Here is a 123,953-nt window from a genome sequence, read left to right as displayed (position 1 = left end):
GAGAAGCAGCTACTATTCTGGAATGACTGAGGCACAGGTGGACTCTAGGCTACTTCACATTTGCATGTGGATCATTTGATGACCGCACCAACACCTAAAACAACAACAACAATCAGTTTCCTGTTTTTCACACTCTCGCATGGCTACCCATTCATTACTTTTGAAGGAAAACTGTTCAGAAGAAAGTTAAACAATTACAAAGAACAATGTATTCACCTCATCAATGCAGTACGGTGCTTATCAGTATCAGTAGAAGCTTGCACGGGATTGTGTTTCTCATGACAATGACAATCAATGTTGATGCTCAAAAACTGCTTTAAAATCCCAGAATTATAGACTCACCTGATTGTCGGTTGTCCTGAACCAAGGGGTATCTAGCAGTAAGTCCCACTCGTGTACATGATCCCATGGCAGATGTTAGCACATAGTCTAGCAGACTAACAGGCCCAAAGTCCAGTTAAGCCAGGTTCCTGTCTCTGCAACTGATCCAGGAGTCAGGACACCTGGAGGTCAATCCCATACAAACAGTCCTGAAGAGCTCCCTGGAACATCCAAGCTATGGTCTAACCAACACAGGAAGACATAGCACCTCAGCTCTGTTTCCCTTTGATACTTTGCATGCTAATTGCAGCATCTGGGCTTGACGAGGCATGTGCCCCTCACCTGTCCTCAGCCGACTCCTGCTGACAAATCACACACCTCCTCCCAGAGCTAGTGAGCCCCACCTGACCAGCTAGTGAGCTGAGCTGGGGGTCCTTGGCTGCCTCAGCCTCCAAGAGCATACCTCATGCTGCTCCTTACGCCCCAGAGTCTGCCACGTTTAGGGAGACAGGAGCCCCTCCAGCTCTGGTGATGGGTGCTACTGGTCTGGGCACTGTGCACTGACCCCCATTCCCTCATCATCCTCCATCACCCTGTGTGTACTTCCTCCCCCATCCCCTGCTTGCCCCAATGTGTCCCAGTCATGGCTACACCCCGGTTGTCGTGGGCCAGGAGTCAGCTTCACCTGCTGAGCAGCAGCCTGAAGGAGCAGAAGGTGAAGTGTCTCCACCTCCTGCTGATCAGCCTTCTTGCTCCTGATGAGAACCAGCTGGCTCCAGCTTCCTTAAGCAGGATTTCCAGCCTCAATCAGCTGCTGGAAACAACATTCACCATTCCTGGCCAGACCTTGCTGCTTCTTGCTTCTCATGACCTTGGACCTTCGGCTTTCTTGACCCCCGGATTGTCTGACTATGTGAACTGAGATACTCCTGACCTTAGGACTGGACTGAACCTTGCTTATGGACCCTGCCTCCAGGCTAGTACCCCCCTGACTTTCGGCTGGCTGGCTGGCTTCTCCCTCCACTGAGCTCTGCCGTGGCTGGCAGCACAAGACCATGACACTTGCCAGAATCTTCTTCTCTTCCCTACTGTCCTGCCAGTTCATGGCATTGGTGCTTTCAGGGAACCCTGTGCAGTGTTTTGAAGTCCTGACAATCAGCTGATCATTGGGGCTTCAAAGCATTGTGCAGGCCACCTGACATCAGGTACTTGATAGGTGGGCAGGCCCATGCACAGTCAAACTTTATGAATGTGATCCTTTATGTGAACTGCCTTGAGACCTTCGGGTATAGGGTGGTATAGAAATAAAATAAAATAAACTTGGCCTGCATGGATTGAGGGGAGATAATGATCCAAGGAGAGGCCAGATCCAAGTATCCACCCCTGTTGTGGAAGCTGCATTGAGACTAGCTATGGATAGCAGCCTGGGGACGCGGGTGGCAGTGTGGTCTAAACCACTGAGCCTCTTGGGCTTGCCGATCAGAAGGTTGGCAGTTCGAATCCCTGTGACGGGGTGAGCTCCTGTTGCTCAGTCCCAGCTCCTGCCAACCTAGCAGTTCGAAGCATGCCAAAAAGTGCAAGTAGATAAATAGGTACCATTCCGGTGGGAAGGTAAACGGCATTTCCGTGTGCTGCTCTGGTTTCAGTGTTCCATTGCACCAGACGCGGCTTAGTCATGCTGGCCACATGACCCGGAAAAACTGTCTGCAGACAAACACCAGCTCCCTTGGCCTGTAAAATGAGATGAGAGCCGCAACCCCAGAATCATCTGTGACTGGACTGGTTAACATCAGGGGTCCTTTACCTCTTTTACCTTTATGGATAGCAGCAAATGGTGCTTGGGGGACCGAAAAGAAAGGATGTAAGCTGAAAGTATTTCGGTAGTTTCCTCTGAATATAGTTATAGAGCAGCCATGTTCTAAATGTCCAAATGTCTATGGAACCTGAATTATAGGGCAGTCTTGGGCAGCATTACAATGATTAAATCCACTTAAAGAAAACTCTGCAGCAACGCTTGGATTTAATGCTGAACAATAGCATCATCATGATTGGTGTGGTTAAGAGGCTTGTTTAAAGGCAACAGGCATTATTTGCCATGGCTTTTAATTTCATACGGTTAAGAAAGGCGATGGGAAACTGACTTACTTGAGATCATATTATTATTTTCAACGTAAGTTACTTTGTTCCTTCCCCCCACTTGCATTTCCTTTAAGCAAAACAGCTTGACGGTTTTATTGCCCAAAACTCTCGACTTTGATTATATACTTACATAACCTGACACAGCGGATGGTTTTTATGGCAGTTGTTGTATGATTTGTATTTTTATAGTGCATCGAGGACAACTGAGAAATTTCCATTTGTGTTTAGGATCAAAACCTGTGTTTATTGAAATTGGCAGGAGGTTCTCCATCAATCTGAATGAGGAAGGGGGAGCAGAAAGAATTGGCCCCTGGCTCACCGAAGGTAGAATACTTGAACACAATGCTGATCATATCTAACATTAAACTAAATTAAATGCCTCAATAACCTGTTGTTTAAGGTAGGAAGGAAATGTTTGTGTTTACTATTACTTTTTTTAAAAAGGCAGGCTATAAAACCAGTAGGTTTCCTGTATACCTCTTAAATAAATGATCTTTTAATGGGTAACTGCTGATTTGGTACAACACTTTTCTTTCAAAAGCACTGAAGGTCTCAGTAGCCAAATTTTATCCCCCACCCCACCCCCCGTTCCACACCATACTTACGTTGAGCCTTTTGGAACATATCTCTGAAGTGATCACAGCAGTAAATTGCTTGTGCTTGTCTGTTGATTGTGAAGGGAAGAGGGTGGTTAAGGGTAGAAACTGAAGAACTCTATTTATCCACAGGCTAGCAAGATTAAGTGGTGCTGGAAAGGGACTGGACGACTCACAGCTTGACCAGTGACCTCCATCTTGACCTTGAGCTTGACCTTTACTGAGGTTCACTTCCACCTCTGTAAGAGGGAAATAAAAGGTACAATGGAGCCCATAGGCAGCTTTATCTCTGCCGAGATCAAGAGAGGCAATCGGCTGTAAACAGAGCTAACTACAGCTACCTGGTCTACTTAATTCGGTAGCTTTCAGTTCCGCAGAAGGAAGGTTTGTTGCCTGTAAATATGGACCACCATTAACAGGTTGCCTTTTCTCTCACATGCCATATTAGCAACCACCATCACTAGCTTATATTGATCACCATAAGAAAAATACGTCGGTTCTTGTGTTTTGTTGGTGCACCCTTTGAACTGGATTTTGCATCACGGAACAAGAATAGGAGTTGATGACTGATGTGAAGTTGTCATTCATGTCAGCTGCCTTGTCAGAGGGCATTGGCATGGGAAGTATACACACTATCCTGGTGGTCCTATGTGATCCTTTCAGGCAGTACAGTATGTCATCCAGCTGTGAGGAAAGTGCCAATGATACACATTGCTCCTGGGGCCATAGCTCAGTGGCGGAGCAGAGACCTTGCATGCAAAAGGTCCCAGGCTCAGGGTCCAGGTATGGTTAGGAAGGTCTGCAGTCTAAAACCCTGGAGAATTGCTGACAGCTAGTGTCGGCACTAAGGCTACTCCCATATTATGTTTCATGAATGTGCAATCTGTTTAGGCCAGGCATGGCCAAACTTGGCCCTTCAGATGTTTTGGGACTACAGCTCCTATCATCCCTAGCTAACAGGACCAGTGGTCAGGGATGATGGGAACTGTAGTCCCAAAACATCTGGAGGGCCAAGTTTGGCCATGCCTGCTTTAGGCAGATAGCTGGGCTGTAGACTCACGTGTAACATTCAGTGAGTGGGCAGGCAGGTGCACCGGCTTGCCCAAGTAATTGAGGGGGCCATTGCCATGCGATGACCTCACATCATGTGTGCATGCCGCACAATGTGCTGATGTGTTGCATGCACGTGTGGCAAGAGCACACCACACACCGGATGTGCACAGTGTGAGCAAATCACTGTGGCATATTGAGGGGACCTGGTCCCCTCCTTGAAAATTTCAGGGGGGGCAGAGTCCATTGGCCCCCCTAACTGGTGCCTCTGCCTATAGACATATTCACACATTGCACTGAACAGTGGTACAATCTGTCTTTACACATGTACAATGTTTGTGTGAAAGACTCTACAATTTGTGCAGCTCAACTATTATAGATGCAGGGACACAGCTTGTACACTCATTCAATGTAGCATGTAAACAACCCTTACGTACAAAATAGTGCAGCTGTACAAATCAGCAAGGGGGCACTCTTTTCCACAAACACTTGCAGAGAGGATGCGTGCATCAGTGTAATGTGCTAGCAAGTCTCATGCTTAGCTGGCTGAGCCAATGATCTGCCTCAGCAGATGACATCTTTTGTATGGACACACAACTTTGGCCTGTGGCAGACCGCAGCACAGATGTATCACTATAGACCAGGGTGGGGACACTCTATGGGCCAAACCTCACCTAACAGGGGTTCAAATTTGTTTCTCTTAACTGAAGCCCCCTGTCCCACCCTTGATGTCATGCACAACATCAGGTGTGGGAAAGAGAAAGAGAGATGGCTGCCAAGGCCCAATCAGAAGCCTTAAAATGTTGTTCCCACTTGTGCCTTGTCAAGGGAAAGCAGTCTTTGCTGCTACTGCCCATCAATTAAGTCAAAACCTGCTGGATCGGCCGTTTGTGGTGTTTTGCTGTCCTGACGTCAGGGCTTTAAAGCACCCAGTCACTTGTAATGCCCTGTCCAGTAGCCAATTCTGTCCCTCAGCAATAAACCCTGAAAAGGATCTGGCCCATAGAACCAAAAAGTCCACTTTTTGCTTTTTACAGTGTGTTTATGACTGGGATGGAAAAGAAACAAACAAAAGTGGTGACGTATTACTTGTTATTACTTTCTTTTCTTTGCTCAGCAGGGTTCAGGCATGGGCCAACAGCTCAGCTCTCACATTTTAACTGGATAACTGGATAACACACACACATGTATAAGTCCATTCATGAGTCCCCTACGAGCACATTATCTTACCGGAAATGATAATGAGAATTTCACTCCTTATGGGCTCCTGCATTTTCCAGATTTAGCAGGATGGAAGTTTGACTCGCCAAACAGTGTTCCCTCCTGGCTCTTGTCTGCCAGCTTATTCAATAAAGGTGTGCACGGGGCCCAGTATCTATGTCTCAAGTAATTGTATTTGGTGGGGTGGTTGTTTATTTTTAATGGGATTTTTTATTGCCACAGAGAGATAAAGTGAGCATGGTGTACACTCAAAATAAATTCAATAACGGAAGGTAACACACTTGCTTCATGCCTGAGCCCATTATTCCATGCTTATGGAAGAAAACAGAAGAATATATATTCCTCAATTCCCTGCTTTTAAGGCACTCACAATAATTACATAAACAATGTGTGTTTTTATGATGGTTGCATGTGTCTGACCCCTTGTATAGGCACACCACCTCTGAGGCAGTACACAGCCATCATGCCTAGTAGCTGTTGATAGCCTTATTGTCCATGAACATGAATTTGTCTAACTCACTTTTAATGCCATCCACATTGGTCACCATTGCTACATCTTGTGGTAGCTCATTCTGGCTTTGATTGAACTTGCCATAGGCATCTGGTTGGCTACTGTGAAAACATAATGCTGGAATCCCTTTGGTTATATTCCACCACATACTGATGCAGCAATAGCCACTTCTGTGCAACATGATATTTAGGGTCATAAGAAATGCCCAGCTGGATAAAACCAAAGGCCTATCCAGTCCTGTTTTCTGACTTCATAGTGACCATCCAGAGGTCTGCAGGAAGCCCATAAGTAGGAAATGAGCAATACAGCCCCCTGCCCCCAACCGGTATTTGGACGTAACCTGCCTCTGAATACTGGAAGTAATATAGCCATCATGACTTGTAGCCGTCATAGTGTCTCGGTTTAACCATGTGCTCCAAACACCATAGCAACAGAGGACTTAAAAACCTAACTCCAGATTTTGAGATCATTGGATTGCAAAACTATCCACTCATTAACACATGACTCAGCAAACTTCTGGTCTACTTACCAGTCCGGTATATTTTCCTCTGACTAGCAGCAGCTCTCTGGGGTTTTGGTTTGCAGTCTTCTCTATCCCTTGCTAGCCAACCATTTAACTGCAGATGCTCAGGATTGAATCTTAAACCATGTGCACGCAAAGTGTGCTCCAGGAATGAGGAACCTGTGGTTCCCCCCGAATGAACCCACAAATCCCAGGTTGTATTTGCCATAAACGAATGGAAATTCCCCCTTTCTCTCTCACATACATTTCTCTGATCAAAAAATATATTCTGCTTGTATTTATTAGCATTAGTATTTATTAAATTTATACTATGCTGATCCTCCCAAAAGAGCCCAAGACGGCAAACACACCAAGTGATAAAACAATTAAAACAACTTTACAACATTAGAAGCAGTTCTAATATAGATGATGACTGAGAAATATCTCTACTTAAAAGGCTTGTTGGAAGAGGTTTTCCAGTGACAATATTGTTACTGACAGTTTTTCAACAGAATTATGGGCTATATAGCAGGGGCAACCCTCCAGATATTGTTGGACCCAGCCCTTCCAGCATGGCCAGTGGTCGGGGCTGATGGGAGTTGTGGTCTAACATCATCAGGAACATCAGAGGTTTCCCAGCCTTGGGGCATGGTCTGTCACTGGGCCCATCCAGTGTCCCATAAACTCCCCATTACTGACCTGCTTCCTGGCCCTGCAAAATGAGTCTGAGCATAGGTTTTAGAGATTACAATCCTATGCACATTTGCCTTGGAGTTAGTCCCATTGAAGTGGGACTCATTTGCACATCAACTGGCAGGTTGTAAGGCTGCTACCTTATTCAGTGATTTTACTCTGCTCCTACCTTTTAAGAATTACCTGAAGTAGCAAAGCGATATGTGGGCAAGGAGGCTGCTTGTCACTTTTTGTCAGGGAAAATGTGCTCATTGCTGACTCCTGTGCTGTTTGCCATTAGATAATAGACATACAAACTTCTGGCTATTTGGACCTCGCAATCTTTCATCCCCGAGAGAAAAACCATTGATCTTTTTCATCAGAACATACGTCAAAAAGTAGTAGCAAAATACCCATGATGTCCAGCATTTTATTCCCTTGGGCTCCTGGTGTGAAGAAGGAGATTGATTTTTTTTTTTTAAGAAAAAAACTTTTTAGGGTGGATTTGATCTTAAATTAGTCTCCTTTTCTTTTTGCAGCATTAGATTCTGGAAACTTGTAACAGTGAGACAAAACAGAAACTGCTATGCAATGCAGGTGGAAGAAATGGACATTCCAACTTGCCCCGATCCTCTACTCTGAATTTTAAGAGAAGCTCCATTTAAGTAGAACTTTTTTAGGCAAGGAATGTAGCAAAAATGGTAGAGTACATGCTTTGCATGCAAAAGGTTCCAGGTTCAAACCTGAGCATCAAGTGCATTCTGTTAGGCAGAAATGCTTGTAGAATGTCTGTATAGGGTAAAATTGCCTATGAACGTTTGTTCACCGAGGGAAACACTCACTAAAATGAATTTTCCTGAGAACTTCTCCTTTTCTTTAAGGAAACTGATGTGGAAATATTAATCTAAGACTAGGAAAATGTGAAACCAAGCATGGCAGACTTCTCCATTCATAGCATTCTTAATAGATCTCTTGCCTTGGAGACCTATCAAAATCCATTTGGAAGAGAGTTCTTGATGCTGATAGGAACATTTGCTCCTACCTTGTTATGCAGATTAATTAAATAAATGCAATTTTTCGCACATGGTTGATGTGCTGGGGAGGGGAGGAAATGAGAATGTTATAGCTATAGCTGTAATCCTATTTTCATTTGCCTGGGAGTAAGCCCCACTGAACTTGGTAGGGCTCACATCTGACATGAATAGCATTGTCATAGAACTTACATTCCAGAAATACTGTAAATTGATCTCGATTAGGATTTCTAATCTAAAATATTTTATCCAGGCCCTTTTACTTTATTACAACAGAATTATTGAGTAGTAGTAGATAAAAGAGAGGAAAGAAAGGTCTGTTGCATTCCCATTTTACAGATGGGAACTGAGACAAGAAATAATGGCTTGTTCAAGGCTACCCAGATGTACCAGGTTCTCACAACTGCTACTGAATATAGGGAGGGTATGAGAAAAACCCTCAAGGAGGTGTGTGGCCTGGAGAGGCAGGAGTGGCCAGGGGATAATCTATAGGGCTGGTCAGAGGCTGGTCAGAGGAGCTGGGATGGCTATATATTTTGCCCCTGGGCAGGGAATTCACCACTCCCACTATAGCCAATACAACTACTGCACTCCCAGCTGCAGTAGCAGAAAAGCTAGGAATTGGGATGCAATCAATCAAAGATGGGAAGGAAAACTGATGCTGTTGTTGGCCAACTTTGGGTGTCCCTCCCCCCCTTCATCACAAAGGTAAAAGGATGGAGGGGGAAAGCAAGACCATTTGTATTACAGTTATTTGCAATCTAATTTGCCAAGCCAAGGGATAGTCGCAGTGATCTAATTCTCAATATACTACAGGACTCAGGTGAAGTACAAATCATCTTAGAGGATCCAATAATTTTGTTTCAATTGATCAATTCCTTAGATGGTATCCTTCGGTGAAGACTTTGCAGATAAGTGAAGTAAATTAGGTTCCAAAGAAAACACTGTGTGCATGCTTGCTTGCTCTCTCTCTCGCTTTCTCTCTCGCTTTCTCTCTCTCATTCTTTCCAACAGGGGCTCCTGCCATGCCTTTCCAGTCCTCCAGGAGCTCTGTACCCTTTGCAGAATGTGCTTGGGGCCTCCTGAGCTGCTTTTACTGTACTCTATCAAAGCCCAGCTCTTTGCAGCTCAGTGAATAAAATACTGCAGTTTCTCCCATTGACTGACTGAAATAAAATAATCTATGATGCATGAACAAGTCTAAATGAAATAATAATATCCTTAGCAGTGAAAAACGGATTGGTAATACAGTAATTGAGCAGATTTATTGCCATCTCCTTGAGCTAGCCTGCTGAAGCAGCCTGCTATTTTATTTAATCTCATATCAGAGGAATTACTGGCTGGTAATCCATTGTTAAACATCATTTAGAATGATGGATGAAAATGTCAGCTTTTCCAACATAATCAATTCATATCTCATTAGCACATATTATTTATGATTCTCATAATGGGACCTGCAGGGGCCTCCGGGGGAAATGGAGACCTCAGCTGTTGCTGAAATGAGATGAGATATACTGTAGCTTATGAGTTAATAACTGCATATAAAAATACTTGCCCACCATATTGATTGTCCTTACCGTTTTATAAATGAATTGAGTGCCTCGGCCTTCCCTCTTGCTGTGTGTATGGCAGATCTTCCTCCTACTCATTCAGAGGAAATAATTCCGCGTATGTATATTTGTGTGTGTGTTTTACACACACACACACACACACACACACACACACACAACATGTTAGAAAGACTGGTTTAAAAAATAACTTTTAAGACCCGTGGAGTTGGGAAGGGGAAGAATGCCTCTGAACGTGAAGTAATAAGAAACACTTTACTGCTCTGTTGCTGTTTGTTAAGGACTTCGGGCCTTTTTTCCCCCTCAGTACCTATGAAGACAAATCGACATATTTCTTCAGCTACAGCAGAGTTGCATTTTAAGGATACTTCCCCCCCACCCACGCTGCCTCAAAGCCCAATGAAAAGCAAACCTTAATGTAGTTGATGGTGCAGCTGTAATCATGGTCACAGTGTCAACTGCTGCCTCAATTAAACTACATTTGAGAATCATTTTATGCTTCAGCTCATAAACATCAATAAAGGAAAATGAGTAATAAATGACTGTCTAGAGTACAAAGGACCAGCTCATATTTCAGATGAAAATGAAGACAAAATGTAGCTTTTATTTGCCTGTGGAATTCCCATTAACTGCATCACTGACAGGAGGGAGCTGGATCAATAGTTGGCCGGCCGCAGAAAACAGTTTCTGGCTGTTCAGCAGCCAATGCAAAAGGAAAAGTGTCATATTGTGATCTTTATCAGGTAATCTTCATTACACCAGACCAATGATATATGTATATACCGGTCAGCTAGGGGCACTTCTAATTCTTGGGTCTATTTGTGTCCTGAAGTGCAGAGAGCTCACAAATTATTTGTTTACAACCATGAAAAACCTTCAATGTTCATCTCTTTTATTCTTTTATAGGTAATCCATAACTGGAAAGTTTCTCTCAAGACCACTTTATTCACTCAGAATGTTCAAGGCAACACTGCTTAAAAACTTATCTCTCATGCTGCTTGAAGGACAAAAATCTTGCAGTGCTGGTTTTTCCCCTCCCCTTTTTATTTCTTTATCCCTACCCTCTTTCGGTGCTGTTTGAATGAAAGATTCTAAAGGTATCCTTCTGAAGGCATTTGTGCCTTTTTTGGTAAAGGTTCTCCTTCGCAGTTTATTTGAACAAAGGAAACATGTGCCTTGTGATGAAAATAGCCCATCTGCAGATGGACAATTGTGACACATCGTGGCTTGTTTGGACCGCAGCCTGTTTGCAGTGAAAACCAAAATGAACAAAGCATTGAAATGCATTGAACTTAATTTGATAAGCATGCCATTATGAATGGCCAAAAAGTTTATTGGAGAAATAAATATAGCACCATCATAAGGGCAGCTTTGCCAATGTGTGGAGGACAGGAAGACTCTGTGCATAAAAGTATCCTAGGGCCTCACACATCTCTTATCTTTCAATACCTTAAATCACAAAGAAATTTGTTATAACCCAGATATTGTGACCCACTGTCACAATATCACAAATATGACAACTGTTCTCGTCATAACCTACGACAGGCGTAGCCAACATGGTTTTACCCAGATGTTCCAAGACTAAAACTCCCATCAGCCCCAGCTAGCATGGCTAATGGCCAGGGGTGATGGAAACTATAGTCTAGGAACACTTGGAAGGCACCACATCCATTACCTGGCCTTCAATACAGCCGACATACAATTACAGAGGCTGTGATTCTTCTTGCATGGTGAAATAGTAAGCACAGACTATTTCTGCCATGCATATCAGGTAATATCTAATGCTGGTTTTGAGGGTGTTGTTGGACTCCATCACCCATCTGTTTCAGCCAGTACAGCCAGTGGTCAAGGATGATGGAAGCTGGTGTTCAACAACATCTGGGAGGGGCCACAGGTCCCCCATCGCTATTCTAATATTAAAGTCCAATGGGTATGCAGCCTGAGTAAGGGCTCCTCCAGACATCTTGCTTATTCGGCATTCATCTTCCTTTGCTTGCACAAAGTTTATGCAGCAGTTAGACTATGTCTGGTCTTTGTTGAACGTTCATTCTGAGTTGTTCACAGAACAGTCATATAACAACAAGTATTCACCCTGATCTGCTTGTGGGGTAAGTAGACATTAATATATCTCCCTACTTTAATCATTAGTTCATCCCACATTTTTGATGCGTTTCTCCATCACTTTCATAACCACAGAACAGTGTGGGTTTCTTAAGTGGATTTGTTGCACTAGAGCAGGGATGTTCAACCAGTAGATCATGATCTACCGGTAGATCCCCAGCTGATCCTGGTAGATTGTGGGATCCTTATCATGTACAAAAAGTTATGGGGGGGGGAGCTAAAAAACTGTGCAATCCTCCACCCCAAAAAGCTCAACAACTCTGGGCAATCCACCCATCCCACACACGTTCCACCTTCCTCCAATGACAATGGGTAGATCACTGCCAGTTTTTTTATATAATATACTGGGAGTAGATCAGTCTCTTGGGAGTTGGGCATGCCTGCACTAGAGTGACAGAGCACTCTGATCCACTTGAACTGTGCAAAACTAAAGTTCCTCCCTCAGAAACAGTGATCGTTTGGAGGTTCCCTAAGAGTTCAGACTTGTGCCAATTGCACAGGATTGCTGCTGTGGGAAAAACAACTCCTAGGCACCTAGCGTTTTGGATTTTTTAAAAAATGGCATCATTTCTGAGCACATATATCCCAAGTAGACATCATTCACTAAAGTTAATCAGATCTGCTGGTGCTTGTCCCCTTTTCGTCTCACGCAGTGACAGGGAGGAAGTGGGCTAGGTGCATACTTTCTCATTTACTGTGGCAACAAACATGTATTTCCCCAGTGAAAAATATTGAAATACAAATATTTACTACCATTTTGTTGGACATATAAATTAGGCACACGCTGGCTTCCCCACCCCTTTTTGCACTTAGTAGATGTGTAGCTTTTAATATTGGATGGAAGGGCAGGTAACAGTGTTTGATGCTAGCAAGCTATCAATAACAGGTACTCTTTAATATAGTGAATGAAAGACTTCATAAATCCTAAGTTATACAAGGGATCATACAATGCTTTTAGCAAATTTCCAAAGACTCATAAAAACTATAAATCAATACATTTTTGATTAATCAAGCCATACAGTCAGGTTTGAGAATAAACCGCATGGTGTTTTCTTCTTTTGGGATGTACAATACAGGCTGAATGAGAAAAAAGCAGTCATAGACTCAAAAGGGTGACCACACCCAGTAGACCACAATATCATCCACAGTATCCGGCATGAAACATTAATTCATTAATTAAACCACTCCCTTTTTCACCCCACCATTCCTTCAAGAAGCTCAAAGTAGTATTCATTATTCTCTTTCTCTCATCCCAGTTAGGTAGCTTAGGTAGAGAGATGATGGTTGGCCTACATTCACCCAGTGAGCTCTGTGGCTGAGTGGGGATTTAAACCCGGAGCTCCCTGGTCACATAGTTAAACTGTGGACTTCACTCCCACAGAAGACAGTGCTGGTCAGCAACCTAGATGCCTTTAAAAGAAGATTGGATAAATTCCTAGTTACTAGTCATGAGGATTATGCTCTCTTCTGTGGTTGCTGGAAACCATCAGAGGATAGAGTGATCTTATGCTTGGGTCCTACTTGCAAGTTCCCCCATAGGCATTTGAGTGGCCACTGTGAGAACAGGATGCTAGGCTAGATGATCCATTGGCCTGATCCAGCAGGCTCTTCTTATGTTCTTAGGGTCCAAATGCCCTAAAGCCACAATCAAATTGGTGATTGTGTGTATAGTCTGCAGACAAAAAACCTAAGGCCAATCTGTACAGTGGTACCTTGGGTTAAGTACTTAATTCATTCTGGAGGTCCGCTCTTAACCTGAAACTGTTCTTAACCTGAAGCACCACATTAGCTAATGGGGCCTCCCGCTGCCGCCATGCCGCTGCAGCACAATTTCTGTTCTCATCCTGAAGCAAAGTTCTTAACCCGAAGTACTATTTCTGGGTTAGTGGAGTCTGTAACCTGAAGTGTATGTAACCTGAAGTGTATGTAACCCGAGGTGCCACTGTATCTTATATACTAAAACTTTTCAGTTGGGTCAGGGGAGGAGGGTGGAAATCAGCAAATTCTAAGCTGCTAGCAGCATAGGGCTTGGACACACAGGAGGAAAGCCTTGGTAGGCTATAACTAACTTTCAAGCACTTGTTGCCCACCTGGTTTAGTTGGTTAGGATTGCTGCATCAAAGCATTTTCCAGTAAATACTATTCAGATTCATTCTATCTCAGCAAAAGAAGAAGTAGTTTAATACACAATACTTTATTTGTAGAAAGTACCAAATAGGTCCTAAAGAAAATGAAAAACCTTATCAGGCCAATGTATTCTAAAGATCAGGAACTGACTGACAAAAAACAACAGAATTCTAAGAGAATTTAAGAATATCCTAAGGAGTCTTTAAATAATAAGTAGCCGTGGCAGAATTTTTAGCTGAAAATGCTGTGTTGTATAGAATATTCTCATGCACCTTGTAAAATCCTCTGACATCAATATTTAATTTTACTAGATATTCTATAGGTTTTCCCAAAACCTATAAAATAGAATAGTGATGGGGTATATTTTTAATATTGATTAGCATTCAGCAATCCCAAACTATTCACAAATCTGCACAATTAGAAATTAGTCTCTGAGGTTATGATGTTTTTTTATATAGGGCTAATATTATGACCAGCACATATCCTGGCCCTTCCAAGTTGTCACCTTAAAACACTGTGGTGTGTTTTTTAATACCTTTAAACACAATGGCTTGTTCTTCTAAATCTCATCCCATTCTTCTTCGGAATGCAACAATGAAGGTGAGTTATGGTTTCGGCATCTTGTGCAAACACTGTAATTGGTTTCTTTCAAGAATACTGTCCTGAAATCTATTTCTGATTGAGAAGTGCAAATATATTGGAGGGATGGGGTTGTTTTCTGACTTGCAGAATAAATTCAGAATTCAGTGGGGTTGTGCAGTCCCAGTCCCACCCCACGTAAAACCAATAGCCATTTTGCTATTGATATTTATGGGGTACATCCTGCATCTTTAGGCACAGATCATGTTGTTTCTCTGTTCCCCATTTTCTACCTTGCTTCAAGTCTATCTAAAACCAAAATAAGGGACATAGGAGTGATCCAGATTCCATTGGCACTCTCTTATCGGCTGGGCAGGATGTTGCTATTGGGTCCATGGTGGCCAGAAGAGAGGTGATTGTTTCACACAATTTGGGAACCATAAATCCTGGAATCCTGCATAGCAAGAAGAAGAAGTAGTGTATCTATAAACAGTCCCTCTAAACAGCTAGTGCCCACTCTCCTCTAAGAATCCAGGGTTGCTATTTCTAAAGCTGCATGCAGTTTACAGTGACATGCTCCTAGTAGCTGCAAACATTCTACCAATAGCAGACAAATATAATCAAGAATGTAGCAAACAATATAAACTAGGCAGTTCAAAAGATCTGAAGTCAAACTGAAATGTAAGGCTATTAGAAAGCTCTTGCAGAACAATTACCAGTGGAAGCAACTAAAACAGTGTCTGATAAGAATCCTTTTCTTGAAACCACATCCTGGTTTTATAGCCACAAATAATTGTATTATATAATTTCTTAAATGTCTCAGTTGTTTGTGTGTATTTATGTATATATGTATATGTGTATCTTCAAATCCAGAAGACACATAGGTACACACATGCATAAACACGTTCTCCCCTCTCTCTATATATAATATAATGCCATGCCTATAAAACAATAGCTTAAAATGCCAATTAAACCCTTATCTAGATCTCATGCTATAAACCAAAGAAAAAGTGGTGGTAATGCTAGCCAGCCTAATACAGAAGCCTTATACACCATCTAACACTGAAAATCTTTGCATACAGATAGGTTGTATAATCCAGAATAATTTCATTCTGTCCCCCTCTACTAACACACACACCTGTTATTTTAGAAAAAGTGTCTCCAAAAAAGCAACATATGTATTTGCGCTACTGAAATATTCTCAGCAATGACACACACTGAACTGCAGAAATGACTTGCAGGCTCAGACCCACAAGCCACCATGTTTGAAGCTGAAGCAAAATGAGAGCACAAATGAATGCAAGGTTTTATTCATGTGTGAAAATGGACAAGCCCTTTTTGTAAGTATGAATTGACTGGCTTTCCCCCAGCTCAGACACCAGCTAGTGCTTATCGCCTCTTCTCTGATCTATAGGAGTTGCATGCATGGTTCTGTTGTACAGTCTGCTATACACAGACGCCTCATGACAGCCCTTCTCTCCTGGGGCATCACAGGAGTAAGGAACAAGCCTAAGCCGTCAATATTTTTTTCGGTGCACTGTGCAAAATTAATACTTCCAAACAACGATGCACATCATATGCTTTATTTCTACAAGACAAGCGAGAAAATGATCCAGAGCTGATAGGTGCTAAGGTGAATTTTGTTTATTCTGGTTGCTCGTTCATGCAAAATAGATTTAGGCTGTATTTGATATCTATGCCACCTTCTCCAAAGGACACTGTCACAAGGACACAGTGCTTTGAAGGGCTCTCCAGAGCAAATTTTGAGGGCCTGCATGGAGTGGAAGAGAAAGGGATGTCCCACTGCACACACAACATACCTTCCAAAAAAATAGGGGGCCCTAAAAGGTTTGTCTCCCAGGATCTGGCACCCCTGTTATACACTGTACCTGTCTTGGGTCCCCTTCCTGGGCAGTAGGCAATGAAAAGCCACCATATTAACTTTCCCACAATGACCCAGAACAACACTGGTTGTCCATTTGCTTTTGGAGGAAGTAATACACTATTACCTTAGCAACTCGGGACAAGTTTCCTTGTGGGTTTGCCTTACCCCATATATGCCCTTTTGACCACATTGATTTATGGAATTAGCACTGTTAAAATTTCCAAAAATGAAGGGGAAATGTGTGTGCGTCCTATGGAGCGAATGCAGGCTTCAGGAAGCTATCCGCAAGCCTGCGGAGCCCGGCGGGAACTCCCGCGGGCTCCAAAGGCTTGCGGATAGCTGCCTGCAGCCCGAAGTCCAGGGAGCGTGGCACTGTGCACCCTGGGCTTAGGGCAGCTAAGTAATTCTTGCCCCACTGTTGTAATAAATTGATCTTTGAGTGTGGCAGCATCTATATTATTGGTGTCAGGCAGGTATGAGAGCCAGCGTGGTGTAGTGGTTAAGAGTGGTGGACTCATAATCTGGTGAACCGGGTTCGATTCCCCGCTCCTCCACCTGCAGCTGCTGGGTGACCTTGGGCCAGTCACACTTCTCTGAAGTCTCTCAGCCCCACTCACCTCACAGAGTGTTTGTTGTGGGGGAGGAAGGGAAAGGAGAATGTTAGCCGCTTTGAGACTCCTTTGGGTAGTGATAAAGCGGGATATCAAATCCAAACTCCTCCTCCTCCTGCTTTTGCTGTACCCTTTTTTTGGTGCCTGCTTAAAACATTTTTTGTTTAGGGAAGCCTAGTGCTTTTTTCTGGGGGGACGCATAGCCTTAAACATTTTGTGAGTCTAAGTTTGGCCTCATTGAGGGGCAGTATTTCAATATGAGTAGGAAAATGAGAGTACCCCTAAACACCTTTTAAGAAAAATACACCCTGGGGAAGCCTATCCAGACATGCAGAAGTTGAAAGCACTTCTGTCTGATTAGGTAAAAATCAAGGAAAGAAAGAAAGATCCCTAGAATGAAGAGCATCTGAACTGTATTTCATTTCATTTTATTTGCAAGCCAACATCATCTGTTGTAGTTTCATTCTTTCTGCTATCTTTGTACATTTATCATCCGTGTAGATGTGAGAGGGAAAGCAGGGATGCCACTGGAAAGAACAGAAGCTTTCTTTTTTTGCAGGCTAACGGCATTGCATAAAACGATAGCCATGAAAAGCAAGAAGAGCCAAGGAGTCAGAGGTGTTTTTAAAAGGGAAAGAAACTCTGCAGGAAAAGGTCACATTTGGGCCCATCTTGCCGGTTTAATGCAGTTTCTAGCAAACCATTCATAAAACTTTGTTGCTCCAGCTGACCCCCATAACTGTGTTGCCTTTTAATGTATTGTTCAGGGGAACAGTGGAAATTGCCAGATACTACTTAGTTATAAAACAAAGGGGTAATACTCCAACCTGCCAGCTTTGATTTGCCCAATGAAAAGATGATGTAAATCCTTCAAAACCATGAAGGGCTTGGAAAGAGCCCACAGTATATCAGTCGGCTGTTTGATTTATATCCCATCACGGCCACATTCTTCAAAATCAGTGGCTGTTCTGGAGTAGGTTGTTTGAGGGCTACAGTTTATATCACTTGGACTTGGATTCAAGTTTTCATACACTGATGGAACCACAACTCCTCAACTTCTCATGAAACCGTTTACTTGTCCTCATGCCCTATTGCAACTAAGCCAAAGTACATATAGCTTAAATGATCACATGTTCTTCCCATATTTCCTCCAGCCTTCCTCCTCCTCCTCCTCCTCCTCCTCCTCCTCCTCCTCCTCTTCTTCTTCATCTTCTTCTTCTGTTGTTTCCTTGTGTCTGTTTGTTTGGATTGTAACCCTTTGGGGTAGAGGCATGTCCTCCTACACTTTGCAAAGCATTATGGATGAAGTTCACCTCACCAGCTCTGTCAGTGGAAGCACTTCCACTGCACCAGCACTTCCATTTGTGTAATAGGACCTTCTTCCCTATCCTTCCCTCTTGCCCCTGAAATTGAATCTAGGAGGTAAGAAGAATCCACAGAATAGCATGTGAGGAGAGGGTGTATTGTTCCATCTGGCAAGCTGGACATTGACTTCCACCATAGGTAAATACAGTGGTGCCCCGCAAGACGAACGCCTCGCAAGACGGAAAACCCGCTAGACGAAAGGGTTTTCCGTTTTGGAGGCGCTTCACAAAACGAATTTCCCTATGGGCTTGCTTCGCAATGTCTTGCGAGTTCCTGCGGGTTTCCCCCCTCCCCCCCCCTTTTCCTAAGCCGCTAAGCCGCTTATCAGCTGATCCGCTGATAAGCCGCTTATCAGCTGATCCGCTAAAAGCTGCTAAACCGCTAATAGCGCTAATCCGCTAAGCTGTCAATGGGCTTGCTTCGCAAGACGAAAAAACCGCTATACGAAGAGCCTCACAGAACAGATTAATTTCGTCTTGCGAGGCACCACTGTATGTATCATTATCAGAAGTGGACAATAAGATACCTATGAGAAACGTGCAAGCAAATTATGAGTACAATAGCCTTCGCTACAGGGCTGGGGAGCCACTTATGTCCAGCAAGCCAGATCAAAAGGTGGTCACCCCTCTACCGACCACTTTTAGCAAGTGGACACAGCAATCATCTGATGTCAAAAGATACCAGATGGATATGAGCCTGCCAGGGCTTGCATTCAGGGCTGAATTTAAACAGAGCTGAATGTAATTCCTGTTAGCAAAAAACAGTCAGATGTGCATGGCACACTCCTGATTTTACTTTGGCAGCAGGGCTTGAATTCAGCCCTGAAAGCAAGCCCTGAAAGCAGGGTTTGGCTCTACTCTGAATCTACCCCTGTGAAGTCTTTCCAGTTGCAGGCAATAATAACACTGGGCACTGACAACAAATGGCTGAGCAGTTTCATTTCAGAGCAAATCAGAGCCAACAAACAGGCTTAATAAGATCAACTTCAGAAACGAGTGCACCACTGCCCTATGATAATGCTGAGTTCTTGAAACAACTGTCTCCAAGAAAGCCTGCACTCACCTGCAAGACTATCATGTGTGGTGCGTGTCAATTGAGTGGTACCTCCTCCAACTGATGGAGGAAGACTTAGGGTGTGTGTGTGTGTGTAAGTAATGATTTTCTAGGAATAAGGGACCATTTGTGAATAACTTTAAACAAGAGTTCCCTAATGCTTGCACATACAGTTTTGAAGGGTTGATTGTTCCATTAAAAAATCCCAATTGACTAGGTCTACTGTAATATAAATCTCAATCTTATAGGATTCTAGCTCAACCTATTTTCTCAATTCATCACCTGAGATGAATGGGATTATACCTCTTGTTGATTCACTTCAAAATATGCTCCCAAGTGTCATACACCCCACCCTCATACTCCTACCAATTTGTGTAATAGAGATGTTTGTATTTAGGGCATTTTAGAACTCAGTGTTCTAAAATGGTGGTGACACAAGCACATTACAGTAGACATATTGACATCCTGCACCATTTATGCACATGGGTGCTTTTGTTCTCCTGTGATTCACTCATGAAAGTGGCAGGAAAGAACCATCCCAAATTTCATCAGTGTATTCCTGTGATTTTTCTGGATTAACAGGGTTGCAAATGGATTTTATCTATTTTTTATTTTTGTATGGAAGCAATTAACACGGAAAGGAGTGCGAAACTTCCATTAGATTCTGCTCAATTCCCAGAAGTGGCTTTTATGTCATGTGAAAGATCACACAAAACACCAAAATTATCGGGTAAGGAAATGTTGGGGAAATGAAATAAAGTTCTGTATGAATGCAGACTACAACACGCTTCTGCATGACAGAATAAGTTGTGGTTGAACTCATAATTAGACAGCTAAGAAAGCATTCAGCATGGGGTGAGGGGCCATGGACGTACGTGAATCAGCCTTTATCTGACAATCTGCTGTTCTGAAAATCACATATTTTAGTCCATGTTGAAGGAACTGCACATTGGGACTAACAAGCACAGTGTATAGGAGCACTGGTGATACCTGGTCCTATATTTAAAAGGGGGAAAGTCAAGTGGAAGGCAGGCAGGCAGAAGGTATAGAAGATGTTCGCAAGGCAGGTGTGACTATGGTTTAATGGGATTAACTGTCTACTTCAGGCAAATGTGTGAACACATACCAATTCCCGTTGCAGAAATTTCCAGCATGAAATTTCACACTTTGCAGCAATGCTATGAACAGCAATAAGATAAAAATAAAATGCTAGTAAAAGCAAGGAAGAATTAAACAATTCTACACATCAAGGTTGCAGATAAAGGACATATAGAGGGTGGAAACCACAGAAATTAATGTTGTCTTTTTCAGATTTTATAGGGATTTGTCCAATGCTCCATTTATAACCACTTCTGCTACATACCAATATATTGGCACCCTAGGATCATTTGAGAGCAGAGACGGGATAGAAGATAGACAGACAAACAGACAGACAGATAAATACTGCTGCACAAGTATTGATTTGAAATTATGCCATCATCTTTCAATGATGCTTTTATCCATTGCAGCCCAAATTGACAAATCTGAGATATTCATGATTTTTTTTTTTAGTACTTTGGAAGAAGGTGTAGGGGAGAAATTAGATTAACTTTGCATTTAAACCTAGCAAATTCACACTTTCCAAAACTATATGCAAACTGAAGCAAAACCTTTGAATTCTCACTTCTCTGAATTTTGCAATGCAATTCTCCAGCCAAGAAATGTATCCAAAAGGACATAGATCAATGGAAAGACATGCTAAAGTATTTATGTGCATGAAATCATGAAAATAGCACACACAAATGTATTGGGGAAAATTCTTAGCAAAAATGTGCATATTAGGAAAAATTGCATACAAGTGTTTATTAGAAGAAATTCACACGAAAACTCTGGCAAATTGTCACGAATGTTTTATCAAAAATTATCAGTTGCTGCAAATATGTTGAGAATTGAATTTATGATTGGAAAAAATAAAAATTGAGATAACCAATTTGATAGCTCTAGTTGGAAGTAATGAACATATCTACTAAAATTCAGCATCTTAAATATTCTCTCCTTCAAACCCTCTCATACTGCCTATTCAGGATCAAAGCAAAGTAAAATGACACCTTGATCTATAAATATTTACCTGGAAGTAGGGACCACCAGATCGGTCAATTTAGAGTCCATGCTACCTTCTTGTGTGTTCATTCGTAAGTCCATTCTGTAATTAAATATGTGCTTTGAACATATTTCCTCACAAAATTTGCATTTCTAAATGAATTTTATCTGAAAATACACATTTTAAAATTATTTCAGCATGTTATTTGAGCCAGATCAACATTAGATAATCCAAAGAAGTATGAAATTCAAAGTATTTCTCATCCACAAATTATTAAAATCCTGGAAAGGAGAAAACAGCAGCACATTTTACAAACATTTTTGGAGTCACTGAAAGTCTGTTAGAACAGATTAGTCTTCAATTGTCAAAAGAAGCTCATGACATTTGGTTCTTCCTGTAAGGTATGCATTAAACCAGGGTATGTGGAACAGGGCAGTTCATAAAGGAATTCTCAAAGATTGAATTCCTTGTGCGTCCCAACCTGGAAACTGAGCTCTGTATTCAACCAGCAGTTCCCAGAGAGATTATGGACTTCACAAGTCCATGAATTAACTTTATAGTGCAGCCCAATTGCGTGCCTACTCAGAATTCAGTTCCCCTGAAGTGGATGGCTCTTATTCCTATGTGCATGCATACGGAATTGCAGCTCACATGTGAACTAGCCACTTATCAATGGAAGACCCATTTTATCAGCAGTCCCAGAAAGGGGTGTAGCTCTTCCAGTATCAGCAGCTGGTACACACATAGTAAGTCCCCAGCCCTCTTCATATGTCTATGTCAAAAGGAATGGATCATATGGAGAAAATAAACACCACCTGTGGATGTGACCTGGCTCCATATCCGCTGACATCATGCTCACTTTTAACTAAGCATCCTTACAGTTTAATGTTTGCTTGAAAGTAAATCCCACTGAATCCAATAAGCTCGATTCCCTAGTTAATGTAGGATTCCTGGCTAAGGATCACTGAATTTGGCTGCAGTCCTAAGTACACTTATCTGGGAGTAAGCCCCGTTGAGTTTCTTCTGTGCAGACAAGATTATTATGTTAGTGTACAATGGAACTATTCTATATTAGTTGTCCTGATTGCTTAGTCAAATGGTATATTGTGGCTGGGGTGGGCGTGTTGGTAACTGTATACTTATTCACCAAACACAAACAACTCACTTTTTGCTTTCATCATAGAGTGATTTATGTCTCTATTTGTGTAAGCATTTTATTTACTTATTTCAATGCATATATATCCCATCTTTCTTTCACAGAAGAAAGGTGCACCTACTCAATAGCTTACCCAGATACTGACCAGAACTGGACTTGCACAAAAAGACTTCTGAACGAGGGCAGGAAGCAATCCTCTCACTCTGATTTATCTTCAGAACATGTCACATGCAAAATTAGAGTGAGAGCACACTTTATTCCCCCACTTTAGAGCCTTCTGAGTGAACAATGGCACCTACCAACAGCTTGCCCTGATATTATCACCCCTGTTTGTGCCCAGCTCCAGATCACTAAAATTCCACATACACATGCACACATGTCGTAGCTTGTAAACAGAGCAGTGGCAAAGTAGACAGAGCTCTTTCAACTCAGCACTAGCTGTGTTTTATCAGAAACATGACCAATAGTGTTATAGTGCTGGTACTTCAGATCTGGAGAGCTATTTTTATATGTGTCCATCTTTTGCTTCCCCATTGGAAACACACAGCTATGGACAGTGAATTTATAAATATTATCACACACAATTAGACACTTATCACAAGACAATAACCTAGTGTAATAAAGGATTCTTATTAGTATTTTTTTGCGACAGTACTCACCAATATGGAGTACTGTTGCATCTTTTTCTGCTGCCCATGGCAGCCACTTTGTGCCAGCCATTTGTTCTGGTGGCACCCACAATACCTTTACCAGAACTTCATTTTTTTTTTCTTTTTTACCCCCAAGCACTGGTTATTATTATTGACCTTGCACATATAAGAAATAACAATAAAATAAAAATGGTTCTGTTCCCGGCATGCCCTGTAGTTAATCCATTTGTGTTTGAAAGTTGTAAACATAGTTCTCAGTTTTCAATTGAACTATCGGCTTTGTGCTGCATAGTAGGCATTGTCCACAATGCAGAAATGCCAGTATGTGTTACCCAAATCTATGCTCCCCCCCCCCTTTGGAGCTCACTGGGGCATACTCGTAAGCAAATGTCCACAGGCTTGCATGTTATTGGGCGTGTCCTACTGATCTTCTAGAAGACGTGTGTAGAATTTGTTTGTTTGTTTGTTTATTAAATTTGTATCCTGCCCTGCATCCACAGATGAAGCATAAAAAGACCAGATAAAAACACAAAGTACAGAATAAAGCCAACATAGTTTCAAAACTCATGATCTCATGTATCAATATGTACCCCAGAGGCCAAAGTAACAATCTGTCATTCAGAAGACTAGGAGACTTATGAGAAAGCTGAAGATGCTCACCTGGATCAGCTAGTAAGACAGTTAAACAAGCTATGGCTGGTGCAATAGTAAAAAGGCACTTTGGAACAAACACCTGCAGTATGTAGCTGTGTGGCTTTTTTCTTCCTTTTGCAATTGTAGGTATGCTCGGCTTTTAGCTGTACAACGGGGAGATTTTTGCCTATATTTTCCCAGTTAATTTGATCATTCAGCTTTAGGTCTGTGTGTATACTTGGTCTTTAAAAAGAACGCTCTTAAAACGCCTTCATCTATTCAACCCACTCTTGGGGAAAACCCTCTCAAAGAACGCTCTTGGCTTTGAAACTGATGCAACGCTGCCACCAAATGGCAGGCAAGAGATGAAACAGCAGGTTAAGGATGCACTTTCAGCTTTTCAGACTGAAGCGCGTTCAGTCACTGCGATAATGTCCCTAGTGATACTGTGGTGTGATCAAGATGACCAAAGTGAACAGAAGCCATTTGGTTATAAACACCTTGTAGAAGGAAGACAAAGATTAGCATACTGAGTGGGTGGGAGAAGGTAAGGGAATATTACCAATTCAGTATTTTGTCTGTCTCCTGAAAATATCATCATCATTGTTATTTTCAGTATTGTTTCTTTAAACCTAAGATGGGGGAGGAAGGCAGGAGAAACCCTAAAACCTGGTAGGATTGTGTAAAACCTAATCAAACAAAGATTCCGGCCTACAACTAGGCATTGGTCTTTTCCAACTACTTATAATGAAGTTACTACTAATAACAATAATATTCTCTTAGGTCTCAGGTTCAGTCTCCAGGATGTAGTCTAAGTAGTAATGGAAAAGCCCCATGCTTGACACCTCAAGAGCTACTCCCAGTCAGTGTAAACCAAACTGAGCTGGATGGAGCAGGGTCCACACTCGAACTCGGTGTCAGGCAGCTTCCCATGTTCCTGTGCCTTTGCCTGTGAGGGCAGCGGGTGATCTGCTGAATCTGTCACTGCTAAAGGGTTCGGCGACATTGCTACCCTGCAGCATTGTAAAATACTTTTTCCGGATTATGAAAGCATGGAGGGCAGTTGTTAATTTTGAATAGTAGTGACAAATTGATAGTTTTATCACCAGATGGCATTGGCAAAAAGCACCTCTCGCCCCGCCACTTACAGATGGGCGGTGTCAGTTTTATGAGATGAATTTACGCATTCGTCTCAGGGCTGATGAATGGTCATGGCTTGCCTATCTCATGCAAAGTGTTCCAGGAAGCATGAATTAAATATAGATAGCCCTCAAAAGCTCTCCATTCAAGAATTGTACTTGTCAGGATTGAGTTCAATGGATCAAAATAAGCTGCTACTTGTATTGTCAAGGGTTTGCTATTGGAAGGTAGAACTGATATAAACAATTTCCTAATCTTCCATAATTCTTTGATAATATTACTATGTACATAATAAAGTGAGAATGCTAAATAGCAGCAGCAGCAACAATATCTAAGGAATACTTTCCAATATTTTTTTAAAAGCCGTTTTGGACAGGTCACGCTTGTTTATAGGAAAGTGAAGAAAATCCCAACGTCTGAAATTTTCCTGTTCTAAGCCATATGCTCTCTTTCTGCCATATTGTCCTCATAATGCTCTTCAGGTCTTTTCCTCGAGAGAGTACTTTAACCAAGTTATCTAAGCAGAATGCTACCAACTGTGCCTTTCCTGAAACAGCTTAAACATCGCCGGGTTTGCTTCAGTAGCTACAGCAAAGTAACACTCTTCTTTGAAATGACCTTTGGGAATATTGTGGGTGGCTCCCGAGCACTACACATGGTGATGACATACAATGCGCACTTCTCTATGAAACACTCATAGGTAAACACACTGCTTCTATTTAATGCTAAGCTCAGGGAAAGACAAGGCAACATGTTCCCAACTGTTAACTATAATCAAAATTACTATGCACGTTATCACTGTATGTATTCATAATCCTTTTAAATTGGAAGCATTAACTTCCAGCTAATATTCCAATATTAAAGCTAAGCTTGCCATTACTAATAAGATTAGATTATGTCCCAGAGTATTGGCAGTCACTAACTAAACTAAAACATTGCAGCATAGAGTACTCTTTTCCATTCCCTTTCCCCCTCCCCAGCCCTGCTTACCATACCCCCCCCCCCAACACTCAGGCATCTTTCTATGGTTGCTAAACAAGTCCAGTCCTTACCATCCTTACTGAGCTTTATTTTTGTACTTCTGGAAATATCCCCAAGCCTGCTAATAGATGCTGCCATTTTGCCTCTATCAGGATTGCCATTTGGCTAATGAATTCACTATCAGTAAAGATTGCTGGAAACGTTATTTCCAAAATATAATCTAAAAGTTTAGATGTCCAAATGATTTTTTTAAAACATCTCTGGCTGCTTTTGTTCAAAAGAAATATTCCTAGCAGACCCTGCTGTGGTGTGCATCATCCTGATTAATTTATAAGCTAGGGAGGCAAGTTTTTTAATTGATAGTGATTAGTGAACTTTCTAAATCTGTAAAACTTCAGTGTGCTTAGGCTTCCAATAAATGCCAGCATCTATTTTTACACCACTGTTTCCATTTAACAGAAAAGCAAATACATCAGCAGGCAGCTGCTGATGTTGCAAACACCCCAAAAGTCTATTATTCCACCTACATTCTAGTAGGAGTGGCTCTCATTAGCATCATTGAGGGGTTTTTGGCATATTTTCTACATAGATACTTCAAAGAAGAGGAGATTCGTGTTAAATAAATCAATTCTCACCACCCCTCAAAAAAATAAAACCGTGATCCACCTTCAGGTTAATGGAGACCTTAAACTGGTGCCTGACCTTTTAAAATATTCTTAATTTGTGTCCAGGGCAAACCACAGAAAGTTATAAATGGGAGTTTTAAGGACCACTTTGCATGCTAAAGGCAGGTTCCCACATCTCTGACACATCTTTTCTGTAATATTTGGAGATCATTGTAAGCTAGGACAAATGGATAGCTTTTATTGAAACATGTCAAGCACCACATTTTGGGCCTCGCTTATTTTTTTCATGGGAGTCTCGCCAAAGTCAGCTAACATCTAATGATTATGCACACACAATTCTAGATTCAGGTAGGTAGCCATGTTGGACAATGCATTTTCATATAAAATATCGCAAGACAATATATAGACTAAAAACACAGTATTATCTGATCATGGATGGGAACCCTGTGGCCCTTGGTCTCCAACCTCCATTATCCTCAGCCACCATCTCCAATGGTCAGGAATGATGGGAGTTTGAATCCAACAATATCTGTGGGGCCACAGCCTACCCATTCCTGTATTTTACTTTTGTGTCTGATATGACACTTCAAGCTGCTTTTGGAGGCTTTCTTCTGGTCTTTTTTAAAGTACAAAAGTTTACTGTTCTGCTTGCCTGGGGAGTCCCTCAAGTATGTGGAAACATGACCTGGTCTTTTGCTGTTAGATACAGGACCAACATATTCAGTATTAAGAAGGAGCAATGGAAGATGCTCAATAGTGTGCTTGTTTGGGACTCTGGCCAGCCAAGAACAGGAGTCTTGTAGAGCCGTTTTGACATTTATGGGAGAGGAGTCAGAACAGAGAGGGGGAAAGGAGAAATAATGATATGCTTCATTCCTACCTTTCCAGAGGCATCTAAAACTGTGGTAAATAGCATTTAAGGGCTCTCCTGAGCACTTTATTGCTGTATCAAAAGGGCAGGAAGGTAGCACTATGAAGAGAGAGACAATGCTAGACTCCCTACCCACCGCCAAGATCCTAATCCTCTACCAGGCAAATCCAACCCATATCTATCTGTCTGTCTGTCTGTCTGTCTGTCTGTCTATTTGTCTACCTATCTCCAGCTGAAGTTCCTGCCCTCATCATTTAGTGTTTTGGGAGGCCACTGAGCAATCTCAGTCTTTATCAGGCTGTTTTGAATATTGTAAGGACTGTTGGGGGTGGTGGACTATGGCCCTCTAAATGTTGAGTTACATCACCAATTATTCCTGGCTATTGAGGTTGATGAGAATTGATGGGAATCCTGCCTAGGGTTGATGGAAATTGGAGTCCAACAACATCTGGAGAGCCACAATTAGGGATAGCCAAATCTTGTCAATTTTCTTTTTTCTTCGTTTCTAATTTTTCCAGTCTTAAATTCAGTTCTCTACATTTCCACATCAGTTTAGAGGTTGGTTGGTTTTTAAAAGTTCACATACGATCTCCCCTGACATAATGCATTTTTTAATATAATTTTCAGTAATATGAGCATTTAGGTACGCTAGCATATGCTTTTTGAAAGCATTTTTTTTGGTTGGAGAACAGCACTGAAAAACTTTGAAGGGATATGAAAATTAGGTAGGTTTGCATTTAATGATGTTATGGTTTTATTATTATGGGTGTTCTGCTGCTCAGTGTTGATTCGTCTTTATTAGAAAAGAGAGGCACAATGAATTTTTAACGTAAAATAAGAGTGCACCTAGAGAGAATTGTATTTTATGGTCCTTGCCTCTGGGTCACTGCCTCCCTTTAGGTGATCCCATTTTAAAAGATTTCAAAACCTTTGGAACACCAAGTTCCATTCTCTTTAATGAAAGCTACATCCCAGCAACATTCTTGGAAAAAGATATCCACCCTCAAAAACTCTCATTAACTTTAGTGAGAATGTTGCCTGAATAACGATTGCTCTGAACAATTGCTGACAGAAGCTATCTTTGCCCACAATATACAGCAAATTCTAGTCTGTTATGTTTTCTTAAATGGCCATAAGTAAGAATGATCTTTCAATAGCAGAGACACAGGTGTCTGACCAAACTCGCAAAGAGGCTGACATCCTGATGTATATTTTATGTTCAGCACTCGGTATTGAATAGAACTAATTTACCCAGTTCTGGGGTGCGCTACAATAATAAATTGTTGTTCTAGCGTACAATGTGGCACACAATGAAACATACTGAGGGCAAGACGAGTCCTATTTATTTCAAGGAGTGCTGTAGCAGGCCTAATATTGCACAATGGCAGCCCAAACCCTATAGGGAACTTCTCTCATGGGAGTGTATCGGCTGTGGAAACTACTTTGAAGAAAGAAGGCTTCAGTCTCCCGAAGGAATGAAGTGGGTGATGGGTTGTGGAAAGGCAAGCAGTGAGACAATTAATGCAAAAAAGAGGAGTAGGGGATAAAGAAGACTGGAGGGAAACACAAAGGGATGAAGAAGAACCTTACCACTAGGATAGTATCTACCACCAGAGGGGAACCCTTGAAGAATGCAGAGGACAGGATTCAACTGATGACTTCTGTCAGCAGAAGGCATGCAAGAGGACTTCTACTTCTGCAATGGGGTTTTACCCCCTCCTCCCCCTGCATGCACTGAAATGGACTTAGGGAGTCAATAGGACCCCTAGGACATTGTGGGGTGGATTGTTCCACTTACCAAGCTGAAATGCTTGCCCTGAGAGAACATTCTACATAGCATGCCAATTTCCACCTTGAACTAGTATTGTGATATTTTCCCCAATATTTGGCACCCTGTTCCTGATGTGTGACTAACAGTTCTTCCTACCAGTAATCCTCACATTGAAATACATAACTTAAAGGCTGCAATCATTCCCATGTTACATCTGAGGAACCTTATGATCACAGAGACGTAATAAGCTGAGCTGCCCAATGTCATTGAAGGAATCCATGACTATGCTAAGTTTTGAACCCAGGTCTTCCTGATCTAAATTCAACTTGCTCAGAACGATTCTAAGCTTAATAAGCCAAAACAAATATGATGCATGAAAGATAAACAGAAAAGCAAAAACCAGGTTTTGTCAAAATAAGTTTGCTTTAACCTGGAAGCAGAATCAAAATGGAGGGTCCATGCAAGCACAGTGTAATTCAATATTAATAGAGCACATGGGCAAGATCCTACTACCATGTTTACTCATAAGTAAGTACCAGCCAGCAAACTTCAATTAAAAGTTTATTGCTTGCAGGCTGAACTTCTCTTATTGATTCCTGTTGATCCCAACTGAGGGATTAGTCGTGAATAACCTCTTATTTGTCTCATGAATAGATTCTCTTAATTGTTAATATCAGGCTTTAATTGCCAGTTTCCTCTCATTTTTTCCTTTTTTTTAATAACAAAATTTCTCTATTAAAAAGAATAGAAATACAAGCAAATGGTAATTAGAGCCTCCCTCCCACACACAAACAAGAGAGAGGGAGGGACAGCCATTGGGACAATTTATGGTTAGTCAAGAGACAATTAATAACAGGGTCAGGTCTGAGACCACCACTTTAGGCAAAAGGCTTTCTATGCCCCAGTACCACCAGAATCACCAAGACAGTAGGCACCAGTGGGAATGGTCAGTGACACTCAGTCTGCCACTGTGAACAGAAACACCAGAGAACATGATGGCAGTAACTGCTGACATCTTCATCCCCCCTTGTTGTAGTAGACTCCAAACATATTATAGGAAATGAAGAGGATGGTGACTACAGCTTCACCACAGCATCTTATATTGGCAATGGCACTTGCCTGAGAGGTGCTGGAACTGAGTTCTGGCGAGTGCCAGCTGAAAAAAAGCCCTGGTGTGCACCTTCTTGACCTAGTGGTCTGTGCATTTTTAATTTCTCAATTAGCCATAATTTCATTTCTTGTCACCACTCAAAGCTACTACTTGCAGTAATGTTTACGTGACAAAAGAAATTTGTTTCAAAGTCCTCTGACTTCAGCCAAGCAAGGAAATATTTGATTTACTACTGTAGGAACTATGATGCAATTATTACAAAAGAAAGTGAACTCTAAACATTAGTCTTCATTGATATCCAAGTAACTCCTACACTTTCCAGAAAGCCATTTTGGGGGCCCAGCACAAAAAGGCAAAGATACACAGCAATTTGGGGTGTTTTTTTTCCTTTTTCCTTTTTTTGGTCAATGATCCAAGGGGCTGGATTAAAAGTGATGTCAATAAAAAGATAAAGAAAGAGTTGCAGGTTCCAAAGAAAGAAATCTGATAAAATTAAAGTGTAATAGACACTTCAAACTGTGTGATCTGACCTAATAAGTTATTAATAGGGAACCATTACTCCTCATACATTTTTTATTAGCCAGGCATTGCCTTTTTGTCAAGATTAGTGGATTATAAAATATTTGTGCTACACAATATAAATGACCCTACCTATTAATAAGTCTCTGGAAAGATATGCTTAAATTGAATTACATTAAGAGGAGAAGTGCCAACTGAAAATTAGGCATAATTAATGGGAACACATAAATAAACCAGAGATAGAGGGAAAAGGACATTCTCTCCATTGATCATGTGGAGGATTAATTGCCAATATGCTCTAATGACATCCTGACTATTACTGTTTTTATAAGAGCCATTTCAGAGGATGAAATGTTCATGGTTGCATGAACTTCACACGCTGCACTTTATTGCTCAAAGGGAACCGGACTGATCACATGGCTCTAAAGTACTCCGCATGCCTCTGGAAATGCTGAAAGCACTAGCTTCCAACGTAGCCCACAAGAAAGCATTTCCCTGAGACAGAGCCGTAGCTTTGCTAATATTCAAGTACTAAGTTTCCTGTGAGCATGGATTACAATGAAGCAGAGGTATCCCTACTGAAAGACAGTGCGAGGGCACACCGCTTTATTATTTTCCATGGGTCAGAGCCAGAGATCCACTTAGCACAGCGATGCCTTAGAGATACAGGAAATTATTTTTCACATCTCATTCACATAATGGATAATGTGAATTGAGTTACACAGTGAATGAGCACCCAGGATCTTCTCTATTTGCTAGCGTATATATAAGGTTTCTCTGGATCTCGTGGCTGTGCCTCCAACGTGCTATTGTGTAACCGAAGCAAAGTTTTCACTTCTCCCTCCCTCCCTCCCTCCCTCCCTCCCTCCCTCCCTCCCTTTCATTCCATTAAAGAATGCTTGAATTTATTTATTTAAAAAATGCATTCAAGTAGTGGCACTTTCTTCTGCAGGTGGCTCGTACTCAGTGAAACAGGTTGTCACAAGGAAATAGTAGCTTTGTGTTCAGTTTTTGATACTGAAAACAAATCTTCGTAAAATGAAAGCAAATATTTCAAACATAGAATAAAAAGCATTTTGAACATTTGTTAAATTCCATGGACTGTTATAACTGCAGGCCTCTTGATAGATATGGAATCATTTAGAGGATAATTCTTTCTATATTATTATTTGAGTAAAAGAAGCATTTAGACTGCAGAACTATATACTGTATACCCTGGGAGTGTGTCTCACTAAACTCAATGGGACTTGTTTCTGAGTAGACTTGTATAGGACAGCATTGTTGAATAGATAAGCATAAGGAGTCCTATAAGGTAAAGGGACCCCTGACCATAGGTCCAGTCGTGACCGACTCTGGGGTTGCGCACTCATCTAGCTCTATAGGCTGAGGGAGCCGGCGTTTGTCCACAGACAGCTTCAGGGTCATGTGGCCAGCATGATTAAGCCGCTTCTGGCAAACCAGAACAGCACACGGAAACACCATTTACCTTCCCGCTGGAGGGGTACCTATTTATCTACTTGCACTTTGACATGCTTTCGAACTGCTAGGTTGGCAGGAGCAGGGACCGAACAACGGGAGCTCACCCCGTCACGGGGATTCGAACCGCCAACCTTCTGATCGGCAAGCCCTAGGCTCTGTGGTTTAACACACAGCACCACCCGCGTCCCTAAGGAGTCCTATAGTCATGAACTATTTACTTCCAACAAAGTTATCACCATCAGCCTACCTAATTGACACATCCCTTCAAAGTTTTTGCAGTACAGGATCTCTCTGAGAAAAGGGTTCTAAAAGCCATGGAGCCACCACAGTGACAGCCCTGCCCCTGGTTTTTGCACCCATAAATCACATCTTAACTATACCAGGAACCTGAGAGCGCCTGTGAAAGCGAGGTGTGCATCAGTAAACACATATAGCATGCGTCTTAACAAGCTGCATCCTATTAAAGTCCTGCAGCATAAGTTCATTGCATGACACATTGTGAGACATGCATCTCCCACTTCAAACATTGCAATGTTTGTCACCAAAGCAGTGCTGGGTACTGGAAAACACAGCTGTCACAAAAAGTGTGAAGCGGCCTTGAATCTAGTATGTCATTAATTCCACCAGGCTCGGTAGCTTTCACATTCTTCTTCTCTTTTTTTAATAAGCAATGCTCCCTAGAACCTCCACCACCTGGTTTAAATAAAATATCAGGATGGTTTTGAGACCCACCTGCCTCTTTGGCTAAGCAGATAAAAAAAACCCCAACAACCGAGGGCCCATTCACTAGAAATAATCCACCTGAAACAAAACACCCAACACTAATCCCCTAAAAACCTTATCTACTCTTTGACACTGTTGTAACAAACACTTCCAAAGTCCCGTGCCAACATTGCTCATGTGTTCACTGGATTTTAATTAGAGCTCTGAGAGGTTGGGAAAACTGGCTGGCAGACCAGGCTCGCTCATTTCACAAGATACCTTCTACACCAGCCTTTTCATCCTGCTTGGCGGGGCTTGAGGAAAGTCGAGTAAACAGTAAAAAGAATACAAAACAGACCCCCAGAGACGCATCTAAAGTCACTGCAAAGCACAGTAACAATAGGCATTTTCTGAATGGCGTTTTGTGCTTGCTAACAAGTAGGCACTGCAAACAAATCATTTTAATATCAAATCTTAGCGGATGAGGAAAAGAAATTCACTGCAAGAACTTCCCGAAAGCCGTTTGATGAATACTGACAGCCCTAGCCCAGTCCTCCTTGCTTGTCCGCCAAAATGAGGTTATACCTTCATCCAGGTTTCAGAGTTAATGATAGTCTTTTCCCTTATGAAAATTTTTCAAAATCTGAAATTAAGAAATCTGTTGAAAAACAGTGTGCATTAGGTTAGCTATGTGTCCTGACTAACAGTCCTTTGTTTGAAGGGTTGTCAAAGGACAGTTCACTATTTGAAGGAGACCTTAAATTGAACGGCTGCTCTGTCTAGTTAAAAGTTGGGGGAACTATAACAAGGCAGAGCAGGATCCTTGAAGATGACCATCACCAATAAGTACCTGCAGAACAGCCTCAGGAGGCATGCAGGTCACTACTAGAGGGAGATGCATTGTATTTCTGTTTAAATTATAGCAATAATTTCTAAATGTGCATCTATAAATGTAAATTAAGACATGCAGATTTTATGCAGAACCATGTCCTCTTTTCTGGTAATCAATTTCCCTTTTATTTGGTAGGGGAGCAATGTGTACCAGATAATATAAAGTGAAATGTAATATTTCCAGAGACTGCCTTCTGCCTGTCTTTCCTGTTCTTTCCACACAAAGCAAACCTGGAATAGAAGACTGAGGTGTAGAATCCGTCCTGCACCTCAAAAATCATTTACCTATTTATTTACAGTACACTTGCAGCTTACATGCATGTAACTTGCGTGCATTCAGCTTTAGCGTTTGGCAAATATAAATAAAAGGGGGCAGAAAGGGGCAGGCATCTGGTAAAAGGAACTTTGGCAATCCCACCTGCCATTGCACCCAATGTGTTTTGACTATACTTTCTTTTTCCCTGTCTGATGGCAGGTGACAACAGGCACCTTTCATACCTGAGTTAAATATATATATATTTATAATATGTGTTCTCCCTGGAACATTATTGTTGTGAAAATATTTGTGAAAATCGAGGGGTTGTTAACTACCACTGTGAAAATGAAGAGAGCATTGAGGTAGCTACTATTATTCCTCCTCTTTATACCTGCTGTGAAAGCAACCTGACAATTCTATATCATAGGAAAAGAATGAGAGACAAAATTCTGTAGCTTGGATGAATTATTTTCTGACTGATTACAGTCTAGGCCTGGGTTTGTTTATTCAGAAAGTTGTGCTGTTGCATTTTCCCCATTAAAGTGGCAATGGTAACATTTCAAAGATGCTCTGGGAATGACAACATATAAATGCAAGATGTAGCTTTACTGAGTTGAAAGCTGAGAACTTCATATTTGGAAACAATAAAGTTATTTTGCTGTTAAATGTAACTGCACTACAACTCTTCAGTTAGAGTTTACAGCAGGAGTAGGTAACCAATTTCTGTCCACAGTCACATCCATACCATACTGTATATTTAAAACACCAGGCTTCTCCCCCAAAACTCTGAGACCTATAGCTATGTCAGGGATTCACCACAATTCCCAGGATTCTTTTCAGGAAGCCAAGTGCTTTAAGTGTATGGTGTTGTGACCAAGGACCACATTCCTCCTCCTGTCAGGGGTTACATGTTGAGTGATGCACCCAATCTCTGGGAAAGGGGCTGTAATAGAATGGGCAAATGTAGTGGCTTCAGAGCCAAGTAGGCCTCAGGTCGCTCACAGGTGCTTGAGGGAATGTTCTTTTGCATGATAATGATACCTGCTGTAATGAAAGGGTTAGCTCTTCTCTTGAGAGGACAGCTTTGCTACAGTTAAGGGCAGCACACCTGTAGATGTGAATCTGTGTGCTGGACAAAATGGAGGAAATGAGTGCTCATCCCCCAGTGGGGACAAGCCAATTGAAGACTGATCAAAATGGCACAAGGTAAGCAGAGAAGGGACTGGTGTCCTAGGTGCATCTAACTAATTCAGGGATGAGCTAGATGTTCGCTAGCAATTATGTTGTTGTTTTTGCAAAAATGGACTTTCTAGAACCTCAAAATGTTTCCCAGCAGACACCCAAAACTTTGCCCCAGTTTGCTGGTTTCAAAACCCTGATCATTCACAGAACTTGATATATTATTTGTTAGAATAATACTCCTCCTTCCTAGTAACAATGCAAAGCAAATAAGATTTTGCCATATGATCACATCACAGGAATCAAATGCCATGACTCTGCACTAACTTTGTTCTTAGTGACATTATTAAGTATTTTGTGGCTATACCATCCTAATGTGAGCCCAGTCTGCTGTCAGCACCAACAATTGTGTATCAGCGTAGATGTGAAATACCAGGCTTCTGAAAGGAAAATACAGTGGTACCTCGGGTTACAAACGCTTTGGGTTACAAGCTCCGCTGACCTGGAAGTAGTACCTCGGGTTACGAACTTTGCTCCAGGATGAGAATGGAAATCGCACGGCGGCAGCAGGAGGCCCCATCAGCGAAAGCGTGCCTCAGGTTAAGAACAGTTTTGGGTTAAGAACAGACCTCCGGAACGAATTAAGTTCGTAACCCAAGGTACCACTGTGCACTATTGTGTGTGTGTGTGTGTGTGTGTGTGTGTGTGTGAGAGAGAGAGAGAGAGAGAGAGAGAGAGATGTAAATACCCCAAAGCATTGTTAATCAAATGCCACTTTAGTCTGCTAATACAATCAACCCTTCTTGTATATTAGTTCTTACCATTACTTTTTCCTGCTCTGACAAGTACTGCTGCCACTAAGAAAGAAGCATTCAACAACAAAGGCTGTTCTTCATCTAAAAATGAGCTCCTTCTGTCCTTCAAAACTTCTGAATATTCTGAAAATGTAGAGTCATCCGTAAAGCTAGTAGAGCAAACCATGAGTTAGCCTAATATTGTTAGAGAAGTCAACACTGCCATCCACTGAGCAATGAGAGAACCACAGTGACAACTGTAGGAGGATCTCATCAAATGGCAATTTATTCAAAGATGTAACTTGCAATTACCTGCAGATAAACTCCCCCCCCCCCGCCGCCACCCCAGTTTCTTACTGCAGTAGGCAGGAATTCCATTCTTAAAACAAGGCTCCCCAAGAGAAAGAGGGAACTGGCCTACTCAGTCCCCTGATATTTTACGGTAAGTATCCTGGAGTAGGACTGGGTGGTAGTGCTGGAGAAATTGGAGTTAGAGGGATGTGTGTTGTGCATTTAAAAATAATCCCCTTTCCGACACTATACAGGCAGGGGGCTGGAAAAGACAGTGTATCCTGCTCTTCAGAATTGCTCCCTCCTCATATAGTAATAAAATGTGCAGGCAGCCCAACCCAAATGATCCCTTGAGCACTTTATAACATAATTGGGAAAGGCCTTGGGGTGGGTGAAAAGGGGAGTGGTGAAGTCCTAGCCTTCTTCCCTCCTCCCAAGCCCCCCTCCACCTCACCAGATCTGAAGGGACTACAGTGGTACCTCAGGTTAAGTACTTAATTCGTTCCGGAGGTCCGTTCTTAACCTGAAACTGTTCTTAACCTGAAGCACCACTTTAGCTAATGGGGCCTCCCGCTGCTGCTGCGCCGCCGGAGCATGATTTCTGTTCTCATCCTGAAGCAAAGTTCTTAACCCAAGGCAATATTTCTGGGTTAGCGGAGTCTGTAACCTGAAGCGTATGTAACCTGAGGTACCACTGTACAAGACTTTTGCTCCAGGAGAATGATATATATGTATGGGAGTGTGCAACCACATATACTTCCCCCTTAAATCTGTTGTTTGTGTTAACACCAAAGCCATCACCAGCAGCAGCTATTTATGTAATGTACAACTTGGCCCTGAATGTACCACATATGCTTCACATAAACAGCACCTGCTTTTCAGAAGTTCGGAGCAAGCCGACTCTTCATCTTTCCCAGTTTAAAAGCACCTGCCAATCATGCTGCAATTGCTCTGCTTCTCTGTGCTCTCCTCCTCCTCACGCCATCGAGCTCGGTCCCTTCGGCTGCTAAAGCGCAGTAACCCTAGACACACCAACCCTCCTAGTAAATAAAGACACAGAGCTTTAACAGCCATCTTCCAAAAGAAATGACACAAAGAAGGATGGATGCTCTAGAATTGTTGTCCTTTGAAACCACATGATGCATTCAGAGAATTAAATTTTCAACAAGTCACTTACTGATAGCCACTCTGTGAGTGCTACTCCCCCCCAGCTTAAGTTTCTGTGGTTCCACAGACATTTATAGGACAGGGCTGTGTTATGGAATCGTGCCACGGAGGAGAAAGCCTGTTTTTCTTCCTCTGCCAATGTTTGTTCCACCACCAAACAAGGTCAGGTTTAAATTAAATAAATAATTTCTCAGCATTTCCATATGTTTTCTCAGTTCTTCCCCCCCTCCTCATTTTTACACTGATAGCAAATTATTCTCCCCTCCCCCCCAAAAGATTAATCTGATTATTAATTATTAATTAATTTGATTATTAAGATGATTCACTACCTATTGATGAGCAGCATTTGTAAATTAAGATGGCCCAGCTTGGTGTTCAATGATCCTGAAAAGTGTTTGCTCTTGACCAAGTTTTATTTTCCTTTTTAAAAAAAAAAAAAAAAAGATCTTTATCAGTTATGTAAAATAAACAGGCTTCAACGGAACTTCTCTTTCAGATGGAGTATGTTTATTGGACCATTTTAACAAGGTTCTATAATGTTCCACACAGAGATCATATCATGTACATCTGGGTTTCCAGGTAGATGACCAAATTTTAATTAAAGCCTGTGCTTCGTGTCATGATTATTCATTCATAGTTTTAAATTGAGCAATTCTTAATTTATAGGCTCAGCAATATCACTGGTTTTAGACTATTCATAATTTGAGATCATAGCGATCCTGTTACACATGAAGGAAAACTGTCTTCAAAAAAAAAATTCATTTTGAGATAACATCTCCTTCTAATGGCCTCTAAATGGGGCAGCATACCCACTATATATTCAAAGCACACTCTTTCTCCCAAAGAATTCTGGGCACTGCAGTTCACCCCAGAGTTATAATTCCCAGCAGTTATATTTCCCAGCAACCCAAACTACACTGTAACAGTGTGGGGTGAACTACAGTGCCCAGAATTCTTTGAGGGAAAGAATGTGCTTTGAAGGAATAGTGTGTTAGAAGCCTAAGAGTCAGTATGAAAACAAAAGATGGTTGGATTTATTTGGCCGTCTGTTAACAAAACCATCAGATTTTTAGGTGCCAACATCTGATCTGGACACCAGGTTTAAGATTTTCCACTTCCCCTATCTAGCCATGTGAGAGGCACCACCAAAAAAGATGCCAGAAGAGGGCACAATTAATATATTCATATGCTAATTTATATGTATAGATGCAAATTTAGAAATAAAGACTACAGTAGGGAAGACTGGCCAGGTGCCCTGTGTCTCTACAAGCCACTTCAAGTTCCCTGCTCTTCTTCTTATGGTTCTTTAGACCATAAGTTGAACTAGACAGCTTCTCAAATGGACGACAATGCCCCATGGTGCCATCACCAGATCCAGCACCCTCCTACATTTGGTGGGTTGGTCCTTCCTAAGTTATGTGGGGTGGCTGAAGAGCTTCCCTTCATCACGCTGGCAGCTCCTGGCAGTGGCCATGTTGTTTACTTCACAACATCCTGTGAAGTTGAATTTTGTGGAGGGGAAACCATGACCTCTGACACAGAAACATGCCTGTTGCCATGTTGGTTGCTCCAGGGTATTGTTGAAAACAAAGATGGAAGCAGTCTGGAAGGAACATGTAAGGGGTTGGGGGACAAAGTGCCTGATGAGCCCTAATGGAGTCCTAGTATTTCAGTAGTTATCTGAGGATACCGCATGATGATCTTACAAGGTCTGGCTGTCACACACAGCTGTAGAAGCTGTGTGTGAAGACTGTAACCATGTTGGCAGGTCCAATCACGTACCCAAACAGAGCCATTGTGGGAGAGACACATACTGTGTCTGTAGGGGATAGCACAGCAGGCAGGTGGATCCTAACTCCTTATGATGATATGTGTGTAAGTGTTAAGGGTACCTGAGTACGTGGCTGACTGCATGCTGAAAACAAAATAGAAATTTCATGGAAGTTGCCTATTGAACTTTAGCAGATCAAAAAGAAAGCTGCAGGTTTTTTTGTGGCGTTGCTGTACATTTTCCCTGATTTTATTTACCATAGATTCAAATCCTCCTTATAGAGCAAGCTCCCTGCCATTTACCTTCTTTGTCAAACAATAGGTCCTCCTGGCCTGACCTTGACCTATAACTAGACCTTGGCATTTAGTCATGCTGTGGTTTGTGGTAGCAATAACCGCAAAACAGGATCTTCCCAGTGGCTTCCAGCCAGAGTGTTACTCACTAGCTAATGGTTGGAATGGACTGATAAAAGATATGGGCTGTGGCATGCAGGGGGGAGGGGGGAGCCACACATTTTGTGTTTGTTGGTGTGAAATAAGTAAGAATAAGCTGATAAAATGACACACTGGAGCCACGGTTGCTTGGTTATGCAAAACAGGCATAAAGTTACTAATGCAGAATTCTGTTCCCCAAACCCACACATTTCTCTCTATTGACCAGTCACTTTTAAAAAGTAAGCTTCATAAGTAAATTACTAAGGTGCATATTTCCCGCTTTAACCATTATCAACCCCACTGTTTGCCTGTCTATGAAATGTTAATAATAATAATAATAATAATAATAATAATAATAATAATAATAATTTGTACCCTGCCCATCTGCCTCCGTTGCACCAGCCACTCTAGGCTGCTTCCAACCAAATATACAAAAACACAACATCACACATGAAAAACTTCCTGATACAGGGCTGCCTTCAAATGTCTATGGGAGGTTGTGTGATTATTTATCTCTTTTGGAGTTAGGTAGCCCAAAAGAAAAGATTATACAAAGTCTCCCCACTTTTCTTATTCTATATTAACTACATTGAGGCTGCCATATACACTTCCCTGGGAGTAAGTCCCACTGACTTCCCTAGGACAGGAGTTCTTCCTAGACATGCCTAAGATTGCAATGCGCTTGTAGTCAACTCTAGCCACAAGGTTGCATCATGACTGTCATATTTGGAGCAGACCTATTGAAATGAATGGGCAAGGCTCACTTAAGTCCAATTATTTTGATGGTTCTTCTCTGAGTAGACTTAGCCAGGCACAACCCATAGTCCCCCAGCACTTAAAGCATAAAACTGACATAACATAGCCTTTGGTAACATCATAACAGATGTATGTCAGAGTTCAGCAGATTAAATCCTGCTCCCCAGTAAGCCATATCAAAACCCTAATATGATGTCAAAGAAACACATGATTAACTCTGCATGCTCAGGAAAGCTTTGAGCTTGTGTTTCTTGAGTATCAGCCACCCCTGCAGAACCCCTGTTGAAATGGAGGCTAGTCTTTGCGAATGCTAGAATTTGGTCAAAAGTGTGTTCCAGTCAGATTTGTTTTGCATTACAAGCTTCCATCAATAAAACCACAGCAGTGACCGTCGTATTTAAACAGGAAGGAAGTTTATAATATGTATTTTTGTAAAGATACTTTTTTTAACAAATCCAGGAAATGACAGGAATTAAAAATGCCTTTATAAATCTCCAAGTCCAAATTTTGAAGTGTATTTTCTCCATTCATAAAGCTGTACCCAATCAAAAACCAAGAAGCAAAATCATATGCCTTTCCATCGCAAAGATTAATATTTCCCCAGTGATTAATAACGGTGCAGATTTTAAGGGTAAAATGTTTTACATGGATTTTTCCAAGAATTGACTGAATGATTAAGAGCCAGATTGCCTCAGAACATTTTAAAAAAGACGTTGATTAAACATTTTGAAGGTTCCTCATATGATACGAAAGTTGTTCTTGGGCATTTTCTTTACCCATTATGCAAATATGTCAACTCATTAATAATTTAAAAGTGGTAATACATTAATAATTAGGATCCCCATTAGAAATCTGACCTTTAATTGAATTCTATAGAAAGGAGACTGTGAAAAATGAGCCTTGTGATTTATGCTAAGAATAAAGGTTAAAAAGCGTTTTCCTAGTAGATCTTATCCCACCCACACCAACCCCATTATTGCCTAGGCAGATTTTTTTTTAAGAAGGAAAGGAAGAAAACTTTTCCTCCAAAAATAAAAATTTTACCCATGCTGTTTCTAAGGAAATAATTCTATGTGGTTTCATATGGGAAAGAGTGGAATATATTGCTGAATTCTAGATGGGAGAGAAGCAAATGAAGGGATTGTTGTCATCTTCCTTCCGTGGATTAAGACTGCTATCTCAGAAACAGCATTAGGAAGCTGCCTTAAAGTGAATCAGACCACTGGTCCCTCTAATTCAGGACTGTTGACACTGCTGCCAGCAACTCTCCAATTTTAGGAAGGCATCTCTCCCAACCCTCCCGGGAGATACCAGAGATTGAACCTAGGTCCCTTATACATGTAACACATATCCTCTACCACTGAGCCATGGCCATCCCCCATTCCACCAGCTGAGAGAGGGAGACCCACCAATGGGACAGTGCTTGTGTCTCCAGAGACCTCCTGTGGGCACAAATATCCCAATGGTGGTGGAGACTAAGACAGGGGTCATGTCAAGAGGACTGTTAGTAGGTGAAATGGACCAACATATCCCCAAACAGGCTCAGGAAAGACACTGTTGAACCTGGTACAGTTATATTCTGCTGTTGTGGTCAATGGGAAGGGAGGAAATAAAAGCAAGGGAGCAGGGAAATAGGGAAATCCACCCCCCCACACACACACCTCTTGCCCCCATCATACCTAGATGGCAGAGCTTTGGGTCTGGTGGTTGCTCCACCATTAATCTGCTATGCACACACACACACACACACACACACACACACTGATTCAAATAGCCATGCAACAGATTTCAGATCATATTCCTCTGGCTACAATATTGTAACGGGTTCATCACTTGCACCAGCTTAAATGGATTATTCCCTGATCCGACCACAGTTGGCAGCCCCTGTGATGTAATGCCAGAGAGCTTTTAGGGATAGAGGTAGGCCAAGGGAGAGCAAGAATAGGGAAAGGAATGCAAAGAAAATGAGGTTACTCCAAACCACATGTTCTGGTTGCTCCCAGTGTTAAACACAAATGCTGACTTCTGCCAGGTTAGCCTTTCAGGAGCTGAATAGCTCAGCTGGTTACAGCATTGTGCTGATAATGCCAAGTTTGCAGGTTTGATCCCCATATGGTACAACTGCATATTCCTGCATTGCAGGGGGTTGAACTAAATGATGCTCAGGGTCCCTTCCAATTCTACCATTCTATGATTCTATGATTAGCATTTGCTAGCTATAATACAGTGGTACCTCGGGTTAAGTGCTTAATTCGTTCCGGAGGTCCGTTCTTAACCTGAAACTGTTCTTAACCTGAAGCACCACTTTAGCTAATGGGGCCTCCTGCTGCTGTTGTGCTGCCGGAGCACGATTTCTGTTCTCATCCTGAAGGAAAGTTCTTAACCCGAGGTACTATTTCTGGGTTAGCGGAGTCTGTAACCTGAAGCGTATGTAACCTGAAGGATATGTAACCCGAGGTACCACTGTATAGGATTATGAGGTTTTGTTTCTATATAACAGTAGTGATGGCTTGACTCCTCTCTGCTCAAGTCAGAACTGAGCAATTTGCCAAGAGTCTGAAAACCGCAAAGTTCCCACTCACCAAGCCCCATTTCAAATAAAAAAATTATAGTATTATCAGGTGTGCCAGAGGAAGACCTAAAAACTCTAGCTAGTACAAATTCTACTGCTCATTTCTTGGCCAAGAACAGTTGCAAGCAGCTTGTCATGCCTCTGGCAGTGTGAGAGCCATGTGATAGGTTATGTTAATATCATAAGGAAGTGACATGTTTGGAGCCAACCACATGCCTTGCTTCAGAAAAAGGCATCTGTGGGGGCTGTGATCTGGACTGTGACTGCAGCACTGAAAGGGGGCTATCCAGTTTCTGCTTTCATTGCAGCGATGGGTCTATATTCTCATTCCATTCCTCCCCACACCCATGAAGGAAGACACGAAACCATAGATGCGGTTAAGAGTCCCAGCTCAATTTACTATCAACACACAAGGATCTTCAGTGAAACAGGATTGACTAACTCAACCCAGGTAGCCAGTCTAACTGGGGGAGACAGAGAGGAGTCTGCCTCCACAGTGGGCAACACCAACCTGGATCAGGAAATGAACTGCTCTGTGCCTTTCCTTACCAGCTCACTTGGAAGTGACCCAATGCCGTACCCCGATTGCTCTTCCTTTCCTCTTCCCAATGTGTTCAGCAGGGTGATGCTTCCAGGCACCAAAGAATGCTCCTCTCTCCACCTCCACAACAGTGGTACACTTTGGGCTTTAAAATTTCAGCAACACCCTGTGTGATGCCAAAATCAATGCCCCCTGCCTCTCACCTTCAGTTGTCCGTGGTTCATGTGGCACCCTCTCGGCTTGATGCCCAGTGTGGGCAAACCAGTTGTGTTCCCCTAAATCCGCCTCTGCCCACAATCCAGCTGCCAGTTACATATTGGTTGGGCAGCATTCGTTCATGCCTATTATTCTGTAATGTTAATCCACTCTGCCCATCATGCCTGTCTGTTGTGACCTATGAAACTTGCCCATCAGATAGACACCACTAGGTCCAGAAATCTAGGGAGTATAAAGTAGGCAGAAAGGCGGAATCTCTACTAAGCTACTGGCTTGTCCTGTACTACCTTGGAGGATGACAGGTGTGTGGTTTGTAGTGTAGTTTGCAGGGGGTGCAGGCAGGCAGCAAGCAAGTGGTGCAAGCTGTGGACCCAGATAGCCACAGAGGAACAGGCAGGGCAGTTCCTCAGCAACCATACTGCTCTGCTGCCACTGTCTACCTCTTGCAGATGCCGCTCTTTCACAGAAATCACAAACTGATTTGGAAAAGTGGGAAAATAAGCTTAAGAGTAGAAAACTGAGAAAGTAGAAAACTGAAATGACACATTTGCCTATGCCTAGCGGTCCAGCATGGGGCTATAGGGAGTAGAAAGTTCAGTGGAAACTGGAAAGGATTCCTTGTGCGAACAAAAGTATCTATCATTGCCATTAAGGGTCTTTGGATGTGAGCCTCCTGAAAATTGTTCTTCTCTGTCACATAATGTTCTCCAATTCTTCCCAGCAGTTATTATATTTCAATGCCCATTTAATTTCAGATCATTATCATTCTCAGGAAGTCAAATACATTAATAATACTAATACTAATACAAATAATAACATTTAATAATAATAATAATACCCTGCCCATCTTGCTGGGTTTCCCCAGCTTCTCTGGGCAGCTTACAATAATTAATTAATCAATAAATTTCAGTTAATTAGTTACCAACCTGAAAGTTATTCAATAATCACATTTATTAAATAATCTAGTAGCTATGATCAATTACTGAGAATCAACTAAAATGAATATATGGGTATATATAATTTTGAGCACTAAAATTGTTAACTTGCTAACTGGAAATAAAAACATTCTAAATGATTTGCATGCAGGAGACACACTGAAATCAGCTGAAAGTGAAATAGTTTCAGTTAATTGATTAACTCCATAGAAGTGATTAGGTTGGGGTGATTAGGGCCACATAGATGGTTGGACAGTTATCTGAGGGCCACATGCTACATGAACAGACATTCACACAGATACACCACACATATAGCCCACAGGAGCCCACAGATGCAGCGCGCGCACACACACATACATGCACACACAGAGACACACCCAGAGAGAGAGAGAGAGAGAGAGAGAGAGAGAGAGTGTCAATGGATTTCTCCATCTCAGTGCTTTGCTTTCCTAATACATTACTAAAAACTTTCCTGGTTCCATAATTGACATTATCTAGCTTTGTGTTTGGGGTGAAACGCCCATTAAAACTGTTCTAACTTGTTTCCTATATGTGCATGTTAAACTATAACTGGATGATGGAGAAAGGTAACAACCTAGATAATCCTCATCACTGGGAGGAAAACAATATTGTGGGTTTCAGGTGTAGACCTTGATAGTATGGATGGGGGCAGCAGGCAAAGATCTGATAGCACGGTTAAGGCCTGTGTATTTGTATGGATGACATGTTTATAGGCAAAAATATTTATGTCTACCCACAGAGTATGTTCCATTCCACCTGAGGTCCTATTAAATAAGAGATGCAGATTGCTACTCCATTGGTCACCTGTGGTAAGAAGTAATTGCCAGCCAGAATGGTGGCAAATAGCACAGGCTATCCCAGATGCCCTTCTAACAACTGCTACCCAATGCTTCATGTGCATGATTATGCATCCTCATCAATCCCACAACCCCCCACCCCCCAGAAAAAATCCTTTGAAAAGGCGACTTTGCAGTGAATCAATTGTTTTTATCTATATGAACTTGTCTGTACAGATCAGAACACAGAAGCCATTAAGGTATTGCTTTATGAAATGCCCCGATATTGCAGATTCCCCACTATTGTATAAAACGATCTCTTCTTGAGATCAGTGAGTCAGAGCAAGGATTACAGCAGGCTGCCAAGTATAGCCCCTTTTTTGTTAAAAAGGCACAATAGGAACAAATGTTGGAGGAGGAGGACATCTAGCGATCAGATGTATATTTACACCCTTAACCCATTTGTGGCTGTGCATGCTACTACAGCAGATGTCCTAAATGTTGCACTCTCCAGATGTTGCTGGACTACAACTCCCATCATCCCCACCAACGGAGCTGGGCTGGTTGGGGCTGATAGGACACGTAGACAAATGTATCTGGAGAGTACCAGGTTAGTGAAGGCCACACTAGAGTATTAAATGGGGTGGGGATCATTCCTAAACTCTGATTCAAATGAAGAAGGAAGAATTGAGAGTACCGTAGAAGAGACAGCTTGCTAAATAATTTGCAGAATTCTATCCAGTCCCTCTGTTCACCACTTGAATCTGGACATCTCTTCTGGAGCCATGTTATATTATCTTAATCTCTTTCTCTAAGCAGAATTTCTTCTTCATTCATAGTCAAAGCCATTCATCCCTTACCTTTCTCTCCCCATATAGAAGTCACAAATACATTGACTTCTGCTCTGCATGAAGCACTATCCCCCCCACCCCCCGCTGACTCTGAGCCTCCTTGCTCATAAAAACTATACTACCATCTGGTTCCCCAGTTCTTGCTTCCCTAAATTCATTCTGCACACATCCCATAGCCCAGGAGCAGGTAAGAACATAATCCCAACTGCCACCACAAGGGTATCTGGAAAACCATCTCACCGTGAGGAGAGAGGAGAAGAAAGAAGGTGCAAGAACTGTCCCCAGCCAGCTCCCACAGTGAACTCTTCTCCTCCAAACACTCTCCACAGGGACATCTGAAGGACCATCTTGCCCCGAGAGGAGAAAAATAGCAGTAACATTTTTTTCTTTTTTGAAAAAACAATAACACCTAGTTGTCATCTCCATTCTTTTGTTGCAATAATCTTATGTAAACCGTTTTGTGAGGTCTGCTTGAAAAGTGGTATAGAAATACTGTAAACAAATAAATAAAATAAATAAAAACTACATAACTACACTGAGGTCCAGCTCCAAGGGCCTTTTGACGGTTCCCTCACTGTGTGAAGTGAGGTTGCAGGGAACTAGGTAGAGGGCCTTCTTGGTAGTGGCGCCTGCCCTGTGGAATGCCCTCCCATCAGATGTCAAGGAAATAAATTACTATCTGACTTTTAGAAGACATCTGAAGGCAACCCTGTTTAGGGAAGTTTTTAATGTTTGATGTTTTATCATGTTTTTAATTCTATTGGGAGCCCCCCAGAGTGGCTTGGATAAACACAGCAAGATGGGTGGGATATAAATAATAAATTAGTAGTGGTAGTAGTAGTGCTGGGGGGTAATGCAGGGGTACACATACCCCTAAACATTTTGTGAATCTAAGTTTGGCCTCATTGAGGGGCAGTATTTCAATATAAGTAGGAAAATGAGAGCACCCCTAAACATTTTTTTAGGGGGGGGGAAGCACTGATTAATATTATTATTATTAGAGTCCCCTGGAGCAGTCCAGTGGTTCATCTAGTCCAGCATCCTTTCTCACAGTGCCAACCAGGTGCCACAGGCAAAATTTTAGTGCAACAACCCTCTCCCCTTCTGTGGTTTCCAGGGTACTGCCTCCAATTCTGGAGATAGACCATATCCATCCAAGTTCATAGCCTGAACCTTTGGCACACCGGGTGATGTTGCGCTATAGCTCCCATCATCCCTAACCATTGGCCCTGTTGACTGGAGCCAACAAGAGTTGGAGTTCAACAACATCCAGCAGGTCAGTTTCCCCATCCCTGCCATAGCTATCTATCTTGTTTCCTTCATATATATCCCATCTCGCTTCTGTTGCCTCCTGCCCAACAGAAAGCATGTACCAACGTACACAATATTTGCTGCTTCTTTTCTATGGGCATGTATTACCCAACTGCCATTTTTCTGTGATAGACATCCTATGGCACTTCCCACAAAGAACCCTGGCAAGCTGTCTTGCCAATTCGGTACACTAGGGCAGCAACGAGGAGCTGCCCTTCCGACACGGGCACCGCTTTTATCAGGATTGCAGTGAGGTTGGGGCCGCACGGGCAGACATCACAGGCTCTTCCATGTGTCTAATGCATATACAATACTCATTAACAGTATTTGAAAGTCTACTACTGAAGCCCAGAATTTTGCCTAACATTGCAGTAGTATGTGGATTGTGATCATTTATTATATCGTGTAATAGTCCTAATATACCTTGAGTGTATCTACTGAATGTCCACTGAAGTTGGAAACAGACAGCATGCTAAATAACTTTTTAAGGAAGGGAAAGTTTGCTTGCCATTGGGCTGTATTACCAAAAAAAGAAAAGAAAAGAAAGAAAGACCTTAACCATACATATTATTGAAATAAAACTTCCATTTCTTTCACATTGACAATTTTCTTGGGCACAATAGAGAGTTTCTGTCTAAGTGTGCCAACTTTTCCCCGTGACAATTGTTGGACAAAATTGGTCATGGCACCTTCTGATTATTAGTCATGCTTCTTAATTTTAATATTTTCCCCTCCTGACAGATTTATTTCTTCCCAAGTTAAAAAAAAAAAATCCTTCTTAGAAGAAAATGTAGCTTCCTTATTTCCTAGGTCTGCAAATTACCAGGTGCCAAGCTATGAACATAAGGAAATTGAAGACCCTTGAGGGTGACCTTAAGAGGCACAAAGGTGGAGAATTGTGATATAGTGGTTGAGGCAATTTCATTGCAGCTCTTGGGCTCTGGAAAAATGAGAAATGGGTTTTCTATTACTAAATATAATGAATTCCTTTTCTGTCCTGTCACAAATTGTCAAACTTTATTAAAGAATTGAAAGATGTGGTGCATACATATAGAAATGCTTAGCATGACGACCCACATTTAAAATGAGCAAGGGGGGCACAAATACACTCAGGTCTCTTCACCAATATATGGTCTAGAAGTCCCTTCACATATAATATTTCAGCACTTCGCAGCATTGCTTCAAAAGAAGTATTGATGATTACTGAACATGGGGTTAGTGGTTTGTTAACTGAGGTAAAAACAATAGTCGCTGAACTGTTTAACTGGATTAAGAGTGCCCCCTACATTTCACCTAAAGTGAATTTTGGGGCACAATTGAAAGGTTTCTGCTTGGCGAAAGCTGGGGAATTCTGTTTGATGCTAAAGTTGCTAGCAGACTAGCACACTAGAAAGAATGTCTGCACATTGCTAAATGGCATGAGTAACTCAGCATGTCCTATGAAATTTAAGAGGCTCACACACCTAGAACATACAGTGGTGTCTTGGGTTAAGAACTGAATTCATTCCAGAGGTCCATTCTTAACCTGAAACTGTTCTTAACCTGAAGCACCACTTTAGCTAATGGAGCCTCCCGCTGCTGCATGATTTCTGTTCTCATCCTGAAGCAAAGTTCTCAACCCGAGGTAATATTTCTGGGCTAGCGGAGTCTGTAACCTGAAGCATCTGTAACCTTAAGCGTATGTAACCCAAAGTACCACTGTATTTATATTCTTTCCTTTCTATCCCAAATATCTACTGGAAACACTTCAGTGACTCCTAACCACTGCTTTGGATGAACTAGTGGAGTTGAACAAAGTTCACTGAACTGGTTCAAAAACTCTCTGAACTATACCCAAAAGTAGTTCCATCAATATCCAGATGAATTTATGTCATGACCAACAAATCCAACAGCAATCCAGATACAGAATTGGAAGCTTTAGAGACATCAGCTAAAGAGCTGGATCAGAGCCAGCATTCAGGGAACCATGTTGACTGACACTGGCAGACAGAAGCCTCCAGAAGAAAAATCTCTTAGATAACCAGAATTGAAGCCTAGACACTCACGGTGATCTTCCCCTGAGGTAAAATCTTCTGGTGAGCCCACAGCTTGGCTTTTGACTCATCTGACTGCTGTTGACACTGATTGTAATTTACTGGAGCTACTTTAACAGTAATAGCAACACCATTGGCAAGCTCTCTGCTCCCAGGAAAGTACCATGATTTCCAGTCTTGCAGAAGCTGACTTTTGCAACACACTGGCCAATACGACCCTACCACCAAACCAATCTCAGGGGCCAATATACCTGCAGGGTACCTCTATTCTTTGTCTCAGCCTGTACTCTAGAACTTCGTTAAGAAACATCTCAGCTGTGGTTTTATCCAGCCGTCCAGCCATCCAGCTGCCACACTCATGCCCTTTTGTAATGAAAAATGTAGGGAATTGTGCTTGTGTAGCTATTATCAAGCCCCAGATGCTATTACCAACTGGAATTGATATCCACTGTCCCAATCTTTGAATGGTGATCACAATTTCTACCAATTTTCTGTGGGGGCGGACTATCCATCAAAGAGGGGAATGACTGGAAGAAGGACTTCAAAACAAAGAATAGGCATATAGCATTTCACCTTGTGACTAAACTGTTATGCCTTTCTGGACTCTGCATTGCTCCAAGCTTCTCTCCACACTTTTGTGAATGCGTTATATTAGACTGATTTGTAGTTATTTACTTGAATGATATTCTGATATATTCCTAATCATCTCAACATGACTCCAAGGACATCATTTGTGTGCCAAGCTAGAAAAAAAATGTGCTTTTGACCTGAACACTGCAGAGTTGTTGGGACACACAGTCTCTTCCTAAGATATCCATATGGAGCTGTCCAAGGTCTAGGCCCTATTAGACTGACAAGCATCAAGAATGTGGAAAGACACGCAATGGTTTTCAGGCTTTGCCAGTTATTATCATCAGTATGTCAAGAAATATTCTGATCTTTCAGTTCCCTTGACAGACCTTTTGAAACCATTCCAGTGTACAACATGCTTTTGATCAGTTAAAATGAGACTTATCAGAGGCACCAGTGCTGTCCCATGTTATCAACACAGATTCAGTTCATCATGGAGGCAGGTGCCTCCAATGTAACTATTTGAGCCATTTTGTCTCTATGGATGACACCCACAGGCCTGCCCTCAAGCCTTTGCATATTTCTCATGGAAATTGACTCCTCCTGAACAGTATCATGCAGTCTGGAAGAGAAGCTATTGCATAAAAGCTGCCTTTAAGGCCTGCATCCGAGCATTAGAGGAAGCCCACAACAGTGCCTTCCCTTGGGCTGGAGCCTAAGTCCATTGAGCTTGGTCACATGACCTGGCAACCCAGAATAGAACATCATTTTAATGGCTTGCTTTCCCTCTGCCAGGCTTAGGCTGACTTAATTTACACTGGTGCACTCTATGCCAGCTTCTTGTGTGTAGGATTGCTGTCTTAGTTCGGTTTTGTGTGTTATCATTTTCTATTTTTATTACAACAAGAGGCTTCAAAAGCTGGAAATTGCCCCGGCTTCTCTGGACCTCTGGAAGGACCTATTTGTAAGAGGAACACTACATAACTGCTAAATATTCTTATCATCATAATGAGAAACTGTATCATATTATAGAATGAAAGTTTGCCCCAATTCATCAAGATTCACCATACATTCCCCAGGAAAAAGGAAAGAATGTGTTATGAAATGCAAATTTCTGTGTACAGATTCATGGCTTGTGTTCCATTTCTGCATTAATCTGCAAATACATTCAAATCCCCACAAAATAATTATTTAAATACCTATTTAAGCAATGATATTTTCTTCAGAGTAGTATTCCGGAGGTAAAGCAGGGCTGTCATAAATATGTGTGCCAGCAGGTGGTAGCAATTTCATTGTGTTCTGGCTGAATAAAGCAAGAGCAATAATTATTATTTCCTTAAATAATAATAATAAAACAGCCTTAGTATAATATCTTTACACAGTGGTGTTAAGTCTGTATTATGGTACCAAATCATTTTTATACTCACATTTATTCCCTCTGTGTGGGCATATCTCCAGCAATCCAATAATAAAAAGATCACCTCAGTGGTTTTAAAACAAACGAACACTGAAGAGATATATGCCACTATTCTTAATTATAACCAAGGAATAGTTCCCACCTGTTCCATAATGTACTCTAAGATCCAAGTCAGGTAATTTGTCACCTGAGCCAAAAAGATAACAATATGCTTTTCAGGAATGCCTGTCCTGTTTTCAACAAATGTAATTGCGACAGTGCGACAGCCCTTTTTCCCCTGGTGCCATTGGGCCTGCCCTCACTTAAATATAGTGCACCCACCTCACAGAACACCAATTCCACCAATTCCTACAAACTACCCCAGATTATCTTGTGGGGGACTTGTGCGAGGGAAAACTTAAAAATTTGGAGTCTTGAGCAGGATTTGATCAAATAAACAATAAAGATTTTATTAAACAAAGGAAGTTTATGAGACAAGTGGGTAAAACATAGGATACTTCAGATTATAATGTTATTTCACTTCAGTTCTTTCTCAGTTGTTGCACAGCTGTTGCCACTTAATACTTTGGTTCTTAAACAAGGTGGTACTTCCTGTCGGCTACACACCTCTTAGACAATCCAACTCCTGAGGTACTCCAAGTAACAGACCCAAGGGATCTCCACAGCCCTCTCAACTGGTTTGGGAGTCTTCTCCTTTTGCAGAAGGATCTCTTCCCTCCTGACTGGAATGAGACCTAAGTAGACTGAAACCTCACAGCTTCTACTTCTCCTGGCTCAGCCTCAGCCTCCCAGTTAATTCCTGGCCTATTACTCTCACAGGACACCACACACTGTCCTTCACACTAAGCTCAGAGACTCCTTTCTCTAGCTTTTGATATATTCCTCAGAGTGGATATTTCTACCCAGAACCAATTCCCTCTCCTCTCTCTCCCTATCTCCCAACCTACCAAATGAACCTACCAAATATCTCTCAAAATCCTCTCCTTTTCAACCCCCTCTCCTGGAACCCTGGCCAATCAGAGGCTGCCATTCGTTAACCATTTGCTGGCAGGGAAAAAGAAAAAGAAAACACTTGGGGACCCAACCTGCCCAGCAAAACAAATTTTTCCACCACAGTAAGCCATTTATTTACTAATCCTCCAGGTGTTCTATGTCGAGTCTCTGCTAGCTACCCAATTATATGAGTTTAGCATCATTAATATGTTTAGAAACAGTTGTTTATCCCTCATATAGATATGTCATCCATGAATACTGTGTGATAGATGCCTTCAGCTTCATTTTCTCTCAAATAACTTTCTAACCAAATGTCCACAAGCAGGGGAAAGGAAGTGGCATGTCAGTGGTCCAGCTGCTTTGAAAAACCATATGTATTTGAGTACTAGTTTCCATAATATCAGTTGATATTATGTCGAGAGCCAGTGTGGTGTAGTGGTTGAGAGCGGTAGTCTCGTAATCTGGGGAACCGGGTTCGCGTCTCCGCTCCTCCACATGCAGCTGCTGGGTGACCTTGGGCCAGTCACACTTCTTTGAAGTCTCTCAGCCCCACTCACCTCACAGAGTGTTTGTGGTGGGGGAGGAAGGGAAAGGAGAATGTTAGCCGCTTTGAGACTCCTTAAAGGGAGTGAAAGGCTGGATATCAAATCCAAACTCTTCTCTTCTTCTTCTTCTTCTTCTTCTTCTTCTTCTTCTAGTTACAGATAGGTAGCCGTGTTGGTCTGCCATAGTCAAAACAAAACAAATTCCTTCCAGTAGCACCTTAAAGACCAACTAAGTCAGTTCTTGGTATGAGCTTTCGTGTGCATGCACACTTCTTCAGATACACTGAAACAGAAGTTTCCAGACCCTTCTATATAGTGAGAAGGTGGGGAGGGGTATTACAGAACACCTCTAGTCATCACATACAGCTCCCAAGTTAAAACAGTACAACGCATCATCAGAGATCTACAACCTCTCCTGGACAATGACAGTTCTCTTTCTCAAGCTCTGGGAGGAAGACCTTTCATTGCCTACAGACAGCCACCCAGTCTTAAACAACTCCTAACCCACAATAATACTACAACCAGACCTAACACGGACACTGGCACCAGAGCCTGCAATAAACCCAGATGCCAACTTTGCTGCCACATACACCCGGACAACACCATTACTGGCCCCAACAACATCACACATACCATCTCGGGACTATTTAATTGCTCATCGTCTAACATTGTGTATGCCATAAAATGCCAACAGTGTCCTTCAGCTCTCTATATTGGACAAACAGGCCAGACCTTACGCCAAAGAATAAATGGACATAAATCGGACATCAGGAATCACAAGACAGAGAAACCAGTAGGAGAACATTTCAATCTCCCAGGACATTCTATACAAGATCTCAAAGTAGCTGTTTTACTACAAAGGAATTTCAGAAATAGACTGGAAAGAGAAGCTGCTGAATTACAACTTATCACCAAACTCAAAACCATGGAGAAACCTGGTCTGAACAAAGACCTTGGATTCTTATCTCATTATACATGACAAAGCCATTTTTCACCTTTTCACCCCTTGCTTTTTCCTGTAAGACCTATTGCAGTCGTTAAGAGTCGTCAACAGGCTCATTACAGCTATCTGCCAATCACCCATTCCCACCACCCTCCTGAGTAATACCCCTCCCCACCTTCTCACTATATAGAAGGGTCTGGAAACTTCTGTTTCAGTGTATCTGAAGAAGTGTGCATGCACACGAAAGCTCATACCAAGAACTGACTTAGTTGGTCTTTAAGGTGCTACTGGAAGGAATTTGTTTTGTTTCTTCTTCTTCTCTTCTTGATAAATGAAGATGACCATATATGACAGAGGCTAAAAATATGAGGATATAGTTGCCATGGCAATTGATCAAGATTCTAAGGGGCATGAAACAGCTTCCTATGTACTCTCCTGGTGGCAGTTAAGAGGCCCTTAAATAAATCCTACTGTTGGAAACGGTGAGGTCTGATGACCACATGGGAGGAATAGGCAGACTTTACAGGGCTTACATAATAAAATGCTGTTTACAAAATACGTTGTGCTAAAACTTTGGAGGGGGGAGTTGAAACCAGAGAAGGATGCTCTGCTTCAGTATTTAGAAACAGATTCTCGATATGTTTACTCAGATGTACATGCTGCTGAATTTAGTGGGGTGTACTCCCTAATAAGAATGCTTTGGGGTATGTATTGGTGACCTGGAAGCCACAGAAAAACAAGGCTTGGTGCTTCTGAACTAATGATGATGATGATGATGATGATGATGATGATGATGATTTTAATGTCTCAGGTTTTGTCCATGCATGTAGCAAAGCACTCTGAAGTTCTGCCAAGTTCAGTTTGTCCTGCAATTCCTGGGATAGACTTGCAGTTAATCGAGAAGCATTCTCAGATCAAGAAATGGATCCAGAATGCAATAGAGATTTCAGAAATTTGTAGAGTTTTTCCTTAATGCCAAATCCTGCTTTATATGGATCATGTCACTTATTATTACAATTATTATTATTATTATTATTATTATTGACAATTTTCATGAGCTGGGGCTTTCTCATAGAACATGGAAGCAGAATTCTTCCATAGGTACAAAGCTGGAGTGAGAAAACTGAAGCATCTGCATATATTTTGTAATCTCATTGCATTAAATTCCTGGGCTTGATGATGTGGCTTATATTTACTGACTCTTAACAGTTCATTTCAAGCCTTAGGCTCATTCATCTGTCACACATTTCCATTACTTCAGAGGTGTTTCTCTAGCTGGAAAATCCTGGCTCTTAGACTCTTGTGCTATTTTAGCTAAATTCTATTTAGAATTAAAGATAGTGAAATGGTTAGTGGTATTTTTGACAACCTGTCTTTAGGTATACATGTATCTGATTTAGTGATTTCAAATATAGTCTGTTAAATGCTCAGCAAAAAATTCATGTAAATTCAGCACCTAATCTGCAGCATATGGTCCTGATTTCATTTCTCTGTGAAGAGGAATTAATCTGCACAGACACACACAGAGATACAGTAGATAGGCTGGCTGTCTTCTTTTTAAGGACCAGGGAATTAATGAGGCCTGGCTGGTAAATACAGCCAACCTGCTATTTTACACACTGCAGCTGCCAAGTTATATATAATTTTAGCATATCTACTTGGTCATCAAGTTTGTTTATTATATTGGCATCTTTTGATAATTTATGTAAAGCACTTAGATATTTTTTAGTAAACCATCTATCATTTTAATAAATCATCAATCAAAATAAAACAAATATGGAAGTGCTGTTAATCTATTACAGGACAATTACGTTTTCCCAGTATATCATTAAGGAGCAAAAGAGCAAACACAGCCTTGACTTTTAAATCAGTGGAAGACAGATTCCTGCTAAACAAATGAGTGCAACATGCAACAAATGGAGGAGCAGCCCTCCAGGAGAAAGAGGCTCACCCAGGAATCCCTGGAATGATAACAGGGGCATTGCAAGCAGGTCCCTAATATCACCTGTGAAATGTTGATGTCTGTGTGTAACTTTGTGATGCCTGCCAGATTTTATTTGATTCCACCTCCCATCATCCCCAGCCAGCATGGCCTATGGTGAGAAATGAAGTGGGCTGGAGGTCACCACACAGGGCTCAAGCCAGACATAGCCAAAGTTCCCAACCTATCTGCTCCTGGATTTAACTTGTCCCAGGGTTTACTAGTGTCAAAGACCAGTTGTTGTCCTGCGTCTACAATCCTAAATTGTCAGGGACTGGCTGGTTGAGGAAGAGTTGTGGGTGCCACCTGCCCTAGAGCCCCTCAGGATAAATACAGAAGATTACTTGGACTCTAGATTGTGGTGGTGGGACATTGGAGAGCAGCCTGGGGAAGGGACGAGTTGGGAGGTGCTTGAAGCAGGAGGCTTGAGCAATCAAGGGGGTTCAGAAGGAGGAGGCCCTTCCAGGACACGGCTGGAGGCTGAGAGTCTCAGGGATAGCATAGACGCAGACAGAGAGGAGTCAGAGATTGCCTCTGCTAGTCAGCAACTGGACAGTCCCAGTCCTGCTGGCTGTCCTCCCCCCCCCCCATGACCCCCACTTAAGGAGAGTCCTGCACTGGGACCAGAGTCCTGAGCAATGGACCAGATGGGTTCAGAGGAGGAGCCCACCCCCTCATCGCAGTCTCTGTTTGGGAGGAGTCCAGAGTGAGAGGCTAGAGAGAGTAGGCAGGGCCAGTCTCTGAGTCAAGCCAGAGTAACTCTGCTATGTTGTCACTTTCTGTGAATAAAAATTAATCGCATTCCATGCTTGCGTTCTTTCCTTTCTTTTGCGTTCTGTGGATGACCTGCAGTTGCCTGACAGCTCCTTGACATAATCCCAGAGACTCCTAGGGAGTAGGCCTTGTTGAAAACAGTGGGACACACAAATAGAAGCACATAAGATTGCACTAACAAGACAAGAATAGAAGGAATGCTGGGAAAGTAACCTGTTTCCATGATTGGGTCCTGGTTGAGTTCTCGTTCTGAAGGATCCAGTGTTCAAAGGGTCCATGTGACTGAGATGAAGACTTTCAGTCTTCTTTAGTTTAAGCTCTATCCAACTTCCTGAAAAACAATGAGTGGTTGTTGTTGCTGCTGTTGTTGTTGTTTACATTTCTGAAACATTTCCATATTGATAAAATGTAAACAAAAATAATACAAACAGAAAAGAATCTCTGTAATAAGCAAAAGTAACAATTTTAAGATTAAAAAAAACAAACAGAAAACATTCCATAACCAACTTCCCATCCTCCCCTTCCATGGTTCCTTTTATCTCCTGTTTTTCTCACATTTTCTTGGTTCACCCCGTCTATCACAACTCCATATACAGTGGTACCTCAGGTTACTTAATTCGTTCCGGAGGTCCGTTCTTAACCTGAAACTGTTCTTAACCTGAAGCACCACTTTAGCTAATGGGGTGTCCTGCTGCTGTGGCGCGGCCGGAGCATGATTTCTGTTCTCATCCTGAAGCAAAGTTCTTAACCTGAGGTGCTATTTCTGGATTAGCAGAGTCTGTAACCTGAAGCGTATGTAACCCGAGGTACCACTGTACAGAATGCCTAATGTCCAAAGTCCATTTCAGGGGCCTAATCCGGCCTGCTGGACAGTTTAACCAGCCCCTATGGCAGTTTATTTCCTGGGGTAAAATCCTAAAATAACCTCAACATCTTCAACCCTTAAAAAAGCTGAACAACTTCAATCCTAAAAAAAGGGGGGGGGTACTAACTTTGGTTGGTCCTTTGGTTGGCCCTCACAGCCCTTCACTTCATCAAATCTGGCCCTCTTTGAAAAAAGTTTGGACACCACTGCCGGTGCCTTAAGCAAAGCTGTGTGTTTGACAACAGCAGTGTGCTTATGATTAATGGCTATGATACTCCATTGACCCCACAGCCTGAACAAAGATTTGGCACACCAATTCTGGAGGGGAAATGTTATATTTAAGTGTGGGCAGATGAAATCAATCCATTTGTCTGAGAGAACTATCTCTCCACACCCCGGAAACTCACCCCCCGCAAGGATTGGGAAAAGATGCTCTTACCTTGGTAAGGGAGCCTTGGGTAAGTGAAACCCAACCTGCCCACCTGGGACCCACTACCCAGCATTTACCAAGGTTTCCAAGCCATGCCCAATGGGGATGCCCAAGTACTTCCAAGCCACAGACTTCATGCTTAGCTACATTTCTACTTCTAGTAGCTAATATTTTAATGAGATTGTCCTTAAAAAGGACATCTCCCATTCTGAGACTTCAGTGTTGGCAGACTTTCCTTCACCATAGATTGTGCGTCAGCCGCTGTTCCGTAATATGACACGGCACTTCAGAGGAGCAGCATGTGCTTAGAAGCATATTGGTTATGAAAGCTTCTCATTGTAATGTTATTCACATCTGAAGTAATTGAGAGAAAACAATGGATCCTGTAAGCCGGTATGAGCACCAAGCTGTGATGTTCTGGGAATGGAAGTGATATGGGAAATGTCACCGAAAGCCACAACTTTTCTTTTAAGAAAACAGCATCCACTATTCTTTATTTCTTCTTAAATATGCACATTGAATGAAGGCAATGAAAATTGAAATGTTCAATCTTTAAGCTTATAAGGAAAGCTTGTATAGAACAAAAAGGAAAAAGGAGGAAAGAATGGACAGTATTATAAATGCTCCCCCCCCCCAGAAATGGTTTCTGGAGTTCTCTGTACCTCCAAATGTAGCGGCTGGGGTGGTGGGGCAAATCTGCCCCCCATGCCATCATCACTATAGCTCACTTCAGTGGGACAGGGCCTCAGTAAGGTTGGGTCTTCTTGGTTGCATTGGTGGAGCCAATCCTATGCTGCCCCTGGTGCATCATTCATGAAGCCTCAACCTTGCTATCACCGTGACCCACTCTGAGTATAGAGCGGTATATAAATTCAATAAATAATAATAATCTCCACCCAGGTAACCCCTGGAATCCCATTATAAGCAGGAAGAACTATTTCGTCTATTGATCTGTCAGTCTATCTATCTGGAATTAATATCCTGCCTTTCAAAGTCCCAGGATGACTTTTTTACATTCCATAGTTAGTGATATTAAAGATTCAACTCTCTTTAAAAATAATAATAAAAATAAAAATCACCTTGAATCCAGACAGACAGCAGAGGGCAGTGTTAACATTCTGAATGCAGAGGATATAAAATCTACCATAAATCTTTTGTATGTAAGATTGACATACAAATAAGTCAATGCTTATTACTAGGAAATGAGTAGCAGGTAGTTGTTCCATTTTGATATTGTACAAAAGGTTTCGTTTGGGGCTTGTTGTCATGTTACATTATCTAGATTGTCAGTTGGGGGTGGAGGGGAAAAAGGCATAAAAATCTCTAATAGAATGATAGAAGAGACTGAAACATCAAAACTGCATTATTTCTTGCACATTCGTTGAATGTGTGTGAATGATTGATTTGCTTTCTGTTTAAGTATTTGCGAACAAAATAATTTGGCCTCCAGCAGAGAAAATGGCTTGGGGACACTAAAGAACATTTAGGAATAGGAGACTGTTTTCTAGGATCTGAGGCAATGATCTGAAGTATCCAGAGAGGCGGGCGGAGGTGTGTGATGGCTTCTGCAGCAGTAAAGGTTAACACCTAAGTCAATATTGTAGCTACTTGATCGCACACTTGGATAATAATAAAAGGATTTACAATATTATTTGAGTCTTTTACATACCAATAAAGATCCTTGGGTTCCTGATCCACTCACTAATGGCTTGGCCTTCTGGAGTGCTGGGGGACAATAAGGTGACAACACCAGTGGCAAGAATGACAGCCGCAGGGGTTTGAAATAAATCTAGTTGAATGTGGCTAGAGGCCATTTTGGAGCCTACTCCATGATTGGTCAACTTCCCTCAAAAAAGGATGTTGTAGTGTTGGAAAAGGTTCAGAAAAGGGCAATCCAAATGATGGATCATCTCATCTCCCCTATGAGGAAAGGTTGTGACATTTAAGACTTCTTAGTTTAAAGAAAAGGTGATAAGATAGAAGTGTATGATATTACCGCATAGCTTTTCAGATGTATGCTATCTGTTGTTTGTTTGATATTTGCTCTTTTAGAATTCAGCTGTGTAAATTGTTCCTCTTTGCTGCTATGGACAGGCATATTGTTTAAAATATTTTTGTGACAGAGAATCCAGAACACAAGACACAAGTTGGCTGGAAAGGGATTTCAGTTTGAAATGTGTTGGACTCAGTAACAGTCTTCTGTGCACCTAAACAAAGGGCTTGTCCCCACTTCTGCTTGTCCAATGCCTAGAAAGCACAGGTCTGAGTGATTTTCGCTCCTTTCCATGGAAGAACCCTCGCTTTGGTACTAAACCAGAGCAGACATCAATCTGGAGAAAACTCAAATTGCCATTTGCGCCAATTGAGCACTAAAGAGCAGTTTTCCCCAGTGGAAATAAGTGGCAGAAGAGGAAATTTGGATAATCCCCCCCTCCTCTCTCCTTTTCTTGCATTTTCAGATTCCCCCTCCTCACAATTCCTGGGGGTTGGTGAGGCCTAGGTTCAATTAATTGAACGGGAACAAGATCTTTACTAAGTTCATAAAATAGTAGGTGCTAATAAGGATTATTCAAACCCCCTGCTTATGAAGAATGTGTCTGGTGGCAGCAGCAATTGATCATTTCTATAGCCTCTCTCCTGGAGTGACTGACAGAGACTGAATAAAAGCCCCGTTTGATCATTTAGTGTTGTTACAAACATCTGACTGTGAAGGGAACAGAACTAGCAGAAGGGAGAGAAGTCACACAAACACAGTATGTTCACTGGCAAAGAGAACATCACGGACCACTTTTTGTACCCTTCTCATGTAGCACATATTTTGAGATTGCTCAAATAGCTTACTTTTTACCTGCAGGTTGCCTGCTTAACAACAAGCTCCTGGTGTACTTTCTAAGGCCATTATGCCCCATTATCTCTAAATGACTAACATGAACCTGGTTCAGCTCTTCCTATGAGTCTTCTCCCCACAGACAAAATTCAATACATGCTGTTTTTCCAAGTGTGTTTCCTTTTGCACAGGCACAGGGACATTGATGCCTGGCTAAAAGAAGCAATTATGGGCATATGCGTCCTCTCCCTGGTTTGACTAACACTAAGTCTGCTTGACTTTCACTGCTTTTTCTGGATATTGACAAGTAGCCAATTTCCCCCCCTTCCCCACATTTCCATCAGATTGTAGTGTTGTTTGGACTTAGTGCCATTATAGTTATAATGGTTAAATCTCTCTCTTACATGTTACACATTTGCATCATCATATTAAAGATGGTTATGAAATTAAATACCAGGACAAAAGTTTAAGCAATAGCACACTAAGCATGGACACAAGTAAAGGGTTATTTGTTCTCCTTCGGGTGCATCTTTTTATTTATTTATTTATTCATTCATTCATTCTTGCATTGATGTCCTGCTTTTTCTTCCATCTTGGACCCCAAGAATGTGTGTGTCACGGTCTGGTTCACGGGCGATCGAAGTCCCGGCAGGGGACGTCAGGACCAGGGGCAAGATGGCGGGATGGGAGCAGGAATGGGGGTCCAGAACCCAGGAGTCAGGAAGCCAAGGGTCCGAGGGTCAGGAAGCAAGGAGTCAGGAAGCCAAGGGTCTGAGGATCAAGAAGCAAGGAGCCACAAAGTCAGGGATCCGAGGATCAAGAAGCAAGGGGTCAATAAATCAATGGTCCGAGGATCAAGAAGCAAGGAGTCAAGAAGCTGAGGTTCAAGGATCAGGAAGCAAGAAACCAAACACAGCAAGGCAGGAAGCGTGTTGCTGTGGCAAAGAGCCGAAGGGAAATGCTGACCTTATATCCCTTCCCAGCTCTTGCCACCAGGTGCTGTGAGTTACCAATTGGCCTCATCTGTGAGGCCACACCTTGCCTCTTCAGAACAAACTTAGGAAGGCCCCAGTTCTGCAAAGTCCTATTGGTCACAGGGCCTGGCTCCTGCATGTATACCTGACAGTGTATGTGTACGACCGTCACCACTGCAGGCATCAACCAGTCCCATACCTGCTTAGCTTCAGAAAGGTGGTTGCCTCCTGTGCCTCTAGGGACGTAACAAGGCATCAGTGTCCATTCTAACCCATGTTCATCACATGCAGTGCTGTTTCCTTTCCAGTGCATTTCAGCTTCCAATAGAAACTATGTCGTTTGTCACGCTGTCCACTGTGGCACAATTTTATGTAAGTTACAGTATTTTACACAAGATGCAGCTTCTGAGTGAATCTAAAGTGCATTACAATTGTTGTTGTTGTTTAGTCATTTAGTCATGTCTGACTCTTCGTGACCCCATGGACCAGAGCACGCCAGTCTTCCACTGCCTCCCGCAGTTTGGTCAGACTCATGTTTGTAGCTTCGAGAACACTGTCCAACCATCTTGTCCTCTGTCGTCCCCTTGAAGTTACCATGAATCAGGCTAGTCAGGCTATCCCTACTATAGTACAGTGGTACCTCAGGTTAAGTACTTAATTCGTTCCGGAGGTCCGTACTTAACTTGAAACTGTTCTTAACCTGAAGCACCACTTTAGCTAATGGGGCCTCCTGCTGCTGCCGCGCCGCCAAAGCCCGATTTCTGTTCTCATCATGAAGCAAAGTTCTTAACCTGAAGCACTATTTCTGGGTTAGCGGAGTCTGTAACCTGAAGCGTATGTAACCTGAGGTACCGCTGTATCTTTAGGGAAGCTTTTAATGTTCGATGGACTACTGTATTTTAATATTTCGTTGGAAGCCGCCCAGAGTGGCTGGGGAAACCCAGCCAGATGGGCGGGGTATAAATAAATTATTATTATTATTATTATTATTATTATTATTATTATTATTATTATATCATCTGGCTTTGGGTTGGTATGCCTCACTATGAAGGCCACATCTGCCTCCATCCGCAGCAGTGGACTTAAGAGTAGCTACAACCTATGTATCTTACAAGATCTCAGTACCTCAATATACCACATAACAATCACAAGCATGAGCTGAAATTTAGTCTGTAGTTTTTCCATGAGGCCAATGAGCCCAGGCACAGGGATGGCTGCAGAGCTGGAGCATCAGGCCCGGGGGAAGCCCCACCACCACTGCGATGCTTGGTCTCTGTTTGTGCATTTCTGAATGTACACAGCTATGAATGTCATATAGCATTCAAGGGACTCATTTCAAAATGTAATTTCATAGTTTTTAAAGCCCACACCTGTCAGGGCAATCTAATGAGACATGCCGTGATTATTTTTCTTGCATAACTGTTCCTCTGTGCTTCAGTTTGTGTTGCCTTGTTTGCTTGAAACAGCTGAAGCCAGATGCTAAATCTGCTGTTTGTTCATCCATGATGGCAACAGGGATTAAGAAACAAGAATTTAGGACAGTCCGGTTCTGTGTTGTCTGAGAAACAAAAGGACACAGATAGTTCTAACGCTGCAGTTAATTGATCAACTCACATTATACTACAGTATATTTATTCCAGTTGAATCAAAAGATATATAAGCTACCCAGGCGCGTCTCATGTGCAGGTCCCATTAAAATCAATGGGAACACATCATTATGTTCCACACAGAAGGATCTTGTGGCTTATATCAAAAGCCCAGATTTGGATATAAACCTTCCAAATTCTAAAATGAAGCCAATTGTTAAGTTTAGATCTGAAATCTGACTGAAACATTTGGGGAGTTTGGGATGTGACTTTCTGGTTTGATTAAGCTTTTTGCTAATTAAAGTGGGAGTTAGCTTTTCCTGGATTAATTCATCACCTAAAGCTGTTCAGTCACAACAGGAACATGATCTCAATATCTATTTGCAAATAGGCATCGTAATGTAGAACAAGTGTAATAGCAATTGTCACATGGCTTGACTGTTAGCATTTCCATACTGTCTTACCAAGCAAAGCCTGGGCCTGCTGAGATTATAGAACCATGACTTCTTCAGAGACTAATATGAATAACTGGAAATGGCAGCTGGAGGAAGACAATGATAAAAAAGAGGGATTAAAAAATTCATTGATCCATGGTGGAAGAACTATAGATCAGTGGTACAGTCATGTATTATCTCCAGAAGGCCCTATGTTCAGCTCATAACATCTCTCTTTAAAATGGTCAGGTGGCAGGTGATGTGAAAAAGGCTTTTGACTTCAATCTGGCCCTCCCTTCTAAACCTAGGGGCTCACATATCTTCATAGTGCCAGTTTCTGTTCTTTCCAGAAACCACAGATTAACATGTCGCTCTCTCAAGCTCAGAGCTCTTATCATCAGGCACATTCAATTAACAATCTGTTTAAATTATGGGTTGCTATCACCCTGAGCTCCAGCATATAGTCAGGGTCATTCCATAATTACACTGTTTTGAGTCTGTTGCTTAAAAAATGATTTGAAATTGCTTTGTTTTATAATATCTGGAATCTGGTGATATGTGAGAGAATAACACAGAATTTAAAAGTCTCAAAAGGATCTGAAGACCTGGAACATTTCTACATCATTGGGGGGGGGGGGACGTATGCTACTTCAAGTGATGAGCAGAGTTCTTTGCCTGGACCAAAGTGTGAAATTTTGATCGCATAATCGTGATTTTTTTAAAAAATGTTCTCCTTTGTTGATCTTCTTCAACAGTTTATGCTTTGATAAAAAGGTAAAGGGACCCCTGACCGTTAGGTCCAGTCGTGACCGACTCTGGGGTTGCGGCACTCATCTCGCTTTACTGGCCGAGGGAGCCAGCGTACAGCTTCTGGGTCATGTGGCCCGCATGACTAAGCCGCTTCTGGCAAACCAGAGCAGTGCACGGAAACACCATTTACCTTCCCGCTGGAGCGGTACCTATTTATCTACTTGCACTTTGCCGTGCTTTCGAACTGCTAGGTTGGCAGGAGCAGGGACCGAGCAACAGGAGCTCACCCCGTCGCAGGGATTCAAACTGCCAACCTGCCGATCAGCAAGCCCAAGGCTCAGTGGTTTAGACCACAGCGCCACACGCGTCCCTTATGCTTTGATACATATCCCCTAATTTTAATTGAATTTGTCTTCTTGGTTGTTATTTAGCTCATTAAAGACAGTGTGTGTGTGTGTGTGTGTGTGTGTGTGTGTGTGTTTTTAAGGTTAGGCTTGTTCACATGTTACACTGAACACAGGTATAAGCTATCTCTGCACATGTATAAATGTTTATGTAAAAGAGTGTACAATTTCTGATTTTCCAATCCCTTACAGTTCACTGCTATATTGTCCAGGGTTTTCTTTCTGATCTTTTTGGCCGCCAGAGCAAAAAAGGTGACTTTATGAGTCATTGAAGCATTTGCATCGCTAAGAAGCCATAGGACCTTCTCTGCCAGGGAGAGACATCTTTCATGTACAAACAGTGTGAGAAATTGCCTCCTGGGCCCAGTGTACAGTGGGCAATATAGTAAACAGCACAGTATGTCTTCCATCTGCGATTGCCCACATATACAGAGTCTGTCTTCATATGGTACCCTGTTATATCATCCGTCTAGGACGACGGAGGGCATAGCTTGAAAATGCAGCTCAGTAAAAGTGAATCTTAGTGAGGCTGGCCGAAGATTCAGCAGGTAACTGGCTCTAAAATGGACCGTTTTAAGAAGGGGGAACCAAGGAGAACATTTAGAAGATTTGGTTGCTTGCAGATCACGTAGTTATTCTGTCCAGTGGCACCAATTCCTTAATTGGTGTTTTTCTGTGGATATAATTTCTAGTTTATGGGGGGGGGGAATGGGATTTATGATTCTGTGTATACAGATGCACAATATCTGCATTCAGATATGTCTAACTGAAAAAGAGGAAAGGCAGGGTGGCTTTTGAAGCCTCTCAACTTGCCCCAAGTTACCTCTCAGCTTCCCCCAAAGAACTTACATGCATTTCTTTATAAAGCATCATATTGTCACACTTTCCCATAATGGAAGACAGCAGGCCTGCTCAAAGCAATTGTAAGCAATATCTCCAATGCTGCTGAAATCACTCCCTGTTGTGCTATTCCTCCTACTCCACATCAGTCCTGATAGGCAGAAGCTAGGCTGGTATTAAACACAGAGGATGATCACAGCCTAGGCAGCTGAGAAAAGGTTTTTTTGGGGGGTAAGTCAGTCAGCACTTAAAAGACCCTAAAAAGCCCACCACCCATCAGCTAGTCAGTATGATGCCAGCAGCCTGCCCAAGTCCCAGCCTGCCCCACCAGCTCTCATCCTTTATGGGTACATTCAAAATCCCACTATACTCCGACTACCACATGCTGCTATAGAGGGGAATGGAATGGGATACATTCCTGCTCAATGCTGTCCATATTTAAATGGCAAAATGAAATTCTCTTGTCAATATTTAATAAGGATGGTTTTTTTTAAAAAAGAAATATAATTTTCTGTGATGAATAAAAGATGCAACTCTCTTTCTCTCCTTTATGTCTAATAGACGGCAGGGAGGTGGCATCAACAGGGACACTGCGGAAATACATCATGCATGAGAGTTAATTGACGGGCTGTGTTTCTGCAAAATTGATATTGGTTGAGTCACCTCTAAGCCCATAGCCAACGTGCAAGGTTACTTTTAGATGATGCACTGGTTAGTTGCTTCCTTGGGAGCCATCATGGGCACCATGGAGAGCATTTACTAATGACAGCTTGCCATGGATATTGATATCTAGGTCACCAGACATTCCTCTCCTCCATTTGTATGACAAGCATATGGACTATCACTGGTCCAAATCAGTAGATAGACAAATGGAAAGATTTCATTGCAGAAACTGAGTTTGGGGTATGTAGACATTGAGCAATGACGTTAAATTTTTGGGATTTGGATCCAGATTTCCCATGAGGCTCCAACCCAAGAAGGAGGGAAGGCAATTCTACCAATTCCTCCTTTCCTCCGCAGCCTGCCTTACATCCTAAAAATCTCCAGTGCTCTGAACGGAAAGAACTTTGGCATGCATCTCCTAGTAATTATAAAAGGGAGACATTTCTTCTGACAATTTTGGGTCAAGCTGCTCAAACTCAAGAGTTTGGCATGGGATGGGAGCGTCTAGATGGTTAGCGTTCAGCAATCATTTCAGAGGAACATGGGTAGCACCAGGATACTCTTACCTGGCAACGTGAGGCTCAAAAGCACGAGGAGAAGAGGGAAGCCAATTTGGCACACAAGCTACTTGTTGTATTCTGCCTTGCAAAATAAATAAATAAGTAACACTTGTTCGCAATTACAGAATCAGGACACTCCATCCATTAGTATTTCTCAATATCACCACTTACGATTTAGCATCACCGTGATTATTGCTGCTGGTGAATGAATTTGTATTCATATAAAATCAACCCAACATTTTCTCTTGTCCCTTTAATAACCGCATGAATAGGGTTGGGGGGTTTTTTTTGTTTTTTTTTAAAAAGTATTGTGCAAAAAAAATTATTTTTGGAACCATGCAAAAAACTAATTAAGCGTAATTAATGAAACATGGAGCTAGGATTTAACGAGAGCCAGAGAATATCAGCACAAAAGCATGGTAGACTTTTTCAGCTACGGGCACAGTCAGATCTTGTGTTGGCTGAGCTAATTATCTAGCTTCAGAGAAAAGGGTGTTCTGATGGCAGGGGAAATGAAAGCTGTGTGAAGTATAAAAGTTACCTGCTTTTTGTCATTTTGTTAGGAGTGCTTTGTAGCAACTCTTGGAAGTGTTTTTTTTTTAAAAAAAATCAAACCTGGGGCAGCTATCCTAGCCATAGTTGTAAGTTTCTTTACATGATAGCATAAATACAACACTAATTGTGATCTGGCTAAACATACATCACACTTAGATGGGCACCCACTTCAGTAAGAACTTCATCAAAAGTTTCAAAAATACAGGAAGAAGTTGAATCTCTGCATCTGCATTTCAGGAATTCCTGAGAATCTTTATCACTGAATTTTTAATAGAATTGTAGAGCTAGAAGGGACTGCAAGGGTCATCTAATTCGATCCCCTGCAATGTAGGAATCTTTTGCCCAATGTGGAACATAAACCCACGACCATGAGATCAGTATTATCTCTTACTCCACCCTATTTGTGCAGAAATGAAAATGATTTGATCAGATCACTCGTTAAAATCCTATGTGACCTAGCTCCGGGATACTTGAGGGAGCACAGAGCACTTCAGCCTTATAAATCAGCACACTATCTTTATGTGCTTTCTGCTCAAAAACACCACAGAGCCTTTATTCTGGGGTGCTTAAATGATCTTCTAGCAACAGCACTGCAGGGGAAGTTTGCAAAAATACCCTACCATCAACATAAATGTCCTTGTGGATACGGAGAGGTAGAATCAATAGCTCATGTTTGTGTGTATTGTTCCTTTTATTGTGATCCACATAAGATTTTTATTTTATTTTTAAACTCTTTTTACATAAACTCCCAGAATGATCAGATGCATTTTATACTTTTTAACTCCTTTCAGATCAGAATGCGTCAACCTTTTCCACGGTTAGCTACTGCATGTAAAAGTCACAATGGACTAATTTTAGCAAACTTATCATTCTGCTTTCCCTGGTGCTCTGTACTATGTTATAGTTACTAGTGATTTCATTGTTATTGTTCTCTGTTTTGTTTTGTTTTGTTTGGTGGTACTTTATATATGCGGGCAAAGTTTCTTTTCCTGAACGGTGGTCATTGAGAGCAATAAAAACAATGATGGATTGATGGATTGAATGAGAGAATACCGTCTTCCCCAACACCATATACATGAGAGGTGAGAATGGACAGTAGTGGTATAGTAGAGATGGTAGCAGGGGACGCGGGTGGCACTGTGGGTTAAACCACAGAGCCTAGGACTTGCTGATTGAAAGGTCGGTGGTTCGAATCCCCACGACGGGGTGAGCTCCCGTTGCTTGGTCCCAGCTCCTGCCAACCCAGCAGTTCGAAAGCACCCCAAAGTGCAAGTAGATAAATAGGGACCGCTCTCCTGCAGGAAGGTAAACAGCGTTTCCATGAGCTGCGCTGGTTCACCAGAAGCGGCTTAGTCATGCTGGCCACGTGACCCGGAAGCTGTCTGCGGACAAGCGCCGGCTCCCGGCCTCTTGAGCGAGATGAGCGCGCAACCCTAGAGTCATTCACGACTGGACCTGATGGTCAGGGGTACCTTTTAGAGATGGTAGCAGTAGTAGTAGTAAGATGGTGATACCTTTTTTATATTATTAATTTCTATGCTGAGGACCTTGCATGAGCTCTACATTCTCCACCCTCTCCACCACCACCACCACCCACCCACCCACCCAATGTTTTTGGTTAATGCAGAGTTTGCCAGTGAGGTGTTCCCCTCAAAATGTGAAAAAAATGGACTTGCAAATGGAAACTAAAAGCTCCAAATGAATTCAAAACTTTGGAAGAAGCCTGCTTTGCCTTGGACCACAGCCACTTTACATTGGAGGCCATCCATCTCTCTCTGAAGTAGACCACTCAGGTAAATTGACTCAAGATTTAGACCTGATTTGAAGCCCAAGCATGACCCTACTATTTTTCTCGCTACAAAAGAAAGTATAGCTGAGTGAAGTTATCTAGAGTTTTTTTAAAAGAAAAGAAAAGAAAAGAAAAGAAAAGCCCTCTTCCCGCAGATTCTTTACTTATACAAGTAGTCCTTTTCACAAAGAATCCTCAGTACTTTTCTGCAGAGGTGAAATATTGTGCTGTACAAAACATTGTTTCTTTCCATGCATTATGTTAAGAAGGACAAATCACATTGCCAGTGTTTGAAATGGCACCTTCTCCATGCTCAGGCCCCCTTCTCTTTCAAGACATTGTTATAAATTTTAATGCACAATTGTTTCAACCTTCCATTTTAAAATAGATCTTGTTTTCAATTAAAAGTGAGCCATGACAGAATAAATTGTGCACCAATTTCTCTTCCTCAAGTTGCAGACTTTGGGGAAATAACAGAAGTCCCAGTTCCCTGTGAAGAGGGATTGAGTGTTAAACCACTCTAGGAATTGTTGCTCTAGGGGGGGAATTGGGGTTGCCAAACATCTCTCTGCACACATAACAAACTGCAGCTCCCATATTTCTTTGTGTGAAGCTATGACTGTTTAACATGGTATTAAACTACTTTGAATGTATGGTGTAAATGTGGCCCAAGAACAGTACCAAGCCCTTCCCTCTGCTGTAAGAGAGGGCTGTGAATGCTCTGAATGTTGGGGGAGCCTATTGCAATGGGTTCCACACCCAGTGGGGAGAGGGAGGAAAGCAATGTCTCCTTCCTCCTCCTGACTGTATATTTAACTGAAGTTTTAAGTATTAGTACCGGGTTAAACCACAGAGCCTAGGACTTGCCAATCAGAAGGTTGGTGGTTCGAATCCCCGTGATGGGGTGGGCTCCCATTGCTCGGTCCCTGCTCCTGCCCACCTAGCAGTTTGAAAGCACATCAAAGTGCAAGTAGATAAATAGGTACCGCTCCGGTGGGAAGGTAAACGGCATTTCCGTGCGCTGCTCTGGTTCGCCAGAAGCGGCTTAGTCATGCTGGCCACATGACCTGGTAGCTGTACGCCGGCTCCCTTGGCCAATAAAGTGAGATGAGCGCCGCAACCCCAGAGTAGGCCACGACTGGACCTAATGGTCAGGGGTCCCTTTACCTTTACCTTTACCAGCTACATAGTGAGGCAGGTGAGTCCTTTTTATGTGGAAATGGTTTAATTTATGTGGAAATTGTATGATTTGGTTGTGTGCTTTTTGATGTTTTATTTTTTGTTTATGACTGCTTCTGTTATGTGTTCAGGTTGTAAGCTCCCTTAACTATGGAAAGGCAGCTTACAAATCAAATGATGTATGTATGTTATTGGCCTGGAAGTGGTCGTGGTTGGCCTGATATGGGACCCCCAGACGGTAGGTCGGGAGAGTTCTGCACAGCCCTACTGGGTATCTCCTCAGCTAACAGAACTCAGTAACATCTGCATTTACAGTATTCATGTTTATGGGGCACCAGCGTGGGGCAATCAATATCTGCCACCCCTTTTGGCTTGTTCCCCTCACCTAGCACAAGTTTGTAGCACTTATGCACAGCAGTGATAAACTATCCTTTACTTTTTCTGCTCTGTGTGTAAAACACAGGCCCTTGGAGGGTCTTCATTGTGTCTGAAGGAGAGCGCTATGATACCCACATGACTATATTTTATCCTACCTGCAGAAGCTGCCTCAATAAAACAATCACTTTAGCCATCCTGTGTCTCATTTCTTGGATGAACATGGCAATAGCACTGATTTAAAGCTCTGGCTTGACTTAACGGTTGAGAGAATCGGATAATCACAGTGAGATTATGGCATAGTATAGGTAATACCAGTCACCAATGTCAGTTGGCTTTCAGAAGCATGCCTTATTTCTTCACATTTCTCATCCCAGATGAGGGGCTTCATTTTTCTGCACAGGTAAAAGCATAAAAAAAATTAAGGCTATACTTTCAAAGTTCTACAGTCTTTAAAACTCCACAGCTACTGTGCTGACATGCAATAAAAAGAGAGAACATTTTGTCTTATTTAGCTCTTTACTTAAGATGGGGAGGATGGAAAACAATAATAAAGTAGCAGCCTTGTCCATAGAATAGATTAAACAAAACCTGGAATAAATACATAAAGAACAGCATGTATATGTTGGAGTAATATAAGTTGAATGGATAATGTGCATTACAGTTGTTCCTGTAATGCTTGACTGATCATTTGGAGGGTATGCTATGAACCACCTAAAATTAGGCAGTGGGACAGACAGAGGAACCATTTGCACATTATTGAACTAGACATTGAAAACAAGGGCATGCTTCCTGGAGACTATGCATACTGACCAGAGTTTATGCATATGGCCCAGAGAATCTACAAAATGCAGATAAGATCTGCACATTCCCCAAGGTCTATTGGAGATTGTGTCTAATGGCCAGAAAAATGTACAACATGCAGTTGAGCTATATACAGGTTCCTCAAGTCTTGTTGAAGATTATGTCTATTGTTCAGGAAATATGGGCAATCGCCCCTTCATAGACACATTATGTGCACCTTCTCTTTAAGGACTGATGAATGTGGCCAACTTCCAAGAGATTGCGATCTACTCTCAGAGTTAGAAACTGGCAGTGATCTACCCCCCCTTTGGGGGGTTCAGGTCAAGGTTGTTGAGCTTTTTTTAGGAAGGAAAGCCATCCATGTTTTGGGGGGTTCGGGTCAAAGATGTAGAGCTTTTTTTAGGGGAGCCAAAATTGCTGAGCTTCTTTGTGTGGAGCCAGTGATCTACCACAGACGTCCAGTGATCTACCTGTTGGGAATGCCTGATCTACATTAACTGCTCAACTTACATTACCCCTAATATGTACTGTATATAAGATATACCAATGAAGGCCCCCAAAGTTATTCTTAGCCTTGTAAGGAATGGTTGAGGGAGCTGGGTATGTTTAGCCTGGAAAAGAGCAGACTGAGAGGAGATATGATAGCCATCTTCAAAGATCTAAAGGACTGTCACATGGAAGATGGAGCAAGCTTGTTTTCTTCTGCTCTGGGGGGGTAGGACCTGAGTTACAAGTTACAAGAAAGGAGATTCTGACTAAACATCAGGAAGAACTTTCTGATGGTAACAGTTGTTCAACAGTGGAACAGACTCCCCCAAGAAGTGGTGGACTCCCCTTCCTTTGAGGTTTTTGTGCAGAGGTTGGATGGCCATCTATCATGGATGCTTTAATTGAAATTCCTGCATTGCAGGGGGTTGGACTAGATGACCCTCGGGTTCCCTTCCAACTCAACAATTCTATGATAACTAGAATAATTCATGAACAATTAATTTTAGGCATAGCACTGTGCAATCACATATATGTTTACTCATACGCATATGCTCTGTTAGGTATGCATAGGATTGCAGTGAAAACATTGGTTTTTCATAGAGATTTGATTTCCCCCTCCCCCTTCCTCCAATATTGCTCATCCAATATGTACAGCCCCACATGAAAATAGTAGAAGCTTTACCATTGATTTGAAAGATTCAGTGGTTTGACCTGAAGAATAAGTGGGGTCTAACTGGACTAATTTGCACATTCACAAGAGTACTGTCCATAGAGAGCCTTTATAATGTGGAGGGCCACATTCCCTTAGGGGGAATCTTCTGGGAGCCACATACCAGGGTATGACGTGTCAGAGACAAAAATGGGAGACACAATGGATGTGGGTTTATATTTGCATAGTAGGCTATATTCCAGCCACACAAACAGTACACACCTACATCTTTCAATGATGGGAAGATGTAGAACTTCTACTATGACAGACCACTGATCTATCAAGCCCAGTATACTCTACACAGACTGACTGTGGCTCTCCAGGATTTGAGATGCAGGTCTCTTCCAGCTCTACTGAGACACGCCAAAGACTGAACATGGGACATTCTGTACACAAAGCTGATGTTCTACCATGGAGCTATGGCCCTTCTCTGAGGAGCTATCTTTCATTAAGGTAAGCAAGAGGTATTATTATAGTTCAAAGGCACATTCCAGCTAGACAATGAGAATGGAACTTTCAGTTCCACTGAAAGTTAAGAAGGTCTCCTTTAAGAGATGTAAACAGAACCAGGGCATTTAATTCTCACTTAAGTTCAGTGGGTGTTCTGCTCACTGCCTGAATTCTATTTGCACCTTTGGAATCTATTCCATGCACCTAGTTTTCTTTAACTCTTCAAGATTACATATCCTTAAGAAATCCTCTCTGAAGATGCAGAGGGATAAAGCAACATTTATTTCCCTCTTTGTGCTCTGATTGTTTTTCTCCTCTCTAATCTTCCAGCCTTGATCAAAGAAAGCTTATTTCTGAGCTGAAAAATTGAGTGTAAGAGCCCAGTAGTTTTAACACTAATATCTTAGATATTGTTATTTCCCTTCAAGCTTACTATCTTTCATGCTTATTTCCAGATGTGACTTCGAGTAGGTTGCCTTGGTGCTGTGCTTTAACTTGTCTCTAATTTCCCAAAACTTTTCTTCCCCTACAAAAGAAGCTTCGATTTTTATTCCTCATTTAAGGGAGGTGTTTAAATTTTCTCTGGAATTTCTTAAAATGGTGGTTCCCAAACTTTTTTGGACTGCCACCTTACTTCCATAAACTCATAAACACTTCTCTCTCTCTTTTTTTAATACTCTTTTTATTAGTTTTCATTTACCACATACACAACATATACATAAGAAAAGTAAATTAAAAAACAAATACACTTACACATAGAACAAGAAAAAATTAATAAAAGGAAAAAAAGGGGGGAAAGGGGGAAAACATTAAACACAGACAACAAATCTGAATATACGTTTCAGATACACATACTGACTTCCTTCCCTGCTGGTTTCGGGTTTCTTAGATTAAAGGCTTCATTTTCTGCAGCTGGTATTGGTTACTAGTTTATACATCGTAAGTTTTATAACAGACCTACTATAGTTGGTAAGTTTCTATAGATTCCTTCAATATAGACCATAAATTTATTCCAATCTCCAATAAACTTTGTATTTTTTTTATTTCTGACCCTTTGCGTCATTCTTGCCAATTCAACAAATTCAAATAATTTTGTCTGCCAATCCCTCACCGTTGGTATGTTTGTGCTTTTCCAGTTTTGTGCGATTAATATTCTGGCCGCTGCTGTCGAATATTGGAATAGAGTTCTGTCTTCTTTCCTAATTTCTTCTCCAATGATTCCTAATAGAAAGGCCTCTGGCTTTTTAGGGAATGTGTACTTAAATATTTTTTTTAACTCGTTATAAATCAGATTCCAAAATTTCTTCACTTCCTCACATGTCGACCACATATGTAGGAAGTTACCTTCTTTTATTTTGCATTTCCAGCAGGCCTTATTTCCTGTCTTATACATCTTATTTAATTTTACAGGGGTTATATACCACCTGTATATCATCTTCTCTAGATTTTCTCTAATTGCCACGCTTGCCGTAAACTTTATTCCCTCATTCCACAGTTTTGACCATTTTTCATATTCTATGTTATACCCCAGATCCGTCGCCCATCTTATCATAACCTCCTTAATTTCTTCGTCTTTTGTATCCCATTCTAATAGTATGTCATACATTTTAGATAATAGCTTGGTTTTACTTTCAATTATTTCAGTCTGGAATTTGGATTTCTTTTCATTCATTCCTACTTTTTTATCTTCCGTCCATATTGCATTTATTTGATGGTATTGTAACCAGCCTGTTAATTTTCCTTTCAAATCTTCATATGGTCTTAGTTTCCAGCCGCCTTCAGATCTTATCAGTAGGTCTTCATATGTCAGTCTTTGCTCTTCCATATTTGCTTTTTTGATTATTAGGATATCTGTTGGGGACAGCCACCAAGGTGTTTTCCATTCTAAAAGTTTTTTATTTTTTTCCCAGACTTCGTATATTGGTCCTCTAATAATATGGCTTGAAAACCCTTTGTGAACCTTTTCTTTGTTTGACCAAAGATAAGCATGCCAACCGAACCTGTTGTTAAACCCCTCTAAATCTAATAGGTCAGTGTTCTCTAAGGTTATCCAGTCTTTAACCCAGCATAGGCAGGCAGCCTCGAAGTATAGTTTTAAGTTCGGGACTGAACCCCCCCCCCCTTTCCTTTCGGTCTGTGAGTAGTTTAAACCTAATTCTCGGCCTTCTCCCCTGCCATATGAATCTCGAAAGTGTTTTCTGCCAATCTTTGAATATTTTAGAGCCTCTGATCACTGGGATGTTCTGAAACAAGAACAACACTCTTGGGAGTACATTCATTTTTATTGCCTCCATCCTACCTATCCACGAAAGTTTGACTATTCCAAATATCAAGATCTTTTTTTATTTCCTTCCACATTATCAAATAATTATCTTGAATTAAATTTATATTTTTTGATGTAAGCCATATTCCCAAATATTTTATTTTCTTAGCCACCTTGATTCCATGTTGTCTCTCTAATTTTTCTCTTTCGTCTTTTCCCAGATTCTTGGTCAACATTTTTGTCTTTGATTTGTTCAATTTAAAACCGGATAACTTGCCATATTCCTCTAATGTCTCCAGCGCTTTACTGATACTTTTTTGTGGTTCTTCCAGAGATAACATCAGTAAACTCATAAACACTTCTCAGTGACCCCTACTCTATCCTACCCTACAACAAGCATTATTCAGAACAGCGGTTTGTATGTCCCACTAAGGAAGATAATAACCCAGCAGAATTCAAAGCAGTAACTATTAATTGCACACTTATTCAAAAACCAATTAAAACTATTTAGTCTAACTGATTCAACAAAAATGATGAATTTGATCCAGTGGTACCAGCTTTTCAAAATCTGATAGCTATTTACAACTACAGCACTCCCCTGCTGCCCCCTTGGCTCTTAGCACCCCTAAGTAATCCCACCCACCCCCAGAGGGCAGCAACACCCACTTTGAAAACCAATTCTTTGGTTTAGAATATCACTGGGTGTGGGGTAGAGCTTTCCTTATTGTTATGATGTTGCTGTTGGTTGCTATTATGAAACAGATCAGTTGATTATTGTTACAAGGTTGCTGTTCTTGAAAAAGACCTGAGAAAATTTTTTTTTGGCACAGCACACTACCTTTCATACTACAAATCTGCCTACCTTAAAAATACAATCTTACATAGTGGAACAGATTTGTTGCCTGGGTTATATAATTAACAGCAGGATCCTATGCTTGTTTACATGGAAGCATTTCCTATTGTGTCCGATGGGGATAACAGCCAATAAGTTTAGGACTACAACACCTCCAATTAACTTTGGATGAGCAAACTGTGTTTGGTGAGGAGACTTGTCTGCCTTCGTGTTGTCTGTGCTATTCATTTTTATTATTGTAATTGCTAGAGGCTTACATCTGTATAAATGTTGTTGTTGTTGTTTAGTCGTTTAGTCGTGTCCGACTCTTCGTGACCCCATGGACCAGAGCATGCCAGGCACTCCTGTCTTCCACTGCCTCCTGCAGTTTGGTCAAACTCATGCTGTATAAATAGTATAAATAGTAGAGCATAAATCAGACAATAAAGGCTCGCTGATTTCAGTAGGAGGCAGCTTTGCATAGTCCACTTATTGTGTGATGGAACTAACAGTGCCTTGGAGTGGGAAATGTTTTTCAGCCTGGAGACCTTGGTTCCTTCTGGGAAACCTCCCAAGGGTCGTAGACCAGAGCACTGACTGTCAACTTTACCTTTGTACACTAAGTTAGTTTCTACACAGGCTTCTCTTTGTCTCCCATCCAGAAGCAGTATCAGAGTTCAAGGACACATTTAAACCAGCCAAAAACACTCAAGAAAGGTGCCAAACAGGAACTGGGAGGGGTGTGGCCTAGAGAGAAGGGGTGTGCACTGTCAAAGACCAGATAGAAAGGTCTAAGGGCACACTTTGGCTCCTGGCCTGAGGTTCCCCACATCTGCTGTGCCTGTCTACTCAGAAGCAATCCTCACTGGGTGCAACAGGACTTACTCCCAAGTAAGTATTCATGAGGTATCAGCCTCTGAAATGATATCAGCCATCATCTCTGTCTATTAAGCCATGCTGTCTGCGGCTGATGGGAGTTGGTGTCCTGAGTTCTGAGAATGTAACCTTCAGAAAATTCTGTAAGGATTCACTTTGAATTGCTCTTCAATCACTTTTTTTCTTTGACAGGCAAGGGGGGGTGGGAGGAAATGAAGGTCACTATCAGGGGGAACAAAAGTATAATATGATTACTTTGACAGCACTTTGGCTCCTGACAGATCCTCAGGGTACCCATATGCCTGGCATCTTCAGCTTCAGAGACAGGTAAAAATGGTTTTATATCTGTCCAGGTCTTTAAATTTGGTACGCAGTGTTCATTGCTGCTGCTTTTCAATTTGGAATTTTATCTGAACTGGTTTATTCACTGCTGTGATAGTTTTAGTCTGATTTCCTGCTGTTTCTAAAGTACTTGCTGTTTATTGGGTTGTTTAATATTGATTCTTACTGGTAAACCACACTGAACATTAAAAAAAGAGAGACAGTATATAAATTGGTAAACTAAGATAAATAAGCATGCAGCAGTTATTTCTACTACAAAGGGACCTTTCTTTGCAATATGAAATTCTGTTAAAGATTCAGTTTCTTAAGGACTTAATACTATAGTGAATGGGGAACCTCAGGTTTTATGAGCCGTTCTATGTGGCCCTCAGAACTCTTCCAAGGCCACAACCTTCTCTTCCTAGGCCACATGCCTGACTGCCTGGAATGAGTCCTTGAACTCTTTTAAGGACTCTTGCTTGTCTGGATGGTGGGTGGAAAGGGTTTTGTGTGTGTGTGTAAAAACCAGCCTACTGTACACTGGAAAAATCTACTTTCATTGGGCTACCTGCTTTTACCTCTAGTCCCACCTGCCCCTGCCATGTGTCCTCAGCAGGTTTTCCTGGAAGGGAATGTGGCTCTCAGACTTTAAAAGGTTGCCTGTTTTCTTCAGGAACTGAAACTCTCGTCAGTGCTAAATAACTGGAACAGAATGACAGAGTGACTGAGAAATATGAAACTGTTGAAACTGAATAATCTAAGGACCGTGTCAAAATTCAGCTGATGGAAACCTTCAGCTTGATTTTTTAAAATGAGGCAAGCTGCCATTAAAAACACATTTACTTTGAACAAAGTACAACTGCTTTCCAGAATTTGCAAATTAGTGCTGTATCTTGTATATTGAACAATATGGCAAAACATTGAAAAAGGTAAACATCGAAATTAGTGGGGTTGGACTAAATGACCCTTGTGTTCTCTTTTTTTAAAAAAATAATATTTATTAAGGTTTTAAAGGTTACAAAAAGAAAAAGAAAACACACCAAATTAAGCACAGACTTGTAACAAACAGAAAAATAGATACAATTAAACTAAAAAGAAAAACAAAAAACAAAAAAACTAAAAAATACAACGAACCTTCCCATAGCTTATCTTTCATTTGCTTGTTTCCTTGACCTCCTCGCACCTCCCTTTTTTGTATTCTAGTTCAGTTAGCTATTTCAACAAATCCTTTCCATCCTTCCCAATTTTTATCCTAATACAATGTGACTTTACCTTCCCTCCTTTCATCCATTAACAATCTATTTTTACTTAATCCTTTATAATACTTCTGCTAAAGCCACATAACTTCATTCCAGCCTCCTTCTAACATTCCTTAATTTTACAATGTTTCTGTAAATAGACTTTAAATTTCTTCCAATCTTCTTCCACCGACTCTTCTCCCTGGTCTCGGATTCTACCAGTCATTTCCGCCAATTCCATGTAGTCCATCACCTTCATCTGCCATTCTTCCCGGGTGGGTAGGTCTTGTGTCTTCCAGTACTTTGCAATAAGTATTCTTGCTGCTGTTGTAGCATACATAAAGAAAGTTCTATCCTTCTTTGGCACCAATTGGCCGACCATGCCCAGGAGAAAGGCCTCTGGTTTCTTCAGAAAAGTATATTTAAATACCTTTTTCATTTCATTATAGATAATTTTCCAGAAAGTCTTAATCCTTGGGCATGTCCACCAAAGGTGAAAGAATGTACCTTCAGTCTCTTTACATTTCCAACATTTATTATCGGGCAGATGGTAAATTTTTGCAAGCTTGACTGCTGTCATGTACCACCTGTATATCATTTTCATTATATTCTCTCTTAAGGCATTGCATGCCGTGAACTTCATACCTGTGGTCCATAACTGTTCCCAGTCAGCATTCATAATATTATGTCCAACATCTTGTGCCCATTTAACCATAGCTGATTTCACCGTTTCATCCTGAGTGTTCCATTTCAACAGCAAGTTGTACATTCTTGACAAGTTCTTTGTTTTAGGATCTAACAGTTCTATTTCCAATTTTGATTTTTCCACCTGGAAGCCATGACCCTTGTGTTCTCTTCCAACTCTTTAATTATAAGATTCTAAGTTAGCCATAGGGACCCGGGTGGCCCTATGGGTTAAACCACAGAGCCTAGGACTTGCCGATCAGAAGGTCGGCAGTTTGAATCCCTGCGACAGGGTGAGCTCCCGTTGCTCAGTCCCAGCTCCTGCCAACCTAGCAGTTTAAAAGCACGTCAAAGTGCAAGTAGATAAATAGGTACCACTCCGGCAGGAAGGAAAATAGCGTTTTTGTGTGCTGCTCTGGTTCGCCAGAAGCGGCTTAGTAATGCTGGCCACATGACCCGGAAGCTGTACGCCAGCTCCCTCGACCAATAAAGTGAGATGAGCGCCGCAACCCCAGAGTCAGTCATGACTGGACCTAAGGGTCAGGGGTCCCTCTACCTTTACCTTTAAGTTAGACATGCCTGTTAATGGCAATGGGTCTACCACGAGTATGACTAACACTGAATTGAAGGAAGGCCTTGATTGAGATCTTACCTCTGCTATGAACCTCATTAGGATAGTTACTTTGTCCCAGGCCAGACCCCTAATTGCAGTTACCATATGACATGGGAATGTCGAAAGTGCATGCATGTGGAACAGGAGATGGGGCTTTGAGGTATGTCCACACACGCACACCCTAAATAACTGGTGAGGGTTACTTAAAAAAATAATAATAAACCAAATTATTACTACCGTATTTTTCGTCCAATAGGACACTCCGTCCCATAGGACGCACCTAGTTTTTTGGGGGGGAAATAAAGGAAAAATTTTTTTCCTTTATATCCCCCCCCAAAAAACCAGGTCGGGGAAACCGAACCAGGTCGAGGAACAGCGGGATGACGGTGCTGCGCCTCCTTGCTGTCCCCCGAACTTGTGGGCCTGGCCGATGTCTGTCCAGCAGACGGGGCGCTCTGCTATCCGCAGGGCTCCCCACGCTGCAGATGTCTGTCCGGCGTGTGGGGCGCTCTGCTTCAGGGCGCCCTTCGCGCCGGGCGGCAGGCTGCTATCCGCAGCGTGCGGAGCCCTGCGGGGAACTCCCACAGGGCTCTCCACGCTGCGGATGTGTTCCCGAAGCGCTGGGCGCTCTGCTTTCAGGGCGCCCGATGCTCCGGGAAGCAGGCTGCTATCCGCAGCATAAACAGCCCTGCGGAACCTCCCACAGGGCTGCCTAGGCTGCGGATGTGTTCCCGAAGCGCCGGGCGCTCTGCTTTCAGGGTGCCCGGCGCTCCGGGAAGCAGGCTGCTATCCGCAGCATAGACAGCCCTGCGGAAACTCCCACAGGGCTGCCTAGGCTGCGGATGTGTTCCCGAAGTGCCGGGCGCTCTGCTTTCAGGGCGCCCGGCGCTCCGGGAAGCAGGCTGCTATTTGCAGCCTATACAGCCCTGCGGGAACTCCCGCAGGGCTGCCTAGGCTGCGGATGTGTTCCTGAAGCCTGGAGAGCGAGAGAGGTCAGTGCGCACCGACCCCTCTCGCTCTCCAAGCTTCAACGAAAGCCTGCATTCACCCCATAGGACGCACCCAGATTTCCCCTTCATTTTTGGAGGGGAAAAAGTGCGTCCTATAGGGCGAAAAATATGGTAATAGCTGAATACTAATGATACTGTGCAAATATGCTCTTCCTTATACCTTATATAATAAGTTAACTTAGAAAAGCTATATTCTGGATTTCCATGTACTTTTGCATTATATCTGGCCTATTAAGATAATACCAGCTACCTGCTTTTACTAGCTTTGCTGCTGTTAGTAATTGCATTGTGAGTTCTAAATCATTAAGAACTATTAAGAACTCCTTGTGAGCAGCCAAGGAACAGTTGCCTTGGAGTTAATGCTATACTACATCCAAGCCTATCACTGATTACATTTCAGACCTACTGCCAGAAGGGCTTTACTTGTGTGCATTTCCAAAATATGTGCAAAGTATCTGCCCTTGAGTTCCGATCTCTCCAAGATACATATCCTGCAACCAAATAAATCAACCGTTTGGGATTTCAAAGGTGGAATTGACACCTGGAGGGGAAGGTGGCGTTTTGTTCTGGATCTTAGACAAATCAACTGAAAAATCACGGGGGTTTTGTGTTTTTGTAAATATGGCAACCCTAGCTGAAGATGAGGGTTATCCTTTTAATGATTGGAACATGATACCTCTGAAACTAGTAGAATATTCTGCAGTATTCAGGGAAGCTGAAGGGAATGTCTGCCTAGATATTCCAAGCCAGCAGAAACCGGCAAACTAGGCTGGAGGGGACATTTTCCATTCCAAGCAGAGATTTGAATGTGACTAATTGCTCCATAGACTTGTGAAGCAATCCAAACCCCCTTTGTGCCAGGCTTGGGGGTGATATCTGTTAACCTGCCAAAATGGATGTTTCTTGGGGTGGGGGGGCAGGGGGCTGTGCGAGACCAGGATTTGTTGAGCCAACTGCATTGCTGTTCTGTAACTGCATCAGGATCCAGGCTGGTACAAGAATATAACTCACCACCTACCATGTACATTCTGGCCTGAAATATGATGCTACAGTGGCCCCATCATTCTGTAGAGACTTGCCAGGCTAGGGGGCCAGTTAGGATGGCTCCCTAATAATACTTAAAGGTAAAGGTAAAGGGACCCCTGACAGTTAAGTCCAGTTGTGACCAACTCTGGGGTTGCTGCGCTCATTTCACTTTACTGGCCGAAGGAGCCGGCGTTTGTCCACAGACAGTTTTTCCGGGTCATGTGGCCAGCATGACTAAGCCGCTTCTGGCAAACCAAAGCAGCACACTGAAATGCCGTTCACCTTCCCGCTGGAGCGGTATTTATTTATCTACTTGCACTTTGACATGCTTTCAAACTGCTAGGTTGGCAGGAGCAGGGACCAAGCAATGGGAGCTCACCCCGCTGCGGGAATTTGAACCGCCGACCTTCTGATCGGCAAGCCCTAGGCTCTGTAGTTTAGACCACAGCGCCTTAGGAACACACTATTTCAGGCATAGGGAAACTCAGCCCTCCAGATGTTTTGGGACTACAACTCCCATCATCCCTTGCTAACAGGACCAGTGGTCAGGGATTATGGGAGTTGTAGTCCCAAAACATCTGGAGGGCCGAGTTTGCCTATGCCTGCGCTATTGCTTGCAGGATGGAAGTGTGTGGATTCCAGGTAGTATCAAGGACACTTCTTTACAGCATCACATCTTCACAGCCTAGTGAAAAGAAAGAAAGCAGCTTCTTGAAGTTACATGTGACTGTCATAAGCAGAAACCTTATGCTGTTTCATTCACAACTATCCAACTTTCCCTCCCTCCCTCTCTCTCCACACACACACTGCACACACTCAAGTGGGTATAATTCCATAGGAATAGCTGCCACCATTTTTCCAGAGAATGTGTTCCATTTTGTGCCTTCAATGTTTCAAAGAAATTGTCCGCTTAAATATTGGTGCCAGTAACGGTTACTGTGATTATCAGCAAGATGGATTTTTTTTTCTTTTAGGCCTGCTAAATCTTTCCTAGAAAAGAAAAATGACACCACAAAAGATTATTTTAGCCAGTAATTTGATACAAAAGCTACCAAAGCCCACATTCATTTGAGAGCTGTTGTTTTCTGTGTTATGCTTCCTGTGCTGGTACTACTGACAAGCTAGGTACACCCACTCACAACCAGTAGATTGGAAGTGGGATGATAGATCTAATAGCTATCAACATTTCAGTTTTTCATCATATCCCAGGGCTATTCTTTTATATTACATTTTGAAGATATTGATGTTTCATTCCAATATATGAGCCAGTGTGGTGTCATGTCAGAGACAGTCAGATTAGGAGCAGGATGGGAGAAGAGGCCCAAATTCAAATCTAAACTCAACCTTGAAGTTATCTGGGTGATTTTAGGTGAATCGCTCTTTCTTGAACTAGGCTTCCTAGAAGCATTGTTGTGAATAGTGGGGTAGGGGAGAGATGGAGGGAAATGACTGCACCCCCCTTGAGTTTCTTGGAAGAAAGGGAGGGTGTCAGTTCAACAACAGGCATAAATACTTGTGTCCATTCAAGGAAGTTGCACTCTCCATCTTTTCAGGCTCCTGCATCAAATTCCACACCATTCTCTAAGCAGATTTTTGTAATGGGCAGAGAGGGGAGCACAGACTGCTGCAGAGAGAAAAGCTAATAAAATATTGTTTGATCATCTGGAGCTCTGTTCAGTTCATGGGAGTAACGTTGGATCCAAGTCACTGTCTAGACAATGTTAAATATCACCTTAAGATCTGTGGGTATTTAACACCCTATTAAAAAGCAATTCTTCATCGAAATACCCCACCCCATTTTCATTAACATTCACTTGCTTTCTGCCTCTGTGGCACCATTTTGTGTTTATGCTGCGGGGAGCATCTTCGACCAGGAGGAGGAAATTGACCTTTAGTCCTGACCACGTTTCTTTTGGGGTGGGCAAAGATCTAGTCAGGCAGGCAAGGTTTGATAGGTGGGTGGGGCTGCACACCTGTCTGTCACCTGCCCACCTGTAAATCAAAGGACTATACAAAGCCCAGATATTGATTCACCAACTGTTTCTCTAGGGCCCTCACACCTAACACTGCATATGATTTTGGGGAAACAGCCTTGCAGGCCAAATATGAACCCATGGCAAATCAAAATTGGCCTGTGGGCCACAAATTCCCCACTCCTGCTCTACAGTTCCACAAACACCTCTAGTACTGGTGCTTTTCTAAAGAAATCTTGGTGGCTGCCTATCCAAAATCCTTGTAAATCCCTTCAAGAAAGTCAATTCTCCAGTCTAGGAGTGGGGAAAACTAAAATGGATTAGTTTACCTCCCTGTATGGTCTTTGGGATGGGGGCAACAGTTTTATTGTAAAAATGGCATACATTGCAGAGGTGCTCCTAGGAAAGTAATATGCAGAATTACAAAAAGATAAGAATAGGGGCCAGAGTGATGCTGAATTTAAAAAACCTGCTTTGGGATTGTATTCTGCTCAATTAGCAGCAAAAGTCATAGAAACTAAGTGAAAAGGTGATTTGGCAGGAAGGGATGTGTGCATATCTGCCATGCTGGCAGAAGGGCTTGAATAGCCAGCATTTCCCAGGGAACACAACTAGCAGAACAGACAAGTTGATACCATGCTTCACCATTCTTTCCCCAAAGCACTGTGAGTGGCAATCAAATCCCACTAATTAGAAACTAGATATGAAACGGCCTCCCTTCCCACCCCTGACATTTTCTGTATATGCCAAGCTTAGGAAGAAATGTTTCAGTTTTTGCAGATGTACTATCTGCAGTGGTTTGACAGCTGAATCTCCAAAGCCTCCCAAAGTGTTTTGGTTTGGTGTTTTTATTATTTGTTGCTCTTCCTAATTTTGCCTCTGGCCTCACCCACCAATAAAATGTGGTCCTCATAAAGTTGCCTAGAAGGGAATGCAGCTCCAAGACTGAAAGAAAGCTTCCCCACTCCTGCTGTATTGCGTGTGCAAGCAAGAAGGCAGATATTCAGCATACTTAAATATTTGTTTGACTCTTTGGCACAATTGGAAACAGAAGCGGTTTTTGCTCAGCCTCACATTCATAACTAACAATTATATTCAAAAGCAAATATATTTATTGTTCAGATGTCTGCTGTAACACACACACACACACACACACACTTACTTATATAGAATAATTTTAGCTCCTCTCCAGGCATTTCAGCCCAAAGCAAAACATTTCATTGCTGCATTGTAATGCCTGTCTTCTCACATGGGGAGGTACCGTATTAGATCTATTAGGTGCCAATTAATTCTTTGCTAAGAGCAGAGTTGTAATTAGATTCAAGATGTGCATAGAAATGCACTTGGGGGAATATTTATTCTCTCTTCTAGCCTTTTCTGGCACACAGAACCAATAGAAGTATGTGTTGGGCACTGTGGGTCAAAGCAAGTGCATTTCCTGGTGATCTGATATGGACAGAGGGCTCGCTCACTGAGTGGCTGTGGGCCAGAGCCAACTTTATACATTCTGTCCTCTAGCACAAATCATGCAATATTTCACCACAACCTGCTGCTTCATTTATTTGCTTACAGAGAACTATTGGCATTCAACCTTCCTTCCATTGTGAAGAGCAGGGCCAAGGCTTTAAAGACAAATTTCACATCACAATGCAAAGAAACTCCTCAAAATTAAAGCTAGTAGAGATACACAGTTTACCGCATAATCCTACACATGTGAACTCAGAAGCAAATACCAATGAGCTTACCCCTAGGAATGAAGAAATATTGAATACTTAGGAGATCAAAACCCAAACCATAGCCAAATCTAAAAGCTTACTGTAGTAACTCCTGGTTTTGTTTGTGCTTATAGAATGTAGCCTATGATCCAAAAGTAAGAACAAGAGACAGTGTGGTGCAATGGTTAGAGTGTAGGGCCTGGGAGACCAGGGTTCAAATCCCTACTCAGCCATGAAGCTCACTGGGTGACCTTGGGCCAATCATTGCTTCTCTGCTTAACTAACCTGAAGGTTTGTTGTGAAGATAAAATGCGGAGGGGAAGAACAGCCCCCACTGCTTAGATGATCCTGCAGAATGCTAATATATTTTTTTCTAAAAATGTCTCTCTTCTTTCCCTTCCTGAACACATTCTCATACATGTCCTAAGGCCTAGGCTGCCATAAGGTCTGCATCTGGTGCTATAATAAATACAATCTAGCATAATAGAATCATTTTTTTTAAAATTGGCCATATGCTCATAATATTCCATTGGAGCTTTTTAAAAAACTAACCCTGCAGTATGTGAAACAAAGCCAGTGAATTATAAATCAACCAGGCTTTTTCCAAATTATTTAAGCACTGAACATCTCACCTGAGTAATGAAGCAATAAATGTAATGTAAACTCACATTTCTCCTAATTAGCTTTCCCAATCAACACTGAGGATAAACGTAGACCATACACACATGGTTCCTTATCATACTGAGGAGGTCTGTGAAGTAAAATACCTCTGGCATTTTCAGATGGCATAAAGAATGGTGATATAAATGTCACTGTGGGGTGATGTACAAGGAATAACTTTAGAGGCAAAGCATCACTGAAGCTATACAACAGAATTATGGGAGTTCTGCCCTATCTTTCTGACCTTGGTACACTTTCTCTGTTTATTTCTCCCTTGAATAAATCTAGGAAGAGAAGGCATTCATAATCATATATTCCACTCAGAAATCAGGAAGACATCAAAGTCTCAGACCCTCCAAATGTCCCTATTTTCCAGGGACATTCCCAGATTTAGAGAAGCCATTCTGGTTTCTGATTTGACCCCAGAATGTCCCACTTTTCCTTAAGACGTCCCTATTTCCATTGGATAAATGTTGGAAGGCATGGAGTTATCTGACCCCTGAGCCATCTCAAGGCAATCTTGTATAGGGGAGGTTTTTTTAAAAAATATTTTATCATGTTTTTATGTATGTTGGAAGTCACCCAGAGTGGCTGGGGTAACCCAGTAAGATGTGTGGGGTATAAATAGTAAGACTATCATTATGGAATGAGGCATCCTTATTTTCATCAGTGAAATGTTGGGGGGTATGAAGTTTTTAAAACGAACTATGACTTAACTCACTGTGCATCAGGAGTGTACACAATGTATGTGTGTGAAAGAAAAGGAGAGAGAGAGAGAGAGAGAGAGAGAATCATGTACATATAACTAAGAAGAATATAACAATGGTGTTGCTTTTTGAAGCATCATATGTTAAATTCTCCCCCCCCTCCAAAAAAAAAAAAATCTCATGGGTGGGGGAGGAGCGTCCCTGCTTTGCTGGTGCCCTAAGCACTACGAAATAATCCTGCACTGCTTGCAATGATACAGTGTTGTACTTCATCCATTTTTATTTCTCTCTTTTGCATATAAGGTAGTTCATTTTGTATGAGTAGCTTTCGCTTCGGCCATCTGCATGCAGGAATCAGCATGCTCCACTGAGGAGGCGTGAGATGGATAGTGCATTCAGATCCTTTTAATTTTTGTCTGGTGGTAATGATAATAAAATATCATCTAGGTCATTACTGTGGGAACTTTTTTATTTCTGAGCATGATTGACTGGATTTTTGAACAGGCCTCTCTGGTGTTGTTTTATTCAGAGGATAACAAAGGAAATAGTTATAATTCCTAAACATCCCTCCCCATGCCCTTGGATGTGCCTTAGAAGAGGATATTTTAATTACTCTGCAGGTACCATATTGCCCCAACTGTAATTAACGGTGGAGTTAATGAAGTGACAAAATTACTGGAAGATGAATATATGCTACCGTCTTGTTTTAACTGACTGCAAATCTTACACTAACTGTACCTGCCTTTAGATAAATGAAAGACTAGCAATATTAAGCAGAAATTACTGGAACAATGCTGTGGAATACAAGCCACAAATTGAGAACTGTGTCTACATAAGCTGCTTTTAAACATTCAGAAGGCTGTGTGAGGGCCCAGATTGGTAAGGGGGTATGTGCTGGCCATGTCCCTAACGTCTCCACATCTACCACATCTGCCCCCTGCCTCTCTCAACCTTTGTGCAATCTCACTTGAAGGATTCCATCCATATTCGTACCATACATTTAAAGCATTATGATACCATTTTAAACAATCATTGCTTTCTCCAAAGAATTATGGAAGCTGTGGTTTGCTAAGGGTGCTGTGAGTTGTTAAGAGACCCCTGTTGTCATGGACCAGGAGTCAGCTTCACCTGCTGAACAGCAACCTGAAGGGGAAGGAAGTGGAATGAGTGCACCTGCAGCTGATCAGCCTTCAAGGACAGGAGAAGAAGGCACTGGTGAGAATCAGCTGGCTTCAGCCTTCTTAAACAGTGCTCTCAGTCAGATGCTGGAAACAATGCCTGTGCTTCTGGGCTCTACCTTGCTGCTTCTTGCTTTCCATATGGATTCTGTGATCATCTGGGTTCTCTGATCGCTGGACTGTCTGACTTCATATGTGGATTCTGCTCTCAGCCAAGTGTTCCTCAGAGACTCCCATTGCTTAGCAATGGGACTTGGACAGGGCTGTGACACCTATTCCCTTCCCAGAGTGGTTTAACTGGCCAATCACAAGTTGACTTCATGTGCCATTTAGTATTCCAAAGATCAAGAAGCTGATGGAGCTTTTATTCTATGCCACTATATGAGACCTTGCTCACTATCCTGGGCTAGTCATTCTTGCGAGCTGTAGCTTCAGAAATCACTGTGTTTAATTTGGACGGGCTACATAAGCTGCATCAGTACAGTGGTACCTCCCGTTGCGGATGGGATCCGTTCCGGAGCTCCAATTGGATCCTGAGGTTTCCACTACTGGAGGGACCGTTTCTGCGCATGCACACGTGGCAAAAACAGGAAATATACTTCCGGGTTTGCTGCTTACATATCCTGAAGTTTACGTAACCAGAGGGATACGTAAGTGGAGGTATGACTGTACTGGAAATAAATGTGCCATCTGTCTACAGATGTACAAGGGGCAAATACATCAGAGGCTGATAATGTTATTTGATTATTGCTGGTCTTGTTTTAGTTAGTGAATTTATAGATGGCCCTTTGCTTTATGAGAGGCCCACATATTAAAATAACTGAATTTCAACATTAAAACTCATGGTACACTGGTGAGTCAAGATGGAGCTGCTTGCTTGCTTTATCTGTATCATTTATGAACCACTTCCCATAAAACATCTCTCAGCAATATACCAATAAAACAAGCATGATAAAAAGTATAAATATAACATCAATATTTAATAACATCCTATACTGAACACTGCAGCTGCTGCATATGGACACACGTCCTAATTTTGTCTGTAAGGTGTGTAAATGTAAAAAAAAAGCTTGGTATCAGATCTGTCCATGGGTGCAGTTGCACCAATTCAGTGTAGAAGTTGAAGCCTGCAGTTCCAGGTGGAGGAAACATGTTTCTATGGGAACTGAACAAAACATATTAGTGTCAAAGCAGTGAAAGACAGAATGAAATGAAATGTAGCAAGAGCTGGAGTGGATCTATACCAACCTTTTTTGCCACTCCAGAGAACCAAAAAAATAATCCAAATCTATTATTGTGGTACAATAAAGCTTCTCTAAAAAGCTCAGGCTTCAGGGCAATCCTATGGCAAGAGCTACCAGGCTGAGTAGCTTGGGATGCAGTGGCGCTCCAGCGCAACTAGCATTCAATCCCCAACCCTGGTTCAGCCAATGATACCCTGGCATAATTTGACCTTCCCATCTTATCCAGGGCTCAGCTGGTGAAGCTGAAGCTGGCTGAGTGGTGGCCAGTGTAAGTCACCCCAAAGGAACAGGGATAGGACCACAGAAGGGGGACATAAGCTGGATCCTCCTAACCTGTTCAGCTTGGTAATGTGGCCTGGCAACCCAGCACAGAACACTGTTTTAAAGCCTTGTTTTCCCTCTGCTGGGTTAGGCAGAGCAGCCTGCCTACTGCTGAACAGGGTTTGGATCTGGTGTAACTCTAGGCCGGCTTAATTTACACCATTGTGTTTTGCGCCATCTTCTTGTGCATAGGATTGCTCCCTTGGCTTAACTGCCCTGTGGCTACCACCTTAGGGATGATCAGAGTAGCAGACATGTCTAATTACATGTCACACCAAATTTAACAGGTGGCGATTTTGAAGCTTTTTAGATTTAAAATCCCCAAAGCATTGTGTGAACTCCCCCTACGAAACCCAATTATCTTGATGTTGCCCTCTTTTAGCACAGTACTGGTTTGAGCAAAGGAGATTTATTCATTCCACTACTCAAAAGAAAACTGACCATTTTAAAATAGGCACGGGGCTTTTGTTGTTGGGCACACTGATGCTCAGCTTGCTAGGGATGTCTTAAGGGAAAGCAGGACGTTCCAGGATAAAATCAGAAAATAGGACGGCTTCTCTAAATCAGGGACGTCCCTGGAAAATAGGGACACTTGGAGGGTCTGGAATCACAACAGGTGGGTGCAGAACCCAGGAGAACCTAGAGGGAAGAATTTCCTCCCTATAGGTGGGAGGAGACCAGCACTAAGAGGCCATTACAGAGAGGAATTGGGGACTTCCGAGAAGGCAGTAGCCTCCAAGGAGTGTGCCACAGCTGTTGCTGCCACCACAGAAGCAGCAATGGGCAATTCATTCCTTGGAGGCCAAATCTACTGCCCCAGTGGATCCTGCCACCTGAGGCAGACACATCACCTTGCACTATGGTTGGGTTAGACCTGTTGATGTCAGTCACTCAGGGGAAAAATGAATACTGTTGCAATTCTACATTCTTGCAGAGTAAATGACTATTAATGAGAAATGATTAGTGTCCTTCCTCCAGCAAGAGATAAAATCCCAGTTTTAATTCATGCAGCCTTTGGATAATGTATTGTAATGATTATGGATATTAACAGTTTAAAATGCTGGAACTCTTAATGGAATTGACAAGGGCATAATTGCTAGCATGGGTAAATGGTTTTCCAAAAAATATAAGTGGGGTTTGCTTGTTTTTTATTGCCTTTCCAAAAGCCTGTATTCATGAAACACCAGTAAATGATAGGGACTCCATTGTTATATTTTTACCTTGCTCCATGCATTTTTACCTTTGTGGATTTTGTCACGCAACTATATGGCTCCTATTTTAAACCCTCATTTTCTTCTTGCTCCTCCTCTTCTTTTCTTCTGGGGGGTGGCAGGGAAGTTATTACTCTCATGTCCTGCTTGTGGGTTTCCCATAGGGATCAAGATAATTTACTGTGGGAACAGGGTGCTGGACTGAATGGGCCACTGACCTGGTTCAGCAGGCTCACCTTATGTTCTTATATTCTTAACCTATCATTTATTTAAAATATACAAGTCCCTAAAGCTGGAACAATAAAGCTGATCTTCCTGTTGTTACTGTTTTTCAGAGAAGCTTGGATGTGATCTAGAGCCTGTCCTGACTCCTTTTTTTATATAGCAATATGATTTTGAAGTGGGTTTATGCAGGACCATTCACATATCATCCTACTTCATTGGTTGCTTTGCAATGATTCCCCATTGTTCCCACATTACTGCATCTGGAATTTGACTCCATTCTCTGTGTTCTTGCCATCCTCAACCCGTTTCTCCTGCCTGGGTATATTTTAGTTGGACTGTGACACCATGCCACCATACTCTTATTTGTCACTTTTTTATGATCGTCCCTCTTTCCACAAAAAGCAGCAACACAAAACAGGAGTGCCTGTTCCCAGTATCAACAGGAAGTATGTGGGAGTAACTAAGTCACAGGTACATTTTGGCACATTGCCAAGGTACTCTTGCACTATAGCGCATTAAAACTGGAACCTTTACTGTATAAAAAGCTACAAGATTTTAGCAGGTTGGGGCATGCACCGATTGAAATCAAAGCACTATAACAACCCAAAAGCTTTTGCAGGTGTAAATGGTAATGAACACATAATTACGTGCAACTGTCCTGATCACACCATGAGCAAAGGTGATTGATGCCCAACAAAAATGACATCTGGAGACTCTCCTGATTTAAGTAGTTTTATTGCTTTGTCGGGGTAAGCGCTTGGATGTTAGTCTTATTTTGGTTTGGGGTTTTGGTTTTAATCATTGGGTGCCCTTTGCAGTGCAATCCTAATTGGCAGGGATCGTGTAGTCAGAAAAATAATACTTTCAATTGCACTGAATCATCTGCTAACAATAACAAAAGAAGGTTTCTTGGACTAACAAAAAGTTTCCCAATGATATTCACTGCACTCTGATATAAAATATGTAATATGCCACAAAAGGAAAACATTTTTATCAAATATCCTTAGAAAGTTCAACAAACAATTACCTTACTGTCTGTTTTAATACAAGAGCTATACCTGGTCTTTTTTTTATTGATCTGAATTGTTTAGGTTTGAAATTAAATTGTAGATAAAGCAATTCACAATACTTTATTTTATTTAAGAAAGGTTTTTTCCATGGTAAATTCAAAATCAATTTTCAGATTCAATCAAGATTAAATATTCAGCACCCCTTGGAGGAAAAGGAAATATCTATCTCAGCAACTGTCTCACAAAACAGCTTGCAACTGAAAATTAATCTATGTCGAACATTGTGAGAGGGAATCTTAAAGGGGCCTTAAAAACCACCTTATGCTGTAAACCTGTAGTTGATCATGTGACCACACAGGGCCTTAGATCAATTCACAGCATCATTCAGTACCAAAAGAATGCAATACTTAATTCCAATTTCATATGCCCAAATGATTAAAGTGCCAGGGTTATCCTAAAGACTCTCTCCTAAAGATGAAGTCATCAGGCAGCTTGAATGACAAGCCTCTAAGGCAGAATTATGGGGACCACCACATTTAAAAGGCTCTGTCCTTTTCAACCCAGTTCAGAGTTTGCACTGGATTTTGTTGGAGGTCAGAGCACACGGGACTGACCATGAAGAACATCTTTAAAGTGTTGGTATTCTTGGCATCCATGTGTCTCAAGAGACAATGAGAAACGGCACCATCAGGGGGAAACTCTGGGAAGCAAACCTGAGCAGTGCATTTGGAAGCCCTGGGCTGCCCAGATGACTAGACCTCTCTTGCAAGCCCATATCTCAATAGATCAGAACTGTTCTCCTGCTTCATTGAGAACCTCTGACTCAGACCTAAATATAGTGATGCCTAAATGTAATTCTACCACAACAGACTGTCTTGAGTATTGTTATGCTGCTCTCCATTCAGTGAGCTCATCTCTTTCCACACTTCCTATCTCTAAATTTACTCTGATTCTGGCATCCATCAGTGTTTGCTTTCTGACATTCATGCCTGCTTCTTCCAGATTGTTGAGGTTTTTTGTTCACCACAGCTGCTAATTTAACTCCCACATACATTTCCAGACTTCAGTTTTTCGTAGAAGGGGGAAGTCTACACTCAAATCTCAAATCTGTCCTCAAATGACACTCAGCTAATCCTCCAATGATTGTTTGAAAATGACATGGGTTTTAAAGCAAAATAATACCTAAGGTGCCTTCTAAAGACTTTTTAATCTGATAAGAGATAGTGATGGTGAAAGATGAGTCATTGCAACAAGAGCTGAGAGCATTTAAAGTCAAGGCAACTGAAGTTGCCACATGGATGATAGGGAGAAGGGAAAGGCTGATGAACATGGCTATGTCCTACCTCCATTGTTGGCAACAGCTTGTCTCTGTTTACCAGTTGCTGGGAATCTCAAGTCATGGCAGCGCTTTCACTAGGCACCTGGTTGGCCACGGTGAGAACGATATGCCGGACTAGATGGGCCTTTGGTCTGATTCAGCAGGGCGTTACTCACGTTCTTAAAGTTTGTGTGAAACCTGTGCCAAATTATATAGCATTCTGTAAAGTCCACTTACAGGATCAGACAATGCTCTTTTAAATAACAGAGCAGGAATTGGAGGAATCGGGGGCCTCTAGGGGCGCATTGGAAGATGGCCGACAATACCATCTCTCCGGCTCACACGAGGCAATTAAGAGGCTAATATGGGAGTAATTAGCCTCCCGAGTTTTCCCAGGGGGAATGGGAAAACAACTGTCTCTTCCGCCCCCGAGTTCGTAAGAAGAAGGGGGTGAGGGCACTGGACAGAAAGCCCTCGGTGAGTCTGGCTCTCCCTGACGCTACTTCTGATCGTGATCCTGGTTGCATGATTCAAGATAAACAACTGGAGAAGAATAATTGCACATGTTTTGAGCAAAAGAAAGGGAGTATTGATTGCTAATTAAATCGACCTCTGTGAAGCTGAGTGACGGGTTGGATTGAACAGAACTACATCAAAGAAGACTACATTAAAGATGGTGGTATGTTGCAACGGAGCGGAAAGGGGGGGGACTTTTCTTTTTTTCTCTCTCTATGTGATTTACCTAACAACCCCTCCCAAAGAAGAACTGTCGCATGACTGATTAGCAAGTGAGATGGAATAACAAACTGTGTGGAAATGAATTATTAGCTAAAGGCTTTGTTTTGTGGAAGATCTGGAAAGGAATGAAAAGCTTTTGGATGACGCAGTTCTAATTGAGAACCGCCGTGATGAGGCAGGCTTTGTTGCAAGATTTATGGTCAAGAGGGGGAGGAAGCCATAGCTTTGCTATTATATCTGAATTCTACGTTTGATCTGGCAAGAACTCCCTGAAAAGCCTGATGTCAGAGCAACAAGTCTTGGAAAGTTAATGAGCAGACGCTTAGACTGTATTTTATGGAAATGCTGAAATGGCATCTGCCGTTCGAACAGGACCTTTGGATTAATGTGAAAATCCACACAGGACTATAACAATGTTTGTTTCAGCTCGCTTGTGGAGATTTACAGAGGTTAGAAAGAAAAGGGGGGGAAATGATAACAACAAGAAGATTGGAAGATTTGTAAAAAATGAACATCAAAGCAGCAGAAATATGTGAGGATTGGACCCTTTCTGAGCTTGAAGCATGGGTACCCGCACCAAAAATTTTAAAAAATTCGGTTAAATATTTGGAAATATTTGGAATTAAGTATGTATTGATATAATTTGGAATTAATGTGATTTGATTGGTTTGTTAATAAAAAATATTTTTTTAAAAAAAGAAGGAATTGGAGGAATCAGCCAGTTCTGACAATTGCTTTAAACCTCTGAAATTCGTAGTAAGAAGACTCACTTGCCTAGGCCACACAACGAAGATGTGTTCTGAGGCAAGCCCGAGGCTATGCAGAAAGTGGAGTGGCAGAAGAGTTTATTTTGTTAGCGTACTTAAGTAACTGGGATTCCATTTTGAGGTCTTTTTAACTACTCCCTCAACTTAATAACAGCAATGCATTCCTTAAAACCTAGCATTTGTACATCTATCTGATGTTGTAAATTTCCTGTTTGCATCTTGCAGTTGGGTGATAAAGGAAACACATGAGAACAACAAAGAAAGCTGCCTTATGCTCACCCTAGGCCCCTCTACTGAGTGTTGTCTACAGTGATTCTTCAGGGCTCTGGTCAGGGGACATTCCTAGCCCTTCCTGGAGATGGCAGAGATTTAAGCTGGATCCCTCTGCATTCAATACAGATGTTGTACCACAGAACTATTGCCCTTCCCCAAACTTTCTGAACTTCACCCAGTGATGGGACAATAAAACAGGCCTCTCCGCCATACCTTAATGCATGTGCCAGTTAATATAAGGAGAGGCAGTCATTGAAATATTTGATTCCCAAGGAGTTTTAAGACTTCAAAACTTAATAATGATTTAAATTGGGCTGAGTTTCATATAAGCAGCCAGTGCATACTCTTCAAAATTAGTGTTCTATGGTTTTGTCTCACAAAACCACTCAAGCTTCTTCCAAACCATCTTCAAGGGTAGCCTCACATCAAGACAAGATTAGTCAGTAATAAAATGAGCTTTAAAAAATGAAATTATTTCATGCCACTTATATTTAATTACCCCTCATTTTGTTCTTTCTTTGTCTATCCAGGAGCTTCTTGTAGTGCTTTTGGAGTTTTGTGAAATTAACCAGGGGTTTTCCAAAGATATTACAGAGAAGCACATTTGTTTTATTGCCTTCATTTTCTGCAGGAGGCCAGAGCTCATATAAAAATCCTGTTGGGTTTTCATTAACATCATTATTAGTGATACAAGCCAATGCCACATTTTTATCAGTGTAATTTATAGGTTGGGCAATTGTTGAAAGTTAATTGCTAAGAATGGTTTTCTGTTTAATTATATTAGCGTATGTCTTCTGGATTCTACCCTTGTTTATGGAAAGAGCAAGGCTTAATTGTATTAGCAAATGGGGGTTTCTGCTGCTCTATCGTTTATGGTTTCTTTGTTAAATGAGATAATGGCACAAATGTTTGACTCACCTGGGGGAAAAAATGATGGAAGTCAGTTCCCACAGCAACCAGAAGCTGTTTCGCATACTTAGCCATTAGGGCTGTCAGTGGCATTTACCAGAAAGAGGTGAACTTCCAGATTAGTTACTGGAAAGATGAAAGTCATTTTTTAACATGAGCAATGGGGAAGAATATTTCCTTTTTAAAATTCTATCATAAAAGATTGCATAAATTCCCTGAGGGGCACCTGTCAAGATATTAGAAATAAGTACATAGCTATTTTCCTTCTAATTGCAACTTGCTGGCAAACTTGATTATAGTATCATTCCATAAATCTTACGTAGGAAAGTGGGAAACTTGTGTGTATTCTGCACCTGTACACATTACCAAATTCACTGCAAAAGCCATGATCTGAAGAAATATTTTAGCTACACCAAAAGCTCACACTCATTCAGTAGAATTTTTTCCCCCAAATAGCAGATACACTCCTCCAGCTCATCATTTTGTAGCACATACACTTTCATTTAGAAAGTATTTTACCATGACAAAGTGACTGCCATATAAGAAAAAAACATGCCCAGAGTGACTTTGGATGCATAAAACTGGAGGACTAGATCTAAAACAGGCTTCCTCAACCTCGGCCTTCCAGATCTTTTGAGACTACAATTCCCATCATCCCTGACCACTGGTCCTGCTAGCCAGGGATCATGGGAGTCATAGGCCAAAAACATCTGAAGGGCCGAGGTTGAGGAAGCCTGATATAAAACTTGTATTGCTACCATTTATTTTTTTTAAAAAAACCTGTGGATGAGAATTATATGAATATTTATTTTATAAAAACCATTTGTAAAAAAAAATTGAAAATCAAAAGGGTGTACAGTGGCACCTCGGGTTAAGTACTTAATTCTTTCCGAAGGTCCGTTCTTAACCTGAAACTGTTTTTAACATGAAGCACCACTTTAGCTAATGGGACCTCCCACTGCCGTTGCGCCGCCAGAGCATGATTTCTGTTCTCATCCTGAAGCAAAGTTCTTAACCCGAGGTACTATTTCTGGGTTAGTGGAGTCTGTAACCTGAAGCGTATGTAACCTGAAGCATATGAAACCCGAGGTACCACTGTACACTATAAAAACAAACCATTTTTAAAAGAAAAATATGACATAAAACCGATGAAACAGTAGTATAAAGGCATATAAAAATAAAAATAGGAATTCAGGGAATTCAAACAAATAAAGCGGAGTCTAGTTTCTTAGGCCAGGGAAAGCATTGAGCAAAAAAAGTATTTACAAGATCTCTGGAGCAACAGATTGCTGCTGCCTGGTATATGGCAGAGCAAATGGCATTCCAGAGTACAGAGGCAAGATCAGGGAATGCTTGCTTTCATGTCATTGCCCTATGATATTCTGCAGGGTGCAGTTTGACAAATAAAATTCCCCCAGATGATGGTGTTATATGTTAATAAGAAAGCTTGAACATGGACTGGATGCTGATTGGCAGCCAGTGCAGTTCCCTCAGCAGAGATGAGCAACTTAACAACTTGCCCACAGTGTTCTGCACCAGCTGCAACCACTGGACCAATCCCAAGGGAAGCCTCTCACACAGTGCATCACAGTAGTCCAATTCCTGCAGTGCAGGAATCTCAACTAAAGCGTCCATAGCAAATAGTCCACCACCTTTCAAGGGAGTGCCAGGGGCACATGCCTCCTTCCTCCATATACTGCATCTTTCACAGTTTTGAAAGACTAAGCTTGAGGGATGAACCAAGAGAGCGGTTACTGGGACACAGAGAAGTGCAGTGGTACCTCGGGTTACATACGCTTCAGGTTACAAACGCTTCAGGTTACAGGCTCTGCTAACCCAGAAATATTACCTCAGGTTAAGAACTTCAGGATGAGAACAGAAATCGTGCTCCGGTGGCACAGCGGCAGCTGGAGGCCCCATTAGCTAAAGTGGTACCTCAGGTTAAGAACAGTTTCAGGTTAAGAATGGACCTCCAGAAGAAATTAAGTTCTTAACCTGAGGTACCACTGTAAAGCTATGTGAGTTTTCTCATTGCAGAGAGTTGAGGAGGGAAACACATTGTGTCGAGTTTTGTTTCTGAGTTTAGGATACCTAGCTAAATGGGACATTGTAGCATCTCACCAGCAAGTTTCGAGTTTTGCTTAGGCTAGAATCACTGGAATTTACACAACAGCTAACATGCCCCATTGATTTCACTAGGTCTACTCTAAGCTTTGCTTATGGTTGTACCCAGGGATTGGGGGTTATATCAATTCTGTTTGCATTTAAAGGTGAACCAACCCAATTAGTACTTTCCAAAACAATTCATGAACTGAAACAAAGCCTTGTTTTTTTAAATGTGCACTTTCCCAATTTTTTTTCAGGGCAATTCTCCAACCAAGTAACCTGTGCAGAAATGCATACACTGAGGTAAAGTGTGCATAATAATGCATATATTAGTGAAAATAACATGCAATCATATGTTATAGTAGGGGAAATTTCTCTATGAAAATTGTGTACAGTATATTAGGCAAAGTTACAGACAAACATGTATATTAGGAGAAATTTACACTAAAAGCTTGATGAATAATATTCTTTCTCCAAGCTATAAATCAGAAAACACATGTGTGTGCGCGCACACACGTCCACTCTGATAGGGTGGAAGAATGAAGCAGCTTCAGGAAATGCTGAGGGCCACATAAAATCTTTACATAAAAATGTGTTACTATAAAGTTGCCCATTTAATGATCAGGATAATTCTGATCATTTCTAAATCTCTCATTGCCTATTTCACAGACAGACCATCATAAACACTTCAAATTATGCATTAAACATGTTTCCCCCCCAAAAAAGATCCACTTTGAAACAGCATTTTCTTTTCATTTAAGAGCATTCCCAGTTTTTATAATGAAATAAAATGGCAAGAAAAAAGAATGCCATTCTCAAAGGAAACACACGGATAGTGACAGATTAGAAACCTTATTTGGACAGTGCTAGTAAACTTCAACAACAAAAATGTAATAGAGTCACCTTCCAAAGAAACAACATTTCCTTCCTTCCCAACACCATATGACTGCTCCTCAACAGCTGTTCAATAGAAAAGTAATTTTCTATTATAGATCTGCCTTTACTCATTTTGTAACAAGCAACCCTGGCATAAAACATTAAGCTCTGTAGAAGGCATTCTAAGTCGTATTTTAAACAGTGACTTCCTTAACAGCTCATAGTACTAATAGCAGAGACTCTGTGTTACACATTTAAAGCGGTATTATACGACTTTAAACAGTCAGGGTTTTCCCTGTAAAATTATGGAAACTGCAGTTTGTGAGGGTGCTGAGACTAGCTGGAGACTCCTATCCTCTCCCTGAGCTACAAGTCCCAGAGTGCTTTAACAATCAACCCCCCCCCCCCTTCCCAGGAAGCTCTGAAAATTGTAGTTCTGTGATGGGAATGGGGGAATCTCCTAACAACTCCCAGCAGCCTTAACAAACTATGGTTCCCAGGATTTGGATGGGGGGGGCATGACTGTTTAAAGTACGTCTAGTGGTACCTCGGGTTAAGAACTTAATTTGTTCTGGAGGTCTGTTCTTAACCTGAAACTGTTCTTAACCTGAAGCACCACTTTAGCTAATGGGGCCTCTCGCTGCTGCTGTGCCGCCGGAGCACGATTTCTGTTCTCATCCTGAAGCAAAGTTCTTAACCCGAGGTAATATTTCTGGGTTAGCAGAGTCTGTAACCTGAAGTGTATGTAACCTGAAGCATATGTAACCCAAGTTACCACTATACCTCCATTGTTTAAACTCTACTGTCGGTCAAGGGCTTTTTTCAGTTCTGGCACCTCTTAGGTGGGCGCCATTACCATTCTAAGAGAACAAGTGAGGTGTTCATAGTGAGTTCTGGCATCTCTTTTTCTAGAAAATAGCACTGTGTCAAACACAGGGCTGGGTTTGCCTTTAGGCAGAATGAGGCAATCGAGAATGAGGTGGCAGATGTGGATAGGGCAAGGCAGCAGTAATAGCACTCTCTCCAGAGCCTGCTCTGTTGAAAATCAGAACTGTGTGCCATCAGCTTGGCCTACACACTCTGAACTAGAATTCTCTCCTGAGGAGCACTAGAGGACATTATCCCATTGCCAGTGTTGAAGTAAAATTCAGCTGCCAACCCAGTACATGGAATTGGGGTGGGGAAGTGCCATTTTGTTATTTGCCTCAGGCAACAAAATGTTTTGGGCCAGCTCTGGTCTAGCACTTTATGTAATTCTTTGGTGATTAAGTCTAAAGCTTCTAAAATCTTCCCTTTCTAATATATTCTGTGCATCCTTCGAAGATACTGATTCAACAACAGGTAAAATTTCTCAGCTTGTGGTCCTGCTTCAGAAATGGCACACTTCTGACAAAATGTTGAGGCCCATGGAAGTATTTGCAATTTGTAGAAACTGTTGTGGGCAACCAAAAGTAAACATGCCTAACTGTTAGTTATAATATAATGCTTCTTTCAAGCCTAACGTGAAGGGGAATGAGGGCACACTGCTGGTACCAGGAAGAACCTTTGTGGGCAGTGCCGGATTAAATCCTGTGGAGGCCCCTAGGCAGTTGAAATCTTGGAGGCCCCCTCATAAATTATTTCCTAATATGCTTTTGAAAGCTTTGTATCTGGAGGTTTCTTGTGCACATGCTCTAGTGGGATATGCTCTAGTGCACATGCTCTAGTGAACTCAGAAATCTCAATTGTAATTTTCATTCAAGATCAAATCAATATTATTTTGGTCCATTGTCACGGGACTCCTAAAAGGTGTGGGGCCTACAGGCCAGTGCCTGCTCTGCCTATTTGGTAATTCAGCACTGTCTCTGGATGCACATTAATCTATGGCCACCATGTTGCCAACCCATAATATATCCTATTATTTTTTTAATACTATATTTGGCTCTCCTCCTCTCCACAGCTCTGACTACATAGAATAACAATGGGACAAATGAGACACATGACATACACATATGCACACACACATATCCTTTAATTACTTTACATCACAAGTTTGAGGCTTTGGGCCATAGCTGGGACTAAAAATATGTTTGGACACTGTATCCTGGCAAGGAAACAGTAAAATTAAGCCTGGTATTCAGCATATCTTAAAATCCTCTGCCTTTTTTGTATTACTTTATTGTACAGAAAAATAATTGGTTTACTCTGGGAAAGAATGTGTTCGCCCATGCATGCATGCATGAATGAATCAATATTTAGTAAGTTAATTAATCCTGACAAGTCAGGCAGATAAAATGATTATATCGGGAACAAAGGCATACACGGTTATCTGTCACTAGATTACACAAAAGGGAATTTGCCACCAGAATAATGAATGAAATCAAGGCCAGCGCTCAAACTCCAGCAAACCGGACATCCACTTTCATCACCTGCAAGTGACCAACAAGCACCCTCAGCAACAAATTTATTGTGGCTCAAGTTCCTGAAATAATATGAAATTCAATGTTTCACATCCCAAGGCTGTAAGAACACTGTTGTGATGCTTTGCATTTATAGTTAATTTGTAAACACAAATAGTTTAAATTATCAAGCAGACTAGAAATTGAGGGTCAGTGAAGCTCTTGCTTAATTCCAAGGCCTTGTATCATTTCTCTGAGGTTGGGCTGAGTAATTTGGTGAATCAGAATACAGAAGTAGTGACGAGTCAGGTCTTGTGGTGCCTACCAGCAGGTGTTTCTGTGCACTCTGGCTTCCATCACAGTGTTCTTTTGCACTAGAAGCACTTGTGCTGGCCACATGTGCTGGCCACATGACCCAGAAAGCTGTCTGTGGACAAACGCCAGCTCCCTCGGCCTGAAGCCAGATGAGTGCCATACCCCATAGTCACCTTTGACTGGACTTAACTGTCCAGGGGTCATTTAGCTTACCTTTACCAGCAGATGTCTCCTTAGGTCAAAAAGGCTCTTCTGAAGACCAAGTAAAGCAAAGGTAGGAGGAGGAAAGAGGGGCTGGGTGAAAACAAACCACTCCTCTTCTCTAAATGATGATCTTGTTAGGAGGAACCAAGGAAATCCAAGGTGCCCTGCAATGGTGACAGCCCTAGACATTGACAAATACAGCATGGAGGTAGTGTAGTGCTTTTCAGGTATGAACGTGCCAAAGGGCTCTCATGCAGGAGCAGGCTAGTTCAGTCCAGTCCAGAAGACACTTATATGTGCATCAGCCATGCTGCTTGGCAATACATGGTAGCTTGCAGAGAACCTTGTGTAAATACTAGGGATGTGCACCAGTCACACGATTCAATTTCTGAAACTTTGGGAAGAAGCTTGATTTGTTTCAGAGCTGTTCTGTGTCTTTCCAATCAGCCCATTATCCCCCCCCCCAAAAGAGTTGTAGATAAGTAAGGTGCCAAGAGTTGTTAGGACACCCACTATTCCCCTTGCAGAGCTACAATTCTCACAAACTTCTCTGGGAAGAGGGATTGATTGTTAAAGACCTCTGGGAATTGTAGCTGGGGGGTGAGGAGTGGGATAAGAGTCTCCAAACAACTCTCAGCACCCTTAGCAAAATACACCTCCCAGAACTCTTTTGGGGAAGCCAAGGCTGTTTGAGAGACCCATGGACTGCAAGAAGATCAAACATGTCCATTCTTAAGGAAATCAGCCCTGAGTGCTCACTGGAAGGACAGATCCTGAAGCTGAAACTCCAATACTTTGGCCACCTCATGAGAAGAGAAGACTCCCTGGAAAATACCCTGATGTTGGGAAAGATGGAGGGCACAAGGAGAAGGGGACGACAGAGGACGAGATGGTTGGATTGTGTTCTCGAAGCTACCAGCATGAGTTTGACTAAACTGCGGGAGGCAGTGGAAGACAGAAGTGCCTGGCGTGCTCTGGTCCATGGGGTCACGAAGAGTCGGACACAACTAAACAACTAAACAACAACAATATGACTGTTTAAAGTGGTATTACAGTGGTACCTCGAGTTACAAATGCCTCAGGTTACAAAATCTTCAGGTTACAAACTCCGCTAACCTGGAAGAGTTACCTCGAGTTGAGAACTTTGCCCCAGGATGAGAACGGAAATTGTGTGCCAGTGGTGCAGTAGCAGCAAAAGCACGTCTCTAGTTAAGAACAGTTTCAGGTTAAGAACGGACCTCCAGAATGAATTAAGTTCGTAACTAGAGGTACCACTGTATATCACTTTACTTGTATGGTGCAAATGTGGCCCATGTCTGTCAATTGATGGGGTGGGGGGGGCGGATTCTGTGAAAATGTGAATAGAAAAGCAATATCTGAACTGAGAGCTAAGTTATGCAATATGCTAAAGAACAAGTTTCATACTTATGGAAGCTGAGTGGAGAGAACTTGCTATTCTCATTAAGTGCATTTGTTTCCAGCACATTTATACATTATTGCAACAGTGAAACTTTCCATGGGAACATTATATCTCTGTCCTACAGATAATTTAACTTAATGAGAGTTTTAAAAATCAGATTATCTCTTTCTTTCTCTTACCAGGCATTAATGTCGGAGAGCACATACTAGGCTGAAAATCTCAGAGAAGACAATTTAGCAGCCAGCCACTGTTGTGCAATCTAGAAATCTAAGACTTGCTTCTCATAATTCATCGGGGCATGCATGGGGGTGGGGGGAAGGCATCATACACTCCATAGTCTGATAGATGGTTTTGTCCCCCTCCCGCCTGGCCTGGCCTGTGCTGCGGGCTGGGGCCAGTTTTGCCAACCCCTAGGTACGCCTCTGCTCAAGACTTTCCCACCAGAGATAGCAATGGCCACCAACTTGAACAGCTTTAAGGGACGACATGGGTGGCGCTGTGGGTTAAACCACAGAGCCTAGGACTTGCTGATCAGAAGTTCGGTGGTTCGAATCCCTGTGGCGGGGTGAGCTCCCGTTGCTCGGTCCCTGCTCCTGCCAACCTAGCAGTTCAAAAGCACCTCAAAGTGCAAGTAGATAAATAGGTACTGCTCCGGCGGGAAGGTAAACGGCGTTTCTGTGCGCTGCTCTGGTTCACCAGAAGTGGCTTAGTCATGTTGGCCATATGACCTGGAAGCTGTACACCGGCTCCCTCGGCCAATAAAGTGAGATGAGCACCACAACCCCAGAGTCGGTCATGACTGGACCTAATGGTCAGGGGTCCCTTTACCTTTACTTAGGCAAATGCTACCAATGGCTACTAGCTGTGATGGCTACATTCTGTCTCCACTGTTGGGAGGCAGTATGCCTCTGAATACCAGTTACTAGGTATCACAAGTGTGGGGGTTGCTGTTGCATTCAGGTCCTCCTTGTGGACATCCCCAAGACATTTGGTTCATCACTATGAGAACAGGATGCTGGTCCAGATGGACCTTTGACGATATTCAGCAAGGGCTCACCTTATGAAGAATTTCACCAGAGTCTCCAACCACCTTAATCTGGCCCTGCTGTTGAGTACGACACTGAGACTAAGGTGGAGAAAGCTGTAAACCAGTACAGCCCTCTATGCTGAATGTAAGTTAGAAGGCAGACAAGTCGGGGCTGACTAGAGGCAGGCTGAAGTTGGTGGCACCATGCCCCATTCACTATAGTGTGCCAGCCTCCACTGGGTCATACAATTGCCATACTTAGACCTTAATGGAAAAAATTGGTCAGTAGAATTCATTTTTCTCTCCAATTTCTTCCTGGTTCTCTCCGGAAACATTCAGATTTCCAGATGTTTTCTTTATTTTATTAAAATTATATCCCACCCCTCCTTCAAATGTTGAGAAGCCAAATGCAGATTAGGATTTTGTTTCCCTTGCATTGGAACCAATACAGGGACAGAACAACCCATCTTCCCGCCTGCTATCTCTTTCCTCCTCTTCAATCAATTCAGATTTCCTCCACTAAACACATCTATCTCTCCATTTGTCATGCACCATCTGTTTCCCCACATTCCCTGCCCTGCCTCCCTGTTGCTTACCACATCAATTTTGGGCTATTTGCTTTAAAAGCTCTCTACTAAATTGTAGTCTACCTCCATCACTTAAAAAGTATGCCAGTGTTTCTGATAACAGTTGGAGATTTGGCAGAGAAAATGAAAACTATAAACATGTCTAGTAGAGCTTGTCCAAAAGTGATTATGTACATGTTAGAGGGGGAAATGTTCAAAGCATAAGAAAAATGGCTAGATCGAGTAACTCATTTGGTCCAGTTTTTGTGGGTGCTGTGCGTGTAAAAAAGGAATATGTGACCAGAAATGAAATAGAAAATTAAACTGTTAACAGTGAAATGGTTTGAAATCAGTGAGAGAGTAAGATTAAGAAATGGATGGCAACATAATTTTAAATTTGCAACAGAGTAGAGGGTTGTTATTGATGATTCAAAGATTATTTAAGATTCAGAAATTGATAAGGACCCATGTTTTGCTATTTGATATTTAACCTCTTGATCATGTATTTTTAGTTTCTGTAGTTTTTTAAAAAATAAAAAACTGTATATCAAGCAAATATATTTAAATAAATTTATTTGTATTTAATTTGTATTAAAATGTGTCAGTTGTATTTGCAAATTTGGTGATAATTGCAAAATAGAATAAAATAAAAGAGGATCTTGAAGATGTCATAAGAAGGTGTACGACTCTAAATAGACTGACACTTTATATTACACATTAATTCTAGCCCTTCTGCAAGGATCCCAGGGTGGTTTAAAAAGTTCCAGTCTCCCCAGCTTCATTTTTTCCCTCATTAAAACCTTGTAAGGTGGGTAAGCTGAGGGACTACAGCTGTTCCAAGATCACTTACATGGCTGAGTGAGGATTTCAACCTAGGTCTCTCCCCCATTTTCACCTAGTGTGCAAGCCATTATGTCATACAAATATAAGAGGAATGGCATGCATTTGCTTTGTCACCTTTGATAAAGTAAACAACATTCTATTCTTAGAATCATCTGATGACCAGAGCACTGAGTGTCAAGTAGCATCCCAAGTTTGTTATCTGGCTGGAGGATAGGAAAGAGAAAAAACAGGAAATGAAAACAAGAACTTCTTTTCATCCCATTTCAGCTCATTTCCTTGAACTGCCAAAAGGCCAGGTCTGAACTTCAGAAAATAGACAGTTTGGCCGTTCTTCCAATAGCATATCTTTTCTATTCACGTGTGTCCAGACATTAGTGCCCAAGATTTGGATTAAAACAGCAACAACAACAGCAATGAAATTTTAAGGCAACGTTAAGAAAATGAAAAAAGGGCAACTAATACTGCACGTCAACATCAGTTTTCAGCGTGAGCATAGTAGTTATTTTAAGAGTTCTCTGGCGATTAGCTGTGGCAACAGGAAAGCAAGGGAAATTCACACCCTTAAATGGATGAATCAGGAAGTGCTATCAAGGAAGCAGCACACTGAGAGCAGAAGAACATAAGAAGATGAATCCACTAGATCAGGTCAATGGCTCATTTAGTTTAGGATCCTGTTTTTTTCATAGTGGCCAACCAGATGCCTGTGGGAGCCTGAAAGCTGGACATGAGCACAACTGCACTCTTCTCACCTGTGATGTCCAGCAACTGGTATTTGAGCATAATTCCTCTAATGGTGGAAGTAGAACATAATCAGTGTGGCTACCAAGCCTTGTTTGTAAGAATATAAATATGAAAACCGCATCCTTGGTGCAGCCATAAGCAGGAGTGAATATTCATTCTGCAAGAAGGCGCTTGTCTAGAACTGGCTGCAGCAGACTTCCCATTCTCCATCATCTTCCAGTGCCTAAAGCAGAGATGGGGAAACTGTGACTCTCTTGATCTTGTTAGATTCCAGCTCCCATCATCCTTGGACCCTGGCCAGGCTGACTGAGACTGATGAGAGTTGGAGTTCAACAACATCTGGAGGTGCACAGGTTCCCCATTACTGGTCAAGAGGTACAGGTAGGAGCTCCTTCCAATTTTACCACATAGTGGTCAGTCATGGTTTTCCCCAGCAACACACTTCACCACACTTCCAAAGATGCTTGTATTTGCTGACCTAGTTCACTCTCTATTATAGATATAGGACGTAGCATACACCTTCCCTTGGTTGTTTCCTGGCCCTATATGCTTGGGACAGGAACCCTATGGGCAGTCTTCTTCCGTGGATCCCTTTAGAAAGTCTTCTAGCATTAACCAACAATGAAGAGTTACTTATTTCAGAGAATCAAGCCCCACTGGCTCTTGACTGAGTGACAAATGAACATCATTTGCCATCTGCTGTGCTCCCCTTGTTTTCTACATTATGGATGAAGATGTTTGGTTGCAAAATCAATGGAAACCCTATTAATTGCTATGAGTAAAGCGGTGGCTTATGGTATATTCTGTTTTGTAATTGTGCGCAGAGTGCTTTTTCAATGATTTTCCATATCAGGTACATAAAATGATGAAAATCTGTTTTGCATTTTACTTTTTTTTAAGATAGAGGTATATCAGTCTTATGGCTTGGACGCTTTCTGCTGCATGAAAGGAAGGAACTTTTATTCAGGGCTGCTGGAAAAGTTAGCAAGGCTTTCAACAACATCCCGCATGATATTCTTACAGAGAAGCTGGTAAAATGTGGGCTAGATTGTGTTACTTTTAGGTCAATTTATAGCTGGTTGACAGACTGAACCCAAAGAGTGCTCATCAATGGTTCCTCATCATCCCAGGGGGAAGGAAGGGGGAATAGGAAGAGGAAAAAACTTTATTCGCCTAAACCAATGGCCATAGCAACAAGAGAACATTACAATATACACAGAAGAAAGTGAAAATTAAATATAAAAGCACAGTTTTGGGTCCTGAGTCAACAGTCAGATAATGGACCTTATTCTGATTGCCCTGGCTAAAAACCTAGCAACCTTTGCTGTTGTCTGCTCCACTTGGTCTGCCAGAAGAAAGGACACTGTGGCAGTGGTCAAGCACCCTGGGATGGGCAATACGAGTGGGGTGATGATCTCATTCCTCAGTTCTTTATGAAGAGTACAAGATGGGGGGGGGGTGCCACTGTTTGGGTGCTGCTGTCTCCATGGGGCTTAGGGTAAGTAGCAAGTAGGGTGCTGCAGGATTCTGTCCTCAGTCTATTATTGTGCAACATCTTTATAAATGACTTGGATGAACGTATTGAGGGGATGCTCATCAGATTTGCTGATGACACTAAACTATGAAGGGTAATTTATACATCAAAAGGTAGAATCGAGATTCAAGATGCCCTTAATAGATTGGAGAACTGGGGAGTGGGGTGGGGTGTAAACTTCAGTGGGGACAAATAATCAAATGCACAATTATAGGATAGGGGTCATTTGTCCTGGATGCATCACCAGACCTGTCGTGAATCATAGGTGTTAACTGGTGTGGCTGGGTTGTTGTTCTTGTTGTTGTTGCAGTTGCCTCCTTTGACAATGCCTGGGTGTTGAGCACATTTTGAATTTATTCCCCCACCTAACATCCCTTAGATCCTGGATTCAGCCTTGAATCCTGAAAACCCTGTGCGGATATTCAGAAGTGTTTCCCATGAGATTGCACCCTAAATTTCTATAGAACCTGAAGATTAGTATTCAGAAATTCAACATACTCATTAATAAGAGGCTTTGCAAAGATGTCAGCATCTATTTCTATTCTTATGGCAACTCAGTGACAAATATATTTTGCAGTTCTATTTATCTAATTATATTTAATGAGAATGGCAAATTGATCATTTCCACTGTTTACATTTTGTAAAAGATACGCTTGCTTGCCTCTCCTTCCTTGCTGAAAGCATAATATTTGTTCTTCGGGCTAATTTGCACACATGATCTGACTAACATTACTAAAAGTTGGATGCATTATTGGCTTATTGAATTTAAAAGAATATAAAAATAAGTCATTCACTGCAGCTTCAGTAAACAATGGAAATACTGAGCGCTCAGCTTCCTGTTGAACTTGTTTACATCACGGGGGGATGCTACTAATTTCCATATATTTTCCTCTTCTCCTCCTCCTCCTCTCCTCTAAGGTGCAATCATCCAAAAAACGAATTTGCATGATCACTTTTGCTGAAAGTAAAAAACTCGAAGAAAAACACCTGTGGGGATGTTGATAAAATACAAAGTGATTTATGTCTGTAAAGAGACGGGGCACTGCTTAGTTGAGTAGAGTCTTGCAGAAGGTCCCTGTTTTAATCCCCAGCATCTCCAGTGCTGCTGCACTATAGAGCAGGGGTAGGGAACCGGTGGTCCTCTTGGTATTTGTTGGACTCCTATCTGCCCCAGCCAACATGGGCCAATTGTTAGGGTGGATGGGAGCTGTAATCCAATGACATCTGAAGAACCACAGGTTCCCCACACCTGCTGTAGTCAATACAGTGGTAACTCGGGTTAAGTACTTAATTCGTTCCGGAGGTCCGTACTTAACTTGAAACTGTTCTTAACCTGAAAGAGCACTTTAGCTAATGGGGCCTCCTGCTGCCGCCACGCCACTGGAGCACGATTTCTGTTCTCATCCTGAAGCAAAGTTCTTAACCTGAAGCACTATTTCTGGGTTAGCGGTGTCTGTAACCTGAAGTGTATGTAACCCGAGGTACCACTGTACTGAGCTAGATTGACCAACTGACTTTCTTTTTTTACTACTACTACTACTACTAATAATAATAATAATAATAATAATTTTACACAAAATTAAACGTTGTCCAATTCATTTTCAGTATAGTAATTTCTTACATTTTTACTTCCCATCCTTACACCTGTGATGTTCCTGTTGTATTCCCTTATCTGCTGCCAAAACTACCATTTATTTTCTATTATATTATAACTAATATTAAAATCATGTATTCATTCTCCTTCATGTATTAAATCCTGCTCAGAATTTCATTTGACTATATTTTTCTCTCGAATAGTCCGAAAAGAACCTCTGTTCCTTGACAAAGATCTTTTTGATCTCTTATTTTTGCTGTCAGCTTAATCGTCTCTGCATAGTCCAATAACTTTAAAATTTATTCTTTTTGGGGGACTTCTCCTTCTTTCCACTTCCAACTTAACCATCTTTTGGGGACCTCTGTCCCCATAATACCCAGAAGAATTGCTTCAGGTCTCTTGAGAATAACTCTTTTAAGCATCTTTTAAAATTCATTATTTATGATTTCCCAGAGGCCTGTCGCCTTTCTACAAGTCCACCACATATGAAAAAAGGACCTAGACCAACTGACTTTGTAAACAGCATCTGCTTTGCGTGTTTGGAATAAGAACTTTCCATGAAAAATACCAGTGAAGTTGTATTGCCAGTCAACAACTTCTTCTTGTACTAAAACCAGCATTAAATATGCCAGTCACATCTTTACTTGGGGGGAGCCTATCTTCAGAGACAAGCCTCCTCTGAAGTCAGGTTTGACTTCAAGTGGAAGTAAAATCTGACTGCACATCAAATAAACCCACACTGGAGAGACACCTCATGAATGTTTAGAATGTGAGCAAAGCTTCTGTATCTGCACAAACCTTATTGCACATCAGAAAAACTTGTACAGGAGAGAAGCTCATCAGATCAGATGAGTAAGGTTGCTGGGCAGTTGCTCTGGGTTGTATTACAGCAAATGCACAGAAGAGCAAAATATGAGAGAAATTATGAGATCAAGGAAGGGAGTTACATAAAATTAGGGCACAAGACTGAAAACATGGCTCCTGGTGGATATGAGCCATGAGCACCACTAACAACAACTCCCCCCAAAGATCTCAGCTATCAAGCAGGGACCTAAGCAAGCAGGTGATCCCTCAGGTATCTTGGACTCAAGTTGTTAAAGGCCTTGTAAACTAATACAATAACATTGAACCTGGTCCATCAGTGTGTGGGCAGCCAGAGCACAGGAGTTACATGCTGGTGATCAGTATTTTATTTTTCCTGGGGGGATGCAGGGATATGCATACCCCTAAACATTTTGTGAATCTAAGTTTGGCTTCATTGAGGGGCAGTGTTTCAATATGAGTAGGAAAAAGAGTACCCCCAAACATATTTTTTAAGGAAAAAAGCACTGCTGGTGATAATCTGCCCCCATTAAGGCTCTAGCTGCAGCATTTTGTACCTGGACCAGGCCTAAGGATAGCTCCACATAGAGCTCATTGCAACATTCAAGTCTTATGGTTCCCAGTGCACAACTCACCATGGGCAGACTTTCGCTGACCAAGAACAGTCATAGCTGGTGAAAGGAATTCCTAACATCTTCTTAACATCTTCCTTTCGCATAAGAAATTGCTTCTTTGGAAAGCCATACATCAAAATGGCACTTACAATTAGCGTCTGTGAAACAGGGCATCTGAAGAATTATAAGAATTACTGTATAGAATAAAATTAATATGTGTAGCCCTATCCCCTTGCTCTCTTTTCATCTGACTGTGTCAGACATTCAAACGAGAAGCTGTGTTTTGTCTTTCTCCATTATGGTTAAGTCAAAGGCTTGTTTTTCCCCATTTCATTTTCATTTTTTGTTTTGTTTCACACACAAGGACAAAAAGTGATTTAGAGAAGAGAAAGAGTTCATAATTCAAGGCCTCTTTCAGTGAAATGTTAATTTATTTTCCATAAATTTATTGGGCAATCATGTAAGCTGACATAGGCAACTAATGGTTGAGACAGTTTATACACACAAACTTACTATATAAGATAATGCTGAATTTTGTAACAGGCAGTGGAACAGTTTGTACTGTTTGCTCAGTTCACTGAGGATGCTTTATATGCAAATTAAAAGTCTAGATTCACATTAACACCACTCTATTGTCTTTAGTAGAGCCTCTTTGACTTAACAGTAGTTAAACATCCCTGATAACAATTCTGGAAGCCAATAGTAGCTCAAGCTCAAGCTTCAGAATTATTTGGGTTTAAGGCAGTAGAGCAGGGTCAGCAAACTTTTTCAGCATGGGCTGGTCCACTGTCCCTCAGACCTTGTGGGGGGCCGGACTATATTTTGAAGGGGGGGAAATGAACAAATTCCTATGCCCGACAAATAACCCAGAGATGCATTTAAAATAAAAACACACATTCTACTCATGTAAAAACATGCTGATTCCCAGACTGTCATCAGGCCGGATTTAGAAAGTGATTGGGCTGCATCTGTTCCCTGGGCCTTAGTTTGCCTACCCATGCAGTAGAGGATTGCATGGTCAGGTGGCATATATCACCTGACCTCTGTGGGAAGTGGATGGGGAGGGGCAAGATGGTGGAGAGGCTGGTGCAGTGCAAACACACCAGCAGGAGCACCAAAATGGCTCTGCCAGTGCACTTGCAGCACACTGACCTTGCCACCACTTCACCCACCCCCTCTACAACTGACTGCTACTAGTTCAGGAGCTGAAATGCTTCCTTGGAGGAAGCCATATATCATCTCATTCTACCAAACAAAGTATGTTAAGAGTATTGATTTTACATTCTAGTTCCCCATAATTCCAAAAAAAGACCTCAGACTCAAGGGGAGGGCATACAGTGCATGGCACATATGTGTAAACTTTTGTAGGCCTCAGTTGCTCCATGTAATCCTCTGAAGTGTCACTTTACCACAATTGCACTTGCTTCTTAGGCTACCTCCCCAACTCACTGCCTTCATATGTAGCCAGCCATATTATCTCCCCTTCATTTTATTGCAATAAACCTCTGCTTAATTGTGTCTAGGACAGGCTTCCTCAAACTTGGCCCTCCAGATGTTTTGAGACTACAATTCCCATCATCCCTGACCACTTGTCCTGCTAGCTAGGGATCATGGGAGTTGTAGGCCAAAAGCATCTGGAGGGCCGAGGTTGAGGAAGCCTGGTCTAGGGTCATGAATAACATGGGATCGATTATTGAGTAAGCAGGCTTAGCACTCTACTGCATATCTGCAGCTGAGTGCAGACTGACTTAAGAGTAAGCCTCATTGAACTCCGCTGTTACAAATCAATTTATAAGCCTGTCAAACAAATTAGCTATTGTTATCCCAAAGAATCTTCATCCAAATTAAGTTCCCTGTTGGGAAAGGCAATCAACCCCCTACACGAGCCAAAGATTCTTGGAGGCTTTCAAGTGTTCCAATCAAGCACTCAAAAATCCTCAAGAGTTTCGTTGAATGTTTGATTAGAACTCTTTTATTTTAAAAAAGGTACGGTATTTCCTCTTTCCCAAGATCAGAAAACTTAGCTTGGGGAAGGTAAGGTCAAGGTGGCACAAGCAGGCTATCCTGCCTGGAGATGCTGGCTTTAAATAAGTAACATATGATGCTGACTTACACCATGTCAGATGAAACCAGGAAAGGGAATGTTGCTGAACTACAACTCCCAGCAGCCCCAGCAAGCACAGTCAATGACTAGGGGTTGTGGGAGTTGCAGTTCAGCAACATCAGAAGGGCCAAAGCTTCCCTACACCTGCTCTAAATGTTTTAACGGGACTTTAGTTTGGGAAAGGGCTGTAGCTCAGTGGTAGAGCATCTGGTTTGCATACAGAGGGTCACATGTTCAATCCAGGGTATCTCCAGTTAGGCCTAGGAATATCTGCCATCTTAAATCCTGGACCATTGCTGCTGGTTGGTGCAGATGAGCCTGAGCTGAATAGACCAAAGTTCTGACAGCTACAGCTTCCTAAGTATGTTCCTAATAATGTATTTAGAAGCATATTTTTTTGGTAAATCTATAACTTGTTTCACAGTTTCAAGAGAACTAGCTATTCATTCGATTTATTAATATCCCTCTTTGTCAATTTCCAGTGACTAACCGTCTAGTAATTAAAGTCATACACTACAACACATTTTATTTCTATCACCAATCTCCATGGCTTGTGCTATTTAATTCAATAAGTCCACCTTCTTGCAGTAAAAGACTGCAAGAAGACAGCAGGTTTGCTTTGTGAAGGAACTAAATCATGCAATCATCAAATGGTTTTGACTTGATCTCTTAATTGAAATGAAAAGATTCAGTTGTGAGTGCTGTGATAGAAAACTGATTCAATTATGATGTGCCTTTATCAAACTTGTGATTGCCCAAGTGAAACAGAGCTGTGCGATGCAAAACAGAAGGAAACTCACATTGCAATTGGAACGGCTTGAAGCATAAAAGCCCAGGATTTATTTTGACCACTCATATATGGCTTATTTTATTTTTAAAAAATAGAAGGTGGACGAGGCTGCAATCTTAGCCCCATTTACCCGGGAGTAGACTTCTGAGTGGGCATGGCTAGGATTGCCACTGTGAGCCGTTAATGGTGGGTATTTCTCAAGCAAGCTGAATGGCTCAGATCCAATGTGCAGAAGGACTGGAGATGATCTTTGCAAATTATCTCTTCCTCTTACAGCAGCCCTGCATCTGTTCCAGAGGGTTGGGAGACTCCCCAGAACAGCATGGGGGGGTGATACGAGAGGCTGCAAGTGAAAATAACCTTCCTTATTTCCATTGGCCACTGCTGAGTCAAAACACTAGAATATATTATATTTTGATGTTGAAGGGATTTTGCCTTTACCCCCTCCCCCACTGAACTGATTTCTAATTTGCTCTTCTGCACTTAAAGTCCACGTTTGATTTAAAAGCAACTACCATAAAACAATTCCACACTAAGAGAAAAATTAGATTTCTGTTAAAAGCCTATTTCTATCAGCAAACTTCCTATATTAGATCAAAGCTGAAGCATAAATCTGCTTTATTCTCTTCTCTAGCAATTAAAGAGAGACTTGACCTGACATATTTGCAATAGCTTCAGCTCCTGTGGAACAGGTTCATACAAAATATTTGCAGAGCATTCCAGAACCATATATTACCGAGTCATAATTAAACCATTGTGTGCAGATGCATCATAATCCCATCCATCCAACTCAGTACCCTTCTCTGAAAAAGTACTGCAGAGGGACTAAGAAAATTGTCTTCATAGCCGGTTTCTGAGGGTCTCTTCCTCTCACCACTTCCATTGTTAGGCAGTGGAAGCACAAGGCAGTTTCTCCACCCTGGCCAGTTTTTGTTAAGTTGTGGGTGAACATATCAGATGACACAGCGATTCTTCAAACAGCTCTTGTTTATTCAGAGGCTGGAGCAGAAGGGTTCAGCCAGCCTGCTTATATAGAGTTCCAGTACAACGTAACTGAAACAACTTTCTGTAACTATCCAATCACTGAACGTCACTTTCGATCCCTTATTTGCATATGTGGGCCTGAGTAAAAACTATCTACAGTATCCCCCTGCTGGCCCAGGGTGAGAACTTCAGTACATAACTGATACTGTTTTCTACCCATTTAGGGGAGACCTGGAAGTAGTGTGTGTTTTGGAGAAAGAACAACAACAGAATAACAGAAAAGGGCTAGAAATGGATATTATAATTGCAGCACTTCCCCCCACCCCACACAAACACCATGCAGGTGGCGCCACTGCTGGGGCAGTGAAGGCAAGGAGGAACCTGGTTGGCCGCTGCCTTTCTTACTCAGAAGAAAAATAATAGTACAGAAGAGTCTGCGGCTGTCATTCCTAGTGGTAACCCAGAGAGAGGGAGAGGAGCAAAAAGGGGGGGAGCAAGCAGGATAGGACACTGTACATCAGTATAAGAACTGAATGAGCATATTTATTTATTGTATTTTTATGTTGTGAACTGTCCTGAGAGCTACGGATGAAGGAGGGTCTACGAATTTAATAAATCATAATAAGCGGCCGCAGGAGAGAATACATTGCGTGACCAGACGGCGACAGCCCCAGCCCCCAGGGATCATAAGGAAGGGATAAAGACTCTGACAACATTATATGGAATTAAAATTAGGTCACAAGTTCCAAATGTCGAAAAACCTTGGCTTAGACCTTGGGCGTGTATCCCTCCCAGCCCCGCAGCCAGGGGGAACTGGGGCTCATCAGGGTAAATGGGATATGGGGGTGCTCTGCGAGACGTAAGTGTAGCAGGCAGCCAAGCCCATATCCCCACACACAGGATAGTTCACTGACAATCTTTCAGTGTATAGCCAGTGACACCCATACATATAACTCCTTTAAGTGGGGGACCCTGGAATTGCTGCCGCTAAGCCGACTGCCTGGATACTGTTGGCTCCACCCCCTTATATATATGGGACTGGCCCACCTCCCAGCAATGAAACTTGACTACTGAGGCTGGGCGTGAACCTCCAAAAATTAATACTGAGAGGCAGGCCAGTCCCTGTTTGCCAGTGAGTTCCCTGGGAACTGTAACACCACTCACGATCCCGCAAAGGGCACCCACAATGTAAAGTGTGAGTGCATATTAGACACAGACACAGATAGATTAGAGTCTGGAACTGAAAGGAGGTAATGGAACTCTTTGAGTAATTCCCCCGCCATGGGAAGCTGCGAGTCCAGAGACCACCTGGGGTTCTGAGGACTCCTGAAACCAGAGCTGACACTGACTTAGCTTTAGAGGGAAAATAGATTCTCCATCAATAACAGATTGGTTACAGAACAAAGCATGGAATATTATCTTCTCTGTGTTGAGATTAATTTATTTTGTAACAGTGAATGAGAGAAGGCAAGCTGATAGTGTTTGTTCTTTGTTCTTGATGTTTGACAAAATTCATGATAAGGTGCAAACATACTTTGTTATTGCTGTTTCTAGTATCTAGTCACATTTCTCTATTTTTCTTTGCTGTTTGCTGAGGGAAAACATTAATAGCAGAAGAGAACAGAGCAATCCATACCTGTACCAAACTTAATATGGACATTGCAACTCTCTCATGTGCAATAAAGTAATTCGATTGGTACAGCAACGTTTATTTGTCCCTGAAAATGCCATAACTTTTGTTTGTTTTATTTTATTCCTTGTTATATTTATATACCACCATTCAGCAAAGATCTCAGGTCGGCCACTGCAGAAAAGGCCCATTCTCGTGTTGCCACCCTCCAGACTTCTCATGGAGGAGGCACAAAAAGAAGGGCCTCAGATGATGATCACAGGGTCTGGATCAGTTTATATGGGGAGAGGTGGTCCTTGAGATATTTCAGTCCTGAGTTGTTTAAGGCTTTATAGGTAAAAACCAGCACTTTGAATTGGGACTAGAAGCTAATTGGCAGCCAGTGCAGCCAGGCCAGGATTGGTGTAATATGCTGAAACTACCTTGCCCCCATGAACAACCTGCTAGCCAAGTTCTGCACCAGCTGAAGTATTCAAACCATCTTCAGAGGCAGCCTTATGTATAACACAGTGCAGTAACCCAGCCTAGAGGTTACCAGAGCATATACAACAGAAGCTAGGCTATCCCTGTCCAGACAGGGGCACGGCTGGGCCACCAACCAAAACTGATGGAAGGCATTCCATGCCACTGAGCATCAAGCAACAGCAAAGGATTCAGGAATACTCCCAGCCTGAATCTGTGGGTTTTACACAGCAGTGTAAACTAGCATGGTGATAGTGTTAGTGGATCTGTACATATATATCTTTACTCCAAAGACCAGAAGAACTGTATACAGTGGATAGCAGTGTTCAGCTTTATCTTGTGTCTGGAGACCTCAGCCTGATGTTCCTAAGGCAACAAGGCAAGGCTAATGGCTGCAGGACCATGGATTAAAATGAGCAACTTGCTAGAAACTGAACTGAGGCCTAAGAAACTTTCACTCTTATTCAAAGGTTGGTATTTTGCAACCTCCCAAATAACGTGTCATAAAATTACCCTAGCATAAATTATATAGATATCTATCTAGATGTAATTGGCCCAAATAGACTAGACAAAAGAAACCCATCATTTCCACATAAGTGCCATTTAAATTTTACATAAACAGTTAGGGTAATTTTTTGGGTGCGCACTCTTGTCACCTCAGGCACTGTGATGTGTTTTTTACTTGTAAGAAAATAAATGTGAGCCTGATTAAAATGCAGTAGAAAAATAAATGAAAACAATGTCATTTTCCTTGGTGAATACTGATTTGCAAAACTGCCTAGCTGCAAGGCATGAAGGATGCATATTAGCACTTTTAAATATGAGCTGGTGATACCTATTCACATCTAATCTCTCCAATGTAGGAGAGTTTATGTGTGCACTCCTTCTGTGATTGATTTGGGTGGCATATATTAACAAATGAATCTTCTTAAACAGCAATTTAAACTAAAACATTGTCCAGTAGCACCTTAGAGACCAACTAAGTTTGTTATTGGTATGAGCTTTCGTGTGCATGCACACTTATTCAGATACTCTGAAACAGAAGTCACCAGACCCTTATCTATAGTGGGAGGGTGGGGTGGGGTATTTCTCAGACAGGTAGTAGGAGATGAGTGATTGACTCAATGGGTATATGGTAAATCTGTTGACGACTGTTAACGACTGCAATTAGTCCTACAGGGAAAAGCAAGGGATAGTATGCAAATGACCAAAAATAGCATTAGCATGTGTAATGAGAAAAGAATCCAATATCTCTATTCAGACCAGGTCTCTTCATAGTTTTCAGTTTAGTAATAAGTTGCAATTCAGCAACTTCTCTTTCAAGTCTATTTCTGAAATTCTTTTGTAATAAGACAGCTGCTTTGAGATCTTGTATTGAATGTCCTGGGAGACTGAAGTGTTCTCCTACTGGTTTCCCTGTCTTGTGATTCCTGATGTCAGATTTATGTCCATTTATCCTTTGGCGCTGTGGGTTAAACCACAGAGCCTAGGACTTGCTGATCAGAAGGTCACTCCAGCAGGAAGGTAAACGGCGTTTCTGTGTGCTGCTCTGGTTCAACAGAAGCGGCTTAGTCCTGCTGGCCACATGACCCGGAAGCTGTACGCCGGCTCCCTCGGCCAATAAAGCAAAACGAGCGTCGCAACCCCAGAGTGGGCCACGACTGGACCTAATGGTTAGGGGTCCCTTTACTATCCTTTGGCGTAGGGTTTAAAGCAATTTAAACTATCAGCCCAGATAACTTCTCTTTCTGAACTTCTTACGAGAAGTGACCTACAAAAGGCTGAGCTAAAGGCTGCAAAGTGTTCTCATGGTGGACCTGTTGGTGGCCCAAGGTGGACTCTCTATGCCAGGGATGAGGAACCTGTGGTGTTTCAGCCGCTGTTGGACTCCAACTCCCACCAGTCCCACCCAGCATGACCACCCAGCATGACCAGCATGGTGAAGTCAGGAAGCATGAAAATTGCAGTCCAACAACATCTGGAGGGCCACAAATTCCCCATGCTTATTCTGTAGAATTTAAATTTAAATACAGTATCGGTGAATTGATTCCAAGCATAACCCAGTTGCACTGCATTTGTGACAGGAATAATAAATAGCCCACCCCCAGCCCTCCTTTCCTTCCAGGATTTTTTCATGAGGAAGATAAGCTTTCCAGGAAGATTTTTCTTTGTCATTTCTTCCCTGCTCAATGAATTGTAACCGTATGCATAATTTTATATTTAATATCTCATGGAGCCATGTGTGGGAAATGGCTTTCTGACAAGCAAAACCGCCAAACCCCTTGCAAACAAAAACCTCCTTTTAATCAAGATATATGTTTGCAACATATTCATTGTACTCCTTTGATAGTGATTTTTGTGACGGGTGGGGGGACAGATCCACTACTTGTGGCTACACATATGCTGATCTTATTAGGCTGTTCCTGCATTGCAAATCTTTCAACTGAGGGTCAGTTTGACAGCTGTGATGACCTGCTTCTTTTCTCTCCCTCCCCCGAAATTATCAGCACCATCAAAGCTACAACCACCCATCATCTATGCAGAAAAATGCACATGAGACTACCCAATAAATAGCATGCATTTATCCCACATCTACATGCATCAGGATATATTGTGCGTATATAAAAACAATGTTTTGGTACTTTATAAATTCCCCCATCCCAAGTTTATATCCAGTGCTAGTCCTACTCGGAGTAAATCCATTGAAGTTAATGAATCTAAGTCAATCATGGTCATTAACTTCAGTGGGTCTACTTTGAGTAGGGCTATAATAATAATAAATTTTAAAGGCTAGCTATAACTACACATACACACCCTTTTTAATTTAGCGATCTCTTCGGAAGCAACTCTTTTTCTGCCCTTCCCCAGCTCTGCAATTCTTAATTTAGAACAATTTTCTACCCATAATGTTTTCAGCTGTCTTTTAAATCAATTTCCTGCTTTTGGAAAAAATAGATAAATAACACAGCTAGCTGGATTTTCTACACCTTGCAAATAGGTTCACGGGCTCTTGATGAACACCTGTCTACTGAGTTTTCCCATTAGAATTTGCTGAGGGAACGTGGATTTTTTTTGTATGCAGGGAACAGGTGTTTCTGTAAGATGGCAGCAGCAGATACCATCCTAATTGAATCTGGAAGTAGCCCAGGTAATTGTTTACATTAGTGCATTTTCAGTTTCCAGAAAGCCACCATTAATGCAGAATTTAATCTAACCTGAAGCAGAGTTCAGAAGTATTTTGTTCTTAAAAGTAGCAAAATGAGCCTTTCACCTATAAAATTGTAAATATCCATTGCCATAGGCACAATGCATTACTTGCTAGCGGGCAAATGAATAAGAGCTTAATTAACTTGGGACAGTATAATAAAAGAGAAACTCTTTCTGGCCTCTGTCACTTGCCAGAGCACTAAAATTCCCTGGGAGGCAGCACCACCTGCCTCCCAGGTGGAACATGATGGCTAAGAGGATGCTAGAATGACCCCATCCATCATCCAATGAAAGAGTAGCTGCCTCAGTACTTGCTTTTCTCCTGGTTCCGTTGACCTTTTGCATTATGTCATGTAACTCTGTTGGCAGGGACTTTTATGTATGGTGCAGCCAGTACAAATGTGGTGTAGAATATTCAGAGAAAGCTCTGCAAAGGGGCTTTCTTTTTCTGGAAATCATTCATTCATATATTTTATTTGTCTGCCCCTTTTCCACACACACAAATCATGCCCAAAGAAATTTACAACATAGGAAACAGGAATGCGTTTCAAATGCTACAAAAACAGTTTCATAATAACATAGGAAAACAATAGCAAATATAATAGCATACCAAAAAATACTATAAATGCAACAAGATTACTTAAACAACAATACCACCCCACCCCACCCCAAAAAAATCTGAGAAATTTCAGCTCAGATTTACATAATTATGTTGTAATTATACAAGGTTTAGAAGTAATAATTGTTATATGTGCACATATTCTAGCTTTTCAATATCCTTCTTAAATTGTAGTGCCCAGAACTGTTGTATATGTCAGATAGATAGAAAGGTCAGGGTTGGTTTGTTTGCTAGCTTCCTGAGAGAGCAAAAATGAATTGTATGTCAAACAATTTGTAGGCTGCTATCCTGCATTTGACCCTTAGGCTTATAAGTTGTACAGACCTAACTTTATATTTATATCTGTCACTTAATACAATCCATCCAAAAGTACTGTCCTATTGATTTGAGTGGAAATCAAATCAAATTCTTGGCAGTGGCGCCCTGCCTGTGGAACGCCCTCCCATCAGATGTCAGGGAGATAAAGAACTACGCAACTTTTAGAAGGCATCTGAACGCAGCCTTGTATTAGAAGTTTTTAATGTCTGAAGTTTTGTTCTCTTTTTATGTGTTAGAAGCTGCCCAGAGTGGCTGGGGCAACCCAGTCAAATGGGCAGGGTGTAAATAATAAAATGACTTCTTATTATTATTATTATTATTATTATTATTATTATTATTAGCAGTGAACACATGCTTACCTTCCTTCCACTGAAATCAAGGTAACTTAATATTGCTTCTTTTTTGGCAATATTGTGCCCAATGTGCATAAATGAAATATCATATTCATACAAATATAAAATACCCCCATGAAAGCAAATTTAAAATCCCAGGATGCAAATGCCACATCCCAATGAGATGTAATTGCCTGTGACATTCAACGGACTGTTGAAAAGGTCATGGTTTTCAAAGTTTTTAGCCTTACAAAAATCTATATACATTTTCTCCAGTGAAATTTCCAAAATGAGGAAATTGCCTACTAGTCATTAAAACCTAATTATCTGAAGTCACTTTGCTACACAAATGGCATGATAAATGCCACCTTGCAAACCAAAGGCACTGAGATTAGTTTTACATGTCTAAAATGGACTCTGAAAACCCTGTCTTGTATTAAATTAATACCAAACTGCCCAACTGATGGCAAACCTTTTCTTTCAGTTAACTAGCCAGTATGAGTTGAGTTTCCATGGGGTGGAGGGAGGAGAACCAAGCTCTCCGCAGAAATATGTCAAGACGTGTTTTCCACAGATACACATTAATGTTCATAGATAGACAGACAGACAATTGGGTAGGGTGAGGGAGATTTGTGTGTGAAGTAGCAGATCTATCATTTCCAAAGCCCCACCACTCACTAGGGTGAGAGGTGTTTGGGGCAAGAACCAAACTACACTGATTTTAATCATTGATTCCAAAACTGCACCACTTTTTTGTTTCTTAGAATTGCTGACCAATGCTGGGTACAAAGCTGCTGGTTCTCTATAAGCAAGATATCATAAAATGCAGAGTTTTCAGCTGTATCATGTTTCTCCCCCCCCCCCCAATTTTTTTTTGTTCATTTTCTATTTATTTCAACCTTCTCTTTTGCTCTAGAGCACCCCCACACCATGCATTTGAAGCACATAGCTCTTCCCCAAAGAATCTTGAGAACTGTAGTTTAGCCCTCACAAAACTACAATTCCCATGACCCTCAACAAATCGCAATTCCAAACCAATGGGGGAGGGGCATGTGGTTTGGTTGTGAACTAAGCTTTGTCTGATTTGAAAGAATTGAAAAAGCAAAGGACCATATGTAACCAAATATCTTCACACCACATATTTTGTCTATCCGAAAGAAATTCAGGTATTCTACTACACACACACCCTTTCCCACATATGAAAATTTATTGGTTAACAAATTAAGTTTGATTTATCGTTAAAGCAAACAGGCACAATGGTGGGATATATCAGAGGATAAACAACCTTATACCTTTCTCCAGTTCATGCTAACAGATTTGATCATTAGATTCTTCTTAATAGGACTGGGTCCATATTTCCCTTGTGGTCTAAACCACTGAGCCTAGGGCTTGCCGATCAGAAGGTCGGCGGTTTGAATCCCCACGACGGGGTGAGCTCCTGTTTCTTGGTCCCTGCTCCTGCCAACCTAGCAGTTCGAAAGCACGTCTAAGTGCAAGTAGATAAATAGGTACTGCTCCAGCGGGAAGGTAAACGGCGTTTCTGTGCGCTGCTCTGGTTCACCAGAAGCGGCTTAGTCATGTTG

At 41.9% G+C, this 123,953-nt stretch overlaps 1 long non-coding RNA gene across 1 annotated transcript; it reads right to left on the bottom strand.

Moving 5' to 3' along the window:
* Positions 1-21,465: 21,465 nt before the first annotated feature.
* Positions 21,466-52,794, bottom strand: LOC309348385. Its single transcript, XR_014159378.1, has 3 exons — positions 52,460-52,794; positions 51,636-51,739; positions 21,466-21,599 (listed from the first exon to the last, which is right to left on the bottom strand). It is a non-coding gene; the product is annotated as an uncharacterized lncRNA (long non-coding RNA).
* Between the last annotated feature and the right edge of the window lie 71,159 nt (positions 52,795-123,953).

The sequence above is a fragment of the Podarcis erhardii genome, assembly GCF_964252035.2.
Source record: "Podarcis erhardii genome assembly, chromosome: 8".
Taxonomy (NCBI): domain Eukaryota; kingdom Metazoa; phylum Chordata; class Lepidosauria; order Squamata; family Lacertidae; genus Podarcis; species Podarcis erhardii.
This window is presented reverse-complemented; position numbering and strand designations above follow the sequence as displayed.